The 121083-nt window shown below is 41.2% G+C and overlaps 4 protein-coding genes across 15 annotated transcripts; 2 read left to right on the plus strand and 2 right to left on the minus strand.

The window, feature by feature from the left end:
- The first annotated feature begins 24865 nt into the window (after positions 1-24865).
- On the plus strand, positions 24866-25867 carry LOC128870503 (uncharacterized). The gene is made up of 2 exons (XM_054113192.1): positions 24866-25728; positions 25788-25867. Exon 1 carries the CDS (start codon positions 24963-24965, stop codon positions 25698-25700), a length of 738 nt encoding a protein of 245 aa, XP_053969167.1. The 5' UTR covers positions 24866-24962; the 3' UTR covers positions 25701-25728; positions 25788-25867.
- A 7580-nt stretch (positions 25868-33447) lies between these two features.
- Positions 33448-34639, minus strand: LOC128870198 (jerky protein homolog-like). The gene is made up of 2 exons (XM_054112793.1): positions 34316-34639; positions 33448-34245 (listed from the first exon to the last, which is right to left on the minus strand). Exons 1-2 carry the CDS (start codon positions 34637-34639, stop codon positions 33448-33450), a joined length of 1122 nt encoding a protein of 373 aa, XP_053968768.1.
- A 6275-nt stretch (positions 34640-40914) lies between these two features.
- On the minus strand, positions 40915-42783 carry LOC128870199 (uncharacterized). The gene has a single exon (XM_054112794.1). It carries the CDS (start codon positions 42781-42783, stop codon positions 40915-40917), a length of 1869 nt encoding a protein of 622 aa, XP_053968769.1.
- Positions 42784-56005: 13222 nt separating this feature from the next.
- Positions 56006-95039, plus strand: LOC128870501 (uncharacterized). Of its 12 annotated transcripts, none has more exons than XM_054113181.1 (5): positions 56006-56123; positions 56184-56434; positions 91550-91577; positions 93711-94350; positions 94405-95039. In XM_054113181.1, exons 2-5 carry the CDS (start codon positions 56353-56355, stop codon positions 94744-94746), a joined length of 1092 nt encoding a protein of 363 aa, XP_053969156.1. In that variant the 5' UTR covers positions 56006-56123; positions 56184-56352; the 3' UTR covers positions 94747-95039. The 12 variants fall into 12 exon arrangements, with proteins under 12 accessions (XP_053969156.1, XP_053969155.1, XP_053969158.1 ...); XM_054113180.1 differs by having other exon boundaries at positions 93687-94350; positions 94405-95038; XM_054113183.1 differs by lacking the exon at positions 56184-56434 and having other exon boundaries at positions 56008-56123; positions 91550-91721; positions 94405-95019.
- Positions 95040-121083: the final 26044 nt, after the last annotated feature.

Below are 121083 nucleotides of genomic sequence, written 5' to 3' on the forward strand. Positions count from 1 at the left end.
CTGGAACTAGTGATTCGCAGTGGACAAAGCTACAGACTTGTCAAAATACCGCCATTCGGACAGCGACCGGGTGCCGCCTGATGTCACCCATCCAACACCTTCATAACGAGGCACAAATGCTCCCAGTTATGAAGCACAACAAATTGCTCAGCAAGCAGTTCCTGCTTGGATGTTACCGTAGGTCTCATCCCTGCAGACACCTGCTTGAGCCCGAGCCGCCTCCCAGGCACGTCAGGAGACACCTCCTAGACTACGCTGACGAACTCCAGGACAAAACTGACCGTAGCCTACTGGACCGGACAGTATTTAGACAGTCAATAAACGACATTCACCGGGAGACCGTTACCACCTTCTTGAACTCCCGTCCTGTGAATGCCGTAATCGGAGTCCAACCACCACCAGACGAAGAGCTCCAGCTTCCCCGTGAGACCCGTGTAACACTGGCACAACTACGTTCTAGATACTGTAGCAGGTTAAACTCCTACATATCCAGAATCGACCCCGACATACCAAACACATGTCCGGCATGTGAAGGTACCCCGCACGACACTAACCACCTCTTCACATGCCCCTTAAACCGACTCATCTAACCCCCCTCTCCCTCTGGACCCAACCTAAACAGCATGTTTCCTGGGCCTACCCTTAGATGAGCTAGACGAAGACGAACGATGATATGCCTACACTGACAGGGCTACCTATGCTGTTAACAACAACAACAACAACAACAACAACAAATGTCACAACAATGACAAACCATAAATCATTATTATAAATGCATTAATCCAAGCTTCATCCGTCCAATCTTCCCAGCAACAACCACAAGACGAAGCACGATAATATATACCCGTTTTCGGCTTAGACATACACGCCTGACCAACAGCAACCTCTTTCGAAACAACAATCCACAAAACCACGTTTGTCAATTCTGCAACGAAGAGATACGTTCCATCAAACACATCGTTACAAATTGTGAAGCATTACATTCAATAAGACTATCAACATCAAGTCACACAATAGAAGAACTCCTGCCTGAAGTAATCGCAGAAAACATTAAAAGATTTATACTTTGTTTGTAAAATTAATTTGTACTTTGAAATATAAATGATATACGAATATAAATATACTTATATAAATACTTATGATATGTAAAGCTGATGGCATAGCCGCTAATGCTTTACAAAAAATCATTGTGATTGTAATTTATTACTTTTCCAATTTTAAATAAAAAAATATACAAAAGTTGATCTGTATATTTCCATTGCCTAATACCAAGATATTTATATTGATGGACGATTTCAATAGGAACACTACCGTAAAACCAATGGCAGCCAGCAGGAATTCTTGTACGTTCTCTGACTTTAGATTTAATCAGGTTTACGTTTAGACCCCACAGCGGACAATAATCGCAACATACCGTTGGGTAAACCTTTAACAATTAATTTATTCCTCTTTGATTCATTGACCAGAGGGTTAAGTTCTCTTCTATTCATTTCATCTCGTTCTCGCTTCATCTGAGTTAATTCTTTTTTTAATTTTTTCCTTCCACACACAGTTATTGCGAACTTTGAACAACATGATCTTTGGTCGCTAAACCTTCGAATTTTTCGTTAAAATTACGTTCTTTATCTCTCAATGCAGAAATTGTTATCATACAATGAGATATCCGGCCACTTTACATTTTGCCGCATTAGACACTGGGGTACGCTGCACAATTTTTTTTCTTTTTTACCGTCTGGTAGCACCCTCTACACAGATGTACGATTAAGCTGCTTGCGAATAAATGGCGCGCGTTTAGCAGGACAGCTGGCGCTTTTCGCCCAGATGTTTAATATCTGTTTTAGGTGAACTTTACTATCAAAATAAACACCAACACAGCTAGAACACCAGTACTCACGGCTAACACCAGCCCAACAACCAGCAACAGCAGCAAACGAGAACACCATGGCAGACCTGTTCAGGCCTTAAGACTCACAGAGAGTGGTCCACACGGTATGTGGCCTCGTGTTGCTCCCGCCAGCAAGCATCCGATGCCGCCACGGCTACTACTCCCCCTGATAGGTCGGAACCACCAACCGCCACCACAACCCACACCTCCACGGTAAGGAGCCTATCGGAGCAACACAACTCCCCCATCCCCTTCCCAGCTGCTCCAACCCCAGTGCGGGGACAAACCAGCACCTCTTGGTCCCCCGCACAGTCTGTTCCGTGTGTCAGACCGTAATACCTCGGAACCTGACAACTGTCCAATGCAGTTCTTGCAATGGCTGGTTCCATTTTCGGAGATGTTCCGGCCTGCGCACCACCCGTGAGTGGACAACTGCTTACGTTGCCCCCTGCTGCAGAGCTCTGCACCCACTACCGCCCCCGGAGGCGCGGCCGCCCACCACCATCAGGCCGCAACAATCACAGTGGATTGCGCAGCAGGTCCAACGTAGACAACCCCACGCGTCCCTCACCCCCCGAATTACACTGACCTCACCGAGAAGCTATAAGCTTCTCCAATTCAACTGTAACGGACTTACGAGTAAGGTCGACGAGATAGTTGACTTTATGAGCCGGCACAGTATTAAAATAGCTGCGGTCCAAGAAACAAAGTTGCACGCTAGTTCATCTCTGATCACCAGGGATGGCTATAACGTGCACAGACATGATCACGAGCGAGACAATGGTGGTGGCCTAGCGTTTATAGTCCACCACACAGTGCAGTATCGTCTCATCGATGAAGGAATCGACCGCAGGGACAGCACCTTAGAATGTCAAGGTATAGCTGTCCGGTCAGGCGATTCCGAGCTCGAAATATTTAACGTATATATACCCCCTGTCACCTGCTGCCCGGCCGGATATCTCCCTGATATAGGTGCGCTCATCAGAGGTGAAAACCGATTGGTTGTAGGTGACTTTAATGCGCATCACGATCTTTGGCATTCAAGCCTGCCAAATGATCGTAGGGGACAGCAATTGGCAGAGCAGATAGACGACTCGACATTCAGCACTGTGAACGACGACGCCCCCACCAGGGCAGTGGGCAATTGTAGCAGCTCGCCTGACCTAACAATAGCTAGCGCGGGTCTGATAAATAGCATAACGTGGCGACCTATGCTATCGCTTGCATCAGACCACTTGCCCATCATCGTCTCGATTGAGAGACCTTACGACTTCGTTTCCGCGAATCACCGGTCCTATTTTAACTTTAAAAAAGCTAATTGGGCCGGCTTCACGGAATTCACCGAGGACACCTTCGCCGCTCTTCCCATCCCCACTGATGTGCGCGTAGCCGAACGCGCATTCCGCAAGGTGCTCACAGCTGCTGCGGCTCGCTTCATTCCAGCTGGAAGTTATAAGGACATCCGTCCTCATTTCCCAGCCGAAGCAGCCAGTTTAGCAAATGAGCGTGACCACCTACGCCAGGCCGATCCCGGGGATCCCCGCATAAGGGATTTCAATTTGGAGATCCGGCAACTGGTAAATCAACATAAGCGGACTAAATGGGTTGAGCACTTGAAGACCTGTAACCTCCCTCCGGGGTGAGTAAGCTCTGGCCCACCGTTAGGTCCCTGTCAAACCCGACGAAGCACAACGACAAGGTGGCTATCACCTTCAACGGTTGTACTTCGTCGGACCCAAAGAGATGCGCGAGCTATTTTAGCCGGCAGTTCATACTGCATCCTCCGGGCGACAGAACCAAACGTCGTGTTACCAGAAGGCTGCACAAACTGACGAACGACAGTGCGCCACTTACTTTCTCCGGTGATGAGGTTCAGGGGGCCATCAACAAGTCGAAATCATCGAAAGCCATTGGCCCTGACGGATTAAACGCGCTGATGCTGAAGCATCTCGGACCCCTGGGAGTAGGATTCCTCACAAGGGTCTTCAATTTGTCCATGGCCACTCTCATCATCCCTGACAAGTGGAAAGCAGGAGAGTGGTCCCACTACTGAAACCTGGGAAACCCGCCAACCAAGGGGAGTCTTATCGGCCGATAACTCTCCTTTTCCCAGTAGTGAATACACTTGAAGCCCTCCTACTCCCACTCACTTCACGAAACACCTGGCCCCAGCCCCACATCAGCACGGATTCCGACGAGTGCACAGCACTCACCGCCATAAACGCCCAGATAAATCGCGGGCTTAACCAAAACCGCCCCTGCGAGAGGACTGTCCTAGTAGCGTTGGACCTGAAGAAGACTTTCGATACAGTCAGCCATTCCACGCTACTAGATGACATTTATCAGTCGACACTCCCGCCAGGGCTGAAGAGGTGGTCCGCGAACTATCTGAGCGGTCGGCACTCGTCAGTGATTTTTCGAGATCAAATATTAAAGCAGAGGAAGATTAAGCAAGGTTTACCGCAGGGTGCTGTCCTTTCACCTTTGCTTTTTAACTTCTACATCTCGAAGCTCCCCCAACCACCAGCGGGAGTTTCCCTGATCTCATACGCTGACGACTGCACGATAATGGCGTCGGGCAATGACATCGATGGCCTGTGTTCCAATTAGTTAAAAAAAGTCAAACCGTTTGTGTTTTATTCAAAAAAGTTCAAAAGTTGAAGCGCTCTTACTGAAAAACCCTATATATATACACATGCCCCACAAAGTCTGCGGTCACCCGAATAGCCTTCTTAAATTTATTAAAAACAAAATAGAATATTATGATTAAATTGAAATCTTTACAATTTGTTTATTCACTACATTCCCAGCTGTTAAGGGCAAAAAAAACAACAAGATCATGGCGTCGGGCAATGACATCGATGGCCTGTGTTCCAAAGTGAACAACTACCTCACCGACCTTTCTCGCTTTTTCACTGCGAGGAATCTCCAACTTTCCCCCACCAAGTCCACGGCGACCCTCTTTACCACCTGGACAAAGGAGGTCAAGCTGTCCCTTAAGGTAAAAGTCGATGATACACCAATTCCGACGGTAAATAACCAGAAAATTTTGGGTGTAACCTTTGACAGCTTGCTCTCCTTCTCAGCACATACAACCGCAATTGCCACAAAAGTCCAAAATCGCAACAAGGTCCTCAAATCGCTGGCCGGCAGCACTTGGGGCAAAGACAAAGAACTGTTGCTTTCGACATTTAAGGCAGTAGTCTGCTTTACAGGCTTCAAAAAATCGATTTTTTTGTTTTGTTTTAAATCTCTTCCAAAACTATCCAAGAATATGTCTTTAAAATTCCAGAGGCCAATTCGACATATTTTCGAAGCTAGAGCAGTTTTGGTGGCCGAGCGTCGAGCAGGTGCGAATGCTCAGGCAGACTTTAAAGCGCGTTTTCTCGAGTTTTCATTTTCACAAGTGTTAGAAAACGGTGCCGGCGATAGCAAAAAGAATATATGTCCGATCGAAAAAAACCAAAGCGATCTAGCTTCAGTATTAAATTATCTTCTATTTGAACTAAAAAAGTTGGACAAAAGTATTATTTAAACTACTTGTTTTGCAACTTAAAGTCAATTTTTTTTCTTAAAAAAGTGAATTTTTTTTTCAAACTTCGAAAAAATTTGGAATTTTATAACTTCTTCGGTATTTTTTTAGTTCATAAAGAAAAGAAACTTATAAAAATTAAAAAAAAATTTGGTTCGACTGTTTCATATGCATCGCACGACCTCCATCACCGGCACCGATTTACAAGTGCAGACTCCAGGCGCTCCAGAAAAATACTTACAATTTTAAAAAATTTCAATATTTTTTAAAAATAAATATTGTTTTTTAAACCTTAAATATAGTACACTATCGTCTTAAAATTCCGTTTACCGCAATCATTTCCTTCCCTTTCAAAAAAAATTGCTAAAAAAACGCTTTTTTTCGGCTTCTAAAGCAGACTACTGCCTTAAGGCAATTGGCCGGCCGGTTCTAAACTATGCTGCGCCTGTCTGGTCGCCTGGAACTAGTGATTCGCAGTGGACAAAGCTACAGACTTGTCAAAATACCGCCATTCGGACAGCGACCGGGTGCCTCCTGATGTCACCCATTCAACACCTTCATAACGAGGCACAAATGCTCCCAGTTGTGGAGCACAACAAATTGCTCAGCAAGCGGTTCCTGCTCGGATGTTACCGTAGGTCTCATCCCTGCAGACACCTGCTTGAGCCCGAGCCGCCTCCCAGGCACGTCAGGAGACACCTCCTAGACTACGCTGACGAACTCCAGGACAAAACTGACCGTAGCCTACTGGACCGGACAGTATTTAGACAGTCAATAAACGACATTCACCGGGAGACCGTTACCACCTTCTTGAACTCCCGTCCTGTGAATGCCGTAATCGGAGTCCAACCACCACCAGACGAAGAGCTCCAGCTTCCCCGTGAGACCCGTGTAACACTGGCACAACTACGTTCTAGATACTGTAGCAGGTTAAACTCCTACATATCCAGAATCGACCCCGACATACCAAACACATGTCCGGCATGTGAAGGTACCCCGCACGACACTAACCACCTCTTCACATGCCCCCTTAAACCGACTCATCTAACCCCCCTCTCCCTCTGGACCCAACCTGTCGAAACAGCATGTTTCCTGGGCCTACCCCTAGATGAGCTAGACGAAGACGAACGATGATATGCCTACACTGACAGGGCTACCTATGCTGTTAACAACAACAACAACGGGTTGGGTCCAGAGGGAGAGAGGTGTTAGATGAGTGGGTTTTATGGGGCATGTGAAAAGGTGGTTTCGAGCGGGGTGCCTTCGCATGCCGGACATATGTTTGGTATGTCGGGGTCGATTCTGGATAGGTAGGAGTTTAACCTGCTACAGTATCCAGAACGTAATTGTGCCAAGGTTACTGTCGAATGCAGCTTTGAAGTCGACGCAAAGATGTTGGGTGTCTCCTTTCAAGAGTCTTTTTCAAAGTTTGGGGTATTGTAAATATTTGGTCGATCGTAGATTTTCTAGGTCTAGAGTCACACTGATAAGGTCCAATCAGTTGGTTGACGGTGGGCTTCAACCCTTCAAACAATACGCTCGCTAGAACCTTATAGGCGATATTTAAAAAGACTAATCCCGCGATAATTGGCACAAATGCAGGTTCACCCTTCTTATGGATTGGGGAGAGCACACTTAAATTCCAATCGGCAGGCATGCTTTCATCAGACCATATTTTGCATAGAAACTGATGCATGCACCTTACCAGCTCCTCGTCGCCATGTTTAAATAGCTCACCCGGCAGTTCGTTGGCGCCCGCGGCTTTGCTGTTATTTTGACGCGCTATGTTGTTGTTGTTGTTTTTAACAGCATAGTTTGCCCTGTCAGTGTAAGTATATCATCGGTCGTCTTCGTCTAGCTCATCTAGGGGTAGGCCCAGGAAACATGCTGTTTCGACAAGTTGGGTCCAGAGGGAGAGGGGGGTTAGATGAGTCTGATTGAGGGGGCATGTGAAGAGGTGGTTAGTGTCGTGCGGGGTACCTTCACATGCCGGACATGTGTTTGGTATGTCGGGGTCGATTCTGGATAAGTAGGAGTTTAACCTGCTACAATATCCAGAACGTAATTGTGCCAATGTTACACGAGTCTCACGGGGAAGCTGGAGCTCTTCATCTGCAATAGGTGGTGGTTGGACTCCGATTACGGCATTCACAGGCCGGGAGTTCATGAAGGTGGTAACGGTCTCCCGGTGAATGTCGTTTATTGACTGTCTAAATACTGTCCGGTCCAGTAGGTTTCGGTCAGTTTTGTCCTGGAGTTCGTCAGCGTAGTTGAGGAGGTGTCTCCTGACGTGCCTGGGAGGCGGCTCAGGCTCAAGCAGGTGTCTGCAGGGGTGAAACCTGCGGTAACACCCCAGCAGGAACTGCTTGCTGAGCAATTTGTTGTGCTCCGCAACTGGGAGCATTTGTGCCTCGTTGTGTAGGTGTTGTATGGGTGACATCAGGAGGCACCCGGTCGCTGTCCGAATGGCGGTATTTTGACATGTCTGAAGCTTTGTCCACTGCGAATCACTAGTACCAGACGACCAGACAGCCGCAGCATAGTTTAGAACCGGCCGGCCAATTGCCTTAAATGTCGAAAGCAACAGTTCTTTGTCTTTGCCCCAAGTGCTGCCGGCCAGCGATTTGAGGACCTTGTTGCAATTTTGGACTTTAGTGGCAATTGCGGTTGTATGTGCAGAGAAGGAGAGCAAGCTGTCAAAGGTTACACGCAAAATTTTGGGGTTATTCACAGTCGGAATTGGTGTGTCGTCGACTTTTACCTTAAGGGAGAGCTTGACCTCCTTTGTCCAGGTGGTGAATAGGGTCGCCGTGGACTTGGTGGGGGAAAGTTGGAGATTCCTCGCAGTGAAAAAGCGAGAAAGGTCGGTGAGGTAGTTGTTCACTTTGGAACACAGGCCATCGATGTCATTGCCCGACGCCATTATCGTGCAATCGTCAGCGTATGAGATCAGGGAAACTCCCGCTGGTGGTTGGGGGAGCTTCGAGATGTAGAAGTTAAAAAGCAAGGGTGAAAGGACACCACCCTTCGGTACGCCTTGCTTAATCTTCCTCTGCTTTGACATTTGATCTCGAAAAATCACTGACGAGTGCCGACCGCTCAGGTAGTTCGCGGACCACCTGCTGTTGTTGTTGTTGTTGTTGTTAACAGCATAGGTAGCCCTGTCAGTGTAGGCATATCATCGTTCGTCTTCGTCTGGCTCATCTAGGGGTAGGCCCAGGAAACATGCTGTTTCGACAGGTTGGGTCCAAAGGGAGAGGGGGGTTAGATGAGTCGGTTTGCGGGGGCATGTAAAGAGGTGGTTAGTGTCGTGCGGGGTACCTTCACATGCCGGACATGTGTTTGGTATGTCGGGGTCGATTCTGGATATGTAGGAGTTTAACCTGCTACAGTATCCAGAACGTAGTTGTGCCAGTGTTACACGGGTCTCACGGGGAAGCTGGAGCTCTTCATCTGCGATAGGTGGTGGTTGGACTCCGATTACGGCATTCACAGGACGGGAGTTCAAGAAGGTGGTAACGGTCTCCCGGTGAATGTCGTTTATAGACTGTCTATCTGTCTGTTTATATACTGTCGCAGACCACCTCTTCAGCCCTGGCGGGAGTGTCGACTGATAAATATCATCTAGTAGCGTGGAATGACTGACTGTATCGAAAGCCTTCTTTAGGTCCAACGCTACTAGGACAGTCCTCTCGCAGGGGCGGTTTTGGTTAAGCCCGCGATTTATCTGGGCGTTTATGGCGGTGAGTGCCGTGGTGGTGCTGTGCACTCGTCGGAATCCGTGCTGATGTGGGGCTGGGGCCAGGTGTGTCGTGTAGAGTGGGAGTAGGAGGGCTTCGAGTGTCTTCACTACTGGGGAAAGGAGAGTTATCGGCCGATAAGACTCCGCTTGGTTGGCGGGTTTCCCAGGTTTCAGTAGTGGGACCACTCTCCCTGCTTTCCACTTGTCAGGGATGATGAGAGTGGCCAGAGACAAATTGAAGACCCTTGTGAGGTATCCTACTCCCAGGGGTCCCAGATGCTTCAGCATCAGCGCGTTTAGTCCGTCAGGGCCAATGGCTTTCGATGATTTCGACTTGTTGATGGCCCCCTGAACCTCATCACCGGAGAAAGTAAGTGGCGCACTGTCGTTCGTCAGTTTGTGCAGCCTTCTGGTAACACAACGTTTGGTTCTGTCGCCCGGAGGATGCAGTGTAAACAGCCGGCTAAAATAGCTCGCGCATCTCTTCGGGTCCGACGAAGTACAACCGTTGAAGGTGATAGCCACCTTGTCGTTGTGCTTCGTCGGGTTTGACAGGGACCTAACGGTGGACCAGAGCTTACTCACTCCGGAGGTGAGGTTACAAGTCTTCAAGTGATCAACCCATTTAGTCCGCTTGTGTTGATTTACCAGTTGCCGGATCTCCAAATTGAGATCCCTTATGCGGGGATCCCCGGGATCGGCCTGGCGTAGGTGGTCACGCTCGTTTGCTAAACTGGCTGCTTCTGCTGGGAAATGAGGACGGATGTCCTTATAGCATCCAGCTGGGATGAAGCGAGCCGCAGCAGCTGTGAGCACGTTGCGGAATGCGCGTTCGCCTACGCGCACATCAGTGGGGATGGGAAGAGCGGCGAAGGTGTCCTCGGTGAATTCCGTGAAGCCGGCCCAATTAGCTTTTTTAAAGTTAAAATAGGACCCGTGATTCGCGGAAACGAAGTCGTAAGGTCTCTCAATCGAGACGATAATGGGCAAGTGGTCTGATGCAAGCGATAGCATAGGTCGCCACGTTATGCTATTTATCAGACTCGCGCTAGCTATTGTTAGGTCAGGCGAGCTCCTGCAATTGCCCACTACCCTGGTGGGGGCGTCGACGTTCACTGTGCTGAATGTCGAGTCGTCTATCTGCTCTGCCAGTTGCTGTCCCCTACGATCATTTGGCAGGCTCGAATGCCAAAGATCGTGATGCGCATTAAAGTCACCTACAACCAATCGGGTTTCACCTCTGATGAGCGCACCTATATCAGGGTGATATCCTGCCGGGCAGCAGGTGACAGGGGGTATATATACATTAAAGATTTCGAGCTCGGAATCGCCTGACCGGACAGCTATGCCTTGACATTCTAAGGTGCTGTCCCTGCGGTCGATTCCTTCATCGATGAGACGATACTGCACTGTGTGGTGGACTATGAACGCTAGGCCACCACCATTGTCTCACTCGCGATCGTGTCTGTGCACGTTATAGCCATCCCTGGTGATCAGAGATGACCTAGCGTGCAACTTTGTTTCCTGGACCGCAGCTATTTTGATACTGTGCCGGCTCATAAAGTCGACTATCTCGTCGACCTTACTCGTAAGTCCGTTGCAGTTAAACTGGAGAAGCTTGAAGCTTCTCGGTGAGGTCAGTGTAATCCGGGGGGTGAGGGACGCGTGGGGTTGTCTACGTTGGACCTGCTGCGCAATCCACTGTGGTTGTTGCGGCCTGATGGTGGTGGGCGGCCGCGCCTCCGGGGGCAGTAGTGGGTGCAGAGCTCTGCAGCAGGGGGCAACGTAGGCAGTTGTCCACTCACGGGTGGTGCGCAGGCCGGAACATCTCCGAAAATGGCACCAGCCACTGCAGGAATTGCATTGGACTGATACCAGATTCCGAGGTATTACGGTCTGACACACGGAACAGACTGTACGGGGGACCAGGAGCTGCTGGTTTGTCCCCGCACTGGGGTAGGAGCAGGAAGGGATGGGAGGGGTTGAAGGGGAGTTGTGTTGCTCCGATAGGCTCCTCACCGTGGAGGTGTGGCTTGTGGTGGCGGTTGGTAGTGCCGGCCTATCAGGGGCTGTGGTAGCCGTGGAGGCATCAGACGCCTGTTGGCGGGAGCAACACGAGGCCACATACCGTGTGGACCACTCCCTGTGCGACTTAAAGCCTGAGCAGGTCTTAAGGTGGCTCCACCCGTTGCACTTATTGCACCTAACCGAGGTGGAGTTCGGGTGGAGCCGTTGATGGCAGACGCAGCAATAGAATACTTCTGGCCCAGGGTTGGATTCGACTCCAGCCCTGAGGAGAAGCATTTGGAGCAGGTTTGCTGCGAGAGTATGCTCCTGTGACGTAAGGGGTGGGGTGATATACGATACACTAGACAGGGCTAGTGTACTGGGGCGGCAGCCCTTGGTCGGGAAAAACCCGAGTCATTTCGGTAACGTAGAACCGGCTGCCATAGGAATGATGACGCGCTATCGCTATTCTCATCTTGTCATGGTCGGGTAGCGGAACGACAATTCCGTCGTCAACGATTGGGGTATCGAGATCTTCATGCGCAGCTGTCATTATTTAATAGGTTCGACAAGTCTTCCCTCCATAATTTAAGAATGCCCTGGAATTTCCTGAATGGTCCTATGGTTTTCTTGCCTTGCCCCGTCCATCGAATCTCTTGGATGGCGGCGCAATTCTTCTTTTTTAAACTAAACCATATATATGTATGAAATATTAATTAATAACTTTTTTTGTTTGAATAGAAATCTAAATACACCCACAAAATACAAATCCATAAACTAAAAATGGATACAATCAAACATACTTTACTAAAAATCAAGCATTAATATATATATGTATGTATATCTTTGGCGGCCGTCGTAGCCGCGTGACTCCCATTCGCAATTCACAGAGAGAACGTTGGTTCGAATCTCGGTGAAACACCAAAATTAAGAAACACATTTTTCTAATAGCGGTCGCCCCCTCGGCTGCCATTAAAATGCTCCTCATAAAAATATCTGCCGTTCGGAGTCGGCTTAAAACTGTAGGTCCCTCCATTTGTGGAACAAAATCAAGACGCACACCACAAATAGGAGGAGGAGCTAGGCCAAACACCCAAAAAGGGTGTACGCGCCAATTAAAAAAAAAATATATATACATATAAATATATATATATATATTCATAAATATACCTGTATATATAGGGTTATTCAATAGGTGCGCTTCAACTTTTTTCCGATAGGGAGGGCGAACGACGCAATATTTTTTTATTTTTCGCTTGTCATTTGTAAACTTCATTAGTATACATTTCATCATGGAACGCTACACACTTGAGCAACGATTGCAAATCGTGCAAATTTTTTATGAAAATAATCGTTCTGTTGCTGCTACTTTAAGAGCATTACGGCCATTTTACGGTCCATTTAACAAGCCGTCCCGTTTTGGGGTTATGTGAAGTCATTGGTCTACAGTAACAAGCCGGCGACGTTTTGTGAGCTCAGAGCCAATATTGAACGCGAAATTGCTGGAATTTCGGCCGATTTATGCAAAAGAGTGGTCGAAAATTGGGTTCAACGATTGGACTTCGTAAAACGTGCACGCGGTGGTCATGCAAAAGAAATCGAATTTCATACTTAAATGTATATGTTCAAACTCGATAATAAAAAAAAAATTTGTTAAAAAAGTCAAACCGTTTGTGTTTTATTCAAAAAAGTTCAAAAGTTGAAGCGCTCTTACTGAAAAACCCTATATATATACACATGCCCCACAAAGTCTGCGGTCACCCGAATAGCCTTCTTAAATTTATTAAAAACAAAATAGAATATTATGATTAAATTGAAATCTTTACAATTTGTTTATTCACTACATTCCCTGTTCTTAAGGGCAAAAAAAAAAAACAAGATTCCTAACTTCACTTTTTAGATAACGGGAAAATAATTTCAGCAGCATGTAAATGTGGCACCAAAAAGTCTGCGTTCAGCCTGTTTATTTTAATGATACCGTTAATTATAAGATATTTTTCCTTGTTTATATTAATTTTTGATTGCGCATTACTTCGACAGAATGTTAACAAAGCTTAGTTAAACATTTTATTTATAACTGGAGATAATTAAAGAGCAAAGAAGGAAAGGGAAAAGAAATATGGGTTTCTGAGAGGAAAATAATTATAAAAAATGTGGAAAGACGGAAAAAGTTTCCGATATATTGGAAAATATATTGGGAGAACGTATTCCTCTATTCAGCGAGTTGTAACAAATTTTCGGCGAACTGGAATTTTTATATCTAAGCCCAGGTCAGGGCGTCCGAAAAAATGATCGACCCGGGAAGAGCGTTCTATAATCAACTTGGCAAATGTTAACCCCCGGATTACATCCTCAAAATTAGTTGAAAACATAAATCAAACATTTAAAAAAAGTATTTGCGCTGAAACTGCCAGAAAAGTTCTACGTCAAGCTGGATACCATGGTAGAGTCACCCGAAGAAAGCCTTTCATTTCTCTTGTGAACAGACGTAAACGCATTCAGTTTGCTAATGAGTACATAAATAAGCCTCCCGAGTTCTGGAAAAAAGTAATATTTTCAGACGAAAGTAAATTTTGTATATTCGGAATAAAAGACCGTTGTTGTTGTTGTGTTAGCAGAATAAACATTCCCCATACTTACATACGGGGAATGTTGCTGGAGTGACAGTCCTTGACCGGATATAGATCCGGGTCGTTTCGGTAACGTAGAAACACCTGTCGTGGAAACGGAGTAAAAGGAATTTGACCGCGAAAACCTGAAACTGCTCTCGAAAAGCAAAATCTTGTTGGCACGTTTAAGCACGGAGGTGGCGGGGTTATGGTATGGGGCTGCATGGTGGCAAATGGGGTGGGTCAGTTAGAATTCATTAATTCGACGATGGATAAATGGGGATACTTGAACATACTAAAACGGAATTCAAAGCAAAGTGCAGAAAATCTCGGCTTATCAAGAACATTTTGGTTTCAACAAGATAACGACTCGAAGCACACAGCCGAGATCGTTAAGCTTTGGCTCTTGAACAACGCCCCAAAACAGCTTAAAACACCACCACAGTCTCCAGATCTTAACCCCATCAAGCATCTGTGGGATCTATAAAAGAATTCGTCAGCAAGTGATTACTAGTAAAGAGGTTTTGCGGAGTGTCATGCAGGCAGAATAAAGGAAGATAACAGCAGAGGAAACAGAGAAACTAGTAAGTTCAATGCTAAATAGGCTGAGTGAAGTCTTGAAGCAACGTGGATATCCAACTAAATATTAGATTTAATTTTTGCATGTAGCATATAATGTTTTTGTATTTGACTTTAAGACTGAACGCAGACTTTATGGTCGCTTTATTTACTTGTTACAGCCATTATTCACTGTTATCTAAAAACTTATGTGAGGAATCTTGAAATTTATTTTTTTTTTAAAACTTAAACATATAAATATACAAATTTATAAAAATTATAAAATCAGGTTGTGTGTTTCATTCTCTAAAGAGTTATTGTAGGGTGAACGCAGACTTTGTGGGGCATGTGTATATGTGCCTAGACGTATATAATATAGAAATAAACTGGAAAATTTTTTATATTTATTCATTTATTAATTTCTAAAATTGTTTATTTATAAGATGTCTATCAGCACTTCTGCTTGTTGAAATAACCAAAGTAGGAGAATTCTTGGTCAATTTTACAAATTTTAAAATCAAATAACTTAAAAACTATAATAACTATATTATATATACACCGCGCCAGGTGAGGTTTTTACTTTTAGAAAGTAGAATACCCATGAGGAAATGGAAATATATTATATTATATATGGAAATTTTCCCGTTTTTGCGGTTACATTTCTTGCAACCAAACCGCGTGCTTACCTTTCACAAAGTCTCCAATTCTTGTTGCTTGAACTTACAGATGTTTTCAGTGGCTTGCGATTTCATCCACTCATTACCTTTACTAGATGCAGCGCCGACAACACAATAATAATTCCAAATATACATATCCTAGTTGAACACTTATTTATAAACGAAAGAGTCACTCGCACTAACACTTAGCCCACTTAGATCAAACATTGTAGATAACAACACAAGCCGATGTAAATAGCTGAAATGAAAGCGTAATATGCTTCTTTAAGTATAATTAAAGCGATTTTTAAATTTTCTATTTCCTTGTTATCAATTCGATTCTCAACACAGCATTGCTTTTGTGGGTTTTTACGTAAAGATCTCGTTTATCGAATTTTCTTGACAATATTATTTTTGTACTGTATTAGGTGGCTTGTGGCAAACATAGATCTATGCAATGCAAACAGATATTAATTGCTTTTTTAATCGATTATAAAAACTTAAATTTTGTAAGACGAATATGTACTATTAATTCTAATTTCTTCCAATTAATTCTAAATTCTTTCGTATACCTTTAGTTTATAGCAGTTTCTCACTTTTCAATACACAAAAAATACTGTTCAACTTAGTGCCCATTTACACAGGGAAACATTTGGAAGGCAAACATTTTGATCGGAGGTGTCGATTTATGCTGAAAACAGTGAACGACGTACGCAGTCCCTTATCGCAGCCCCTAGCGAGCATAAAAACTCATCCCTTATGCTGAAAACAGTGAACGACGTACGCAGTCCCTTTCCGTAGCCCCTAGAGAGCACAAAAACTCATCTGCGTTCTTTTAGTTACATATTTACACAATACATCGGTTTGTGTGTGTATGTGTTGGTTATATCTACACAATGTTGCTATTGACATTTTTGCTTACACACTTTTTCACACATCCGCGTTATCAGTTAAAATTTTTCATTGTTTAATAAACCAAAGCCAAAAACCAACAAATACAAATAGTTCATTTAGCTATAATTAACATTATTCGACAGTGTTTTTAAGTTATTTTAATAAATATTGTAATTTTTCTAAGTTTATTTTGTAAATGATTTCGAAATGTACTGCTTGGCAACACTGTGTGGTGAGAGAGCAATCAGCTGACAGGTTCTACGGGAATTTTTAAAAGTCCTGAGATAACATGTACGATACTACGATGCGAAAGAAAGGAATTTTTCATTTACATGGGGTTCTCATTTGTTTGATCGTATCAGCTAACAGGGGACTGCGTTTACGTCGTTCACTAGCATAAGCATTACACACGGATACATCTGGAAGGGAGACACTGGAAATTCTCTTCTCACGTTTAATTGGCGGTCACACGGGCAAAATTGTTTTCGGCAACATTTTGACATTTACTATTTTAGCATCTTCTGGTTCGAATATATTCTACAACCCGCTAACATGTAAAGCGGAAAACGTTCGTCAACAGTTTATTAAATATATCAAGAAAGATTGCAAACTGGTTAAATAATGAATAATTTGTTTTAATAAATCTATATATTATAAAAGAAAGTCATGTTAGTTACACTATTTATAATTTGAGAACGGCTGAACCGATTTGGCTGAAAATTGGTGGAGAGGTAGCTTAGAACCAGGAGACGGACATAGGATACTTTTATCCCATTCGAACGCGTTTCCGTGAAGTCACTATAAAATGTGGTATAACAAAAAAGCATCTGATATGGAATAACAAAACGCAAATAACAGCTTAACATAATTTTGTCTATGGTTAAATTGAAAATTTGATAATATTATATTATTACACTTGGAATGCTTTATCGAAGAATTTTTAACGGCGGAAGCAGGGTGATACGGTTACTGGTTATCCGGATGTACGTTCTACTCATGCAGTTCATCCAAATAATGATTGATGCTTCTATTTGCGGTTGTTGCTGATAAATGTGCGTGGGCCAACGTCATTTGAGTCACTAGGGACTGTTAATGGTACAATATTCGCAACATATCGTGCTGCATGTGAAGAACTCAATTTACTAGAAAACGATACCCATTGGGATACGACAATCGTTGAAGCCATTATCTCTGCATCGCCAAGTCAGATACGCACATTATTTGCTATCATCATGTTGACATGCTTTCCATCGAACCCATCTAACCTATGGCATAAATACAAGGATAATATGTCAGAAGATATTTTACATCAAATTCGTCAGTTCCAGAAATCCGGATCTTGAGATGAATGAGGAGATACATAATCGGCCTTTACTCTTGATCGAAGACATGTGTTACCTTATGTGCGGTAGTTTGTTATTCAGGTTAGGAATGCCTGCGCCAACTCGTGAAATGAATGACGCATTTAATCGAGGGTTGGAACGGGAACGTGAATATGGTTACCAGGAATTAGATTTAGTAGTTCAAACGAATGTACCACTGTTGAATCGCCAAAAGTTTATGATAAATTAATCAAGGCAATTGATGATGAAAATGGTGGGTAATATTTCCTTGATGCCCCTGGTGGAACTGGTAAGACATTCTTCATGCCAGCAATTTTAGCCACTGTTCGTGCGAGATCCAACATTGCGCTTGCAGTTGCTTCTTCTGAAATAGCAGCCACATTATTAGAAGGATGCCGTACGGCTCATTCAGCATTAAAATTGCCGTTGAATCTTCAAAAAATTGAAGAACCAATATGTAATATTTCAAAAAACTCAGCAATAGCCAAAGTTTTATCAGCATCGAAAATCAGTATATGGGACGAATGCACAATGGCGCATAAACGTGCATTAGAAGCATTGAAAGATGTACGCAATGACTCGAGATGTTTTGGAGGCGCAATGATTTTATTGTCTAGCGACTTCCGCCAAACACTGCCAGTAATTCCAAGATCAAATCATCGAATCTATGGCGCTATGTGAGGAAACATCAGCAGGCAACAAACATGAGAGTTGCATTACTTAATGATACATTTACTGAAGATTTCTCTGAGCAATTACTGACTATCGGTAATGGTCGAGTACCTGTCGATGAATCGAGCGGATTGATTTCATTTCCTCAGAATTTCTGTAACTTTGTCTCATCGAAAGACGAATTTATCAATAAAGTATTCCAAAACATCTTTAATAACTACAAAAATAATGAATGGTTGAGTGAGCGAGCAATTTTAGCGGCTAAGTGCCCATTTACACGAGGAGACATCTGGAAGGGAAACATTTTGTTCCGGGGTGAAGGACGGCCGCGGAAGAGAGAAGGGAATTTGTCTCCTGTACTGGCGACACGCTTTGCTCTTCTTATTCGTATTTCCAATCTTAAAGCAATTTTTGACAGTTGCTTCATTTGTTTTCTTCTTTTGTGGGAGAAGGTTCTGAGTTATGTGTTGGTTTTCAAGCAAACGGAAGATAACAAAGATGACAAACTTCCGAACGCTGCTTGGGAAATGCACGCTTATTTTTGCTAGTAAAGTAGGTATAATTTAAAATATATTATGGGGCATGTTTATGTTGAGTTCTAATTTTCCCCCCATTTCTAGATACTCAAGTTAATTTTAAGTTAATTATTTATGTATGAACTATTTTTAATTTAATTTTTTTTATTCAAGTCCCAGAATTTATAAATATATTTAAATAAAAAAACAACAAATTATTTATTATTTAACCAGATTGCATTTTTTATTCATATATTTAAGAAATTGTCGACGAATGTTTTCCGCTTTACATGTAAGCGCGTGCGAAAATACATCCGAACCAGACGATGCTAAAGCATTAAATGTCAAAATGTTGCCGAAAACAATTTTGCCCGTGTGGCCGCGAATGAGACATGAAAAGAGAATTTCCAGTGTCTCCCTTCCAGATGTCTCCTCGTGTAAATCGGGTCTAAGAATAAAGATCTAGATGACCGAAACTACATATCATTGGAACAATGCATTCATTCAAATCCATTGACTGTGTAACAAATGAAGATGAAGTCACCAACTATCCAACTGAATTTTTAAACTCCTTGTATGTGCCTGGCTTACCACCGCACAATTTACGCCTAAAAGTTGGCTCCGTAGTAATCATGCTTCGAAACATAAGCCTACCAAAACTTTGCAACGGTACCCGTTTGGTGGTAAATAAATTGATGAACAATGTGATTTACGCGACGATACTCAATGGAAAATTCGAAGGTGAAGATCCCGAGGATCTCATTCCAAGGATTCTGATGATCCCAAGGTGGATTTAACAAGGTGACAGCATTCACCCAGCTGAATTTTTCGCCGTAGGTATGGCTTACGTCAAAATGATATGCTTTGTTTGTATGTATTGGTATGTTTACATTCGTATGTTTACATTTGCTTGCTGATTTTGACATGATGCTTGCACCAAACGCAACAACAAATACATGTAGGGTTTTACTTATATGTGTTTGCTGTCACCTGTAATAAATTCGCCTTGGATGATCCCAACCGATTTTCCGTTTGAGTTTAAAATACTTCAATTTCCGATCCGACCTGCATTCGCCATGACCATTAACAAATCACAAGACCAATCCTTGAAAGTTTGTGGTCTGAATCTAAAAAATCAATGTCTCTCACATGGAAAACCATCTTCGTTGTTTGTTCTTGCACCTGATAATAAAACAAAAAATGTCGTGTATCACAAGGTGCTTAACTAAAGAGTGCAATCTATTAAAGCTTCATTGAAATACCTGATTAAAAAAAAAATTAACTTAATAAAATCAAAAATCTGTTTTTTTATTGCCTCGAGGGCGGAACAAAGTCCGCCGGGTCAGCTGCTTGAATAAAAAAAATTAAATATATAAAAATACTTCATGTATAAGTAATTAACTTTAAATTAACTTGGGTATCTAGAAATGCGGAGAATAATTAGAATTAAACATAAACATGCCCCATAACTATATTATACCTATTTTACTGGCAAAAATAATAATGCATTTCCCAAACAGCGTTCGGATGTTTGTCATTGTTGTTATCTTCCGTTTGATTGAAAACCAACACTTATGTCAAACTGCAACTGTCAAAAATTGCTTTAAGATTGGAAATACGAATAGGATGAGCAAAGCGTGTCACCAGTACAAGAGACAAATTCCCTTCTCTCTTCCGCAGCCGTCCTTTTCCAACGAACAAAATGCAGAGAACGTTAATGTATAGAGAAGTCTCAATGACAGGAACGTATGGAATTTTGAGGGGTACTCGTCTCGCGAAGACAATTTCACCACAGACACATTTTTCAACAAAAATTAACAGTAAGGGGCTGAATTATGTAAATTTAGCAGCAGTCGATAAGAATTTCTTGGTGATTAGAAGCAAAGAATGTTAGGTGGCTTTTTAAGTATGACCTATGTATTATATTCGATTTTTTTCAAATCATCCAAAATTATATACATTTGTATGTTATGTCTCTCTGTCTGGTGTCTGTAAAATTTTGTTGATTGAATCCCTTCAACTGAATACAAATCCTCTATAGAAAACGCTTCATTACCAGGCGCACAGGAAGATGGCATATGCAAATGTAAATTTGTGAATTTGTGAATTTATATACATATGCGCATATGTATATGCTGTGTATATGTATGCTCACTAGCGACAGTCAAAATAAAACGGTAAACTTCTCAAGAAATCCAGCGCGCACTCATAGGCGCAGCGCACATTCATAGGCACGGCATTGTATGTACAGTAAGCTTGAAATGTTTACAGGCACCTTCAAATGCTCTGATTTCAGAGTAAGTTTCTAACTTTGCAGATATATGCATATGTTTTGTGCACTTTTTATCAATTGAAAAACTACATATGTAAAGTAATCTACTAATTAACTATTTGCCTACTATCAGTTAACATAAAATAATTGTTTCGAAATTTTATCTTAGTATTAAAATGTCCGAATCAGACCTTTTTTTTAAGCTACTTGAGCTGCGGCTGTCGAGCATTTAGAAAGACATATTTACATATGTACATATATTGATGCATACATATGTACGATGCCGCGGCCACTCGACTTGACAAAAATTCAAGATTTATCAAATATTGGCAAATACTTCTACGCGAAATATTCCAATATTGACAATTTTCGAATGGTCGAGAAAATTGGCATATGGAGGCTCGTTTTATGAATGAAAGTACTTTGCTCGTAGAAATATGAGCTCAAATTTATGAATGAATTTTTCGATGATGAGTTTTTGTTGTACAGTACAATAGTTGAAACTGTTCGGCGCCGCCGCGACAATTCAGCGCTATGGCAACTAGAATGATGGCCGCTATGCCTGCGTCTATGACTGCATTTTGTTCTTGTAGTCGCTAGGCATAGAATTTTAGCTTTGAACGACATACTTATTTTGAGGAATAAAGTGAGTGCCCTGTGTGTGCGGTTGTATGTACATGCATATGTGTATATTAATAAGCATTGTTTTGCTTGAATTCAATTCACATATTTATATTTGCATATGCCATCTTCCTGTGTGCCTGGTAATGAAGCGTTTTGTATACAGAATTTTTTGATTTGATCAATTGAACGTACATAGATATAGTAGCTGGGGCATCAAGTGTGCATATACGCACATGCACATACGTCGATGCATATGCAGAAGAAGTTGTTTTAGCATTTGCAGGAATTCGATCATTCGAATATTTACTCCCTAATTATTGCATGAAATATATATGATAAGGCGATGCTCGTGAGGTAGGTCATGTTGCTTCAGTGCATACATATGTGTGCAACACTATATTTATTAAAGATGCAATAGAACTTAGTTGTCCCATACATATGTATGTAGGAGAGTAGGCAGAAAGGAGTTCGCCTTAAGTTGTCGGTGAGTTAAGTCGTATTTTCGTGTGCGCGCTTTTGCTAATATAAAGTCGTTCTTTTCAGTTGCCCAAACAGACGTGCCGTACTAAACTTCATCTTTTTAATCACCATCTTTTTAATTATATTTCAACTACTGTATAAAGAACTAAATATATATCTTACATTTGGGGGCTCAACCGTCGCGAATAAAAGTTGATAAAAATTTGGTTAATAAGTTGAAAAAACCAATTCGGAAAATCTAATACCGTGCAGTTTTAATTTTTATTAAAGTCGACCTAATTGTGTTTTAAAGTTGAACAAACACTTTAAGAAAAGGTTAAGTTGAAGTTGCTTAAAATCATAAAAGTTGCTAAAAGTAGAATACATATATATTTTGATATAAAATATAAACGGTAAAATTTATGTCTATGCAAAACGGCGAATCCAATTTGCAAGTGACAAAACCAACAAGCCGAGAGCAGCGCGCAATAGCAAGGGTAAAAAGGTCAGCAACAGAAGAGATCGATTTACTGGAAGAAAATATAAAAGAGAAGTTTGAAGTCGACGACGAAGTTTTTCTCGACGCTACCAACGACGAAACATCAGAAAATAAAATAAAAGCAGAAATGACTGAAATTGGCGACCTAATAAAACTTCTAACGTTCAAGTTTCAGAAGGAAGAGGAGCAGCAAAAAACAAAGCAAGCAGCAATTTCAACAGAAAACGTTGATAGTGTAATCGGAGATTTCGATGGTCAATTACCGGTGCGTGTGGAGAGCTGGTTCGAGAATTTTGAGAAATGTGCAGCAGTTCTGAAATGGAGCGATAATCAAAAATATGTTTTCGCTCGCAAAAAGATGACAAAGACGGCTAAACTGTTCGTGGATTCAATTTGTGTTTTTGATTATGATACTCTTAGAAAAGAAGTTGAACGAGAATTTCGCCGCGACTTTGTAAGTGCCGACATACACAAACAATTGCAGGAGAGACGCAAAAAGAGTACAGAAAGCATGCATGAGTATATGTTGCACATGCGACGGTTAGGAACGTTCGGCAAAGTAGATTACCCTTCGATCATTAGGTACATTATTGATGGAATAAATGAAAAAGCAGAGAACAAAACTTTTTTACATGCTGCCAAGAACTTTGACGACTTGAAAGCAATGCTTGAAGCTTATGAAAAACAAATAGAAACGAAAAGAGAAGCAAAAGCAAATAATGGTAGAAATTCTAGTGCAACGGAAAGTAATAAAAACAAAAAGAGCAAACGAGAACATTGTTATAATTGCGGGTCTACTGACCATAAAAGAAGCGAATGCAAAGAGCAAACTAAATGTTTTGGGTGCAATAAAACGGGACACATATCCAAAAATTGCCCATCAAGTACGCAAAAAAATAATGACGTAAACTTGGTCCATACAGTTGAGCAGCAGCAAAACATGCAAAAGACTGTACAGATTAACAACATAAAAGTTCGTTGCCTAATCGACAGCGGTGCAGAAATTTCTATAATTGAGCAAACGGTTGCAAAAGAATTAAATTGTTCTCTAAAGAAATGTAGTGACAGTCTTTCGGGTTATGGCAATAAAAAGGTGATTGCTATCGGCAGGTGTGAAGCGAATATTACTGTTGATAATCTTGTTTGTGCGCATAGCTTCTTGGTCGTACCAGACAATTTGTCTAAGTATGAGGTCATCTTAGGTTTTGATTTTATCGGAAAATGCGAATACATTTATGATAGAAGTGGTTATAGATTTACAAAATTTCTTTCGGAAAATGAAAATTGGATTCACAATATTTCGATTGAAAATAAAGAGTTAGAAGTGCCAAAAATATACAAAAATCAAATAGAAAATATTGTTAAAGAGTATTCACCTAAAACCGAAGTGACAAGCCCAATGAGTATGAAAATTGTGTTGTCAGAAGATAAAGTTATTCGACATTTACCGAAGAGACTACCATTGCCAGAACAGAACGTTGTAAGCGAGCAAGTTGAGGACTGGCTGCAAAAGAAAATAATACGTCCGTCGAGTTCCGAATATTGTAGTCGAGTTGTGATAGTCGATAAAACAGATGGTAAAAAACGTTTGTGTGTAGACTTCCGAGACTTAAATAAAATAGTGCAAAAAGATCGTTTCCCAGTTCCACTCATGGAAGAGGTCATTGAAGCGTTAGAAGACGCAAGCATATTTACAACTTTGGACCTTGAAAATGCATTTTTTCATGTACCAATAGAAGAGAGTTCGAAGAAGTACACCGCTTTTGTTACCCGCGATGGTATTTATGAATTCAACAGAGCACCGTTTGGGTTCTGTAATTCACCGGCTATGTTTTTACGTTTCGTCAACCACATCTTTCGTAATTTGATTAGAGAAAATGTTATGCAGATGTACATGGACAAGAAAGTAAGTTACATAGCTTCTAATATACCTTGAAATAAAAGCTGCATATTATGCTGTACAGAAATTCCGTCACTATCTTCTGGGACGAGAGTTTAAATTAGTCACAGATTGCCAAGCGTTTAAGAGCACTACTACTAAAAAAGAGTTACCACCCGCCGTAACACGTTGGATACTATATCTTGAAGATTATAAATATGTTATAGAGCACCGTAAAGGAACTTCGATGAAGCACGTGGATGCTTTGAGTAGAGCACCAGCGAGTGTTTTAATGATTGACGAAATAAGTGCTAGACTACGCCTAGCCCAAACAAGCGATGAACATTTTAAAGCCGTGAAGCAAATTTTACAAACGCAAGATTATGAAGATTACGTTGTTAAAAATGGTATTTTGTTCAAAAGTCAAAATGGTTTACTACTGCTTTCTGTACCACGTTTAATGGAGCAACAAATTATTAGAGAAGAGCACGAAAAAGGGCACTTTGCGGTTGATAAAACAGTTAATGCGGTTCAACAAAGGTATTTTATACCACATTTACGCCAAAAAGTTGAAAAATATATTAAAAATTGTATCAAATGCATTTTATTCAACAAGAAGCTTGGGAAACAAGAAGGGGAATGCATATCATTGATAAGGGAGATGCGCCACTGCTGACAATCCACATCGATCACCTTGGATCTTTAGATGCAACAGCAAAATTGTACAAGCATATTTTAATCGTTGTTGATGGTTTTAGCAAATTTACTTGGTTGTACCCTACAAAAACAACATCTGCAGAGGAGGTAATCAGAAAAATGTCGGAATGGGCTAACATATTTGGAGCACCGCATCGCATTATCAGTGATAAGGGGTCAGCATTTACATCGACGGCGTTTAAGGACTGGTGTCAGACAGAAAAAGTAGAACACGTCCTGACAACAACGGGTGTGCCGAGAGGCAATTGCCAAGTCGAACGATTGAACCGAGTTGTTATAAATGTTATTTCGAAGTTGTCAGCAGATCGTACAGAAGCCTGGTATAAATACGTTGGCAAAGTGCAAAGAGTCATCAATAGTACCATCAATAAATCAACGAAATACACACCATTTGAAATAATGTTTGGTGTGAAAATGAAAACGCCGATAGATGTCAACATAAATAATATGGTGGAAAGTGAAACAGCCGATATTTTAATATCTAATCGTGACAGTATGAGAGAAAATGTAAGAAGACAAATCGTATACGCTCAGAAAGAATACAAAGAAAACTTTGACAGACGTCGTAAATGCAAACAAATCTACAAATTGGGAGATTTAGTGGCTATCAAACGGTCACAATTTGTCGCAGGGAAAAAGTTGGCCAACGAGTACTTGGGCCCTTATGAGGTGATCAGGGTCAAACGAAACGATAGGTACGATGTAAAGAAGGCAGCAGACTTTGAAGGCCCCAATGCAACATCAACGAGTTGTGACTATATGAAGCCGTGGAAACGGGATGAATCCGATCTATCCGAGACGGATGATATTGTCGAATGGCCGAATGTAGGAGAGTAGGCAGAAAGGAGTTCGCCTTAAGTTGTCGGTGAGTTAAGTCGTATTTTCGTGTGCGCGCTTTTGCTAATATAAAGTCGTTCTTTTCAGTTGCCCAAACAGACGTGCCGTACTATACTTCATCTTTTTAATCACCATCTTTTTAATTATATTTCAACTACTGTATAAAGAACTAAATATATATCTTACATGTATATGAATTATTCCCTGTAATATACATATGTAAATTAAAAAAAATTTCGTTTGGCAAAGGAACAAAAAATGCATATTCAAATGTACATAAATATGATAAGGCAATGCGTCGTGAGATAGGTCATTGTTGCTGCAGTGCTTGTGCACATACATTTGTACCACTATAAGAATTGAAGATGCAATTGAACTTTTGCACAAATATAACTAACATAATATATGTGATATATATACATATATTGATATACATATATATTCATAAATATACCAATATGCTCTTTGAATTCTTGTCTAAAATTAATTTCGACACGAAAAATTAGTAAAAATTTTCATCAAATTTACTAAAACGCACACAACAAAATGTGAGGTCGTTTTATAATGTATTTTGTTTAAATTTTTCTTTTAAAATTAAAGCAACAAACATTAAAGTTACTTTGATTTTAAATCTTTATTTGGTTATATTTGTTTGAAAATATAAATTGAATAAATTTTCGTTTATCAAGGGAACATAGAAATGCACAAGCAAATGCCTTGCAAAATGCCGTCGGCATTCGTCAATTTGATTTCATACAGAAACCAAAAACTGAGCAGAGCCAATGTACTTGTACATAATTCACTGTAATCAGCTCTGTTAAGAACTTCCCCGCTGTCGAGTTAAGCGAGGTGAAATAGTATTCGCGGTTTCACTTCATTTTTGACAATTCACACTATTCGTAGCTCGTGAGAATTCTCTATATTTAACGTTATCTGCGTGTCGTGAGTATGGGAGACAAATTCCCTTCTCTCCTCCGCGGCCATCCATCACAATCAAACAAAATGTTTCCCTTTCAAATGTTTCCGTGTGTAAATGGGCACAATGCTTCATTCGCGGTCACACGGGCAAAATTGTTTTCGGCAACATTTTGACGCTTACTGCTTTAGCATTTTCTGGTTCGGATATATTCTCCAACTCGCTAACATGTAAAGCGGAGAACGTTCGTCAACAGTTTCTTAAATATTTCAATGAAGAATGCAAACTAGTTAAATAATAAATAATTTGTTGTTGTTTCTTTATTTACATATATATATACACTTTTTTATTTGAATAAAAAAAAATTTAATTAAAAATACTTCATATGTAAATAATTAACTTATAATTAACTTGAGTATCGAGAAATGCGGGGAAAAATTAGAATTCGATATAAACATGTCCCATAATCGTGCATTTCCCAAGCAGCGTTCGGATGTTTGTCATTGTTGTTATCTTCCGTTTCATTGAAAACCAACACATAACTTAGAACTTTCTCCCACAAAAGAAGAAAACTGTCAAAAATTGCTTTAAGATTGGAAATACGAATAGGAAGAGCAAAGCGTGTCGCCAGTACAGGAGACAAATTCCCTTCTCTCTTCCGGGCCCGTCCTTCTCCTACGAACAAACTGCTTCCCTTTCAAATGTTTCCCTGTGTAAATGAGCACAATAATAAATAATTTGTTGTTTCTTTTATTTACATATACAAATATATGTTATAAATTTTTATACTTGAATAAAAAAAAATTAAATTAAAAATACTTCATATAACAGGTGGCGCTAAAGTAATCCTCCTATCAGAAAATGCTATACATTTTGCGATTGGCTCCTAATGTCAGTTCTGTTTTGACATTTGTGTAGTAAACACATGCGAAATACACGTTAATAAAAAATGTTACGCTACACTGCTCCAGAACGCGGAATATTGCTGACTATTTATTTGACCAATAATCGGTCGGTGACTTTGGCACAACGTGAATTTCGTCGCAGATTTCCTCGCCGTCTAACGCCTACTGGTGAAACACTGCGACGTTTAGCCGCTCGCCTCGAAGAGACTGGCACAACACGAGATGCTGCCAGGCGTAGTTGACCCCGGAGTAGCCGTTCTGCAGAGAATATTGCTGCTGTAGCCGAGGATGTCATGGAAGCGCCGTCAACATCGACCAGACGACGTGCCACGCAAATGGGTATCAGTCGACGGTCTTTACAATTTTGGTACAAGATGTTTCCGTACAAAGTCCAGACGGTGCATCAGCTGTTAGCTGCTGACCGCCAATCGCGTCTAACATACGCTCAAGCCATCCTTAATCACCACCAAGAGGAAGATGATTTTTCATCACAAATAATTATGAGTGATGAGGCCCATTTCCATCTTAGGGGGTACGTAAATAAGCAAAATGTACGCTTCTGGAGCACTGAAAATCCGCGTGTAGCCCACGAAGAGCCATTACACCCGCTCAAAGTCACTGTATGGTGTGCTGTTTTCGCTGGAGGAGTCATCGGTGAATGGTGAGCGCTACAGCGCAATGATCAACGAGTTCCTTTTGCCGCAACTTGATGAATTGGGATTGGAAAACATGTGGTTCCAACAGGACGGTGCAACGGCACACACTGCACGTGCCACAACCGATATGCTGAAGGATGCATTTCCCGGGCGCCTAATCTCTCATTTTGGCGATTTGCACTGGCCAGCAAGATCGCCTGATTTGACCGCTCCAGACTTCTTTTTGTGGAGCTTTTTGAAGTCGCGGGATTATGTCAACAAGCCTCAGACTCGTGCAGCTCTTAAAGAAAATATCCGTCAAGAATGTGAGGACCTATCGCCGGAAGTTTTGGCCAAAGTGATGGAAAATGCCATAAAAATGGCTCAAATGACAATCAACTGTGGCGGCGGCCATTTACATGACATCATATTCTCGACTTGATGTAAAAAAATTAAAAGACCAAATAAAAATAATCCACAAGAAGAGTCGAAGTTTTTCATTTTTTTTTTTAATTACAGCCAAAAAACATCGCAAGGTTACTTTTGCGCCACCTTGTATAAATAATCAACGTGAGTATTTAGAAATGGGAGAAATATGCGAATTGAACATATTGGTGATTAGAAGCAAAGAATGTTACGTAGCTTTTTAATATGACCTATATATTAGAATTTTTTCCAAATCATCCAAAATTATATACATACGTACATTATTTCTGTCTGTCTGGTGCTCTGTAAAAACTTTGTTGAATTCCCTTCAACTAAATCAAAATCCCCTATAGAAAACACTTCATTACCAGGCACACAGGAAGATGGCATATAAGTCAACCGACGTCAAGTGGGCCCCGAATTTTCCATCAAATTCCCGATTTTAAAATCAAATGCATTTTTGGATAGAGAATTTGTCACATAATAATTGCTGTGAAAAGTTTCTTTTTATTGCGCTTTTTGTTTATGTTATTAACAATTGAATTTTTTTGCATGATATTCTTGTAAAATCAATATCTCAGAAACTACAATTGATAATTTGATGAAACTTATTTCGGTTACCGAAACATGTTTACTCTACTGATTTAACGTTCAAAGACTGTGTATTTGTTCAAACAATAATTTTTATGAAAAATCGCAATTATTTTTGCGTTCTTCACGTTCGAAATGGACAATATCACAGTCAGATTAAGCGCACAATGCTCACCTTTAATAATCTGTAAAAAAAACTTTGTTCATCCAATCCGTTCTGAAGATATCGAATTTTTTGTCAGTCGAGGCACTATGCACGAAAACGAACTTGCATGAACATGGCTTTGCAGGGTCGTACAGTCGCTGCAACTTCTAGTGTCAGTGTGCTGTAATTTCTAGTATGTTGTCTATGCTTTGAGGTTAGAAAAAAATTATTATGTATTGTTATGAAAATGGTTCGACCTGATTAGTGTTGCAATCCGTTAGGGAAGAAAGGTCATAATTGCGTACGTCATAATTTATTCCAAATAACCGGTAAATACGTTTGCAAATCATGTAGTATGAAGATATGTATGTATGTAGAGAAGGAAGTGTTACTGAAAGTGCAGCGTATATACGTCCAAGTCCACAGTGGGTATAATCTTGATATTTATATACATATATTGTTATTATTTAGGCAAATAAAGTCAATTAGTTCTCAAAATTTGTGACAGAAAATTTTGATTAATTTTTTCTAGAGCTGACCAAGGAGCAGAAAACGATGAGTCTGAAGTTTCTTCTGATGCAGAAGAATGTTCGGATAGTGAAGCTAATTTTGAAAACCAGCAAATTCAGAATGACCTAAAATTAGAAAAGGTGAACAATATTTTACAGTAACTTGGTGAACCACCAATAAAAAAACGACGTTTTTCAAAATTAAGTGATATGAAAGTCAAAGAGATAATAGCAGAAATCATCAACGAAAAAAAAAAATACAGCGAGAGTAAATATTCAACAAGGAAAAAATTTAATTCAGCATTTGTGGAGAATATAAAGTCTGCTTTACGTGAGAAAAAAATACAAATGATAAAATTCAAATTTTAACAACGATACCAGATGAGGTAACATCGAAACAAATGCGTGAAAGATTTAGTATTTCGAAAAGGATGGCATCAAAATCCCAACATTTGAAAACGGAAAGGGGGTTTGGATCTGTGCCTGATAAGAAGTGCGGAAAACGTATTCCGAACTCAACTATTGCAAAAGTTGGGGCCAAAGGTGCGTTTAAATCGATAGATTTTGTTTTTTTGTTCGCAAAAAGATCATGATGCACATGAAAAAAAATTTCCAAACGCTTCAATGAGGCAATAGCTATAAAAAAACGCGGCAATTTCATCACTTCGAACCTGCAAGTAACAAAAAGATTCGAAGTAAAATCTTCTCCGAGGACACATCTTGTTTCGAGACTATTACTACTATTATTTCTAGTAATGAAACACCTCATTTTTGAATCCTTTATCCTTTTGTATGTCTTTTTAAGTGCTATACGTTTTATCGTATGATCCCATGGGACAATGCAACGCCGACTGCGAAGCGCGTCGCGTTGCACCAGACTATACTGCGCATCAAAACTTTACACAGTTCGACAAAAAATTCGATATCTTCAGAATGGATTGGATGAACAAAGTTTTTTTTACAGATTATTAAAGGTGAGCATTGTGCGCTTAATCTGACTGTAATATTGTCCATTTCGAACGTGAAGAACGCAAAAATAATTGCGATTTTTCATAAAAATTATTGTTTGAACAAATACACAGTCTTTGAACGTTAAATCGGTAGAGTAAACATGTTTCGGTAACCGAAATAAATTTCATCAAATTATCAATTGTAGTTTCTGAGATATTGATTTTACAAGAATATCATGCAAAAAAATTCAATTGTTAATAACATAAACAAAAAGCGAAATAAAAAAAAAACTATTCACAGCAATTATTATGTGACAAATTCGCTATCCAAAAATCCATTTTAAAATCAGGAATTTGATGGAAAATTCGGGGCCCACTTGACGTGGTTTGACTCATATGCAAATTTAAATTTGTGAATTTCTACATATGCGGCGGCCACGTGCACTTGCCACAGAAAATATGGCAAAAAATGTCCACGCATTGGTACTGTTGTAATGAACAGCGCTGTTTTTGTTGATCAACCAAATGAAAATCCTCTATAGAATCACTTCAATACCAGGCGCACAGGAAGATGGCATATGCAAATTTAAATTTGGGAATTTATATACATATGTGCATATATATATGCTGTGTGTATGTACATATGTGCACTTACCACAGGAAAAAATGTTACGGTAAAACTTCTCAAGAAATCCAGCGCGCATTCACAGGCACAGCGCAGATTCATAGGCACAGCATTGTATGTATAGTAACCTTCAAATATATACAGTAACCTTCAAATACTCTGATTTCAAAGTAAGTTTCTTACCTTGCAGATATACATATGCATATGTTTAGTGCACTTTTTATCAATTGAAGAACTACATACGAAAAGTACATATAATACTAATTAACTATTTACCTACTATCAGAGAACATAAAATAATTGTTTCGAAATTTTTCCCTAGTATTGAAATGTCCGACACAGAACTTTTTTATAAGCTACTTATGTATATTTTTGCAACTTACTGTATGCTCATGCGCGCACTTGACGCACAGCAGCTACGGTTGTCGAGCATTTAGAAAGACATATTTACATACATATATTGATGCATACATATGTACGGAGCCGCGGGCACACGACTTGACAAAAATTCAAGATTTACTAAATATTGGCAAATAATTCTACGCGAAATACTCCAATATTGACTATTTTCGAGTTGTCGAAAAAATTGGCATTATGAATGAAAGTACTTGCTCTTAGAACTATGAGCTCGAATTTATGAATGAATTTTTTGATGATGAGTTTTTGTTGTACAGTACAATAGTTGAAACTGTTCGGCGCCGCCGCGACTATTCAGCGCTATGGCAACTAGAATAATGGCCGCTACGCCTGCGCCTATGGCTGCATTTTGTTCTTGTAGTCGCTAGGCATAGGATTTTAGCTTTGAACGACATACGCATTTTGAGGAATTAAGTGAGTGTCCTGTGTGTGCGGTTGTATGTACATGCATATGTGTATATTAATAAGCATTGTTTTGCTTGAATTCAATTCACATATTTATATTTGCATATGCCATCTTCCTGTGTGCCTGGTAATGAAGCGTTTTCTATAAAGAATTTTTTGATTTGATCAATTAATTGAACGTACATAGAGGGCATCAAGTGTGCATATACGCACATGCAGAAGAAATTGTTTTAGTATTTGCAGGAATTCGATCATTTGAATATTTACTCCCTAATTATTGCATGAAATATGATAAGGCGATGCTCGTGAGGTAGGTCATGGTTGCGTCAGTGCATACATATGCGTGCAAAACTATATTTAATAAAGATCCGTTTGAACTTAGTTGTCCCATATATGCAAATACGTTTCTTTGAAGTTTTCTTTTATTTATTTTAAATCTCAAAGTTTTATACTATCTATAAAATGCATATATATATGAATTATTCCCTGTAATACACATATGTAAATTGACAAAAATTTCGTTTGGCAAAGGAACAAAAAATGAATATTCAAATGTACATAAATATGATAAGGCAATGCGTCGTGAGATAGGTCATTGTTGCTGCAGTGCGTGTGCACCAGAGAACTGCAAGCGGTTGTATTTTTCTGACTTGCGATCCACTCACAAAAAAAGCGGTGTTTGCGCTGAGCAGAACCGCAACAGAGCAGTAAATGTTCTATGTGTATCGTTTGTACATCCGAGTCTTTCTTTGTTCAGTCTTTGCTTCGTTTATAACTACCGCTTGTGCGATCACTTCGGCTATGCGGTGCTGCATATGACCGCTACCGAATGACAAAAATACTGAAAACACCGCCTGCACAAATAGATCATAACACACAAGCAAAAGAGTACCGCTAAAAAATATCTATGCCATCGCGCGTTCACTCAATACATAAATGATTAGCTTTCGAAGGAGTCCACTTTCTTATTTATGTTTTTTTATCGTTTTCGTCGGCAGTGCATTAACAAAGGGCACGAATCACTCTACTTGCAGATACAGTTGACGCTCAGAAATCTTAACCTGTTTGTCATTTGGCTGTTTAAGTTTTCCGAATTTTTAAGATTTCTGGACGTTTTTTAAAATCGGCTGAAAATAAGCTGAAAATCTTATTTGAAGCAATCATTGACAACTGCAGCGTATTGCATTAACTTTCTTTAATGTTTTAGTCTAAAAAATAACATTTCATGTGTTTGAACGAGTGAAGTAATCAGTAAGAATACATTGTTTTTGTGGTTTCGATAATTGTTTTTTAACGATGTCTGAACGCAGTTCGAACAAGTTTGCCATATGCTTATTTGTGCATTCTACATTTTGCTCGTTCCATTTGATTAGAGTGTTGACCGCACTTATTGCATCTAAATAAGGAATGGGTTGATTCGAGCAAACAGCTTCACCATCCGCAATATCTTCATCACATTCCATTTCTTCAATATCGATATCATTCAAATCACCTTCATCGATCATATCAGCATTCCATTCCTCAATTTCATCGGTTGATAAGCTGGTACCGACACCCAATTTCAAAAGTAATTGTCTAGTGTCTTCAATTTCACGCTCATAATCAAGATTTGAAAGCAGCTCTGACAATGGCACATCATTTTCTTTATCAAATTGGTCATCGTCCCAATTTAAAATTTGGTTCCATGCCTTCTCCAATACGGTTTGGGGTAAATCATTCCATGCTGACTTCAACATTAAGATTGCATCACGAATTGAATGCCTTTTTAGCATATCATGAACCGAAGCATCTTCTTGAGCGACAATATTCGACAACAGCATATTTCGATATTTCAGTTTTGCTATTTTTATTGGATTTTGGCCCATTGGCTGGATGACGGCTGTCACATTCGGTGGAAGGGACATTGCCACAATATTTCCGTCGTCAGAGCAAAATGAATCAATCGGTGAATGTGCGCTACAATTATCCAATAAGAGAATTGCTTTCGGTGGAATGTTGTTTTCGGCACTAAAACGTCGCACCTATAAACATTAGCAATGAATTCGAATTAAAAAAAGAATTATTTTTTCAGCAATAAAATTCACTTCTCACTTCTTTGACGAATTCGTTGTGGAACCAATTGCTGAATATTTTTTTTGTCATCCAAGCATTGGCCGAATGATCATAGTTTAGCGGGTTTTGGAAATTATTAAAACAGCGTGGTTTTGCCGCCTTTCCAATCACAAGCGGTTTGATTTTATTTGATCCATCGGCGTTTGAACATAACATAAATGTAATGCGCTGTTTCTGAATTTTTCGTCCTGGGGCGGTTTTTTCGCAAGCGGCAACGTATGTTTTGTCTGGTAAAAGTCGGTAAAAGAGTCCCGATTCGTCTGCATTGTATAACTGTTGATTAGTGACATTCATTTCATTCATTTTTGCGCGCAAACTATTTATAAATGGTGTAATTGAAGTGGTGTCACTAGATAATATTTCCCCACACACTTTCAAAAAACGCATTCCAAATCGACGTTTGAATTTGGTTAACCAGCCGTCACTCGCATTGAATTCACTTTCTTTTTTGTCGGGATAAATATGCGCGAAAAAAAACTTTGCTTTGGCCTTCAATATAGGCCCATTTATCGGACAATTTCTCTCTCTTTGGTTCATAAACCACTCAAACAATTTTGTTTCCATTTCAGAATATTCGGCTTTGTGTAACGTTTTTTTTTTAGCCCGTTCAAGTGAATTTGATACCGCTGCCATAATTTGTGTTTTATTTTTCTTCATTTGAGAAATTGCTGAAACAGAAATACCGAAATCGAACGCTACACGACTTGCCGTCACACCAGCATCTAAACGATTGAAAATTTTAACTTTTTCTTCAAGCGACAATCTTTTTTGTTTCGAAGCAGACATTTTAAATCGATTCAAATCAATAAATAAAAATGTAATTAATGTATTCCCATAATATTGCTGACCTAATGCGTTCGCAATGGAATCCCTTTCAACACTGCAATATTGGCGCTAATGTATACAAAGATGCGATACAAGCAAAACAATGACAAATAAATCAATGTTTACTTCGATTGAGCAAGTTCACGCATTAGCAACATAATTTATTGTTCGCTCAGCCGATTTGTATGGAACGCTCGGAAAACTTAAAAAAATATTAAGATTTCAGAACAGTACATTATGCGCCAGAGCCGTTTAAGTTTTCTGGACTTTTAAGATTTCTGAAATTTAAGATTTCTGACCGTCAACTGTATGTATATTAATGTGTGCATGTGATTATATGTTTATTTTTAAAAGATTTAATAGGACTATGAATAAGTTCGTGCGGTTTTTTTTCGAAATTTGAAACTTTATTGACGTAAAATGGTTACAAATTTAATATTCAAAATATTGTCCATCGCTTACTACTACTTTTTCCCATCTTTCTGGCAATTCACGGATTCCCTTTGTGAAAAATTCGGTCGGTTTTGCCGCAATCCACGAATCGATCCATTTTTTGACTTCATCGTAATTACGGAAGTGCTGGTCAGCCAGGCCATGTTGCATCGATCGGAAGAGATAGTAATCGGATGGCGCAAGGTCTGGACTATACGGCGGGTGGGGTAGGACATCCCATTTGAGCGTTTCTAAGTATGTTTTGACCACTTGTGCAACATGTGGCCGAGCATTGTCATGTTGCAAAATAACTTTGTCGTGTCTATCGGCGTATTGCGGCCGTTTTTCTCGCAGTGCTCGGCTCAAACGCATCAATTGTCGTCGGTAGACATCCCCCGTAATCGTTTCATTCGGTTTCAGTAGCTCATAATACACAACACCCAGCTGGTCCCACCAGATACACAGCATAACCTTCAGGCCATGAATATTCTGCGCCGACGTCGATGTTGAAGCATGGCCAGGGTATCCATACGTTGCCCGACGTTTTGGATTGTCGTAATGGACCCACTTTTCATCGCCAGTCACAATTCGATGCAAAAAACCCTTTCTTTTGTGCCGTTGAAGCAGTTGTTCGCATGCCATAAAACGGCGTTCAACGTCTCTTGGCTTCAATTCATACGGCACCCAATGGCCTACCTTTCGGATCATTCCCATGGCTTTTAAACGTTTGGAAATGGTTGATTGATCAACTCCCAAAGTTTTTGCAACCTCTTCTTGCGTTTGAGCCGGATCTTGATCGAGCAATTCCTCCAATTCGGTATCCATGAACTTTGGCGGCGCACCCTCGCGTTCTTCGTCTTCCAAGCCAAAATCACCACTTTTAAAGCGTGCAAACCACTTCTGGCACGTTCGCTCAGATAGAGCATGCTCACCATAAACTTCCACCAAGATACGATGACTTTCGGCTGCTTTTTTCTTCATATTAAAATAATGAAGAAGAATTCCCCGCAAAAACACATTATTTGGCACGAAATTCGACATTTTCAAGTGTGGTAAAAATATTGTTGTTTACGCTTCAAATAAAAAACTTATACTGACGTTTGTGCCTTACGACAGTAGCTCTCCAATGAATGTTTGGAAATGTGGATCGATGGAATAATAATCAAGTTACGCCATCTGTTGTAAAACCGAAACGAACTTATTCATAGTCCTATTATAATGGCGGAGAATTCAAATTTTATTGCTGAGAAAATTTCGTTATATCTTTATATATAAGTATCTTTAGAAGTAAGTTAAAAGAAAAATTATTATTTGTTTTTGTACGATAAGTAATTTGTAAAAGAATGAATTTGGTTTTCAATTTTTATTTTAAAGTTCATTTTATTTTCTGTCATAATTAATAGTAATCTATATATATAAATGTGAAAATCTGTCCCTATATTCGCTTAAAACTCGCGAACGGGCTCACCTATCCAAACCAAATTTTTAGGCTTTGTTTGGACTATTCAGTAGATGGTTTGTGTTTTAAAATTTTAAGAATCGGATACCAGGGTCTCGAGAAATAGGCCAAAACGTGAACCCGGGTAACCCTAGGATGTGTTTGTACAATATGGGTAGCAAATGGAAGCTGTTGATGATTTTATAGTATAGAGTATTTTTGATGCCGTTCCGTAACTAGGGTCTCGAGATATCGCCCAAAATGTGGACCCCGATAACTTAAGGATGTGTTCGTACAATATGGGTAGCAAATGGGAGCTGTTGATGATTTCTATAGTATAGAGTATTTTTCATACCGTTCCGTGACTAGGGTCTCGAGATATAATCCAAAACGTGGAACCGGGTAACCCTAGGATGTGTTTGTACAATATGGGTACCCAATGGAAGCTGCTGATGATTCTATAGTATAGAGTATTTTTGATGCCGCTCCGTGGCTAGGGTCTCAAGATATCGCCCAAAATGTGGACCCCGATAACTTAAGGATGTGTTCGTACAATATGGGTAGCAAATGGGAGCTGTTGATGATTTCTATAGTATAGAGTATTTTTCATACCGTTCCGTGACTAGGGTCTCGAGATATAATCCAAAACGTGGAACCGGGTAACCCTAGGATGTGTTTGTACAATATGGGTAGCAAATGGAAGCTGCTGATGATTCTATAGTATAGAGTATTTTTGATGCCGCTCCGTGGCTAGGGTCTCGAGATATCGCCCAAAATGTGGACCCCGATAACTTAAGGATGCGTTCGTACAATATGGGTAGCAAATGGAAGCTGTTGATGGTTTCTATAGTATAGAGTATTTTTCATACCGTTCCGTGACTAGGATCTCGAGATATAATCCAAAACGTGGACCCGGGTAACCCTAGGATGTGTTTGTACAATATGGGTAGCAAATGGAAGCTGCTGATGATTCTATAGTATAGAGTATTTTTGATGCCGCTCCGTGGCTAGGGTCTCGAGATATCGCCCAAAATGTGGACCCCGATAACTTAAGGATGCGTTCGTACAATATGGGTAGCAAATGGAAGCTGTTGATGGTTTCTATAGTATAGAGTATTTTTTATACCGTTCCGTGACTAGGATCTCGAGATATAATCCAAAACGTGGACCCGGGTAACCCTAGGATGTGTTTGTACAATATGGGTAGCAAATGGAAGCTGTTGATGATTCTATAGTATAGAGTATTTTTAATGCCGCTCCGTGACTAGGGTCTCGAGATATCGCCCAAAATGTGGACCCCGATAACTTAAGGATGTGTTCGTACAATATGGGTAGCAAATGGGAGCTGTTGATGATTTCTATAGTATAGAGTATTTTTCATACCGTTCCGTGACTAGGGTCTCGAGATATAATCCAAAACGTGGAACCGGGTAACCCTAGGATGTGTTTGTACAATATGGGTAGCAAATGGAAGCTGCTGATGATTCTATAGTATAGAGTATTTTTGATGCCGCTCCGTAACTAGGGTCTCGAGATATCGCCCAAAATGTGGACCCCGATAACTTAAGGATGTGTTCGTACAATATGGGTAGCAAATGGGAGCTGTTGATGATTTCTATAGTATAGAGTATTTTTCATACCGTTCCGTGACTAGGGTCTCGAGATATAATCCAAAACGTGGACCCGGGTAACCCTAGGATGTGTTTGTACAATATGGGTAGCAAATGGAAGCTGCTGATGATTCTATAGTATAGAGTATTTTTAATGCCCCTCCGTAACTAGGGTCTCGAGATATAGACCAAAACGTGGACCTGGATAACCCTAGGATGTGTTTGAACCGGTACCTTACCTGTATATAGGTGACCACCACAATCAAATTTTAAAAAAGTACAGAAAAGGCTATTGTGACATCTTTAGAAAGTATGTTGAATGAAAAAAATCAACTAATTCAACTGTTTAAACATTTTACGAGTTCTATAAAGAAAACTTAATATGAAAAATTTCTTGCGATATAAAACAAACATTTTATGTATGGTGGTGCGAAGCCCACTGGGTGATGCTAGTATACAATAATATAATAAAATAATATCACTGCTTCAATAAAGAAAAAACTTTTAATTTAAAAAATACTGCTACATATGTATAAAAATCCTTTTTTTCCGTGCGCTATGAATTATACTGCAGCCAATCTCACTATTTGCAAGGGATGACGACGCGGTGTTTGCGGTGTTTTCCTCATTTGACAGATTTCACACGTTACACCGCTTAGCCGAAGTTGAATATACGATTGCTTTCAAATCCAACAACCGAGTATACGAGATATTCATACACTCAACAATCGCGGTAATAGCGGTATTGATCAGCACACACACCGCTCTTTTGCTTTCCGCTCAAATGCGTGCAGTTTTTCTGAAAATGTACTGTGAAGATCGAACAAAAAGAGAGCATGTTTTGCATTTGACAGTCATGGAAATGAATGCTTAAGCTCAAATCACTTGGCGTTTGATTATGAGTAGTGGTCTTGAAATTTTATTTGTGGAATTTTTGCATTTCAGTTATAGAAAAACAGAGTATTGAAGCGGTGTGCAAGCAGTAGCATTACACCGCTGCAGTTCTCTGGTATGCACATACATTTGTAACTCTATAAGAATTGAAAATGCAATTGAACTTTTGCACAAATCTAACTAACATAATATATGTGATATATATAGATATATTGATATACATATACTACTGCGGGCAAAAAGTAAGGTGAATTTATTTGTCAAACTTCGCGGGATTAAAATTTCGCTCTAGTTAATTTTTTCATGAGTTGGCAGTACTGTTAATAATATCTGGGCCAACTTTCATGTGAATGTCATTATCAGTAATATATTTACGCTTGTGTTTACCAAACGACCAAGAGTGCATTTTTCAATTTTTACAATGTCTGATTTAATTGAGCAGAGAAGTGCCATTAAATTTTGTTGGCGGAATGAAATTTCGGCTGCGGAAACGTTTAGCATGCAGAAGGCATGTCGCAGAAAAATGTTTATAAGTGGTACAAAGACTTCAAAGAGGGTCGAGAACGTGTTGATGACTTGGAGCGCTCCGGACGACCATCGACGTCAACAGATGACCAACACGTCAATAAAGTGAAGGAGTTAGTGCTCAAAAATCGTCGGTTGACTGTTAAAGACCTTACTGATCGGAATATCAGAAGGATCTGTGAAAACCATTTTGAAAGACCATTTGGGCCTACGAAAAGTCAAATCTCGTTTGGTACCGAAAACTCTCAATTTCTTGGAAAAAAGTCGTCGCGTTGATGTGTGTGAAACAATCAGGACAAGCTCAAATGCATCATTACGGGAGATGAGACAGGGATTTATGCTTACGACCCTGAAACAACCGACGAATCAAGACCGAAAGAGCACGTCAAAGTCGTTCAAAAATAAAGGTCATTGTGAAAAATTGAGGGAATAAAATGTTCGCTTGCGAATTTAACTTGCCGGGCGTTTATGTCGCAGTGTGTCCACTCCCTCCGCTGGCTAACGACTGATTTTTTAAGTTGAACCAGTCATTAACGCAGCGGCAAATTCGGCAAAGGACACACGGTATTTCATATACAAATTAGCGCTAATTCTATATATGCGCGTTTGTACATATGTACGCGAACAAGAAACAACGAAATAGGAACTCTGCATTGACCGTTACCTATTGTGCGGACATACTAGTTGTGTACAAACACGCATACACAGAATTAGCGGGAATCAAATACATAAAGTATATAGTACAACAAATAATTTTACAAGTATTCAAGGGTTCCCAACATTTTACAAGTAATCAGGGGTTCCCAATATTTTTACAACTAATCAGGGGTTCCCAACATTCCCGCCTCCGTGAATCAACCCGATTCACCATCATCAACGTCCAGAACTGCCAATTTGGAGACGGCACGACGCTTTAATCCAGTCGAAGTGCGTACGTCAGCTCGTCTGACCTCACCATCCGCTCCTGCATACAAGCGTTCCACCTTGCCTCGACACCAGTCCCGACGAGATATATTGGGGTCGCATATGAAGACGAGGTCATCTATCTGCAGAGGTTTTGTTCTTTGGCACCACTTAACCCGGCGTGTCAATGTCGGAAGGTATTCCGCTATCCATCGTTTCCAAAAATGGTCCCTTAGTTGTCGAGCAAGACACCACTGTTGTCGAAGAAAGCATTTGGTTTCCAGAACTTCGCTGGCAATCGGAGTTCGCGGTGTGTTGGCTTCACCGAGAAGGAAGTCATTTGGAGTCAGCGGCTGCTCCTGGTTGACATAGATGGGCAAGTGCGTCAAAGGCCGAGAATTCACAATATTTTCCGCCTCGATTAGGAAGCAGTTGAGCGTGTGCTCCCGTGGCGACGTTTCCTTCAAAGTGCATCGTAGTACTCTCTTGACGCACTGCACCAATCGTTCCCAAGCGCCCCCCTCTGCCGGGTTGAAAGGCGAGTTAAGGATCCACTCTACGCCCCTTTGCGACAGCTCACCCTGCAGGCGATTGCAATCGAAGACTTCACTGAAGCGCTTTGCTTCCATGTCAGCACCGACGAAGTTCTTCCCTTTATCGGACCTCACACGTACGGGAACGCCGCGACGATTTATAAAGCTGCGCAATACGCTTATACATGAGTCAGTGCTGAGGTCATGAGCCAACTCCAGATGCACAGCCCTGACTGTCAGGCACGTAAATAACGCCACCCATCTTTTTTCGTTAGCGCGGCGAACAGTTACTGTTATCGGTCCAAAGTAATCAAGGCCCGTATAGCTGAATGGCCTGACATAAGGAGTGAGTCTATCAATCGGAAGAGGGCCCATCAATGGCGATACGGCATGGATTTTTCTTAAGCGACAAATGGCGCATTTGGCGACTATACTGCGCAGCAAACTCCTGAGGCGTGGTACCCAATAAAGGCGACGTATCTCACAAATAGTGGCTTCTAGATTTTGATGATGCATTTTGACGTGGTAGTGCATGGCGACCAGATTTGAGAAACAATGCTTTGGCGGTAGTATGAGAGGGCGTCTCGCGCTTATTGGGAGCCAGCTGGCAGCTTCTATGCGTCCTCGTGCACGAAGAACACCATCTTCGTCTATATACGGCGAAAGTTGAATGAGCGAACTGGTACGTGGCAGGTTGCGACCGCTTTCCATGTGCTGAAACTCTTCGGCGTATTCACCGCGTTGAACGAACCGGCACAAACAAAGCTTAGCAGTCTCAACTTCTTTGGCAGTCAGCCCATAGCCTCGGTCTGGCGGTTTACGGCGGCGGCAAACGCCAAAGAATCGCAGGACCCATGCTGTCGTTCTCACCAGTTTACTGAATGTAGAGAATCGGTTATAGTCTAGAAACGTACAGCTTACGATTGCAGGGGCGAATTTAGGACGTAGTTCCCTGTCAGCTTCCTCATGATGATTGCATGTAGAGCTCTCTGTCGGCCAATACTGCTCTTCTTGTAACAAAAATGGTGGGCCGCAGGACCAACGGGCGGATGAGCTAAAGTCGACAAAGTTATTAGCTCGAGTAGCCTCATCAGCGGCATTGTGCTCGGTAGGTAGCCATCTCCAATTTGCAGTAGTAGTTGTGGCTAATAGCTCGGCGATCCGATGCTGCACAAATGGCTTATAGCGCCGATGTTCACTGCGAAGCCACTGGCTCACTGTTTTGGAGTCACTCCAAATGACGCAGTCATCGATGTGCAAGGAGTGCTCCTCTCGTAGGCAGTTCATCAAACGCGTACCCAATACAGCTGCCTGAAGCTCCAATCGAGGGACCGTCAATGACTTTATCGGCGCGCATTAAGCTTTTGCAGAAATGCGACTTCAACCTCACCCGCGGCATTAGTTGACCTCCATTAGGCTACCGCGGCAAAGGCATCCTCGCGGGCGTCAACGAAAACATGGAGCTGCAAAACTTTAGGTTTCCCATTTCGATAATAGTATCGAGGGACGGTATATTCGGCGACCATTGGCAGTTGCTTACGCCATCCTTCCCATGCATTGTTTACGTTGTTTGGTAGTGGCTCGTCCCACCGGATGTCATTCTTCCACACTTCCCGCATGAGGATCTTGGCTCTCACTACAAAGTTGCTAAGAAAGCCCAGCGGGTCGAAGATCGACATGACCACACTGAGAAGTTCTCGCTTTGTCAGACGGCGCCCTCCGTCCAAAACGTTGGAATCTACGTTGTTGAATTTCAGTTTAAACCCAAAAGTGTCGGTTGATGCCTGCCAAAACAAACCGAGGACTCTGTCCACCAGTACTCCTTCTTTATTTGCTATTTGACGGATATTCCCGTCACCATTAAGTGCTTCTGTCACTCTTAACGAGTTTGACGCGAAATTGCAAAGATCGAAACCGGCCATCTTATGTATTGCTCGAACTTGTTTCGTTATGTCAGCTGCTTCTTCCTCTGTGTCAAAGCTATCGACATAGTCATCGACATAATGGTAGTCCAGTATCGATTTCACGGCTCGGGTAGCACCCTTGACTTTGTTGCAATACTCCAACGCATTGATCGTCTTCACATAATTGGCGGCGCAAGGCGAACATGCTGCTCCAAAGGTCATTACGCGCATCTCATACACCTCGGGCTGTCTGGTAGTATCACCTTGGCGCCAAAGAAATCGTTGCGCACATCTGTCGTCACGTTGAACCAGCACCTGGTGAAACATCTCTTTAATGTCCCCACACACGCCCGTTGCTCCTTCCCGAAAGTGGAATAGTATAGCAGGCAAAGACTGATACTCTTGCGGACCCTTCATAAGCTGTGAATTAAGGGACACACCGTCCACCTCAGCAGCTGCGTCGAACACCATGCGTAACTTGCCTGGCTTATTTGGATTCTTCACGGCAAAATGAGGCCGGTACCATGTTCTATTGCAAGTTAAAGCGGCTTCTTCTGGCGACAGCTTTCGTGCGTAGTCCTTCATGACGTAAGAACTTATGATGCGGTTATATTCAGCGGCAAAGTCTGTATCGCGCCTCATTTTTGCTTCAACACCCGCTAATCTTTTCAAAGCCATAGAATAGCTGTCAGGTAGCTGTATGTCGGAACGTTTCCAGAGCAGACCTGTCTGGTACCTTCCTTCAACACGGCATGTAGTAGACTTCAATATTTCCCGAGCACGGACGTCAGCTTCACTCTCCATGATAGGCGCAGCTCGAACCCCAAAGCTTTCCGTCTCGAAGTATTCAGCAACCATATTATGTAGAGATTGATCAGTGTGGCAGTTAACGAATAAGCATGATGGCAATGATGGATCGGAGTTCATTGTTGGCCCAAACACAACCCATCCTAGCTCAGTATTCGCAGCGAATGGCCCACACTTGTTTAGCTGCATTGTAGTTGACGGCAAACCGAGGTGGCAGTGGTCGAGTCCGATTAGCAGCTTTGGCTTGACTTGTGCGTATGGTTCAACTGCCAGCTTATTCAATTGGCTTTCATGGCAACGCAAATCGGCTTTATTCAGACTCTGAGAAGGCAGCTGCAAGTTTGAAACACCATAAACCCTTCGTAACTTATGTCTCTTTTGCATACCGGCACCACTCACGAGTAGATCTACCACCATGGCCGGCTCCTGAGCGGCCCGTCCTCCGAACCACTGTAGGTTCAAGCGTTCAGTCCGGCCACGTAAGCCGAGCTCTTCAATTAGTGTGCTATCAATCATTGTTATTGACGAACCTTCATCTAAAAGTGCGTACGTCTCAACGCGCTTTTGGTTCCCATACAGCACAACCGGCAGAATCCGAAATAATAACTTGCTATTGTTATCTGTACTGCAACTAAGGACCGCTGCACCCACATCACCTTGCTGTTCAATACGAGACGCTGGCTGCGTCCTCGTACCAATACCTGTACGCAGATCGGCAATGGAAGTACGTCGTTGGCGATCTCGAGGCCGCGGTGACTGGTTTGATGACCCATCGATAGTTTTCCCAATATCGTGCAACAATTTATGATGCCACCGTTTGCACCCGTCAGTTGAACATAGTTTGCGCCGTTGGCAATTGCGCGACCCATGTCCAACGTTGAGACAAGAAAAGCAAAGGTGACGTCGTTTCACTTCCTCCCACCTTTCCGGCACTGTAAGTTGTCTAAACTGTGTACAATCGGCCGGCTTATGTTGGCCCTGGCAAATAGGGCAGGCTGAATGACGTTGAGATTCGGCACCGTGCAACACAACCCGACGCTTCGAATCTTTCGCTGCTTCTCCATCCTAAACCGTGCAGATGACATTGGCAAGTTGAGTGAGCCAATTGCTAAAATGCTGAACAGTTGCGTAAGGCTGTAAAGATGACTCAAAGACTGCCCACTCGATACGCTTGCTCATGGGTAACTTTCCGACGAGCTCACCGAGGAGTGTTGGATTCACTAAATACTGCTCTCCGCCACATGCAGAACGTAAAAATGCACAGACGTTGCTAATCTTCGTCGCAAATGGTATCAACTTTACCACTGAGCTTTCCGATATCGGGGCAATTTCTCGAACATGGGCTAGCTGGCTTCGAATTAATTGCTCTGGGCGACCGAATCGGAACTTAAGTTGCTCTATGATATTGGCCCCGTTGTTCGAATGGATTAATAGCGATTTAACAGCTTCTCGGGCTTCACACTTTAAGCACTTCTGCAGGCGTAAGTTGTTTTCAAAGCAACTGTACCCATAGACAGCGGTTGACTCGGTGTAGGCAGTAAAAAATATCGGCCAGTCCTCCGGTTTCCCGCTAAACTCCGGCAAATCTTGCAATTTCCTTGGCTGGGTTGAAAACTGTAAGGGTACGGAGCCCACATTAGCGGAAATTGGCACCGTTGACGGAAGACTGTTAACAAATGTGTCGCACGGAGGCAAAGTCGAGCTGCTGTACGTCCCATTTGTTGAGGATGTGTAAATAAGCGGTGAGGAACGAGTGGCGGTGTACATCTGATAACGTGTAGCGTTCTGAGGTGGCGGCGGCGGCTGCACCGTATGCACACAGGTAGCAGCACATGTTATTAACGGCGATTGCGGCTGAAGCAACTGGATCTGTGTCATTGGCAGGCTTAATGACGGCAAGGCAGATTCGTTGGCGGAACTGTCGCTGGGTTCACTGGCTATGCTTTGCGCATCAGCGCGCTGGGCTTCGTTCGTTAACTCGTGTTCCCTTATTTTTTCTTGGGCAACTTTCAGGCTGCGTTCGAGCGCGGCGATGCGTTTTTGCATAGCCTGAAACATCACTTCTTGGCGGGCGGCAGATGAAGCACGAGTGGTGACTCCCTCGGCAACGGGAGCACTTGGCAAATCCACTACACCGACGGCAGTGCCAGCATCCGACACCCTTTGCTGGTCGGCTACTGATGCAGGTGTAGTGGCCTTTGAAACTGGTGTCGCCATGGTTAAATTAGGTCCTGGCTGGAACAAGTGGCGAACAATGGATTTTCGAACGGCTGCGAAATAAAGTTTGTGAAAAATTGAGGGAATAAAATGTTCGCTTGCGAATTTAACTTGCCGGGCGTTTATTTCGCAGTGTGTCCACTCCCTCCGCTGGCTAACGACTGATTTTTTAAGTTGAACCAGTCATTAACGCAGCGGCAAGGCGAATTTATTACAGGTGACAGCAAACACATATAAGTAAAACCCTACATGTATTTGTTGTTGCGTTTGGTGCAAGCATCATGTCAAAATCAGCAAGCAAATGTAAACATACGAATGTAGACATACCAATACATACAAACAAAGCATATCATTTTGACATAAGCCATACCTACGGCGAAAAATTCAGCTGGGTGAATGCTGTCACCTTATTAAATCCACCTTGCGCAGCGGCAAATTCGGCAAAGGACACACGGTATTTCATATACAAATTAGCGCTAATTCTATATATGCGCATTTGTACATATATACGCGAACAAGAAACAACGAAATAGGAACTCTGCATTGACCGTTACCTATTGTGCGGACATACTAGTTGTGTACAAACACGCATGCACAGAATTAGCGGGAATCAAATACATAAAGTATATAGTACAACAAATAATTTTACAAGTATTCAAGGGTTCCCAACATTTTACAAGTAATCAGGGGTTCCCAATATTTTTACAACTCATCAGGGGTTCCCAACAGTCATGATGATAGTTTTTTTCGATTTTCGTGGTGAGGTGCACTATGAATTCCTTCCACCTGGCCAAACTGTTAATAAGGAATACTATTTGAGCGTTATACTTCGTTTACGTGAAGCAATTCGTCTAAAAAGACCAGAATTATGGGCCAGCAACTCTTGGTTTTTGCATCACGATAATGCACCGTCTCACACTGCACTCGTTCTTCGTGACCATTTCGCCAAAAATTCCACGCGTATCGTTCCTGATACCACCGTATTCGCCTGATTTGGCTCCGTGTGACTTCTGACTATTCCCAAAACTCAAGAGACCACTCCGGGGAACGCGTTTCTAGTCGATTGAGGAGATAAAAGCTGAATCGAAGAAGGTGCTGATGGCTATACCGGAAATGGACTATTTGGCATGTTTCGGGGATTGGAAAAATCGTTGGCATAAGTGTATTTCATCGAGAGGGAATTATTTTGAAGGGGATGAAATTGATCTACAAGAATAAATAAAAAATTTTAATTTTACAACCAAATTCCCCTTGGGCCACAGTAGCATATTCATCAATATACCAATATGCTCTTTGAATTCTTGTCTAAAATTAATTTCGACTCGAAAAATTAGTAAAAATTTTCATCAAATTTACTAAAACGCACACAACAGAATGTGAGGTCGGTTTATAATGTATTTTGTTTAAATCCTTCTTTTTAGATTAAATCAACAAACAAAAAGGGATGATTGTTGGCGCATAATTTTATAATTGTATTTGTTTGAAACTGTAAAGTGAATAAAATTACGTTTCTCAAGGGAACATAGAAATGCACAAGCAAATTATTCATTTATTTATTCATCAATTAAAGTATAACTTAAATAGATTACTAATATTAAAGCTTAAATATAATTTATGGTAAACAATACTGTGAGATACATTAGTCACAATTCAAAAAGTGTATCTCCAGATTAAGTCTTGATTTGAAAGTCTCTCGTGAGTTAGAGAATATATCCAAATGTTTGCATAATTGGTTAGACTGTCTTATACAACGTGTGAGCGGTTCATTTCGACTAAAATTGGTCTTGTGATAAGGTAAATGGAACATATTGCTGAGTCTTAGGTTACGAGTGGGACAATTAAAGAGTATTAGCTCCAGCAAGAAGTGACATTTGATATGATTCGTAACTATGTCTCTTATAAACATTACCGATGAAGTTTTTCTCCGCATTTCTAAAGTTGGCAGTGCTAACAAAAGACATCTACTTTTATATGCAGGCAAACTGCAAGGCCAACGAAGTGAATAAATAGCAAATCGAGTGAAACGTTTTTGAACCTTCTCAATTCTTAAAGATGAACCCATATAGAATGGATCCCAAATGATGCTGCAATATTCGAGGTTTGATCTCACAAGAGAAAAATACAAATTTTTCAGCGTAGAGATATCCTGGAACTCCCTCGAATTCCTTATTACAAATCCAAGCATAGATCTAGACTTGGCAATCATAAAGTCTATATGTTTGGAAAATTACATTTTTGATGTAAATATGACCCCCAAGTCTTTCTTTTCGTAAATTTTTGTGAGGGTGGTAGTGCCCAACTTGTAATCGAAATCAATCGTAACTTTTCGTCTACTGAATGACATGTGCTGGCATTTACCAGCATTAAGAGGTAAGGAGTTATTATCACACCAAGCTTCCAATCTGGCTAAGTCTTCCTGAAGTCTTATGCAGTCAGTTACTTTCTCTACCCGACTGTAAATTTTCAGGTCATCTGCATACATCAGACAACGTGATGTCTCGAAAACGTCTGGAATGTCATTAACAAACATTAAGAACAATAGTGGCCCAAGATGGCTACCTTGAGGTACGCCTGAGGTAACTTTGATGGCATCAGATTTTATGTTATTTATACGAACGAATTGAGTTCTATCTGTTAGATAAGATGCAAGCCACTTGAGTAAGCTAGGATGAAGACCAAATGAACCCAGCTTTTTAAGTAGGATACTATGGCTGACTCGATCAAACGCTTTCGAAAAATCAGTGAATATGACATCGTATTGTTGGCCTGTTTCAAATTGGTTTAAGACATAATTTGTAAATGCCGTCAGCATTCGTCAGTTTGATTTCATACAGAAACCAAAAACTGAGCAGAACCAATGTACTTGTGCATAATTCACTGTAATCAGCTCTGTTGAGAAGTTCCCCGCTGTCGAGTTGAGCGAGGTGAAAAAATCTTCGCGGTTTCACTTCATTTTTGATATTTCACACTATTCGTTGCTCGTGAGAATTCTCTATACATTAACGTTCTCTGCCCGGCGTCTTTCGTATAAAAACGCAAGAAACTTCCATTGGGGGCATTACATTAATTGGTTCTTTTACAATTTAACACACGGCACTTCGTTTTTTTGTTCTCAGGAATTGGCAATACTAAGAAGCAAGGCGAATTTATTATAGGTGACAGCAACCAGATATAAGTAAAACCCTACATGTATTTGTTCTTGCCTTTGGTCCAAGCATCAAGTCAAAATACAATACAATACGAATGTAAACATACCACTACTTACAAACAAAGCATATCATTTTGACGTAAGCCATATCTTCGGCGAAAAATTCAGCTGGGTGAATGCTATCACCTATAATAATTCCACCTTGCTAAGAAGTATTGAAAGGAATTTCTAGGCGCACTTTCAAACAAAAAGCGTATTCAAATTCTAACCAAATGTGATTTTATCGTGGTTTCATAAGCATTTTTAACGTTTTACGTTACCGGATTTATATCCGGCCATGGACTGCACTTCAGCAGTATTCTCCGTATATGTATGGAGAATGCTTATGCTGCTACAACAAAAACAAAAACAACGTGTGAAGTTTCAGTTTTGTGGCTGCTCTGAAGAAATTGTGATATTTTGTTCAAAATAGTGAAAATTGCGATAAAATAATATTTTCATAAAAAGTAAAAATAATATATATAATAATATAAAAATAATAATAATAATGAAATAATAATATAGAAATAATAAAAATGTTCTTTTTTTCAGAAGATTATACATTCAATAAAAGCGGCAATTTGTCATCAATGAAAATATAACGTGAGCTTTAAATAAGGTATTGTAAATTACTAACATAAACTTAGGTTGTTAAATACTAACTAACAAAAATTTTCTTTTTTTCAGATCATACACGAAATAAATTTGTCTACAATCAAAATTTAAGTTGCAAAGGTTGACTGACTTACTGCAAACATTGAAGAAGGTTATGGTTGAAGGAATACCTTTATCCGCTAAAACTCTTTTAGTTTTTTCAGTTTTTTTTTCAAATCCAAAAATTTTGAATTTTTGAAAGATGTAGATAAGGTTTATATAGACGTTGGAATTGATGGTCTGAAAGTATTTAAAAGTTCGAATCGGGCATTATGGCCAATTTTAGGTTCTGTTGTAGGTTTTCCTTATAAATTTGAAAACTATTTTACACAATAGATGTAACCAAAAAAAATATATTAATAGAAAAACTTTAAATCTTTAAATCTGTAAATATGTTAAGTCTTTAAATCTGTAAATATATAAAATCTTTAAATCTGTTAATATGTAAATGAAAATTCCGAGTTTGTAAACAAGAAATGAAAAAAATTTATATTATTAGAATAAATTAAAAAATGTAAATATATAATATAAAATTTTAAAAAATTTAGTTTGTAAACAATAAAAGAATATCTACATATATATATAAATGTGAAAATCTGTCCCTATGTTCGCTTATAACTCGAGAATGGCTGAACGGATTTATCTTATCTTGGTCTTGAATTATTCGTGGAGGTCTAGGGAAGGTTTAAAAGTTGAGAAAAATTCGAATAATTGCCGGGAAAATGGTCAAAACGGGGACCCGGGTAACCTTCGGATGTGTATATACAATATGGGTATCAAATGAAAGCTGTTGGTAAATGCTTTAGTTCAGAGTATTTTTCATGCCGCTCCGTGACTAGGGTCTCGAGATAGAGACCAAAACGTGGACCCTAGAATGTGTTTGTACAATATGAATATCAAATTGAAGCTGTTGGTGAATGCTTTAGTACAGAGTATTTTTCATGCCGCTCCGAGACTGGGGTCTCGAGATATAGGTCAAAACGTGGGCCCGGGTAACCTTCGGATGTGTATATACAATATGGGTATCAAATAGAAGCTGTTGGTGAATGCTTTAGTTCAGAGTATTTTTCATGCGGCTCCGTGACTAGGGTCCCGAGATAGAGACCAACACGTGGACCCTAGAATGTGTTTGTACAATATGGATATCAATTGGAAGCTGTTGGTGAATGCTTTAGTACAGAGTATTTCTCATGCCGCTCCGTGACTGGCGTCTCGAGATATAGGTCAAAACGTGGACCCGGGTAACCTTCGGATGTGTATATACAATATGGGTATCAAATCGAAGCTGTTGGTGAATGCTTTAGTTCAGAGTATTTTTCATGCCGCTCCGTGACTAGGGTCCCGAGATAGAGACCAACACGTGGACCCTAGAATGTGTTTGTACAATATGGATATCAATTGAAAGCTGTTGGTGAATACTTTAGTACAGAGTATTTCTCATGCCGCTCCGTGACTGGGGTCTCGAGATATAGGTCAAAACGTGGGCCCGGGTAACCTTTGGTTGTGGATGTGCAATATTGGCATCAAATGAAAGCTGTCGATAAGTGCTTTAATGTGGGGTAATTTTCATACCTATTGATGACTAGGGTCTCGAAATATATGCCAAAACGTGGACCCGCCGTGTCTTTAAACCGAATTAAACCAAACTTACACACATTGTTAAGTAGGTATTGAAGATGGTTTCCGTATAGTTTGAATACCTATTGGTAGATAGGGTCTCGAGATATAGGTCAAAACGTGGACCCGGGTAACCTTCGGACGTATATGTACAATATGGGTAGCAAATGGAAGCTGCTGATGATTTCTATAGTATAGAGTATTTTTCATACCGTTCCGTGACTAGGGCCTCGAGATAGAGACCAACACGTGGACCCTAGAATGTGTTTGTACAATATGGATATCAATTCGAAGCTGTTGATGAATGCTTTAGTACAGAGTATTTTTCATGCCGCTCCGTGACTAGGGCCTCGAGATAGAGACCAACACGTGGACCCTAGAATGTGTTTGTACAATATGGGTATCAAATGAAAGCTGTTGGTGAATGCTTTAGTTCAGAGTATTTTTCATGCCGCTCCGTGACTAGGGTCTCGAGATAGAGACCAAAACGTGGAGCCTAGAATGTGTTTGTACAATATGGATATCAAATGGAAGCTGTTAGTGAATGCTTTAGTTCACAGTATTTTTCATGCCGCTCCGTGACTAGGGCCTCGAGATAGAGACCAAAACGTGGAGCCTAGAATGTGTTTGTACAATATGGATATCAAATTGAAGCTGTTGGTGAATGCTTTAGTTCAGAGTATTTTCCATGCCGCTCCGTGACTAGGGCCTCGAGATAGAGACCAACACGTGGACTCTAGAATGTGTTTGTACAATATGGATATCAATTGGAAGCTGTTGGTGAATGCTTTAGTTCAGAGTATTTTTCATGCCGCTCCGTGACTAGGGCCTCGAGATAGAGACCAACACTTGGACCCTAGAATGTGTTTGTACATAATGGATATCAATTGGAAGCTGTTGGTGAATGCTTTAGTTCAGAGTATTTTTCATGCCGCTCCGTGACTAGGGCCTCGAGATAGAGACCAACACGTGGACCCTAGAATGTGTTTGTACAATATGGATATCAATTCGAAGCTGTTGGTGAATGCTTTAGTACAGAGTATTTTTCATGCCGCTCCGTGACTAGGGTCTCGAGAGATAGGTCAAAACGTGGACCCGGGTAACCTTCGGATGTGTATGTACAATATGGGTATCAAATGGAAGCTGTTGGTGAAAGCTTTAGTACAGAGTAGTTTTCATGCCGCTCCGTGTCTAGGGCCTCGAGATAGAGACCAACACGTGGACCCGGGTAACCTTCGGATGCGTATGTACAATATAGGTATCAAATGGAAGCTGTTGGTGAAAGCTTTAGTACAGAGTAGTTTTCATGCCGCTCCGTGACTAGGGCCTCGAGATAGAGACCAACACGTGGACCTTAGAATGTGTTTGTACAATATGGATATCAATTGGAAGCTGTTGGTGAATGCTTTAGTGCAGTGTATTTTTCATGCCGCTCCGTGACTAGGGTCTCGAGATATAGGTCAAAACGTGGACCCGGGTAACCTTCGGATGTGTATGTACAATATGGGTATCAAATGGAAGCTGTTAGTGAATGCTTTAGTTCAGAGTATTTTTCATGCCGCTCCGTGACTAGGGTCTCGAGATAGAGACCAAAACATGGAGCCTAGAATGTGTTTGTACAATATGGATATCAAATTGAAGCTGTTGGTGAATGCTTTAGTTCAGAGTATTTTTCATGCCGCTCCGTGACAGGGGTCTCGAGATATAGGTCAAAACGTGGACTCAGGTAACCTTCGGATGTGTATGTTCAATATGGGTATCAAATGGAAGCTGTTGGTGAATGCTTTAGTTCAGAGTATTTTTCATGCCGCTCCGTGACTAGGGTCTCGAGATAGAGACCAAAACTTGGTATTGAATAAATAAATAAATAGTATGAGAATAAAGAAATAAATAATATGAAAACCATATCTTTTCTGTTCTAAACCATATCTATTCTATTTTAGTGTGCCCAGCGAAGCGGGCCGGGTTTGCTAGTAATAACATAAATGTAACTTCGTTTTCGTCGCGTAATTTCGAATGAGGAGTTTAGGCCATTTGTGCTGATGAGATTGTGATGACAACAATGAGGAGTTTGGGCCATTTGTGCTGATGAGTTTAGTATGCCTTTAGAGCAGGGCAGATATATTTTTCAGTTACAAGAAATTGCTATTGGTAAAAGAGAGATAGAATATCACACCGACAAGGGGAAACTATCAGAACTTTCCCACGGCTAGAACGAAAATGTGTAGTTGGATGAGGATAGTGATGATGATAATATGAGTGCTTATATGATAGTCAGCTGTCTTGTAGGGACATCGCTTTGTGTGCGTATGTGTTTGGTTGCATCTACACAATGTTACCATTGATATTTATGCTTACATATCATTCTGCTACCAAAGTCAAAAACCACCAAACGCAAATAGTTCATTTATCTATAATTAACATTATTCATCATTGTTTTTAAGCTATTTGAACCAAAATTAAAATTTTTGCAAGTTTATTTTGTAAATGATTTCGAAATGTACTGTTTGGCAACACTGTGTGGTGAGAGAGCAATCCTGAGCGGAATTTTCAAAAATCCTGCTATAAAATCTACGATACGGGAGGGAAGTAATTTTTCACTTACATGTGGTTCGCATTAGTTTGATCGTAACAGCTGTGAGGGCACCGCGTATACGTCGGTGACTGTTTGCAGCGTTATGCCTTTCCCAGGCTTGTTAATTTAGAATCTCACAAACCATTCCTGAACTTTCACAAACATCTAATTTATCCCTTTTTGTTTGTCTTTTATTAGGAAGAAAGTTGACGTCAGATTTGTCAAAATCGTGAAGGCAAAAGTAACTTGTAACTAATAGTACTCAATTCACCTAGGTGCCGCCTTGAATGAACTCACCCCGGCTTTGGCTAGATTCGAAGTCAGAAGGTTACTTCGTTATAGCAATTTATATGTTCTTTCTCCAATGAAGATAGAATACAAGGGTGCGCACTCCGAACTCGCTGTGTTTTCAGGCTACATGAACAAACAAGCAAATGGAAACGACTTGTTTTGGAAAGCGAAATAGTAGGCGAAAGCAATAGAAACTAACAAACACAATCATTTATACACATACGCACATACTTCCTGCCAATCCTTCATCCGCATAGAAAAGCAAAAAATTTATCTTAGACTGACGTCGGTATTGTCAAAATCGCGAAAAATAAAGTAACTTTTTCTTAAAGGCGCCGGCTAAGTTACTCAATCCGCCTTGTTGCCTTATTAGTGCCCATTTACACAGGGAAACATTTGGAAGGGGGAAACATTTTGTTCGGAGGTGCCAATTTACACACGGAGACATCTGGAAGGGCACTGGAAATTCTCCTGTGATGTTTCATTCACGGTCACGCGGGTAAAATTGTTTTCGGCAATATTTTACGATTACTTCTTTAGCATCTTGTGGTTCGGATATATTCCACAACCCGCGAATATGCAAGTGGAGAATGTTTGTCAGCAGTTTCTTTCCCTTTCATATGCCTACTAGATCTCTATGCAACACTTACCCATTTCATCTTAAATCTGTTAACACGAATTAAGCGTGTAATGATCCCATTGCCCGCGCTCTAAGAGAATTCAATGAGATCTTGGATTCTATTCCGCTTGGCTTATCGATTTTAAAAAATGAATTTTATAAACTCTTTTAAAAGATAATAAATAATTATATGTTGCAATTTATGCTCATATTAGATCTAAGTTAATGAACAGTAATTATGTTTTAGACTAGAAATAAACGAAAAAATATTTCTATGAAGAATGCAGCTCGTGCTCCTATTTGTGGTGTGCGTCTTGATGTAAGTAAAAAAACACATTATTTATTATTTAACCAATCCAGTCTGTATTTATTGGAATGTTTAAGAAACTGTTGACGAACGTTCTTTGCTTTTCATGTTAGCGAGTTATAGAATATATTCGAATCAGAAGATGCTAAGGTAGTTAACGTCAAAATGTTGCCAAAAACAATTTTGCCCGAGTGACCGCGAATGAAATAGTGAAATCGAATTTCCAGTGTCTCCCTTCTTCAGATGTCTCCGTGTGTAAATCGGCACTTACTTTGTTTACAATATTATTGTAATATATTACAAAATATATGTAAATTTTGTTGTTTCTCTAGCGAAGTCACATTCTAGAAATTCGCCTTTACCAATCACAATTTCAGTTTTGTAGTGTAACTGTATGAGGGACGTACCAGTTTGTTAATTTAGAGTGCGATTCAATGCAGAAAAAAATTGTGAGCAACGTGATAAATTAACAAATAGTTATTTTTAATCTAATTTTTCCTGTCAAATAGGCGAATATTTCTGTTATCTCTATCGCTCTCATTTGCTGAAAATTATATATGTTGGATGCAAAGGTTTTTGGACATACATACGTATGCCTATAAGATGATTTAGTTCTTTGATGTGTGCGTTTGGCTGCGATTATGTTGTCTTTCAGGTCATGTACGAAATATAAAAGTAATGGTGAAATATGAAGGATTGCGTATTACATTGGCAGTAGCAATCACATGGATAGGATTTGGTTACCATCGCAAATATTTTTGTAGGCTGTTGTGCAATAAAGTAACTGATATTTATACTATTGTTATATGATTCTTTAGCTAAAGGCGATGAAGTGAGTGATGGTATGCCCATGACAAATACCAAATAAGGATTTAAATAATGTAATTACGGTGCTATAATGAGGAAAAATAAATGATTTGTTTACTTGAGAACTGTTCCTTAGGTATACGCACAGAATTTTGTTTATGTACTGAGAAAATCGGCTGCCACAGGAACGAAGTCTTCAGAATTAGAGATTTAAAGAACTTATTTAGTAAAAGCATTGCCATCTTGCGAATAGATAACATACAATAACCAACTAGATAGAAGATGCAAAATTGCGGGAAATATTTAGTATGTTGTTGTTGTTGTAGCAGGGGGAAATCCCCATTTGTTCTCCCGCCCCTTTTAAAAAAAAGGGGTATAAGGGGGGGTAGAGGGGTGTATCCCCATCTTAAAACTGAAAACAGAACCTACCGGAGGCTTATAGTTTTTAAGTTATTTGAGTTTAAAAATTGTAAAATTGACCAAGAATCCTCCTATTTTGGTTACTACAACCAGCCGAAGTGCTGCCAGACATCGTATAAATAAACAATTTTAGAAGATAATAAATGACTAGAAATACAAAATTTTACAAATTATTTCTATATTATATACGTCTATTCATATATATATATATATATATATATATATATAGGTATATTTATGGATATATGTATATATTTATATATATTACATATATATATTAATGCTTGATTTTCAGTAAAGTATGTTTGATTGTATGCATTTTGAATATAATATATGATATATATATTTTTAATTCCAAATTTTCACTATATTATGAATATATGATATATATATATACATATATATATTTAAAAAAAAAGAAAAAAAAAGCGCCGCAGGCGAAAATTTGGAATAAAAAATCGCGCGATTTTTAATTCCAAATTTTCCCTATGTTATGAATATATGATATATATATATATACATATATATATTTAAAAAAAAAAAGAAAAAAAAGCGCCGCAGGCGAAAATTTGGAATAAAAAATCGCGCGATTTTTAATTCCAAATTTTCCCCTATATTATGAATATATGATATATATATATACATATATATATTTAAAAAAAAAGAAAAAAAAGCGCCGCAGGCGAAAATTTGGAATAAAAAATCGCGCGATTTTTAATTCCAAATTTTCACTATATTATACATATATATATTTAAAAAAAAAGAAAAAAAAACGCCGCAGGCGAAAATTTGGAATAAAAAATCGCGCGATTTTTAATTCCAAATTGTCCCTATATTATGAATATATTATATATATTCTTTTTTATATATTAAATATCTATATATAAAAAAGAATAATTAAAACATTTTGCGTAAAACTTTTTTCTTCGTAGGCGGCCTTCGGCCGCACTGCAAAAAAAATCACCCTTAATAGTCAAACACCGTCTCCGCTGCACATCGGAGTTTTACGTGAAGCGGAACTGTATTTCGAAAATCATATCGATATTGTATTTATTGTTTTTATGAACTCAATATATACACTTTAGAGGTTGTAAACCCCCATTCCTTCATTATTCTAACAGAAAAGAGTGTGTGGAAATTATGTTCCTATGTTGCTTCGTTTTCAATGGCATTCTATTATTTTTTTTATTTTTTGCTTCTGGCAGCACTCCATTCAGCCATGCTTTTCAGTTATTGTAAATTTAGCTGGCATATTTGGAGTTAGCAACTTAAAAATGCAATATAAATGGTTAATTTGTGGTATAAATAAATAAAAAGAGTTAAAAACGTATGTGTATGTTAATATAGTTTCAATATTTATTAAAATAAATGTGATAAATGCACTTATTCTATCAAAATTTGGTGAAGATAAAAGACAAACTTTATCAACAAATAACTTAAAAACTATTATTAACAGAATAGTGTTGGTGCTAGTTTTAGTAAAATAAGCACGAAGTGAACATCTCCTGTGAATTTCATTGAAAAATTCGTAATATTTCTCTCAAAAGAAGTGATGGGAGAACACATGGGGTCGGAGCCGAAAAATAGTTAAAAGAGGCTGATAGAGGGGTGTTCCCTTATCTTAAAACTGAAAAGCGCACCCGCCGGAGGCTTATAGTTTTTAAGTAATTTAATGTTAAAGTTCTGTAATTTAGCGAAAAGTTGGTGTTGCCATACACCTGAAATAAAAACGAAGTTCGTATGCAGAGATGTTCAGTGGAAGGTTGATTGTAAAATTGCAGTATTTTTTTGCTGTAATTTAAAATTGAGAAATATTGTAAATTTGTAGAATTTTTGCATAGAACTTTTTTCGTGTGAGCGGCCTTCGGCCGCGCCTCACAAAAATAACCCTCATCAGTCCAACTCCGGCTACGCAATCCACAGTATTTTTGCGGGGAACTCCTTTTCGCGTGGGCGGCCATCGGCCGCGCTTCTAAAAAACAACCCTCATCATTCCAACTCCGGCTACGTCATCCAAAGTATTTTTGCGTGGAACTCCTTTCCGTGTTAAAACCATAAAACCCAGGATTGGAACGTCATATGCGGGTGTGTGAAAAGGAGGCACAATAACCCGCATCCCCATCATTAACACTAAACTGAAGTACTTCATTTTTGTTCATATTATTGTATTCATTTGCAGGCATCCGGTAACACCATATTGTTGTCATATCAATCTTCTTATTCGCGTTTAAAATTGTAGATACAAATAAGTAAAAACACGCGTGTGAGTGTATATTTAGTGAAGTGTTAAAAAAATATATAGTGTAATGTGCCAAATTAAAGGGCATTTTGAAGGCAAATAATTACAAAGTTATTATTTCCCGAATAATTTGGAGTTATAAAGTTATAAACCTCAGTAACATCTCCACCAAGTTTCATTAATAAAGACATTATAGTTTGCCAAAAATTGCCCAATAGACATTATTGCGTATCCCAGCCAAAATTGCTTTTAAGAAACCACAACCAGGCAACGCTGTATGTACAGTGATGAACAAAAGTATGGGCACAGCAAGATACTTTCACTTTAACATTACTTTTTGCCACTTATGAAGTGATTTTTAAAAAAATAAATAAATAATTGGCGCGTAAACTTCTGTTAGGTGTTTGGCCGAGCTCCTCCTCTTATTTGTGGTGTGCGTCTTGATGTTGTTCCACAAATGGAGGGACCTACAGTTTCAAGCCGACTCCGAACGGCAGATATTTTTATGAGGAGCTTTTTCATGGCAGAAATACACTCGGAGGTTTGCCATTGCCTGCCGAGGGGCGGCCGCTATTAGAAAATTTTTTTTTATTAATTTTGCTTTCACCGAGATTCGAACCAACGACCTCTGTGAATTCCGAATGGTAATCACGCACCAACCCATTCGGCTACGGCGGCCGCCGTATTTAATTGATTTTGATTTGATTTGATTTTTAATCGCAAAAAAAACGGGCTAGACAGAAGAACATATTACCAATCATATTTCTTTCAATTCATTTTATTATCTGTTATATTTAATTAACACTAATTATAATATTAAAAAAAGTACTTATTATAACGGAACAAAATTATTGGCACACTTCATTAAAATATAAAAAAAAACAATAACAAAATAGTAAAATATAAACAAATTAATATTTTGTAGCCAAGCCCTTTGGCATCGATGAAACCAGTTTTTGGGTGGTTTCTGGCCCAATATTCTGCCATTCCTCCACCAGTGCCACCTTCAACTCTGCTTTTGTTGAAATAGGACGCTTCTTAAGGCGCCTATCTAGCTCTTCCCACAAATGTTCGATTGGGTTTAGATCAGGCGACTGAGGCGGATGCGACAATGTATGTTTGATGTGGTGCGCAAGCCACATACGCACATCATGAGCAGTATGCTTCGGGTCATTGTCGTGTTGAAATGAAAATGAACCGGGCAATTTCAGCTTTTCGGCACTTTTTTTGACGTTTCTCTTCAGGATTTCCATATAATATTTTTTATCCATAATGCCGTCAATGAATTCCAGCTCACCAACACCTGCAGCGGACATGCAGCCCCACACAATTACTCCTCCACCACCATGTTTTACAGTCGCAGCAAGGTTCTGTTTTTGCAGTTCGGTGTTAGGCTTATTTCACACAGTTTGGCGGCCATCAGATTGAAAAATATTGAATTTGCTTTCATCCGAGAAGAGTACATTGTCCCAAAAGTCACTTGGCTTGCTTAGGTACTCCTTCGCATAGGCTAAACGCTTCTTTTGGTTAACTTTAAAAATGAAAGGTTTGCGTCTAGCCACGCGAGAATTGTAGTTCTCCTCATGCAATACCCTCCGGACCGTTATTGGATGAATATCCTTTTCCATCTCTTCCTTAACTTCTGCTGCGATTTGTGTGGAGGATATTCTTGGGTTTTTTTTTGCCTTCTTGACTATTTGGCAGCGTTCGCGGTCGTTGAAAGCCTTAGGTCTGCCCGTACGTTTCACGCTTTTCAAAGATGAAGCGTTCTTGAAACGTTGAACAATGCTTTGTATGGTGTAGCGACTTCTGTCCATCATTTCACCAATCTCAGCGTATGATTTGCCCTGATTATGCAAATAGGTATAATATTATTTTGCGCTGAGATTCGGTGGTTTCACTTTTTTTGCTGCTCATTTTACAAAAATTTAAGCAAAGTTTGCTGTAATTGAAGGCACTATGCTGTTTGTAGTTTGAATTTTGACAAAAACTCAATTGCTTGTGTGAACATAACGGGACTTTTGAAAAAAAGTTGCTAGATCAATAAAATTTAGACGAAAAAGCCTGATAAAACTTAAGTGTGCCAATAGTTTTGTTTCGTTATAATAAGTATATTACTTTTTTTAAATAATATAATTAGTGTTAATTAAATATAAAATATAATAAAATGAGTTGAAGGAAATATGATATTCTTCTATCTAGCCCTTTTTTTTTTGCGATTAAAAATCACTTCATAAGTGGACAAAAAGTAATGTTAAAGTGAAAGTATCTTGCTGTGCCAATACTTTTGTTCATCACTGTATGTATACGTTTAAAAAAACTTAGCACTAGTAGGATATATAAGGAACTAGACTGTTCAAAAGTCTGGTTTATTTTAAAAAATATGACTTAAAATCAAGCATGTGGCTAATGAGGGCTAGAGGTGACATGCTAATTTTAAATAACAACAACTGGTTTGATACAGAAAATAAAACTTGCGCAGTGTGTAATTTTGGCGAGTTTAAAAACATAGCACATTTCCTGGCGCGTTGCCTAATATTAGGAGGAAAGTTTTTTTTTCGGAAAATTTACCTTAAATGATTCACAACTGATTGAGATTCTCAATGGGAAACATGATCATCGGGAGACACTTTTGCGGTTTATTAAATATGCTTCTAAATACAGAGATTACTTCATAAAATAGTTAAACTGGTTTTAAAAACCAAAAATTGGATAATTGTTTTGCACAAAAAAGAAATCGACAGTCGGCTCATGCCATTGTCATTAAATTATTGAAAATATATATTTTTCTTAATACCAGAATAAGTTATTATCAAAATGTTGTATATTTTACTCTGATCTGCAATAAATACTATACTATTACTAATACGTGTAGTATTATATAACACGTAAGATGTGAAGAAAATTCCGGTAATGTAGAGCATGATATGATAGGAATAAAACTTGACTGTTGTATCCAAGATTTTATTTTTGTAACAGAATGAAATATGTATCGAAAGCTGAAGTGATAGTCTTTCCAGGTATGTTCCCACGAGAGTCGGTTCTACGTAACCTGAACGACTCAGACCTATATCCGGCCACGAAATGTTACACCAGCAGCATTCCTCAAACATTTACGGAAAACGTTTGTGCTGGTACAAGAACAACATCAGCCGCGTGGCTTGGAGCCAGTTAGCATAAGGGGTTGCTTGCTCGATATCTCTCACTCACACCGCCAATATTTTTCTCTATTTTTCCGCCATAGCGGTGGTCGCTTAACCTGGGTGTGCTTTTGTGTGATTGCGAAGTTATGTCACTGTGAAAAGGAAGCATCAATTGCGTATAAGACTAAAATGACAACGGTTTTGATATAAAAATTAGCACCCTACAGATCTTTGCCATGTTAGTTCTAATTATATGTGTCTCAATACCTCGAAAACTACTTTCAGTAATTAGAATAGATATAAAAAATAGAAAGAGATTGACTATAGGACAACAAACCTGAAATCATTTTACTCCATTTGTTTTCTCCGTCCGAAAGTTATTAACTAAAACCACTTTTATGTTGTTGTTGTAGAAGCATAAACATTCCCCATATTTACATACGGGGAATGCTGCTGGACGAAAAAACCAGTTTTATATTGTTGCTCGTTGCAATCACCAAATACACTAAAATTAATACACTTAGGGGTGAGACTTTCCAACAAACACTCGGTAAATATTATCATTAACTTAAATAGTATATTGTTAATAAGAATGTATACATTGTTCCGTTTACGAACGAAAAGTTAACTGGCTGATGCTTGGTATTGCCACTCTATTGAAATGTACTGATAAGTGTATTTTTTTATAAGGTGTGAGAGCGTAAATTACTTAATATCACATAATTTACATATTTACTAACATGTTGAATGTAAAATTTTGTATGTCAAAGTATTTTGTATAAAAAAGGGCATAAATAAAAACAGCATAGATATACAGGCAAATGAATATATTTATTAAAACGAAATTGTAAAAGAAGCGCCACTGGCTTTCCATTTCTACTACGAGCAGCTTGCTTATAATGTCTACAGGGTTCGGCACTCGAAGTGTAACCAATTGAATGCCCATAAATTTAGTTAGTAAAATTACTTTTATTCAATAATAATGTGTGGAAATAACACAAAATTAAGAATCAATTTACTTTTGCTCGGCATGACCACCTTTTGCCTTGACTATGGCCTTGAGACGGTTTTGAGAACCGAATCGCAAGCTGCCCGAATGTGACTTGCGGGTACTTTGGCCCACTCGCGGACCATGGCTTTTTTCAGCGCCTCGAGACTGGTTAAACTTTTAGTTCGGACTTTACTCTCCAAAATTGCCCAAAGAGTATAATCCATCGGATTCCCGTCTGATGAATTTGAGAGCCATTGAGTGGACATTATGAAGTTCGGAACGTTGTTTTTTAGACATTCGTGGTACACTCGAGCTTTGTGAGACGGTGCCGAGTCCTATTGTAACGTACATGGTCTGCCACCGAAATGTTTGTCTGCCCACGGTTTCAAAGCAAGCTTCAGAATACTCTACCTATTATACTTCGCATTTACCTTGACGCCAGGCTCGATGAAAATGATTTGACAGCGCCTATCTGCGGTTACAGCGGCCTAACCCATTACCTGTGGCGGGTGGTGCCTCCTGGTGGCCAATCGATGACTCAAATTCCCGTATGAACGCTCCGTCAATGATCAGGTCGATCCCGGGGACTCCCACATAAAAATTAAAATTCGGAAATTCGGTAACAGGTCACCCAACACAGGTTGAACCCCTGAAGACCTGTAACTTCATCACTGGTGTGAGTAAGCTTTTGTCCACCGTAAGGTCTCGGTCGAACTCGACGAAGCACAGTTGCCGAGTCTTGAAATTGAGATCTCTTATTCGAGGATTTTCGGGATCGGTCTGGCGTAGGTGGTCACGCTGCTTCAGCTATGAAATTGGAATGTATGTCCGGGATCTTTACAGCTGGGATGAGGAGAGCCGTAGCAGCAATGATCACCTTGTGGAATGCGCGTTCGCCTACGCGTACATCGGTGGGAATAAGCCAAATAGCTTTGTTAAACTTAACATAGTTTTGGTGATTCGTGGAAACAAAGTCGGCAGGTCTATCAATCGAGACGGTAATGGGCAAGACGTCTGATGCCAGAGATAGCACAGGTTATGCTATTGATCAGACCAGCTCTAGCAATTGCGAGATCACCTACTACCAATCGGTTTTCACCTCTGATGAGCGCACCAATATCAGAGTGATATCCTGGCGGACAGCAGGTGGCACTAAGTATATACATATATATTATTAATTTCGAGCTCGGCATCGCCTGACCGGTCACTTATACCGTGATATTCTAAGGTACTGCCTCTGCGGACGATGCGTTCTCCGATCAGACGATACTGCTCTGCGTGGTGGACTATGAACGCTAGCTTACCGTCATTGTCTTGCTCGAGATCGTGTCTGTGCACCTTATCGTTATCCCTGATTATCACGGAAGAACTAGCGTGCAGATTGGTTGCTTGGACCAAAGGTATTAGATTTCCACGTCGGCTCATGTAGTCGATAATCTCATCTGTCTTGCTCGGAAGTCCGTTACAGTTGAATTGAAGAAGCTTGAAGCTCCTTGGGAGCATAGTGGTAACTCAGGGTGTGAGGGATGCGTGGGTTTATCTGCGTTGGATCTGCCGTGCGATCCGCATTTATTGTTGCGGCCTGATGGTCTTAGGCAGCCGCGCCACAGGGGGCGGTTGATGGTGCAGGGCTCTACAGCAGGGTCAACGTAGTCACGGGTGGAACCCAGGCCAGAGCATCTCCGAAAGTGGTACTAGTAATACTAAGTGAACAAAGCTCCCGACTGCAGAATACTGCAAACAACACATTCACGAGATGTCAATTAATGTTGCCCCTGCAACAAATTTACAATGAGGCTTCCATGTTCCCGGTTAAGGAGCACAGCAAAATGCTCAGCGAGCAATTTCTACACTGACTATATCCAAGTAAAAACACACTACAACTACTGGACCGGACAGTATACAGACGGACGTCAAACGACATTCATCAGGACACTGTTATCACATTTTTAAACTCTCGACCCCGAATATCGATTTTGGAAACCAACTACCATTTATTGCAGGGAGTAGTTTTGAGGGCCAAGTAGCTTTGGGTCAGTTACGTTCTGGATATTGTAGTAGGTTAAACCCCTACTTATCCAGCATAGACCACGATATACTAAATATATGGGATAGTTGGAAACTGAAACTAAGCGACTCGCTCGAGCTCTTATTAATTTTTAATTAAAATAATTTTGACAAAATAAATTCTCGTGACTGCAAGAACAGAAGAACGTGTTTGCCGGCAATTAAAAACTCGCTAAATAGAAGACGCAGATCGGCTCCGTTCGCATAAAAAGCCTTTGCTGGTCAATTGTTTTTGCTCCTTTTTCCTGCTTGGTTTTGTTTGTTAACAGTAATATGTAGTAGAATCGATTCTGGATAAGAAGGAGTGATAGTGTTACACGTGTCTCACGAGGAAGCTGGTGCTCCCGGTGAATGTCGTTTATTGACTGTCTAAACACTGTCAGGTCCAGTAGATTACGGTCAGTTTTGTCCTGGATTTCGTCGGCGTAGTTTAAGAGATGTCTTCTGGCGTGCCTGGGAGGCGGCTCAGGCTCAAGCAGGTGTCTGCAGGGGTGAAACATGCGGTAACATCCCAGCAGGAACTGCTTGCTGAGCAGCTTGTTATGCTCCATTACTTGAAGTATTTGTGAGTCGTTGTGAAGGTGTTGAACAGGGGACATCAGGAGGCAACCGGTCGCTGTCCGAATGGCAGTATTTTTGCATGTCTGTAGTTTTATCCACTGCGTGTTACTAGTTCCAGGCGACCAGACAGGCGCAGCATCGTTCAGAACCGGCCTACCAATTGCCTTGAATGTCGTTAGCAACAGTACTTTGTCTTTGCCCCAAGTGCTGCCGGCAAGCGATTTGAGGACCTTTTTCCGGTTTTGGACTTAAGCAGCAATTGCGGTTGTGTGCACTGAAAAGGAGAGCAAACTGTCGAAAGTTACACCCCAAATTTTGGGGTTGTTTACCGTCGGAATTGGTGTGTCGTCGACTTTTACCTTAAGGGACAGCTTGACCTCCTTTGTCCAGGTGGTAAAGAGGGTTGCCGTAGACTTAGATGGGGGAAAGTTGGAGATTCCTCACAGTGAAAAAGCGAGAAAGGTCGGTGAGGTAGTTGTTCACTTTGGAACACAGGTCATCGATGTCATTGCCCGACGCCATTATCGTACAGTCATCCGCGTATGAGACCAGGAAGACTCCCGCTGGTGGTTGGGGGAGCTTCGAGATGTAGAAGTTGAACAGCAAGGGAGAAAGGACACCACCCTGCGGTACACCTTGCTTAATCTTCCTCTGCTTTGATGTTTGATCTAGAAAAATCACTGACGATTGACGACCGCTCAGGTAGTTTGCGGCCCACCTCTTCAGCCCTGGCGGGAGTGTTGACTGATAAATATCATCTAGTAGCGTGGAATGGCTGACTGTGTCGAAAGCCTTCTTCAGGTCCAACGCTACTAGGACAGTCTTCTCGCAGGGGCGGTTTTGTTTAAGCCCTCCGTTTATCTGGGCGTTTATGGCGGTGAATGCAGTGGTGGTGATATGCACTCGTCGGAAGCCGTGCTGATTTGGGGCTGGGGCCGGGGCCAGGAGTAGGAGGGCTTCAAGCGTCTTCACTACTGGGGAAAGGAGAGTTATCGGTCGATAAGATTCCCCTTGGTTGGCGGGTTTTCCAGGTTTCAGTAGAGGGACCACTCTCCCTGCTTTCCACTTGTCAGGGATGATGAGAGTAGCCAAGGACAGATTGAAGACCCTTCTGAGAAATCCAACTCCCAAGGGACCCACGTGCTTCAGCATTAGCTAGTTCAGTCCTTCGGCGCCAATGGCTTTTGATGATTTTGATTTATTGATGGCCCCCTGAACCTCATCGCAGGAGAAAGCAAGTGGCGCACTGTCGTTTGTCAGTTTGTGCAGCCTTCTGGTAGCACGACGCTTGGATCAGTCGGCCAGAGGATGCAGTATAAAAAGCCGGCTAAAAAAGCTCGGGCATCTCTTCGGGTCCGACGAAGTGCAACCGTTGGAGGTGATGGCCACCTTGTCGTTGTGCTTTGTCGGGTTCGACAGGGACTCCAGATGTGAGGTTACAGGTCTTCAAGTGTTCAACCCATTTAGTTCGCTTATGTTGATCTACCAGTTGCCGGATCTCCAAATTGAGATCTCTTATGCGGGGATTCCCGTGATCGACCTGGCGTAGGTGATCACGCTCGTTGGCCAAACTGGCTGCTTCGGCTGGGAAATGAGGACGGATGTCCTTGAAACTTCCAGCTGGATGAAGCGTGCCGCAGCAGCTGTGAGCACCTTGCGGAATGCGCGTTCGCCTGCGCGTACATCGATGGGGATGGGAAGAGCGGCGAAGGTGTGTTCGGTGAATTTCGTGAAGCCGGCCCAATTAGTTTTGTTAAAGTAGGGCCGGTGGTTCGCGGAAACAAAGTCGGCAGGTCTCTCAATCGAGACGATAATGGGCGAGTGGTCTGATGCAAGTGATAGCATAGGTCACCACTTTATGCTATTTATCAGATCAGTGCTAGCTATTGTTGGGTAAGGCGAGCTGCTCCAATTGCCAACTACCGTGGTGGGGGCTTCGTCGTTCACAGAGCTGAATGTCGAATCGTCTATTTGCTCTGCCAATTGCTGTCCCCTACCATCGTTTGGCAGGCTTGAATGCCAAAGATTGTGATGCGCATTAAAGTCACCCACAACCAATCGGTTTTCACCTCTGATGAGTGCGCCTATATCAGGGTGATATCCGGCCGGGCAGCAGGTGACAGGGGGTATATAAACATTATAAACATAAAATTTCAAGCTCGGAATCGCCTGTCCGGACAGCTAAGTCTTGACGTTCTAAGGTGCTGTCCCTGCGGTCGATCCCTTCATCAATGAGACGATGCTGCACTGTGTGGTGCACTATTAACGCTAGGCAACCACTATTGTCTCGCTCGCAATCATGTCTGCGCACGTTATAGCCATCCCTGGTGATCAGAAAGGATCTAGCGTGCAGCTTGGTTTCCGGGACCGCAGCTATTTTGATACTGAGTCGGCTCATAAAGTCAAATATCTCGTCGACCTTACTCGTGAGTCCCTTGCAGTTGAATTGTAGAAGCTTGAAGCTTCTAAGTAAGGTCGTTGTAACTCGGAGGATGAGGGACGCGTGGGGTTGTTTACGTTGGACCTGCTGTGCAATCCGCTGTAGTTGTTGCGGCCTGATGATGGTGGGTAGCCGCGTCATGGAGGGCGGTTGTGGGTGCATAGCTCTGCAGCAGGGGGCAGCGTAGTCAGTTGTCCACTCACGAGTGGTGCGCAGGCCGTAACATCTCCGAAAATGGAACCAGCCATTGCGCGAATTGCATTTGACTGATGCCAGATTCCGAGGTATTACGGTCTGACACACGGAACAGACTGTGAGGGGGACCAAGAGCTGCTGGTTTGTCCTCGCACTGGAGTTGGAGCAGCTGGGATGGGGATGGGGGAGTTGTTTTGCTCCGATAGGCTCCTTACCGTGGAGGTGTGGGTTGTGGTGGCCGTTGGTGGTGCCGGCCTATCAGGGGGAGTAGTAGCCGTGGAGGCATCGGATGCTTGCTGGCGGAAGCAACACGAGGCCACATACCGTGTGAACCACTCTCTGTGAGTCTTAAGGCCTGAACAGGTCTGCCATGGTGTTCTCTTTTGCTGCTGTTGCTGGTTGTTGGGCTGGTGTTAGCCGTGAGTACTGGTGTTCTAGCTGTGTTGGTGTTTATTTTGATAGTAAAGTTCACCTAAAACAGATATAAAACATCTGGGCGAAAAGCGCCAGCTGTCCTGCTAAACGCGCGCCATTTATTCGCAAGCAGCTTAATCGTACATCTGTGTAGAGGGTGCTACCAGACGGTAAAAAAGAAAAAAAATTGTGCAGCGTACCCCAGTGTCTAATGCGGCAAAATGTAAAGTGGCCAGATATCTCATTGTATGATAACAATTTCTGCATTGAGAGATAAAGAACGTAATTTTAACGAAAAATTCGAAGGTTTAGCGACCAAAGATCATGTTGTTCAAAGTTCGCAATAACTGTGTGTGGAAGGAAAAAATTAAAAAAAGAATTAACTCAGATGAAGCGAGAACGAGATAAAATGAATAGAAGAGAACTTAACCCTCTGGTCAATGAATCAAAGAGGAATAAATTAATTGTTAAAGGTTTACCCAACGATATGGTGCGATTATTGTACGCTGTGGGGTCTAAACGTAAACCTGATTAAATCTAAAGTCAGAGAACGTACAAGAATTCCTGCTGGCTGCCATTGGTTTTACGGTAGTGTTCCTATTGAAATCGTCCATCAATATAAATATCTTGGTATTAGGCAATGGAAATATACAGATCAACTTTTGTATATTTTTTTATTTAAAATTGGAAAAGTAATAAATTACAATCACCATGATTTTTTTGTAAAGCATTAGCGGCTATGCCATCAGCTTTACATATCATAAGTATTTATATAAGTATATTTATATTCGTATATCATTTATATTTCAAAGTACAAATTAATTTTACAAACAAAGTATAAATCTTTTAATGTTTTCTGCGATTACTTCAGGCAGGAGTTCTTCTATTGTGTGACTTGATGTTGATAGTCTTATTGAATGTAATGCTTCACAATTTGTAACGATGTGTTTGATGGAACGTATCTCTTCGTTGCAGAATTGACAAACGTGGTTTTGTGGATTGTTGTTTCGAAAGAGGTTGCTGTTGGTCAGGCGTGTATGTCCAAGCCGAAAACGGGTATATATAATCGTGTTTCGTCTTGTGGTTGTTGCTGGGAAGATTGGACGGATGAAGCTTGGATTAATGCATTTATAATAATGATTTATGGTTTGTCATTGTTGTGACATTTGTTGTTGTTGTTGTTGTTGTTAACAGCATAGGTAGCCCTGTCAGTGTAGGCATATCATCGTTCGTCTTCGTCTAGCTCATCTAAGGGTAGGCCCAGGAAACATGCTGTTTGGGTTGGTTCCAGAGGGAGAGGGGGGTTAGATGAGTCGGTTTGAGGGGGCATGTGAAGAGGTGGTTAGTGTCGTGCGGGGTACCTTCACATGCCGGACATGTGTTTGGTATGTCGGGGTCGATTCTGGATATGTAGGAGTTTAACCTGCTACAGTATCCAGAACGTAGTTGTGCCAGTGTTACACGGGTCTCGCGGGGAAGCTGGAGCTCTTCGTCTGGTGGTGGTTGGATTCCGATTACGGCATTCACAGGACGGGAGTTCAAGAAGGTGGTAACGGTCTCCCGGTGAATGTCGTTTATTGACTGTCTAAATACTGTCCGGTCCAGTAGGTTTCGGTCAGTTTTGTCCTGGAGTTCGTCAGCGTAGTCTAGGAGGTGTCTCCTGACGTGCCTGGGAGGCGGCTCGGGCTCAAGCAGGTGTCTGCAGGGATGAGACCTGCGGTAACATCCAAGCAGGAACTGCTTGCTGAGCAATTTGTTGTGCTCCATAACTGGGAGCATTTGTGTCTCGTTATGAAGGTGTTGGATGGGTGACATCAGGCGGCACCCGGTCGCTGTCCGAATGGCGGTATTTTGACAGGTCTGTAGCTTTGTCCACTGCGAATCACTAGTTCCAGGCGACCAGACAGGCGCAGCATAGTTAAGAACCGGCCGGCCAATTGCCTTAAATGTCGAAAGCAACAGTTCTTTGTCTTTGCCCCAAGTGCTGCCGGCCAGCGATTTGAGGACCTTGTTGCGATTTTGGACTTTTGTGGCAATTGCGGTTGCATGCGCAGAGAAGGAGAGCAAGCTGTCAAAGGTTACGCCCAAAATGTTGGGGTTATTTACCGTCGGAATTGGTGTATCATCGACTTTTACCTTAAGAGACAGCTTGACCTCCTTTGTCCAGGTGGTAAAGAGGGTCGCCGTGGACTTGGTGGGGGAAAGTTGGAGATTCCTCGCAGTGAAAAAGCGAGAAAGGTCGGTGAGGTAGTTGTTCACTTTGGAACACAGGTCATCGATGTCATTGCCCGACGCCATTATCGTGCAGTCGTCAGCGTATGAGATCAGGGAAACTCCCGCTGGTGGTTGGGGGACCTTCGAGATGTAGAAATTGAAAAGCAAGGGAGAAAGGACACCACCCTGCGGTACGCCTTGCTTAATCTTTCTCTGTTTTGAAGTTTGATCTCGAAAAATCACTGACGAATGCCGACCGCTCAGATAGTTCGCGGACCACCTCTTCAGTCCTGGCGGGAGTGTCGACTGATAAATGTCATCTAGTAGCGTGGAATGGCTGACTGTGTCGAAAGCCTGTTTCAAGTCCAACGCTACTAGGACAGTCCTCTCGCAGGGGCGGTTTTGGTTAAGCCCGCGATTTATCTGGGCGTTTATGGCGGTGAGTGCTGTGGTGGTGCCGTGCGTCGTCGTTCACTGTGCTGAATGTCGAGTCGTCTATCTGCTCTGCCAGTTGCTGGCCGCTACGATCATTTGGCAGGCTTGAATGCCAAAGATCGTGATGCACATTAAAGTCACCTACAACCAATCGGTTTTCACCTCTGATGAGCGCACCTATATCAGGGTGATATCCTGCCGGGCAGCAGGTGACAGGGGGTATGTATATGTTAAATATTTCGAGCTCGGAATCGCCTGACCGGACAGCTAAGCCTTGACATTCTAAGGTGTACCATGAACGCTAGGCCACCGCCGTTGTCTCGCTCGCGGTCCTTTCGGTGCACATTGTAGCCGTCCCTGGTAATCAGGGGGGAGCTAGCGTGCAGTTTTGTCTGCTGGACCGCAGATATCTTGATTCCAAACCGACTCATGAAGTCGACTATTTCGTCAATCTTGCTCGCGAGTCCGTTGCAGTTTAGTTGCAGAAGCTTGAAGCTTCGCGGGAGTGTCGTCGTAATTCGGGGGTTGAGGGATGCGTGATGTTGTCTGCGTTGGTCCTGCTGTTTGTTCCGGAAAATGGGTTGTGGCCTGATGTTGACTGGTGGCCGTGCCACTGGGGGCGGTTGCGGGTGCAGAGCTCTGCAGCAGGGGGCAGCGTAGTCGCGTGTCCACCCACGGGTGGTGCGCAGGCCGGAACATCTCCGAAAATGGAACCAGCCAGTGCAGGAATTGCATTGGACAGTTGTCAAGTTCCGAGGAACTACGGTCTGACACACGGAGCAGACTGTGCGGGGGACCAAGAGCTGCTGGTTTGTCCCCGTACTGGGGTAGGAGCAGGAGGGTTGTGGGTTAGAGAGGGAGTTGTGTTGCTCGTGGGGGCTCCTTACCGTTGAGGTGTTGTTAGTGGCGGCAGTGTGATGTGGCGGCACTGAGGGCAGTGTAGCCGTAGAGGCGGGGGCCGCCTGTGACCGGCTGCAACACGTGTCCACATACCTTGCGGACCACTCCCTGTGTGTCTTAAGGCCTGAGCAGGTCTTAAGATGGCACCATCCGTTGCACTGGTTACACCTAACCGAGGTGGAGTTCGGGTGAAGCCGTTTGTGGCAAATGCAGCAGTAGAACGCATCTGGTCCGGGGTTGGGTTCGACGCCAAGCCGGAAGACAAGTATTTGGAGCAAACTAGCTGCAATGAGTTGCTCCTGTGACAAAAGATTGGGGGTAAAAAACGGTACACTAGACAGGGCTAGTATACTGGGGCGGCAGCTCTTGGTCGGGAAAAACCCGAGTCATTCCGGTAACGTAGAACCGGCTGCCAGATGGATTTTCGATGACGCACTCACTGCCCGTTATACCACGTTTAACACCCGCTGATGAGCTTAATGCATGTCTTAAATCATCAGTTCTATGGCGTCATTTACAGAAATTGACTTTGACTAACATGTGTGTACAACCACAACGGGATGCATAGGCTGGAAATTTTGCTAAACAATTATTGGATATTGGAAATGGATGAATGGAAATGGATGAATCTACACAAAAGTTTTCCCAAACATTGCACAAAACTACAAAAACCATCAGTCGCTCAGTACGCGTGCTATATTACTGTGGATAATCAAGATGAAGTTGTCAACTATCCAACTAAATTCTTGAATTCGCTTGATTTGCCAGGTGTGCCGCCGCATGTTCTTACATTGAAAATTGGCGTACCCATCATTCTTCTTCGAAACATAAATCCACATCGACTTGGCAAACGGATGCATACTCTCAGTCACGAAAATAATGAGCAATGTTATCGAGGCAACAATTTTGATTGGAAAATTCAAAGGTGAAGACGTACTGTTGCCACGTATCCCAATGATCCCGACGAATATGCCATTCGAATTCAAACGTTTACAGTTCCCGGCGCGACTAACTTTGGCAAAGACTATTTACAAAGCACAAGGACAGTCGTTACAAGTGTGTGGATTAAATTTGGAGAATATATGCTTCTCACGTGGACAGCTCTATGTGGCTTGCTTACGTGTCGGAAAACCTTCTGATTTGTTCATCTACGCACCAGATGGAAAAACAGGAAATATTGTGTATCCCACAGCACTTCAATAAACATTGAATTGAAACTAAACTTTGTTATGTCACAATTTTTTCGAAATAAAAAAAATCCACAAAATGCTTTAGAATTAATTGAATATTTGTGTACTGATTTTTCTTTAAAGTTATTTTCCCTAATTTTATTTTAGTTGTTGGCGTAGAAACGCGCGTCAGGTACAGCTAGTTTTTATTAAAAGTGTGAAAAAAATTAACAATAGCATTCCAATAGCCGGGTATAAAGACGATATACATTCCCATGGCAGCCGGTTCTACGTTACCGGAATGACTCGGGTTTTCCCGACCAAGGGCTGCCGCCCCAGTAAACTAGCCCTGTCTAGTGAACAGCATATCACCCCACACCTTACGTCACAGAAGCAACCTTCCTCCAAATGCTTCTCCTCAGGGCTGGAATTGAATCCAACCCTGGGCCAGAAGTATTCTATTGCTGCATTTGCCATAAACGGCTTCACTCGAACTCCACCGCGGTTAGGTGTAACAAGTGCAACGGGTGGAGCCACCTTAAGACCTGTTCAGGCTTTAAGACTCATTGGGAGTGGTTCACACGGTATGTGGCCTCGTGTTGCTTCCGCAAGCAGGCGTCCGATGTCTCCACGGCTACTACTCCCCTTGATAGGCCAGCACCACCAACCGCCACCACAACCCACACCTCCACGGTAAGGAGTCTATCGGAGCAAAACAACTCCCCCATCCCCATCCCAGCTGCTCCAACTCCAGTGCGGGGACAAACTAGCAGCTCTTGGTCCCCCTCACAGTCTGTTCCGTGTGTCAGACCGTAATACCTCGGAATCTGGCATCAGTCAAATGCAATTCGCGCAATGGCTGGTTCCATTTTCGGAGATGTTCCGGCCTGCGCACCACCCGTGAGTGGACAACTGACTACGTTGCCCCCTGCTGCAGAGCTCTGCACCCGCAACCGCCCTCCATGACGCGATCGCCCACAATCATCAGGCCGCAACAACTACAGCGGATTGCACAGCAGGTCCAACGTAAGCAGCCCCACGCGTCCCTCATCCTCCGAGTTACAACGACCTTACTTAGAAGCTTCAAGCTTCTACAATTCAACTGCAACGGACTCACGAGTAAGGTCGACGAGATATTTGACTTTATGAGCCGACTCAGTATCAAAATAGCTGCGGTCCCGGAAACCAAGCTGCACGCTAGATCCTTTCTGATCACCAGGGATGGCTACAACGTGCGCAGACATGATTGCGAGCGAGACAATAGTGGTTGCCTAGCGTTAATAGTGCACCACACAGTGCAGTATCGTCTCATTGATGAAAGGATCAACCGCAGGGACAGCACCTTAGAATGTCATGGCATAGCTGTCCGGACAGGCGATTCCGAGCTCGAAATTTTATGTTTATAATGTTTATATACCCCCTGTCACCTGCCGCCCGGCCGGATATCACCCTGAGATAGGTGCGCTCATCAGAGGTCAAACCCGACTGGTTGTAGGTGACTTCAATGCGCATCACAATCTTTGGCATTCAAGTCTGCCAAACGATGGTAGGGGACAGCAATTGGCAGAGCAAATAGACGATTCGGCATTCAGCACTGTGAGTGATGAAGCCCCCACCATGGCAATTGCAGCAGCTCGCCTTACCCAACAATAGCTAGCACTGATCTGATACATAGCATAAAGTGGCGACCTATGCTATCACTTGCGTCAGACCACTTGCCCATTATCGTCTCGATTGAGAGACCTGCCGATTTTGTTTGCGCGAACCAGCGGTGCTACTTTAACAAAACTAATTGGGCCGGCTTCACGAAATTCACCGAAGACACCTTCGCCGCTCTCCCCATCCCCACCGATGTCCGCGCAAGCGAACGCGCATTCCGCAAGGTGCTCACAGCTGCTGCGGCACGCTTCATCCCAGCTGGAAGTTTCAAGGACATCCATCCTCATTTCCCAGCCGAAGCAGCCAGTTTGGCAAACGAGCGTGCCCAACTACGCCAGGTCGATCCCGGGGATCCCCGCATAAGGGATCTCAATTTGGAGATCCGGCAACTGGTAGATCAACATAAGCGGACTAAATGGGTTGAACACTTGAAGACCTGTAACCTCACCTCTGGGGTCCCTGTCGAACCCGTCGAAGCACAACGACAAGGTGGCCATCACCTTCAACGGTTGCACTTCGTCGGACCCGAAGAGATGCGTGAGTTTTTTAGCCGGCTTTTTGTACTGCATCCTCTGGCCGACAGATCCAAGCGTCGTGCTACCAGAAGGCTGCACAAACTGACAAACGACAGTGCGCCACTTGCTTTCTCCTGCGATGAGGTTCAGGGGGCCATCAATAAATCAAAATCATCAAAAGCCATTGGCGCCGAAGGACTGAACTAGCTAATGCTGAAGCACGTGGGTCCCTTGGGAGTAGGATTTCTCAGAAGGGTCTTCAATCTGTCCTTGGCCACTCTCATCATCCCTGACAAGTGGAAAGCAGGGAGAGTGGTCCCACTACTGAAACCTGGAAAACCCGCCAACCAAGGGGAATCTTATCGTCCGATAACTCTCCTTTCCCCAGTAGTGAAGACGCTTGAAGCCCTCCTACTCCTGGCCCCGGCCCCAGCCACAAATCAGCACGGATTCCGACGAGTGCATATCACCATCACTGCACTCACCGCCATAAACGCCCAGATAAACGGAGGGCTTAACCAAAACCGCCCCTGCGAGAGGACTGTCCTAGTAGCGTTGGACTTGAAACAGGCTTTCGACACAGTCAGCCATTCCACGCTACTAGATGATATTTATCAGTCAACACTCCCGCCAGGGCTGAAGAGGTGGTCCGCAAACTACCTGAGCGGTCGTCACTCGTCAGTGATTTTTCTAGATCATACATCAAAGCAGAGGAAGATAAAGCAAGGTGTACCGCAGGGTGGTGTCCTTTCTCCCTTGCTGTTCAACTTCTATTGTATATCTCGAAGCTCGCCCAACCACCAGCTGGAGTCTTCCTGGTCTCATACGCTGATGACTGTGCGATAATGGCGTCGGGCAATGACATCGATGACCTGTGTTCCAAAGTGAACAACTACCTCACCGACCTTTCTCGCTTTTTCACTGCGAGGAATCTCCAACTTTCCCCCACTAAGTCCACTGTGACCCTCTTTACCACCTGGACAAAGGAGGTCAAGCTGTCCCTTAAGGTAAAAGTCGACGACACACCAATTCCGACTGTGAATAACCCCAAAATTTGGGGTGTAACTTTCGACAGTTTGCTCTCCTTTTCAGTGCACACAACCGCAATTGCCAGTAAAGTCCAAAACCGCAACAAGGTCCTCAGATCGCTTGCCGGCAGCACTTTGGGCAAAGACAAAGTACTGTTGCTAACGACATTTAAGGCAATTGGTAGGCCGGTTCTGAACGATGCTGCGCCTGTCTGGTCGCCTGGAACTAGTAACACGCAGTGGATAAAACTACAGACATGCAAAAATACTGCCATTCGGAAAGCGACCGGTTGCCTCCTGATGTCCCCTGTTCAACACCTTCACAACGAGGCACAAATGCTTCAAGTAATGGAGCATAACAAGCAGCTCAGCAAGCAGTTCCTGCTGGGATGTTACCGCATGTTTCACCCCTGCAGACACCTGCTTGAGCCTGAGCCGCCTCCCAGGCACGCCAGGAGACATCGCTTAAACTACGCCGACGAAATCCAGGACAAAACTGACCGAAATCTACTGGACCTGACAGTGTTTAGACAGTCAATAAACGACATTCACCGGGAGACCGTCACCACCTTCTTAAGCTCCCGTCCCGTGAATGCCGTAATCGGAGTCCAACCACCACCTACAGCAGATGAAGAGCTCCCTCGTGAGACACATGTAACACTGGCACAATTACGTTCTGGATATTATAGCAGGTTGAACTTCTACTTATCGAGAATCGACCCCGACATACCAAACATATGTCCGGCAGGTGAAGGCACCCGCACGACAGTAACCACCTTTTCACATGCCACCTAAATGCGACTGATCTAACACCCACTCCCTCTGGACCCAACCCGTCGAAACAGCATGTTTCCTTGGCCGACCTTTAGATGAGCTAGACGAAGACGACCGGTGATATGCCCGACACTGGCGGGGCTACTATGACTGTAACAAACAAACAAACGATAATACAGCAGAGTGATGTTTGTTCAGTTAAAATTCACATCTTTAAACATATACGATATAGAAGGGGTGATTAAAATTATGAGCAACAAAAGAGACTTCAATTTGATATCTACGAAAATGATATTGTGTGCATTTCACCTAATTGGACCAATCTTCTTAACACTAGATTTACCAGCTATTTAAATATACCTATTTCTACCAAAACCAGTCAAAATGACTGGTGTATAAGAAAAACTGCTTATTGTGACTTGCAGTCTTTATAAACTCCTAAAAAATACAAAAAAAGTTGAACATTATTCGTTGTAATAGATAATGATTTTATAGGCATTGTCAAATTTCTACCTAGGTAGTTTTTCATGTGTGTACACTCTCCGCATATATATTTTTGCATGTCTTCTTTATAAATATATGTAGTCTGATTATTATTGCAATATTCTATTTGGCACCACTTGCGTACAGAAACCGTGACACTTGTAGTTGGAATACCATATTCGTGAAGTTTTTGCCGTGTGGTCTGAAATTCTGCAGCAAGTTCTTTTACTAATCTAAATACGTGCCCCGGCAGTCGGTTCTACTTTACCCAGATTTACTATATATCCGGTCAAGGACTGTCACTTCAGCAGCACTCCTCGTACATGCTGCTACAACACAACAACTAATCTAAACAGAAAGTCTATGAGAATGTGAGATATTATCTTCTGCTGTGTTTTTGTACAATATATTCAGCTGTTTATTCCGGCCATATTATAAAACGATACAGTTTCAGGTAATTTCTTAGCAGTTTTACCTATTTTGATGTGTTTATGCTTTGTACTTAGTATAAGAACTCTTCTTAGGTTTGCTTTTATAAACGGTTAGTGTACATCTATTGGATTGGTACAACAAGGTTGAGAAACGGGGAAGTTTACGAAAATACGCTTTTGTTTGCACGTATTGTTCCAAGCAACGAAGTATTTTTAGATCTTAATTTTAACGCCAAAAGAATACTTTGGTATACGGTTCAAGAAGTTCATTACGACAAACTCGCTTGGGAGGTTGGTGCATTTCTAGATTCGTCTTTTTCTAAATACGGTTACCCAAATTTCGTCTCTACTTCAGACGCCAGCCAAAAATTTATGCCAAATTTATGTGGTTTGTTTGTCATATACGAAGTAAATCTGTATGTGGCCTTCGTTGGAAACAGTTGCTCATACAAGGCAATATGATATCCCGGTTCGAAGCAGTTTTAACTGTTTTCAATAACTTTGTTCCAAACTGCTGAAACCAGATCATCCGTCTGTTTGCAAACATTGACTTCTCTGATTTCTTTTGTCGAAACGAATGTATCGCAGAAACTGAACAAATTGTTCTACAAATATTGAAACCTCAAAGTATTTCCTTCGTACGCCTCACGTGCGAACTATATTGCAATAAATACCTTCAATTTTGCTTGCGTAATTGTCCAGTTTTTCCCCAAAACTCGAGAGGCTTCTAACTCAGTACAAATACTTATATGTTCCAAAATATGGTTGTAATAGGAACACAATAGCAACGGCTCAATGCCGATAACGAAACGAACGAAGCCACTTGTCGATATATTCCTCATGATTGCTCCGAAGTCACACGTTTTTTCATAGAAACTTGCACCAGTCATTTTGACTGTAACCAGAGGAATTTCGTCCAATTAACATGCCAATTACTGAAAGCAAAATTTTGGAGAAGGTAGGAATTAGAAGCGCATATGAAGAATAACCGATTACTATCTGAAAATCAATCTGGATTTAGATAAGTGAGTTAGCGCTAAATTTGGTGATCACAAAGTGGAAGTCATAAGTCGCTGAACGCAAATGTTCTGAACGTCGCTTAACGCTGTTTTCTTAGACTTTAGGAGAGTATTCGAAAAGCAAAATTTTTGAGAAGGTAGGAATTAGAAGCGCATATGGAGAATAACCGATTACTATCTGAAAATCAATCTGGATTTAGATAAGTGAGTTAGCGCTAAATTTGGTGATCACAAAGTGGAAGTCAGAAGTCGCTGAACGCAAATGTTCTGAATGTCGCTGAACGCTGTTTTCTTAGACTTTAGGAGAGTATTCGAAACAATTCACAGAAGCATTCTTATAAAAAAATGACAAAATAGGGAACACAAGAAGTTGAACGAAAATAATTCGAAAGCTACTTAAGCAACAGACAACAGTGCACAAGGATATCGCATTGGATGTTTGACCAGAAATCCATAGCGTTGGGAGTAGCTCAAGAAGCGGTGCTGGGAACACTTCAATTCCTCGATGATATGAAAAAGTGTTACGTGGTGTCAAAATTTACCAGTTTGTTTATGACATTCTACTGTATACAACTGATATCTACTGTATAGAACTGATTCTACGCACGCATGCGTTGAAAGAATGATCACTAATTTAAAACACATAGACAAGTATTGAAAAATTAATAAGTTAAAACTTAATGTTAGCAAAACTAAAGATACCATAATAAATCGAAATTCAAATGAAGCAATAGAAAAAGTTAATGAAATTAAGTACCTTAGGATAGCAATTGCTAGAAATGTGAGTTTGGAAGCCATTTGAACTATTTGTGTAGCAAAATTGCCAAGAAGAATGAGAAAACGATTGCCAATTCATGGCACCTTAAGATTATATAATGTGACGGTCAAGTCCAATTTTGAGTATTGTTTTACAATTCCAAAATAAAGGTATACGTTGCATTCTATTGTGCAATATATTCATCCCAATAACATGCATAATCGATACTTTAAAATGACGTAATATCAACCAAAGAACTGTAATGGATGTTTTATTATTCATATTTAAAATGTTACCCAAATATTTATTAAGCAACTAGTATACGTGAGAGAAATACAACCGTATAATTTAAGGTATAACGAGGATTTTAGAATTAATATGTGAGGAATTAGTAGGTCACAGAACACTATTATATACAGGACTAAAATTATTTAATGAACTGCCAAACACTATTAAAAGCGAAAGAAATAAAGAGTTTTTCAATAACAAGTGTTACATGTGAATGGATTGCGCTATAGAGAGATGATTACCGATTTTTTATGGCTAGAATTGGATAGCATTGATCTGGACTACGTTTATTTTCAATAAGACGGCGCTACGTGCCACACAAGCAACGAAACCATTAATTTTTTTTGTGAAAAGTTTCCGGACCGTGTTTTCTCTTGAAGAGGTGATCACAATTGGCCACCGAGATCTTGTGATTTAACACCTTGTGACTTATTTTCTCTGGGGCCACGTAAAAGAGAAGGTCTACGCCAACAGCTCAGGGCCGATTCAAGACTTCAAAGATGGAATTCGTGAGCCTATCGAGGACATAGGGTAGCCACTTTGCAATTCGGTTTGGAAAAATTCATGAAAAGGATATTGTCCTGTAAGCGTGGTCATGGTGATCGTTTGCCTGATGTTATTTTCCACTATTAAGGCAAACCTTCCTCTTTATAATGAAATAAACATCCGATCATTTATATTCAAAAATAGCATCTTTCTTTGAATATCAAAATAACACCTTTTATTAAAAAACTCTATATTATTATATATGTATAGAAGATTATTGATCGATTATATTATAGGAAATATTGTATAAAATAATCGTAGTATTAAGCAAGCCATAGAAAAAGTTACAACATTTTTTTAAAATTAATAATATACAATTTTGAATTGAAAATAGCAAGAAAGCTAAATAAATAAATATATACAATAAATAAAAAAATGTTAAACTATTACATAAAACATTTGGATCAAACACTTTCTGAGGCAAAACTTGCAATAAATGCCGAAATACAATCCGAGGATTAATATTTCCAAAAAAATAAAAGTTGTCTGCCCTGCGTCCAGGTCGATAATGTTTTACGATGCTCAGATATGGGGTGTTGATGGATATGAGCCAAAAGAGAAACTTCTGTGATTCTTTCTAAAAAAGTTAATTTTAATTAATAACACGCCAAACTACATGCCCCACCTAGAAACAGGATTGTTACCGCAGTTTTTCAATACTCTCTGTACACATATGATTTTAAATGTACGGTACCTTGTCTACCGACAAACAGACTCCCTCGCAGCTTGGGTAAGGAAACAGTAAGGCTGGGATCTCGTATTCGATTATGAAGTGGACTAAAATATCCAATGTTGTAGTTATGGATCCTCTCATACTTTTTTGCCCCCCTTTGATTGAATTGCCCCTATTAATAGATAAATTTACGAAAGACATTAACACATGATCTTTATTCGCATTTGGCGCATTTGAGCTCTCTGCGTATGCTATAAGCTTGATTTAACAGCTAGAGGCGGCTTACTGAAGCTTAATTCGTTGAAGAAGAAGTTCAATTTTATTGGTAATAATTAAAATAAATTTCTTAAGAGGAAATAATTATTTCGTTCATTATAAATTTATTTGTAATTGTTAAACGTATAGAGAATGAATTCACTTAGTTCAAAGTTGAAGTGCTTTGCAGACATACAATATCAAATGTTAAATGTGTATGATTCTATTTGTTCTAGTCTAATTTTATATGAATTTTCGTTATTGTTAAATATTATATATTTAATGTATTGAATAAATAAATATATTACTACTACTCTTCTTGATTGGCGTGATAACCGCTTACGTGATTTTGGCCGAGTTTAACAATGCGCGCCAGTCGTTTATTTTTCATGCTAACATATCTTTCCTCTGTTACCATCAGCTGCTACCGCATCGAAACTTTTCAGAGCCGTGAAGTTTGTATCCATTCGGACGACATGACCCAGCCAACGTATCCGCTGGTTTTTTTATGCGCTGCACTATGTTTATGTCGTCGTAAAGCTCATAGAGCTCATTGTTTCATCGCCTGCAATTAAATAGTTTTATCATAAACTTACATATACCGCTTTCACTTATGAGTATTATTTGATCTTTTCTCAGTGAGTTGGAAAAACTAATTTGGCCCAAAATATTCTATGTAATTAAATTGTGAATGTTTTAATGTCTCGATTTACGACGATTTTTTACGTGGATTATTGAGGCAGTGTCACAGATTACCATGTCATATATCACGAAATAGAGTCATCTTTAGGCATTATTGGCACCAGCATACATTCCATGTTGAATGAATATTCTTTCGTCTCATTGGATACCGCATAATTTGACAATTGTACCACTAGGAAAACATAAAACAGTCAATTATGAGTGATAGCCATTTCTTTGCCAGAAGTTTTAGAGAATTAAAGAAAACCAATCATCCTTCACTAAAGCAATTCAAGCTGTTGTTGTTGTTGTTATATCAGCATAAACATTCCCCATACATAAATATGGTATTGCTGAACTGACAGTCATTGGCCGAATAGAAATCCGGATCGTTCCGGTTATGTAGAACCGCGGTTGTGGAACGAGCCATTCGAGCTCTCGCGTATCGGCTCACACAAGAGAGTTTTTGAGCACCTGAAATATAGGATGAATGGGTCATCCGCCTCACAAAAATGATTTGGTACTTAATGATTTCTTTTTGTTCCGGAACATGAAAAATAAATTTTGAAGTCAACGATTTTCAACGCCTGAAGGAGCTGTTTAAGCCTTTAAATAGTTCATTCTATTTCTAGCTTTAAATATTGTAAGTATGTATGTATGCTCTTTATTTTAAAAAGATAATTATATATACACATAAATACATAAATATTCACTTCTGAGTGCCAAAAGTGCTTTGAAATTTAAGCGCATGCAGAAGTATATTGACTTCTAAAAAAAAACCCCCTGTGCGTCTTAAGCCTGATCAGGTACCACCTGTCGTACGGATTACATCTAACCGATGTCTTGTTCGTGTGGAGCCGTTTTTGGCTTAAGCAGCAGTAGTAAATTTTGGGTCAAAGGAATATCTGTGACCACAGATGAGGGGTAAAGTTCGGTGCACTAGACAGGTCGGCAGCGCTTGTTCGGGAAAAACCTTAGTCATTCCAGTAACGTATAACCGGCTGCTATGTGAATATATGTGGCTCAGGACCATTAACGTTTCAAAAATGGTACGTCCAATCTTGTCCTTCAGTCCAGAATTAACATTCCGTGTCATTAAGATGCATCTTTCCTAAGAAAGAAATATTATATAACAGTGTTGAATTGCAAAATCGTGCTGGTATAGATATACATATATTTATATCTACATATATCTTCTATATCTATATCTATATATATCTATATCTATATATATCTATATCTATATATATCTATATCTATATATATCTACACTACCGGTCAAAAGTTTGGGTTCACTTGAAAAATTGTAAACAATTTTTAAATAATCATGATTTTCTTCGTCAAATATTTTTTAATATTGTTATTTTACAGAAAGTAATTGTGTTTAATACAAAATATGTTAACTTTTAAAGAAACCCGCAAGTATTTGTTCATATTTTCGATTCCTCGAAATATCCGCCTTTTGCTCGTATTACAGCATAGCATATTCTGGGCATCCTATCAATTAATTTACGCAAAGATTCCGCTGTTATTTGATTCCAGCAATTTTGCAGAAATGTCCAAAGTTGTTTTGTATTAGTAGGTTGCAATTTTCGTACTTCTCTGTCCAACTCGCTCCACAGCAACTCGATCGGGTTACAATCCGGCGACTGAGGAGGCCATTCCATATATTTGAGTTGTTTTTGATTTTTTTTGGCTGCAATGTAATCCTGGCAAAATTATGAAGTGTGCTTAGGATCGTTATCCTGCTGGAAAACGAATCCGCTGCCCACAAGTCTTTTCCCACACGGAAAAGCGTACCGTTGAAGTATGTTGCGGTAGACTTTTTTTGTCCATGATACCCTCAATTTGCACAATGTCTCCAACTTTGTCTCCAGCAAAGCATCCCCAGACTAACACTAACCCTCCACCATGCTTAAATGTGGGAATAACCCATTGGTTCATCATTCGTTCGCCGACAAAACGACGAACACATTGGCGGCGTCGTTTGTGGAAAATTTCAAATTTGGACTCGTCCGTGAACAAGACTTTAGACCATTGTTCAGTTGTCCACTCTTTATGTTTTTTAGCCCTATTAAGTCTCTTTACTTTATTTTGCTTTAGAAGTAAAGGTTTTTTGGCGGCGACGCACCCTTTTAGGCCGTAGTTTCTTAGTCGTCGCTATACCGTCGAAACAGATACTGGAGCCTCGCGCGAGGAATTGAGTTGTTCGCGAATTTCAGGGGCTGTTAGAAAACGATTTTTTTTTGCTTACAACACATATGAAGTTATCCTCTCCTTTTGACGTAGTTTTAGGCCTCCCAGAACGATGACGACTCTGATTGCACCCAGAATCGCTCTTTCTTTGTAACGTTCTCATGACAGCAGTTTGAGAGACATTACATTTCGAAGCAAATTTTCGCGCTGAATAGCCTTCTCCACGTAGTGCTACAACGACTGCTCGTGTTTCTACACTAAACTCTGCTTTCCGACCCATTTTAAATAATAAAACAGGAAATATGTAGTTTTATTTAAAATTTAATATATTAATTAGAAGATAATTTTTGTATAACGTCGACTTTTATGTAAGTTTTTGTACAACAATTATTTTTTGGAATACAAAAAATTGTTTTACTTACCTTTTTGATAACAAAGATTACACCAACAATTAGAAATATAACTCTTGAAGCGAGTTTTGCAGCAATAAGATGTTACGCGTAATAGGCGCTAGACGCACTGACAGAATGCAACAAGTCATAACACGTTTAAGCTTGATCTACGCGTCTCCCACAGTCACTTTGTAAACAATAACAATCTCCTAAACTCAAACAAGTAGCAGAACGCACGTTTAAAAAACAAAACCACTAATAAGCCGACTTGATTGTGTAAAATTCCAAAATAATGTAAGTGAACCCAAACTTTTGACCGGTAGTGTATATATATACATATATATAAATTTATCCTCTTGAAACTGCTCGTCGTAAGGGAGTCTCGAGCGGTACGGGTTAAAAATGGGTGGGTGCTAAAACGTCAGATTGTGGTAGTTTCTTTTTGATTCTGAAATATCATTAAACATGACTGGCGTTTCAGTGCTTCGGGTTAATTCGCAGAAATTACGAAGTGAGTCCTCAACCTGTGAGACGATTCATAAATGTTACATATTTCACGACCGGCCGATATAAATAAATCAGCACGATCTTGCAATTCAACGCCGTTATATTTCTTTCTTAGGAAAGATGCATCTTAATCACACGGAATGTTAGTTCTGGACTGAAGGACAAAATTGGACGTTCCATTTTTGAAACGTTAGTCGTCCTGAGCCAAATATTCACACAGCAGCCGGTTCTACTTTACTGGAATGACTCAGGGTTTTCCCGTTATATTTCTTTCTTAGGAAATATGCATCTTAATGACCATATATATATGTATATAACACTCCTGTATAGCCACAAATCTTAATCTCCTTTTTCAATGAGTCCGTTTTAGAAAATTTACGAACACAACCCACGCTGCGACTATTGGCCTCTGGTGACGCTCCAGCATGCTGTCCAGCAGGTTTATATGTGTGCGTGTCGGGTGCTTGACGCTAATATCTAAAAATTTTGATTTTCATCAAGCAAAAGCCGACAACAAGTATGTGTGACACGAAGCAAGTACGAGTGTCACCCGACACGCACACATATAAGCCTGGTGGACAAGCATGCTGGATCGTCACCAGAGGCCATATGAAAAATGTGCTATGACTGAATCCACGAGAACTTGAAAGTGCTGCCATATTCAAATGCCAAATATTGATGTTTCGGTACCAGCTGTTACGAAGTAAATAAACAAATTTTATGTTAAACAATTATTTTTTCAGCGTTATTTCGCAATCAGTTTCCTTTCCTTACGAATAAACCACTTCAATAACAATATTTTTGAATGAAGTGCGGCAGCCAAATTGTGGTCGCTAATATTCGCACCAAAATACAGAATTGTTAAAAATTTTTGTTTATTTTTTGCGTCCAATAACGAAAAGACGTTAAAATATTAATGAAAATGGCGTTATTATCTTTCAAAATACTCTACTTCTCGTATAATTGCTCGCAGGTAAGGGGATACCCCAATCCTGTTCCCTTGCGTCTAGGATTTTCGCTCAGTTTTCGAGCCATCGGGTACCAGTTATTGCCTGTTATGCTATTGGGCTGTCAACTAAGTAATTGCGGATTTGTTTTAGAAAATCAAAGAAAATTTTTTCATGGAACTAAATAACTTTATTCTGTAATGTATTGCCCATTTTAATCAATGACCTTTTGCCATATTTCAGATAACATCATAATCGCACTTTCATAAAACTTCTGGTTTTATTAGCAAAAAACTGAATCAGTAAAGATCGAAACAAAAAGTAATCATATGGTGCAAGGTCAGGACTATATGGTGGATGCGGCACAACATCCCAACCAATCTCCAATAATTTTTGCCGAGTGGCTAAAGATGTGTGTGGCCTTGTATTGTCATGATGAAATACGTCAATTCGGGCCGCTTGTCTTCAACTATATATATATATAATTGGCGCGTACACTTCTGTTAGGTGTTTGGCCGAGCTCCTCCTCCTATTTGTGGTGTGCGTCTTGATGTTGTTCCACAAATGGAGGGACCTACAGTTTCAAGCCGACTCCGAACGACAGATATTTTTATGAGGAGCTTTTTCATGGCAGAAATACACTCGGAGGTTTGCCATTATTAATTTTGCTTTCACCGAGATTCGAACCCACGACGTCTCTGTGAATTCCGAATGGTAATCACGCACCAACCCATTCGGCTACGGCGGCCGCCTCAACTGCATTGTTTAATTTCGTTAGTTGTTCAATGTAGACGTCAGAATTGATCGTTTGGTTGGGTGGTAAGAGTTCAAAGTAGACAATTCTTTTGTAATCCCACCAAACTGATAACAAAACCTTCTTTTGAAGAATATCAGCTCTTGATGTTGTTTCAGTTGGATCACCTGGCCTGCTCCACGATTATTCCGCTTGATGTTGTTGTAAACAACCCTTTTTTCATCGCCAGTTATCAGTCGCTTTAAAAATGTATCATTTTCAATACGTTTCTTTAGCAAATCGCAGCTGTCAATGCGTTGCATTAAATGCGTGTCATTCAGTTTGTGAGGATCCCATGTATCGAGTATTTCAACATAGCCAAGTTGTTTTGAGTGATTTCCAATGTATGTTCAATGCATGTATATCTCACGTGTTGTACTGTAACGATCCGAATCGATTATTGCTTTGATTAGGGCGTCATCAACTTCAACTGGACGACCAGAGCGTTTTCGTTTTCACGACAGTCGGTTCTACGTTACCGAAACGACCCGGATTTATATCCGGCCAAGGACTGTCACTCCAGCAGCATTCACCGTATGTAAGTATGGGGAATGTTTATGCTGCTACAACAACAACAACAGCGTTTTTCATCTTTGAGTGAAAAATCACCAGAACGAAATTTCAAAACCAATTTTGACACTGCCATTCTTTTAAGGCTTCGTCACCACAAACAGCACTTAACTTTTTATGAGCTTGCGGTTTGGGTTTAAAAAAAAAAAAAATAATAAATAATTGGCGCGTACACTTCTGTTATGTGTTTGGCCGAGCTGATGTTGTCCTACAAATGGAGGGACCTACAGTTTCAAGCCGACTCCGAACGGCAGATATTTTTATGACTAGCTTTTTCATGGCAAAAATACACTCGGAGGCTTGCCATTGCCTGCCGAGGGGCGACCGCTAGTAGAAAAAGTTTTTTATTAATTTTGCTTTCCCCGAGATTCGAACCAACAACCTCTCTGTGAATTCCGAATGGTAATCACGCTCCAACCCATTCGGCTACGGCGGCCGCCCTACCGTTTGGGTTTTCCTTTGCGGAAATAAAAAGCAAAATATGACGAAAATGTTCTTTTAGATTTTCCATTTTTCAACGAACGCCAAACGAAAACTACGCAACCGATCAAAAAATTTGGTTTACTATTGACAGCTGAATTGCCAACTATCAAATAACAAAATGTGTTTTACATGTAGTGCAAACCTAAATATTCAACTAAATCTATCTATGAGTTAAATCCGGAATTATTTGTTGCCAACCCAATATTTTTATGGCAGTATTCATAGCGTCAACGGTGGACCTTCCTTTCCTGAATCCGAACTGGTTTTCATATAATCCGGAATTGACGGAATTAATCTCGTTCTCGAGGTGGTTGTAGATTATTCGTGCCAATAATTTACCTGAAGAGTGGGGTATGCAGATTGGTCTAAAGCTGGACGGTTCCGTGGGTGGCTTGCCGGGTTTTGAGCAATAGAACCAGACATTGTCGCTTGCATATTGATGGGAACGTTCCCTCCGCTAAGCATATATTAAATATGTGTAGGAAAGTCTATGTTGCCTGGACAAAGGCCAGTTTAAGTACCTGATTAGGCACCACCTGTTCACCTCTTTGCATGCTGTCCCCCAAGGATTGTTTTCAGCTACATTACAAAGCTCATGGAAGCTTTGACGCTTCTTTTCTTTAATTGCTTTTTTGAGGTGATGTCGCACAGCTTTTTAGGTGTTTCTGACTTCTAAGAAGTTAGGTTTGCCTCTTGCTTGTTGGAAGCTCCTTCTGGCCTTAATGCATTCTTTTCTCAACGAATGGACTTATACTCTCTTTCCACCATTAAACAGTAACGTGTTGGATTGTTGTCGCCTTGCAAGACGCACAGGGAGTGGGCCACACGGTATGTACCTCGGAATTTGACATGAGCCAAATGTAATTCGTGCAATGGTGCCATTTACGGAGGTGGTCTGGCCTACTCTCCACCCGAGGTGGGACACGTGACTACGTTGCTCCCTGCCTTAGAGCTCTGCATCTGAAACCGCCCACTGTAGCGCGGCTGCTCGCCACCACCGGGCTGCAACAACAACAGAAGGTCCAACAGAGACAACCTCACGTATCCCTCATACCGAGAAGCTTTTGGCTCCTACAATTGAACTGCAACGGACTCACGAGCAAAATCGATGAAATAATCGATTGTATGAGCCGATATGGAATCCCAATAGCTATGGTGCAGGAAGCAAAATTTCTCGCGTGCTCCTCCCTGCTAACCAGAGAGGGCTGCAACGTGTATAGACAACATCGCGAGCGAAACAGTGGTGGTGGCCTACTGGTTATAGTTCACTACACAGTGCAGTATCGTCCTATCGATGAAGGCAAATACCGAAGAGACAGCACTTTAGAATGTCAAGTTATAGCTGTCAGGTCAGGTGATTCCGAACTCGAAATATTTAACATATATATACCTCCTGTCACCTGTTGCACGCTTGGATACCGCCCTGAAATAGCGTGAGGTGATGACCGTTTGGTTGTAGGTGACTTCAATGCGCACCACGATCTCTGGCATTCAAGCTGCCAAACGACCATTGAGGATAGCTTTTGGCAGAGCAGATAGACGACTCGACATTCAGCACAGTGAACGGCGACGCTCCCACCAGGGTAGTAGGCAATTCCAGCAGCAATTGCTAACGCTGGTCTGTTAAATAATATGTTATCGCTTGCTTCAGACCACTTGCCCGTTATCGTCTCGATTGAGAGACCTGCCTACTTCGTTTCCACTAATCACCGGTCATACGTTTAAGCAAATTGGACTGGCCTCGCAGAATTTACAGAAAGCATCTTCCCGCTTTCTCCATCTCCTGCGTAAGCGAACGCGCATTTCACAAGGTACTCACAGCTGCTGCGGCAACGCTCCATTCCTGCGATAAGGATCCGGGACCTAAGTAGTTGCACTTCTTCGAACCCGAAGAGATGCCCGAGCCATTTTAGCCAACAATTTATATTGCACGGCTGCACAAACTGCCGAACATCACTTACTTTCTTCAGTGAGGAGGTTCAGGTGACCATTAACAAATCTAAATCTTTCAAAGCCATTGGCCCTGACGGACTTAACATGCTGATGCTGATATCCTGGGTCCATTGAGGGTAGGATTCCTCGTAAAGGTAGATGATATTCTACAGTCGGCCCTCCAGCTCTGGCTGGCTGAAAAGGTGGTCCGCGAATTATCTGTGTTGTCGGCATTCGTCAGTTATTCTCCGAGATTAAAGTTCAAAACAGGAGGATAAAGTAAGGTATTCTTTGCGGTGGTGTCCTTTTACCCTTTCTTCTCGGCTTCTAAATATCGAAGCTCCCCAAATCACCAGAGAGAGAGTCACTGTTGTGTTCCAAAGTAATCGTTCATCTTGCTATTCCACTACGAGGAATCTCCAACTTTCCTCCACTAAATTATGGCAACTCTTTTTACCACCGGACGAACGAGGTCAAACCACAGGTAAATTTTCAGCGCCAACTTCGATAGTTTGCTCTCGTATTCTGTGCACAGAACTGCGAATGCTATTAAAGTCCAAAACCTCAACAAGGTCCTCAAATCGCTTGCCGACAGTACTTAAAGCAAAGGCAAAGAATTGTTGCTGGCGACATTTAAAGCAATCGACCGACTGATTCTGAACTATGCTGCGCTTTCTGGTGGCCTGGAACTAGTGATTCGCAGTGGAATAAGTTTCAGGCATGCCAAAATACTGCAATCAGAACATCCACGGGATTATGTATTTATTATATATAGCTCTATATCGACACTTTCATTATAATAAAAGGAACACAAAAAACTCTGCAGCAAATCTAAACGTTTTTTCAAATTAATCATATTTGATTTTAGTTTAAACACTAAATATTATGTATATAGATTATAAGCATTTAAGTTTTATATTGGCTAATTGTTTTTCTTCTTTTTTTTTGCAGATTTACAACAGTTCTCATGCAATTATATGTAACTTCAAATTTACTCAAATGCATAAACCTGCCGTATTAAGTACCGCTAACCTAACCAAAGTACCGCTAGGACATTTCGGCCCAAAAAAGTTGCTTTTCGAATTCGAATATGAAGTTAAACAATGTGCTTGGGATACAGCCAGTTAGTTTTTGTGATACTTTTGTGTGCACTTCAAACATTTACAAAAACAAGCTACCCGAATCATTTGTATATGACCAATCGGCAAATAATTTTCTAAAATTTGTTCAACCTCAACCAGTGTCAGAGCGATTACATAACAACATTTTATAGGAATTTTTGAGAGGGTGCACGGAACGACATATGTGAATATTTGAACAAATTGCACTTTCATTATTACCTATACGTAAAGGGGGGAAAATTCATTAAAAATAGTGGCTGTTATTAAAAAACAATATATATATATAGATACATCACATACTTTCTTTACCATTTATTCTTAAGTCAAGTCAGCAATTCGAACGCAATAAAGTAACCTTTTTGGCAAAATAAAGTAAGTTAACATATTAGCAAATAATTGTATTCCCGTAACTTCGGCCAACGTATTCTAGCCACGGGTAGTTTTGGTTGAAACACCTGCGTTCATTTCGTAATGAATTCAGTGCAAAAACTAAGTGAGCAATCAAGGCAATTTAGAGACAGACTCCGACGATCGAGTGCATGTGTACTCGCAGCAGCAAACGTAAAAGTTGTTGCGACAGTAGCAGGCACATCATCAGAATCCTTATCCACGGCAGCAGACAAAGCAGTAATTCGTTGTATTTTGCCAGCTGGAAAAGGCAGAGTATCCATTGTTAGAACGGCAATAATTCAGTGGCGAGTCGTAATACGAATTGACTTAGCGGTGATTTGCGCTATCTTACTTACACTTTGGATACAAAAGCACTATATTGCCCAATTTTATTTCGCAAAAGGTAGCGGAGGAGCAGGACCAGTAGTAAATTGTGCGAGAGAAGCTGCAACTTATGTTGTGGCGGCGACGCTTCAACTAACAGCAATAACGTCGCCGCCAAAATCTTTGACAATTCTTGATTTAACGGTTTCAGCCGGAACAAGAGCAGGTGAGCAACTAAATGTGGCTACTCCTAGTTTAGCGTTTCCACTGAGTAAGTGCTGTTGGGTCGCTAGGCTCAGCAATTTTGGATGATTACTGCAAATCTACGACACTGTTTATGTTGATGCAAAAGTAAATAAAGATAAATCCTGGCGCAAGCAAATACTTAACAGAGTAAAAAAAACACTGAAAATACAGGAAACAAGACATCAGTTTCACTTTGACTTTATCACCTCGTTAAAGCGCACAAACGGGGTAAAAGATGAGCCAATATCGGATCGATTGTATATATTCCCGAATGACTACAATACTTGACTTGTAGAGGGGCGTCGGTACTAGCAAGAGTTCCATGCTAATGAAAGGAGAATCACCTAAAAACTGGGAAACCTCTCTACATTTATCAATCAAGATAAAATATTAAATAAATGCCTTCTATTCATGACATTCATTTCTTTTTTTCGCATTCTTGCAAGTTGTACGTTTTGTAAGAACTAAAAAAACAATGACGGGCTGTACAACATATTGTTTTACCGTGATCTGGGTTGTTGGCGGCTACAAAATATTCGTATCTGGTAGTAACCGCTATAAAAATAGTGCCGTAAATTTCGTAATAAAGCATCTTACCTGCAGTAATACATTGGTGACAGAGATACTTCGAAGCTGACAATGTCTTATTCAGCACAAGACGTGCTCGTTTCAGTATAACTGTGAAATCCACGGTATAGCAAGCAAATGAGAAAAGTACGTTCAATTTAAATTATACTTAAAACAAAATATATATATATATAATTAAATAATTAAGCAAAAAAAAAAGGAATGAAAAACAATTTGCTTGCAAAATATAAACGAAAACAAGAAATATGTGAATTCTTTGTAATCAAAAACTATAAGTGGTAGTCAATATCGACGTATTTACTTAAATAAGTTATGCTTGGTAACTAAATAATTTAATAGGAACTACTGATTGATAATACGAAAAAATGAAATTATTATAAAACATAAATATTTAACAAAAGATATGCTCTCTTCGCCAGCATTTTAATGTATTATCATTTAAGTTTGGTAAATATGGACGAGACTGCAGAATCTACAGCAGCACCTTTAAGTAACGTTAATAGCAGCAGCATCAACCATAGTAATTACTCGCTAAATCGTACAGGAATTATGTCTGCATCTAAAAGAAATATTTGCCTCGAAAATGATCGTTGCAGGGATCACGGAGCAACAAACCGTGGCAATATAATGACTAAGTATAGGGAAGGTCGAAACGTCTCGCCAATAACACAAGATCCAGCAGTAACTCATAATAACAGCCCCAATAATACAACCGATACGAAAGCTCCAAAATACCTCTATCATGCTGATACTTATATTGAAAATATGGCAGGTGATATTGTTTCAGATCGATTTAAAAATGTAGAGCCAATATCATCGAAAAATATGTTTGGCAATAATAAAAGGAATATCGCAAAGTTGCAGTGGTGGCATTCTTCTACGTCTTCCGTGCAATTGAAAGCGTTAACGCCGCGACTTACACCAATGTTTGTTTCAGTGAACAATGAGCGGGTTTCTCAGACGCCGCACGACACTGGAAATATCATTGCTAAACAAATCACAAATGATCCTCTTTCAATACCATTAAATACCTCAAAAATGCATTTTATTGATGGCGTAGTACAACAAAAACAAAATAACATGGTAACTAATTACGATGCAAAGAGCTATTTTCAGTTACAGGTAAATCAATTGCAGGATACCAAGCAGAATTGTAACGTACGACAACAAAGTATCAATAATATTAGTGGTTCACCGCCAGTGATCGCAGTGTCGACAAAACATCTAAATGTGCCTCATCATTATCACCAACACCACAGCACTTCAAAATCCAACGTATCGAGTCTATTGCCATCTTTGAATGATTCACACTGCCATAGTTATGACAACCATCATGTAACCGAAGATGAAGACCAAATATCACAAGACTCGCAATTGCTATTTAAAGGTGAGTATATATTTAGAATATTAAAACTTTTGTCTATCAATTTCTTGAAAAAAAAAAAAAAAAAAAAGTTTAGAATGAGGAATGATAGTTAGAATTTATCATTGGTCACGTGACTGGTCTTTAAGCATAGATTATGTGATATGAAACCCTTATTTTTGTGAGAACGCTGTGAAAATATGAATTTTTTATGTTTTGCAATAGTGTCACTTCGGCAAAAAATGCTTGTGTGGACATTTATTGAAGATTTTCTTCAGATTTTTCTGATAAAATCAGACGCCTAAAACGTGTGCAATATTATTTATTTAGAATCATTTCAGTGTTGTTGCTCAAGAGTCATAGAATAGAAGATTGCGCCTTCAATAATGAGTTAGAGTTTGACAGACACCTGCTTGGATGATTCAAAAAACGAAACGAAAAAACACAAAGCTACTTTGCTTTTGCTAGTTTCAGTCGACTGGGCTACCAGTTAAACACCTTCTGATTTCTTTTAGTTTTACATATTCACGTTATATTTAGGCACTAATATTTTTCCTAATAAACATAATAATGTTGTTTATTTTACAATTTAGCATAAACGCAAATTTCTTTATCATTTGTATCATTCTTGCATTTGTGTTTGATTTGAACATTTCTTTTTTACGTCCTATTCATACTTTTCATTTCTGACGTCAGAGTTAGTCTTAGAGCGCAATTTTCTATTCCATCATTCTTGGTCGGTTTCTGTCTGATACAAATGAAATATGTTTTTGGGGTGAGAACTGGCGAATTTTGTACGTAACTGGTGGTTTTTCGTTTTCGCGTTCCAGCTGGTCATCTTCCAATGACTCGGTATTTACATATTATATAATACATACTAGCAAACCCGGCCCGCTTCGCTGGGCACACTAAAATGGAATAGATATGGTTTAGAACAGAAAAGATATGGTTTTCATATTATTTATTTCTTTATTCTCATACTATTTATTTATTTATTCAATACCACGTTTTGGTCTCTATCTCGAGACCCTAGTCACGGAGCGGCATGAAAAATACTCTGAACTAAAGCATTCACCAACAGCTTCCATTTGATACCCATATTGAACATACACATCCGAAGGTTACCTGAGTCCACGTTTTGACCTATATCTCGAGGCCCTAGTCACGGAGCGGCATGAAAAATACTCTGAACTAAAGCATTCACCAACAGCTTCAATTTGATATCCATATTGTACAAACACATTCTAGGCTCCATGTTTTGGTCTCTATCTCGAGACCCTAGTCACGGAGCGGCATGAAAAATACTCTGAACTAAAGCATTCACTAACAGCTTCCATTTGATACCCATATTGTACATACACATCCGAAGGTTACCCGGGTCCACGTTTTGACCTATATCTCGAGACCCTAGTCACGGAGCGGCATGAAAAATACACTGCACTAAAGCATTCACCAACAGCTTCCAATTGATATCCATATTGTACAAACACATTCTAAGGTCCACGTGTTGGTCTCTATCTCGAGGCCCTAGTCACGGAGCGGCATGAAAACTACTCTGTACTAAAGCTTTCACCAACAGCTTCCATTTGATACCCATATTGTACATACACATCCGAAGGTTACCCGGGTCCACGTGTTTGTCTCTATCTCGAGGCCCTAGACACGGAGCGGCATGAAAACTACTCTGTACTAAAGCTTTCACCAACAGCTTCCATTTGATACCCATATTGTACATACACATCCGAAGGTTACCCGGGTCCACGTTTTGACCTATCTCTCGAGACCCTAGTCACGTAGCGGCATGAAAAATACTCTGTACTAAAGCATTCACCAACAGCTTCGAATTGATATCCATATTGTACAAACACATTCTAGGGTCCACGTGTTGGTCTCTATCTCGAGGCCCTAGTCACGGAGCGGCATGGAAAATACTCTGAACTAAAGCATTCACCAACAGCTTCAATTTGATATCCATATTGTACAAACACATTCTAGGCTCCACGTTTTGGTCTCTATCTCGAGGCCCTAGTCACGGAGCGGCATGAAAAATACTGTGAACTAAAGCATTCACTAACAGCTTCCATTTGATATCCATATTGTACAAACACATTCTAGGCTCCACGTTTTGGTCTCTATCTCGAGGCCCTAGTCATGGAACGGTATGAAAAATACTCTATACTATAGAAATCATCAACAGTTTCCATTTGCTACCCATATTGTACATATACGTCCGAAGGTTACCCGGGTCCACGTTTTGACCTATATCTCGAGACCCCATCTACCAATAGGTATTCAAACTATACGGAAACCATCTTCAATACCTACTTAACAATGTGTGTAAGGTTGGTTTAATTCGGTGCAAAAACACGGCGGGTCCACGTTTTGGCATATATTTCGAGACCCTAGTCATCAATAGGTATGAAAATTACCCCGTATTAAAGCACTTATCAACAGCTTTCATTTGATGCCCATATTGCACATCCACAACCAAAGGTTACCCGGGCCCACGTTTTGACCTATATCTCGAGACCCCAGTCACGGAGCGGCATGAGAAATACTCTGTACTAAAGCATTCACCAACAGCTTTCAATTGATATCCATATTGTACAAACACATTCTAGGGTCCACGTGTTGGTCTCTATCTCGGGACCCTAGTCACGGAGCGGCATGAAAAATACTCTGAACTAAAGCATTCACCAACAGCTTCCATTTGATACCCATATTGTATATACACATCCGAAGGTTACCCGGGTCCACGTTTTGCCCTAGTCACGGAGCGGCATGAAAAATACTCTGAACTAAAGCATTCACCAACAGCTTCCATTTGATACCCATATTGTATATACACATCCGAAGGTTACCCGGGTCCACGTTTTGACCTATATCTCGAGACCCCAGTCACGGAGCGGCATGAGAAATACTCTGTACTAAAGCATTCACCAACAGCTTCCAATTGATATCCATATTGTACAAACACATTCTAGGGTCCACGTGTTGGTCTCTATCTCGGGACCCTAGTCACGGACCCGCATGAAAAATACTCTGAACTAAAGCATTCACCAACAGCTTCCATTTGATACCCATATTGTATATACACATCCGAAGGTTACCCGGGTCCACGTTTTGACCTATATCTCGAGACCCCAGTCTCGGAGCGGCATGAAAAATACTCTGTACTAAAGCATTCACCAACAGCTTAAATTTGATATTCATATTGTACAAACACATTCTAGGGTCCACGTTTTGGTCTCTATCTCGAAACCCTAGTCACGGAGCGGCATGAAAAATACTCTGAACTAAAGCATTCACCAACAGCTTTCATTTGATACCCATATTGTATATACACATCCGAAGGTTACCCGGGTCCACGTTTTGACCATTTTCCCGGCAATTATTCGAATTTTTCTCACCTTTTAAACCTTCCCTAGACCTCCACGAATAATTCAAGACCAAGATAAGATAAATCCGTTCAGCCATTCTCGAGTTATAAGCGAACATAGGGACAGATTTTCACATTTATATATATAGATAGATTATGTTATATTTATATATATATATATACATATATTTTTTGATATATGTATACAGTGAAATTCCTTATAACCGGACACTCACCGTCGCAGTGTTTTTGTCCGGCTATGGGAGATGTCCGCTTATAAGGGATGAAGTCACAAAATATATACCACACAAAGAAATTTTTGGAAGTAAAGAATATTTGCATTCCTTAGTATTAACCGCCCACGCATTTTTCCGATTTAAGAGCGAGGGTTTTGTCAGGTAAGACACGAAAAAAAAGCCCACTTTCGTCTGCGTTGTAAATGTCTTGAGGCTTGTAACCGGTCAACAGAGATGGCAGTTTTGTCCTAAACTGTTCGACACCATCCTGGTTTACATCTGCAGCTTCACCAGATACGCATTTGAAAGCAACATTATTCCTTATTCGCCATTTGTACACCCAGTTTGCCTGCATTTTCCATTGCCTTTGCTTTCAAAATGGGACCAGAAATCGGAATGTGTTGACTTCTAGCCTTAGCGAAACAATTAAAACACATCTTGTCTATTTCAGAGCCGCCTTCTTTAAGAAAGCTTCGCTTTTGATGAACATTAACTTCAGACTCCCATTTAGAACGAATATTTTTATTGATTTCAGCAGCTTGTGTTTTGCCAATATTGAACCTTTCAAAGCAAAAGAAACGTGTACCTACCATTAAATTTTTGGGCTCATTATACTTTACCTTTTTGCAATTCCACGTACTGATAATTTATCTTTTTCGACAACATTAATAATTTCCATTTTTTCTTTAATAGAAAGTACCTTCTTTTTCGGCGCCATATTATTACGAACTTTGAACGCAACCATTCGCATGCAACTGACTTAACAAACTGAATTAAAAACTACTCTTAATTTAAAACACAGGGTTTGAATGTGTGCATACATTTTAAAAGGGGAATCACCTATTTCATTTTTATAATGAACAACAAAGCTTGCTTGTGATATTTTTGAATTTTGTCCGTTTATGAGAAATTTTTTTATGAAAATGGTTTGAAATACTTTGTCCGCGTCCGGTTATTAGAGTGTCCGTTTATTAGGTTGATATTTGTATGAAAAAATGAATGAAAAACCAGTGTGCCCAAAATTTGTCCGGTTATTGGAGCTGTCCGGTTATAAGGACTGTCCGTAATGGGGAATTTCACTGTATATACATAAACATCAACAATAATGTTTATATAATGGGTTATTTGCTTATATATAAAGGGTGGTTAAGTTTTAAGGGCCGGTGTTGATTTTGAATAAAATACAATTTTTTAGGAAATTATTGGCATTTATCTTTATGATGATAATATTGGTACAGTTCAATTACGCTGAGGCATAATTGAGGTTCTATGCCGTTGATATGCCCAATTATCTCATCCTTTAGCTCTTGAATTGTTGCTGGCTTGTCGACGTACACCTTTTCTTTCAAATAACCCCAAAGAAAGAAGTCCAACCGTGTCAAGTCACATGATCTTGGCGGCTAATTGACATCGCCGCGACGTGAGATTATTCGACCATCAAATTTTTCACGCAAAAGAGCCATTGTTTCGTTAGCTGTGTGAAACCACATATCGTCCACATCCATATCTTCCGATTCGGGCCATAAAAAGTTCGTTATCATCTCACGATAGCGAACACTATTCACAGTAACTGCGTGACCGGCCTCATTTTGGAAAAAATACGGCCTAATGATGCCGCCGGCCCATAAACCGCACCAAACAGTCACTCTTTGTGGGTGCAGTGGTTTTTCGGCAATCACTCTTGGATTATCATTCGCCCAAATGCGGCAATTCTGCTTATTGACTAATCCACTGAGGTGAAAATGTGCCTCATCACTGAAGATGATTTACTTCGAAAATTGGTCATTCACTGTGGCCTTTTCCTGCCACCATTTTGAATGACTTTAACGCGTTGCTCGATTGTATATCTTTCCATGGTTCAAATTGAGTTAGTCTGAAATTGAAAAATGTCAAATGAAATGCAGAAAAAAACTTGATGTTGTTGTTGTTGTTAACAGCATAGGTAGCCCTGTCAGTGTAGGCATATCATCGTTCGTCTTCGTCTAGCTCATCTAGGGGTAGGCCCAGGAAACATGCTGTTTCGACAGGTTGGGTCCAGAGGGAGAGGGGGGTTAGATGAGTCGGTTTAAGGGGGCATGTGAAGAGGTGGTTAGTGTCGTGCGGGGTACCTTCACATGCCGGACATGTGTTTGGTATGTCGGGGTCGATTCTGGATATGTAGGAGTTTAACCTGCTACAGTATCCAGAACGCAGTTGTGCCAGTGTTACACGGGTCTCACGGGGAAGCTGGAGCTCTTCATCTGCAATAGGTGGTGGTTGGACTCCGATTACGGCATTCACAGCACGGGAGTTCAAGAAGGTGGTAACGGACTCCCGGTGAATGTCATTTATAGACTGTCTAAATACTGTCCGGTCCAGTAGGTTACGGTCAGTCTTGTCCTGGATTTCGCCAGCGTAGTCTAGGAGGTGTCTCCTGACGTGCCTGGGAGGCGGCTCGGGCTCAAGCAGGTGTCTGCAGGGATGAGACCTACGGTAACATCGGAGCAGGAACTGCTTGCTGAGCAATTTGTTGTGCTACACAGCTGGGAGCATTTGTGCCTCGTTATGAAGGTGTTGAATGGGTGACATCAGGAGGCTCCCGGTCGCTGTCCGAATGACGGTATTTTGACAAGTCTGTGGCTTTGTCCGCTGCGAATCACTAGTTCCAGGCGACCAGACAGGCGCAGCATAGTTAAGAACCGGCCGGCCAATTGCCTTAAATGTCGAAAGCAACAGTTCTTTGTCTTTGCCCCAAGTGCTGCCGGCCAGCGATTTGAGGAACTTGTTGCGATTTTGGACTTTTGTGGCAATTGCGGTTGTATGCGCAGAGAAGGAGAGCAAGCTGTCAAAGGTTACACCCAAAATGTTGGGGTTATTTACCGTCGGAATTGGTGTATCATCGACTTTTACCTTAAGGGACAGCTTGACCTGACCTCCTTTGTCCAGGTAGTGAAAAGGGTCGCCGTGGACTTGGTGGAGGAAAGTTGGAGATTCCTCGCAGTGAAAAAGCGAGAAAGGTCGGTGAGGTAGTTGTTCACCTTGGAACACAGGCCATCGATGTCATTGCCCGACGCCATGATCATGCAGTCGTCAGCGTATGAGATCAGGGAAACTCCCGCTGGTGGTTGGGGGAGCTTCGAGATGTAGAAATTGAACAGCAAGGGAGAAAGGACACCACCCTGCGGTACGCCTTGCTTAATCTTTCTCTGCTTTCGAGTTTGATCTCGAAATATCACTGACGAGTGCCGACCGCTCAGATAGTTCGCGGACCACCTCTTCAGCCCTGGCGGGAGTGTCGACTGATAAATGTCATCTAGTAGCGTGGAATGACTGACTGTATCAAAAGCGTTTATGGCGGTGAGTGCAGTGGTGGTGCCGTGCACTCGTCGGAAACCGTGCTGATGTGGGGCTGGGGCCAGGTGTTTCGTGTAGAGTGGGAGTAGGAGGGCTTCAAGTGTCTTCACTACTGGGGAAAGGAGAGTTATCGGCCGATAAGACTCCCCTTGGTTGGCGGGTTTCCCAGGTTTCAGTAGTGGGACCACTCTCCCTGCTTTCCACTTGTCAGGGATGATGAGAGTGGCCATGGACAGATTGAAAACCCTTGTGAGGAATCCTACTCCCAGGGGTCCCAGATGCTTCAGCATCAGCGCGTTTAAGCCGTCAGGGCCAATGGATTTCGATGATTTCGACTTGTTGATGGCCCCCTGAACCTCATCACCGGAGAAAGTAAGTGGCGCACTGTCGTTCGTCAGTTTGTGCAGCCTTCTGGTAGCTCGACGTTTGGTTCTGTCGCCCGGAGGATGCAGTATGAAAAGCCGGCTAAAAAAGCTCGCGCATCTCTTCGGGTCCGACGAAGTGCAACCGTTGAAGGTGATAGCCACCTTGTCGTTGTGCTTCGTCGGGTCTGACCGGGACCTAACCGTGGACCAGAGCTTACTCACCCCAGAGGTGAGGTTGCAGGTCTTCAGGTGCTCAACCCATTTAGTCCGCTTATGCTGATTTACCAGTTGCCGGATCTCCAAATTGAGATCCCTTATGCGGGGATCCCCGGGATCGGCCTGGCGTAGGTGGTCACGCTCGTTTGCTAAACTGGCTGCTTCGGCTGGGAAATGAGGACGAATGTCCTTATAACTTCCAGCTGGAATGAAGCGAGCCGCAGCAGCTGTGAGCACCTTGCGGAATGCGCGTTCGCCTACGCGCACATCAGTAGGGATGGAAAGAGCGGCGAAGGTGTCCTCGGTGAATTCCGTAAAGCCGGCCCAATTAGCTTTTTTAAAGTTAAAATAGGACCGGTGATTCGCGGAAACGAAGTCGGCAGGTCTCTCACTCGAGACGATAATGGGCAAGTGGTCTGATGCAAGCGATAGCATAGGTCGCCACGTTATGCTATTTATGAGACCCGCGCTAGCTATTGTTAGGTCGGGCGAGCTGCTGCAATTGCCCACTACCCTGGTGGGGGCGTCGTCGTTCACTGTGCTGAATGTCGAGTCGTCTATCTGCTCTGCCAATTGCTGTCCCCTACGATCATTTGGCAGGCTTGAATGCCAAAGATCGTGATGCGCACTAAAGTCACCTACAACCAATCGGTTTTCACCTCTGATGAGCGCACCTATATCAGGGTGATATCCTGCCGGGCAGCAGGTGTCAGGGGGTATATATATGTTAAATATTTCGAGCTCGGAATCGCCTGACCGGACAGCTATGCCTTGACATTCTAAAGTGCTGTCCCTGCGGTCGATTCCTTCATCGATAAGACGATACTGCACAGTGTGGTGGACTATAAACGCTAGGCCACCACCATTGTCTCGCTCGCGATCGTGTCTGTGCACGTTATAGCCATCCCTGGTGATCAGAGATGAACTAGCGTGCAACTTTGTTTCTTGGACCGCAGCTATTTTAATACTGTGCCGGCTCATAAAGTCAACTATCTCGTCGACCTTACTCGTAAGTCCGTTACAGTTGAATTGGAGAAGCTTGAAGCTTCTCGGTGAGGTCAGTGTAATTAGGGGGGTGAGGGACGCGTGGTGTTTTCTACGTTGGACCTGCTGCGCAATCCACTGTGGTTGTTGCGGCCTGATGGTGGTGGGCGGCCGCGCCTCCGGGGGCGGTAGTGGGTGCAGAGCTCTGCAGCAGGGGGCAACGTGGGCAGTTGTCCACTCACGGGTGGTGCGCAGGCCGGAACATCTCCGAAAATGGCACCAGCCATTGCAGGAATTGCATTGGACTGATACCAGATTCCGAGGTATTACGGTCTGACACACTGAACAGACTGTACGGGGGACCAGGAGCTGCTGGTTTGTCCCCGCACTGGGGTTGGAGCAGGAACGAAGGGGAGGGGTTGAAGGGGAGTTCTGATGCAAGCGATAGCATAGGTCGCCACGTTATGCTATTTATCAGACCCGCGCTAGCTATTGTTAGGTCGGGCGAGCTGCTGCAATTGCCCACTACCCTGGTGGGGGCGTCGTCTTTCACTGTGCTGAATGTCGAGTCGTCTATCTGCTCTGCCAATTGCTGTCCCCTACGATCATTTGGCAGGCTTGAATGCCAAAGATCGTGATGCGCATTAAAGTCACCTACAACCAATCGGTTTTCACCTCTGATGAGCGCACCTATATCAGGGTGATATCCTGCCGGGCAGCAGGTGTCAGGGGGTATATATATGTTAAATATTTCGAGCTCGGAATCGCCTGACCGGACAGCTATGCCTTGACATTCTAAAGTGCTGTCCCTGCGGTCGATTCCTTCATCGATAAGACGATACTGCACAGTGTGGTGGACTATAAACGCTAGGCCACCACCATTGTCTCGCTCGCGATCGTGTCTGTGCACGTTATAGCCATCCCTGGTGATCAGAGATGAACTAGCGTGCAACTTTGTTTCTTGGACCGCAGCTATTTTAATACTGTGCCGGCTCATAAAGTCAACTATCTCGTCGACCTTACTCGTAAGTCCGTTACAGTTGAATTGGAGAAGCTTGAAGCTTCTCGGTGAGGTCAGTGTAATTAGGGGGGTGAGGGACGCGTGGTGTTTTCTACGTTGGACCTGCTGCGCAATCCACTGTGGTTGTTGCGGCCTGATGGTGGTGGGCGGCCGCGCCTCCGGGGGCGGTAGTGGGTGCAGAGCTCTGCAGCAGGGGGCAACGTGGGCAGTTGTCCACTCACGGGTGGTGCGCAGGCCGGAACATCTCCGAAAATGGCACCAGCCATTGCAGGAATTGCATTGGACTGATACCAGATTCCGAGGTATTACGGTCTGACACACTGAACAGACTGTACGGGGGACCAGGAGCTGCTGGTTTGTCCCCGCACTGGGGTTGGAGCAGGAAGGAAGGGGAGGGGTTGAAGGGGAGTTGTGTTGCTCCGATAGGCTCCTCACCGTGGAGGTGTGGGTAGTGGTGGCGGTTGGTAGTGCCGGCCTATCAGGGGGTGTGTTAGCCGTGGAGGCATCAGACGCCTGCTGGCGGGAGCAACACGAGGCCACATACCGTGTGGAGCACTCCCTATGTGACGTAAGACCCGAGCAGGTCTTAAGGTGGCTCCACCCGTTGCACTTGTTGCACCTAACCGAGGTGGAGTTCGGGTGAAGCCGTTTGTGGCAGACGCAGCAATAGAATACTTCTGGCCCAAGGTTGGATTCGATTCCAGCTCTGAGGAGAAGTATTTGGAGCAGGATTGCTGCGAGAGTTTGCTCCTGTGACGTAAGGGGTGGGATGATATGGGTTTCACTAGACAGGGCTAGTATACTGGGGCGGCAGCCCTTGGTCGGGAAAAACCCGAGTCATTCCGGTACGTAGAACCGGCTGCCATGGGAATGAAAAACTTGATGTTTAGGTGTGGTTCACATTCAACATCGGCCCTTGAAATTTAACCACCAACATCAACAATGATGTTTATATAATATAATGGGTTATTTGCGTGCGTACATCGTTTATTGCGTGTTTTGCCGAACTCCGTCCTCAATTTGTAGTGCGCGTCTTGATGTTGTTCATCTAATCAAGAGGCCTTCATTATTGCGTCGCCTCTGAAGCTCACCTTGTTTTATGAAAAGCTTTTCGATGGCAGAAATACACTCGGTGTGCCATTGGTGTTTTAAACCCGCAGTGGGTTTCGAACACGGGGCTTAGCATGTGCGTGACGAATGGGTTATCCGGCTATAGTGAAATTTTTTGGGCAGGCATTTTTAAATAGACAAGTATTATATCGCCAATGACTTGCAACCAAAATTTTAATTACAGCGGAAAACGTAAAAACACTTCCACTTTGAATTAAGAGCATTTTTGTTTTCGAATTTCTTAAACATTTCTGAGCTTTTGTAGCCCTTGTAAATCAAAATAAAGGAAATAATTACTATGTTGTTCAATAAATCTGGGGGTTCGATAAGAAATGAGATTTTATGGTTTGAAATACACATTATGTATTATTCGGTATAGGCTCCCTGGACATCAGTACACTTCTTCCAAAAGGACTACGATTTACGAATTCCATTCCTGAAGTGAAAAACTGGAAGGGCTGCAAAATACACTTCCAGAGCTGTTATGGCCACATCATTTGATGCAAAACGCTTTCCACGCATGCATTTTTTTTAGGTCTGGAAACAGATGAAAGTCAATTGAGGCCAAATCTGGTGAATACGGTTAATACTCCAACAATACGAACTTTAATTGATGGATTTTAGTCATTGTCAAAATGCTTTTGTGACTCGGTGTATTATCCTGAAAAAAAAAAAACACAACAAACAAACAAATTTCCTTTCGCCACTCTTTAGTCTCTTGATTTGATTTACGATCTTGGTTAAAGACACAATTCTCATCCATAGTGATGAATCGACGCACAAAATTCACTTTATCCTTTCCTTGCCGAGAAAGCTGAATTCGAATGTGGTTTTGTTCTATTGTTAGCGAATACGGTACCCATTGTGTACACGAGATCCTGAAACACAATACTTCAGTCAAAATATTGCTAATACAGCCCTAGGCATCGGCTTCTACTAAATCTTTAATATGATTTTAAATCTTTCCAATATTATATCCTGTATTTTTTCTACGATTTATGGTGGTGTTCTTGTTTTTGGACGTCCTCGACGTGGATCGTTTCAAGGCTTGTACGACCACGTTTAAATTCAGCAACCCATCTTTCTGCTGTATTAATTGATGGCAAAAAGTCCATATGCAGTTTAAACATTCGTTCATAAAATTCCTTTGCTATTAAACCTTCCAAAAATAAAAATTCAATCACCGCACGATACTTGATTTTTTCCATTGTAGAAAACACTGTGGCAGGTCGATACTAAATGAAACTTTACATACATTCATATGAAGTGTACCAATACAACAACAAAACATGTTTGGCAGGTAGCAACGCCCTCTCTTCATAAATGGAGGGATCTACAGAATTTTGTAGCAAACTAATGGCAGATGGTTTGTATCAGAAGCTTCCGCGGCAGAAATACACTAAGAGATTTTCATTGTTTATGGGGCTCAGGCGCAATTAGAAACGACTCTTTATCATTGAGTATTGTCCACGGTGATTATCGAATCTGGAAACAATCAATTAGTAGTCACGCACAACTGACTGTGTCATGGCCTACGCCTATAAAAACATCCGTTATTTTAGTACCACCCTAGTGTCTGATAATTATGCTTCCGAATCTACTTATTTATAATAACGATATATAATATCTTAACAGTAACTAAAGCTATCGAAATGCATAATCTACACAGCTGTGTAAATTACCACTTTTCGGTCAAGATCTTTTCGTATCTATATGCAACAAAAATATTTAAAATTTTTTAAGAATGTTACTGCGCGAGGTACACAAAAAACCGCTCTATACAAATGCAAGTATTCGAAATACAGTATAATTAAAAATGGTGTCGTATACACCTTCTTTTAGATTATCTTATCTTGTCTGTTACGTGTTTAAACTCTGTTCAATAATATTTAAGTGCTCATGGCGAATTATTTCGTGAAATTGAAAATAGTAATGTAATGGCATGAAAATTCGTCGGTAATATCGATTTGTATTAGCATTCAAAAACGGTATACTTCTATATAAAATAGTAACACATATACATTTATTTATACATAAATATGTATGTCGCGTGACATTTTGAAATTTCATACAGTGCGGTGTAAAATAGTACGAAATAATCGTAGCAAGTCAAAGTTGACGACTCATTGTAATTTCTTTGTTGTATTTACGTACTTGAGGACATACTCGTAAAGTAATAACTATCGCATTTTTTTATTAACGTAGTTTAAGTCTTGGAGGCCATTCAATTCTGGTTATCGAATACAATTACCAAATGCAACTATATATTTCGAAAGTCATTTGCATTTGCTCTTCAACAGTATTCGATAACCAGAAATTAATGGCCTCCAAGATTGTGTCAAAAATTGCTAATCGATGCCTTCCAGCATCGTAACCACAACAAAGGTCGAGGAGAGTTGACTCTCTGTTTAGCCCAATTTATTTTGTTTGTTTATGTGATCGCTGACTGGAATTTTCGTCGCTTATGAAAAATTTTAAAAGTTTAATCATAAATCGAAATTGAGTGACACAGTATTTTTTCGAAAGTTGGTCTATATATCATAAACTGTGTTTAACCTTCAAATAATTAATGTGGCACTTTGAAGTCAAGTTTCTTCGAAATGATATTTGAATGTGTGTGTGATTATTAAAAGCAAGTTGCAAAATTTTCCTAATTATTTTCGTATTTGAACTCGAATTTGAAATTGCGTTTATTTTTTGTAATAATTCTCAACAACAAACAAACTTTTTATTTTTATTTATTAATTTTTTTAATTTCATTTTGTAAATACGTCGCTTTCGGTGTATAGTACTATGTAACACCCATGGCATAAGTATATTAAATACACGCGCTTCTCGTCGCTACAGAGCGACGTGTAGTGTGTCTTGGATCTCTTCATTCAGCTAAATTATTAGAAATTATTGGAGAAGAAGATGAACAGTAAAAGAAACAACGATTTGTCTTTCGAAAACACGGCAGTTTTGATATGCAATGTATAATGAACTCTTTTCATATAAACTGTATTTATATAAATACATATTTACAGCCATTAATTTTAAATTAAACTTTCTTTTAACCCTAGTCCACAAAATTATTGACCTATTCGGAAGAACGGAAATGTTGCCCAGTCACACGTTATGCATAATTGCCATTGCACAGAAACCAAGTGTGGTATATACGGCAGATTTGGTTTGACTGGCTGGCCATTGCAGTGTTGTTAGACAGGTTTTAACTGACCATTAGCATATTTTAACCGTTGTCGTGCTGCAACTTGAGAACCATTGCCGGACTTTTATCTGCATTGTAGCCGATTTTTCTCAATGCTAGAATATTTTAGATGCGTTATTTAGCGAGATTCTTGGGTATTTTCTCCAGCATGTTTGGTATGCCTATTGATGTTGATGCGTTGGATTACAGAACTGCACGAGTTGTAACGGAACGTAACTTCTCATGGTCTCCTCGCTCTAATTCGTACGGCATCGAATTTTTTGGTTTTTGAATATGCAAGTTTTTTGCTTCCAAAAAGGATTTCAATTCAATATTGCTAATAATTAAAGCTTTTAAATTTTTCATCAGATTCTTGTCTTTTATATCGAAATTAGCGGTTTTGTAAAATTGAAACCAATCATTAACTGTATCTGCAGGTGACACTTGTTTGTTTCAAATATTAGTAGATATTTTTATGGAATGTCATGCTGCCGCGCAAAGAAAGATACTGCCTATAAGGCCACGCTGCGATCGAGCGCAACGCGAGCCATGTGGAGTGCTTAAATTATGGAGGAAGAACTTCTCGAACTTGTTAAATAGTGATAGCTACGCATGTCACAGAGAATGTGAAGATTCCGATACCCCAATCGTTCACGACGGAATTGTTCCGCTACCGGACAATGACGAGGTGAGAATAGCAATAACGCGGCTAAAGAACGACAAAGCCGCAAGAGCCGACGGCCTGCGTCCTCGCGCGTTCCCCCGACAGTCGGTTCTTTAACGGAACGACCATTCCAACAGCATTCCTCGTACATGTATGGGGAATGTTTTTGTTGCTGCAACAACAACAACGGACCGCCGGCTGATCTGTTCTAGCATGGCGGCGAGGAGCTGATGAGGTGCATGCAGCAGCTTCTATCATCTGATGAAAGCATATCTGCCGATTGAAATTTAAGTGTGCTCTGTCCAATCCATAAGAAGCGTGATCTAGCTATCTGTGCCAATTACCGTTGGACTAGTCTTCTAAATATCGAATATAAGGTTCTAAATTAGATAAGATTCTATATGAAGTTTTACCTTCGACTGTAAGGTCTTTTGTGCCCTGTACACATCGCAGGCTCTCTGGATCTCCGTACATGGCGGATACAGCACATTGTCCGTAGACCTGCCCAGTATGCATGTTGGTTTTGTTGGAGCGTTGTTATACGCAGAGTGTTTGATCTGATCTCATTAACAATACTCTTCTCCATTGCTTTTAGTACAAAGGAGGAGACTGATTGGTCTGAAGCACTTAGTTAGTGACTACTCCTTTTTTACTACTTTTGGAATGACAACCTCTTGTAACTTTCTCCACACTGTTAATACGCATGCCAGCGCAAAACTGGCTCGCATTATCCCAACTAGAAGTGGAGGGATTAACTCCCTGCCTTGCTATAGTACTACCGGACGAAAGGAGCTAACAGCCCATCTTATGCGTTGCTCGGTAAACAATTCTTTAGCCAGTTTCCAGTGCGATTGGGTCAGCCTCGAAAACACCGTATAGAACTCCGGGATCAGAGTGACGGCTTCCCGAAAATGTGTAGCCAGCAAGAAGCATGCTCTTTCCATCTCATTGCATGTATATATGTCGTCTGTCTTTTTGATACCTAATTTAATATCCACTCTCTCTTTAGCCATAGCTTTGTGAAGCCTATCCGCAAGGGGGGTTGAGTTGATTTTCTCGCAGAACTTTCTAAAGCTACTATTGCCCTATTTGCTTTTCTGAACTCCTTACTATATGCGGTTGTAAGGGTAGCGTATTCATCCCAGCGCCTTCCGAAGCGCTGACAGTTCCTTGACCGCCATGACGTGTTGGTTTCGTCTTTTGGTTTGGTCTCAGGACAGCTACACTCAAAGACTCCAATAACTGAGTCGTTGAGACTGTTTACCTTTTCTTCTAGCGTCATATAGGTTATAATACCTGACCGGTTACTCATGCTGGGTAAATTTATACCTAGCAAATTCCTAAACTTGTCCAAGTCAGTGTTCTGGGGTTCCACCAGCAGCTGTACGTAGATCTGTAATGCAAAAAGATGATTGTTTCTATTTAACACGACGCATTGTCTAGTAGTACTCTCTGGCGTAGTTGTTTTTGTTTTTTTTGAGGACCCTTACCTGGCCCCTGTAGGCCCCCGGTTCTTGAGCCAGTATTATGCTCAGAACTCTCGAGGCAGGCCAACGTGCTGATAAAATCCTAGCTAGAGTATTGTGTGAAAAGTTGAAGCCTATCATAACCCAATTGATTGGACTTTATCAGTGTGTGGCTTTGGACTTGGGAAATCTAAAATCGATCAGATATTCACAATACTCTACATTCGGCAGCACGAAAAGGAGTTACCTATATGCCGCGATGGTATCCCCGCAAAACTAATACGGCTATACAAGATGACGTTGGTCAATAGCAGTAGCGCCGTCAGAAGTGGGAAGAACCTCTCCAACCCGTTTGATACCAAACGAGGTTTCAGGCAGGGTGACTCTTGTCGTGTGACTCTTTTAACCTGATGCTGGGAAAGATCGTTCAGGCACAACTTTTATAAGAGCATACAATTTTTGGCGTATGCCTATGATATTGGCATCATCTTCCTTAATAATCATTAAGTTCTATTTTTTCCCCATTAGATAAATGAGCCGAGGGAATGAGTCTGGTGGTGAACGAGGTCAAAACGAAGTACCTCCTGTCATGAAACAAACAGTCGACACACTCGCGTATCGCTCCCACATTACTGTTGACAGTTATGATTTTGAGGTTATAACAGACTTTGTTTATTTAGGAACCTGCATTATTACCGATAACGATATCAGTCTTGAAATCCAGCGTAGAATCTCTTGCTCTCTCTCTGAGCATTTTGCTCACACGACTTACAATTAAAAATATTACATCCATAGCTTATTGTAAGTTAATGTTATTTTTTGATAATGTATTCAAACTTTGATAATTTAACATGGCATAAGTTAAGAAAATTAAGACATATTTTTCACTTAAAACAAAAAAAAAGTTGTAAGAAGTCAATAGCGATAATAATTAAATAAGATTTCTGTATTGAATGAGATCCTTGTTGAATTTACTATCGATGCAAGTTGGACGTACTATATCACCTTGATCCAAGAGTTCCCGGAATATATTCAGAAAATTCAAAACACAAGTTCATTCCTCAAACGTGATATTATAATCTATCTACTGTCCATCAACTGCAACGTATTTATACCGACATTTGATCCAGTTCTCTCATTTCTGGAACTCTATTTTCGGTATAATAGAGTCGTCTTCGATTTTTGCATTACTTACTTTCGACTGCTGAAACGCGGTCCCCGTAGTAGGTTTTTGACTCGATCAAACAGAGAAAAAACGGAAAGAATCCTATCCGGTTAATTTGATGGCTATTGGATGGAATTCGTTTTGTTCTTGGTAAAAATTCAGTTATAATGATGGCGCTGTGCGCTTCATGTAAACATCTCATAATAGTCTCTATTAACTGTCTGACCTTCTGGTAAAAATTCGTGCAGTGCAATTCCGTGAGCATCGCTTCCTTTTTTGACTGAAAACAAATTTTTTTTGCGATCTTGGTTCATTCGGAGCTCTCAGCTCAGTTGCCTGATGTCTGAGTTGTCCTCCCATAAACCTAATGTTGTGTCAACGCGTTGGGCGATATCAACGCGGCCCCCCTTGTTTGTATGAATTTCAGGTCTTTGGTCCAATTTTGCAGCAACACGGCGCAAACCCATATCATAACTACTTGTCCTGAACGCATCTACAAGCAATGTTAAAATCCTCTGTCAGCTCTCTGGTGGTTAACTTGTGGCTACTGATCAACTTTTCTTTCATCAGTTTTCGTTCTCAACGGCCTGCCACTACGTTTGCCATCCTTCATGCTACTCGTAAACGGCTGTTTTCTTTTGAGTATCATCTAAACTCGAGGTAATTTCAAGGGATGACATCCCTAGTTTACCAAGAGCTAGGGCCTGGTTACCAGAGGAGCCATCAGACCCTCAACAAATCCTTGAAATGCTTCGGGTATGCAATCCAGAGCTTCCTACATCGTCTTGGAAGGTCACAAAGCTGGACGATCCCAAGGGCGAGTACCGAAGCGCTATTTTCGTAGTCTGCCAGGACTCGGTGGACGCACTGGCGCGATCTGACGGTGTAGTAAGCTATGGGTTTTCGTCCATAACTCTGAGGGTCTACAATAAGGACAAGGCGCCTAACTTAAAGGACCCGGTTGGAGCTGAGATAGGCCCCACGGCGGAATCTGGCTCCGGTCCTAACACTGCTACAGTGCTACGGAAGACATCTGCTGACGGCAGTATCTCTTCCTTGTTGGATAGAGTACTTGATACTACTCTCACTGATGTGGAAGAGCTACTGGCGTCAGATTCAGATGAGCCCAACAAAACGGTGGTGGAGAGGAAGCCCAGTAACCATGATGTTACGGGTTCTTCAGATTAACCTTCACCACTCAAAGGTTGCGTCCGCCAACCTCATAATCCACCTGGCCAAAGGTGGACATCATATTGTCCTGATTCAAGAACCATGGGTATCACATGGACTTGTGTGCGGACTAAGGACTCAAAAGTATAAACTGATGTATGCTCGCAACAAAGGTAATCCTAGAGCGTGCGTACTAATAAGAAAAAGGATAAATGCTTTCATGCTCTCTATTTACAGCGACACCGATCAATTGACCATTAGCCTGGAGTCGGGAAATGAACGGATGTGGCTATCTTCCTCGCACATGTCCACGAGGAGCTACCGAGATCAGTATTCAAAGATCTGGTAGCGCAGGCGCAGAAGCTTGGCGCAAAGCTAATTATTGGTGCGGATGTAAATGCGCAGCACTGATACTACTTTGATTATCTGATAGGTACTAAACTACAGATTTGCAATAAAGGTAATAAACCTACTTTTGTCATTAGTAATAGACAGGAAGTGTTAGACGCTACTTTTGCTTTTGACTCCGTTATTAACAGAATTAGGAACTGGAAAGTTTTGGAAGAACATTCCTTTTCTGATCATAGATATATCTCGTTTGAGGTTAGCAAAAATCTACCGAAACCTAAGCCTGGTAGAAATATCAGGAAAACAGACTGGGAAAGGTATATAGATTGTATCGGGGCTACCCTAGGAACATGTCCATCAACGGTACCACAAAGCATAGAAGGACTAGAAAATTTGGTTGACAAGATCACCTACAACATGAATGCTGCCTTGGCGGTAGCCTGTCCCATAAGAAGACTGAGGGGTAAACCCAAGCCTAAGTGGTGGACGGTTGAGCTAAGCAAGCTTCAAAAAACAAGCAGAAGCGCTTTTAATGAGGCAAAGAAAACACGTCTCGATGAAGATTGGAGAGGCTATAAAGATGCTTTGAGAATCTAAAAGAAGGAAATCAGAAATGCCCAAAGGCAATCTTGGAAATCCTTCTGTGAAGAGGTTGAGGGGGCAACTGAGGCCTCCAGACTTCGTAAGATTTTAGCGGGAAGCCCTCAAAATTGGGAACTGCTACAGAAAAGTTATGGTACTTTCACTACAACCAGTAAAGAGTCTCTAGAACTTTTACTCGACACTCATTTTCCAGGCTGCTCAGACATTACTGGGCATGACATGGAAGATACAGCACACTGTCGTGAAGTCAGAATAGATGCTATATCTGAGGATCGGCTCTTATGGGCGATTGAAAGTTTCAAACTTTTAAATCACCGGGCCCAGATGGCATTTACCCGGTGGAACTGCAAAAGGCCGCCGGATATCTAGCACACGGGCTACTAGCAATCTTCAAAGGTTGCTTTCTCTACGGTCATATACCTCTTAAGTGGAGACAAGTCAAAATTGTTTTCATTCCAAAAGCTGGTAGAAACTCACACACTCATCCAAAAGACTTAAGACCGATATCTCTCTCCTCCTTCCTATTGAAAACTTTGGAGAGGTTGATAGAATTTCACTTAAGCCTAACTATAGATAGAAATCTTATCTCTACGTCACAACATGCCTACACGAAAGGGAAATCGGTAGAGACAGCTCTACATAACCTTATTTACACGGCAGAGAGTTCACTGAACAAACAGGAATTCACTTTAGCCGCTTTCCTTGATATTGAAGGGGCCTTTAACAATGTTGAAGGGGGGGCAATTACTGCAGCACTCACTGATCTTAGGGTAGAACCGGGCTTGGTAGGCTTCATTGGCAAAATGCTAAATAGCAGAATCATTGAAGCGGAACTAGGAGAATCGGTGCTCAGGAGATTGGTAAGTAGAGGTACACCGCAAGGTGGAGTCCTCTCACCGTTTTTATGGAACGCAGTTGTAAATAAACTTCTGTTAATACTGGAATCGGTGGGCTGTAAGGTGATAGCTTACGCCGACGATTTTGTCATTGCTGTCTCTGGTAAATTTGTATCTACATTAAGAGACCTAATACAAAATGCTCTAGATATACTTTCTAGGTGGGCAGGAAAGTGTGGTCTAGGAGTCAACCCAGACAAAACACAACTCATATTGTTCACTAGGAAACACAGAATCCCTCAGCTAAGTCCAATTACGCTCAAAGGGAAAGCTCTTGTGATTTCGGAAGAAACCAAGTACTTGGGACTAAACATAGATAGGAAACTGACTTGGAAGTCAAACACCTTAGAAAGGGTCAGGAAAGCGAACCTAGCTTATTATGCCTGTAAGAGAGCTTTAGGGAAGACCTGGGGAATTAAACCTAAGGTTGCTCATTGGCTCTAGACTGCTGTCGTCAGACCCATTCTTCTATATGGAAATGTTGTCTGGTGGTGTGCTATGCAGAAAAAAACCTATTCTAATTTATTGAATAAGGTGCAGAGATCAGCGGAACTAGCAATATGTGGCGCCATGAAAACCACGCCATCCATGGCTTTGGACATCATGCTACATCTGCCACACCTAGATCTCTTCTGCAAATACTCAGCGGCCTGCGCCGCTTTAAGGCTCAAAGCGAGCTCACAATGGAGAACTGTCACACATGGACATTCAACCATTTTGGACTCCTACACGGATATACCCAGTGACTGTGATTATCACCCTCCCATTCTTTGCTTCGAAAGGAATTTCCTAATGAAAATCCCTTCTAAACTGGAATGGCTTGAGGAGGATCCAACACCCAACACACCCGTTAAGATCTACACGGACGGATCCAAAATGGACACCGGTGTAGGATCAGGGTTATTTTGCGAAGAGCTTTCTATTAGTGAATCCTTTAAATTACCGGATCACTTTAGCGTTTTTCAAGCGGAAATAAACGCTATTCATGAAGCCTTAAAATGGTTAAAGATAAACAGAATATCATCAACGGATATCTGCATTCTATCAGACAGCCAAGCTGCCCTACGAGCCCTGGATGCATTCCAAACAACATCAAGGAGTGTCTTACGTTGTCGCCAATCTCTAAATGAGATGGCCAAACAATATCGTATAATATTATGCTGGGTCCCAGGCCACAGAGATATACCAGGGAACTGTAGGGCAGACCAACTTGCAAGAGAAGGTACCTGTATGTCAGACATAAGTAATTTTATGGAGATACCTCTCGCAACTTGTAAGCTTCTCATTAAGGACGCACTAATCAATTCTGCAAATCAGAGATGGATTAGCGCTAACACCTGCGAAATTGCTAGGCAAACATGGCCAAGGCTAAATTTACGTCTGTCCAAGAGTATTATAAAACTGAGCAGACTTCAACTCAAGACTTTAGTAGGGGCCCTCACAGGACATTGTCTCATAGGAAATCATGCAAGGAGATTAAGCGTATACACGCATGATTTCTGTCGTAGCTGCAGAAATGAGGAGGAGTTGGAAACAATTCAGCACCTTTTTTGCACATGCCCGGCTCTAGCTAGAAGCAGAAACCGATTTTTAAAATCCTACTTAACGAATATAGATAATCTATACACCTTAGGTATCAACAACCTTTTACGCTTTGTCAAAAGCTCAGGATGGTTCAATATGGAAAGGGAAATGTAGCCCAGCCCCCGCGGCTCACAACGGACCCATTCCGTGGTCTAAGTGGCATCGTTGTCTCTATGTGCGATGCGGCTGCCAAACCTACCTACCTATTACCGAAACAATTTCCCAACATTTCTAAGGTTTCCACACCATTGAATCCATTTTTGATTGAAAATTTAAAACAAACTCGTTGCTGGAAATCCAAATCCATTTTTAAAACTGTAAAAATTCGAATACACATGCAAACGATTATTTACGCAAGATAGCGTAACTTTGACAAATGTCATGCAATGGCGAAAAAATTTTGGTAGAAATGTTAATCACCCATGTGACAACCAGCCACACAAAAAAACAGAACACAAATCAGTTGACATAGAACGTCACTTGGGGGTTGTTCCGGGAAATTGTTGATCGAGGTGGTATATTACTTGCATGCTCAGTGTAAAGTAATTAATTGCACAAACACACACGTTTTTTGATGTACCTATTTTTGCGTCACGTATAAAATGCGCAAGATCCGGTATGTTCAGAAGATTCTGGTTGTTGGGCTGGCTTCACGTGAAATCTTATCAATGGCTTTGGAGAAATCCGTATAACTTGAGTCTACTTGCAAAGCACGACGAAAAGCTGTATAACAATGTTAGGTGAAAACAGATATGTATATTAGTTACTACAGATCTTTCCACGATAAAATCATGTTGATTAGAACGGGTCAGATGTTTGATATTACAGTAACGTTTATTATTAACGATAGTTTATAGTTTAGTTAAGCGACAGCAGGCAATATAGAAATCGACCTATAGTATATTACTCATGCTGTCACTTACTAATATTGGGGTAATCGAAGTAAACTTTTAATGGTCAATAAAAATACCGGGTGATAAGGACTGATTGAATAATAGTTTTAGGAGCAGCACAAATGAAGCTCAATTCTTAAATACATTAAACCGATTTCAAAGGTCTGGCCGAGATTAGACCGTTAAACGGCTCTCAGCGAATTTGAAAGAATCATCTGATGAGCTAAGGTAACTGGTGTCATGACAACTGTTTGCTTACGAAAAAACATTTGATGTTGATATACAAAAAAAAAAAATTAAGGCAGTCTTCTTACGTTGCTTCACTGCAGTCTGAACAACGACTTATTTTGAAAGAAATTAAATGAATAGAAATCGGACGCATCTTTCACTGAAGTAGCTATGAAATCCATTAAAACCCGTTTTGATATATTTGATGCCTTTCGGCACCGCAGCATATTAAGAAACTGCGGTGGCTTATAATTTTTCCACTTGGCGGTGTAGGCTATTATTTACTTGTACCAAGCCTGAACCAAGCTGGATATCTATGAAATAAGGCCACAATGAGTTACAGATATTTTATGGAGTTAATGATGTCGTCCGCCGTAGCTCGGGCACGAAACACCAAATGATAGAAAAAGTTTTTCCAGATGGCGGTCGCCCCTCGGAAGGGGATGGCAAACCTCTGAATGTGTTTCTGAGAATGAAAGAGCTCCTCGAAAAAAAACCATTTGCCGATCGGTGTCGGCTTGAAACTGTCCCCCTTGTGGAACAACATCAAGATGCATGCTATCATATGTACATATTGCTACAAAATACTACGTTCTGCTTATGTACATGTGCGTAACAACTCCCGTGAGGCAACTTCTGTCTTGTTATCTAGTGTCAAAGCGAATTCATGTTTCTATTTTGGTATTTGTTGCCAGTCGATTAGCGAACTTTCATGATTTGTTACACTGTCCTTCGCTTAAATCTGGTTGTCCCGAAAGGGCACTAATTCTTCGATCAAAATGGAGCCAATCTCTCCAGGTCAACTACCTTGACTTCCCCGTCCAGATTTGTATTGCTGTATACGATATAAAAAAGTACCAAGTTACCTTCGTAAAAGTCCTTCGGGGTTCACAGCGGGGTCAAATCGATCCTTCATATCGGGTATGTTGCCTTACATGATCATAATACAGCCATGCCACTCTGTAGTGCATCCCAATGACTACCTTCGTCCATTGCACTAAATTACCCAGAAGCTTTAAATCGTTAAATATGGTCCTTGCCGGTGATTAGCCGACAGATTCATACACAGCTGAGCGATAAGCCAACAGGAACATTTGAAAATGTTTGTCTCAATTTCGTTGGCACTATCCAACTACGTTTCGCAAGTGTATTGACTCTTTCGACCATTCCATCTGATTGCGGATGCAAGGGGTACGTGTTTACTTATTGGTCAAACAGAAATAAAGCTCTTTAAATACTGCGGACTCGATATTTCCTCCTTGGTCTGAATGCAAGTCAATAGATACCTTGAACCTAGTCACCCAGTTATGCACAGAGACCCTTAGGTTCTTGGTTTGGTAGTGCGTACACTTCTGGTCACTTTCTGAAGTAGTATATAACAACGAGTACATAATAGTTGCTGCAGTTACTAGTTGGCACCCGAATTTGGAAGAATCGCTATGTGTTTGATGTCACATTTGTGCGATTTATTCGTGTGCTAGGTAGGTAGGTATAGTGGTTGTCGGTTGACACACCTAGGCCTGCTGAAGGCCGATTGTAGTACCACCAGGGCTGTCCCCTCTCCTCACTCTGCATTGTCCTCATTGAACCAACCTGTGGCTTTAATATATCTAACAAGACTTGTTATTTTTATATTGGCTACTTCTGCCAAGTTATTCAGGGAACTTTTTCCTAAAATATAGAACCTTCTTCTATCCAGAGCCATGCACCCACATAGAAAGTGTTCTATAGCCTCTTCTTCTTCAATGTCGTTACAGCTTCTGCAATAGTCGTTATAGGGTGCTCCCAATCTACTGGCGTGCCTGCCAATCAGACAATGCCCTGTTAGGACCCCGAGAAGATTTCTCATGTTTTTCTTGTTTAGCTTCAACAGTCGGTTTGTGCGGCCCATGTTCCATTCCGGCCACGCCCTTCTGCTAGTTGCACAGGTCAGGGACTGAGACCGAAGCCTGTTGGCAGCACTGATAGTGTGTTTGTCTATAAGCATCTTACAATTTGCTAAAGGTATAGGTATGTTGTTGTTGTTGTAACAGCATAAACATTCCCCATACTTACACACGGGAAATGCTGCTGGAGTGACAGTCCTTGGCCGGATATAAGTCCGGGTCGTTTCGGTAACGTAGAACCGACTGTCGTGGAAACGTAGGTATGTTCGCTTTGTCTGGTTGGATCGGTAATGTGGTACTCAATCTCGCTAGTTCATCTACTGTGATAGTTCTGTCAAAACGTCGATACATTCTTTTACTGTCTACGAGTTAATATTAGGCGATTTTAAAGCTTTCAGGGCCACTGGCTATCTGAATACATGTTTATATCTCTTGTTGTGAGGACACTTTTATTTAGGGGTGGCAGGCCTTTCCTGATAGCCAAAATTTCAGCTAGAAATATACTGCACTGATTTGGTAACCGGAATGAGATGTTGGTGGTAAAAGATATGTTTAAATCTTCTGAGTTACAAAAGTCTGTCGTTTGATGTAGGAAGGGGTATTCGTCTAGTATTCTTGAGTGACCACTTCTATTAGTGGCTAAGTAAGTAGATTCTCTTAACCTAAGTGCCGATTTCGCCGCCAGCTGTTTGCTGTAGGCCTCATTCGGTAAAAAGTGCAGCATAACATTCATCGTTGCCGTGGGCGTAGTCTATAGTGCCCCGCTTATGCAGATACTAGCACCCCTTTGAATACTTTCTAGGCGTTTTACTGTTGTTCTTTTCTTAAGTGTTGCCCACCAGACTAAGACACCGTATGTCATGATAGGCCGTACCATTGCTGTATATAGCCAGTGTACTATTTTTGGGGTTAGGCGCAATTTTGCCGCCACAATTCTTTTGCATGTATAGAGTGCTGCGGCTGCTTTTTTTACTCTATCATTAATCGTTTGTTTCCACGAGAGCTTCCTATCTAATACTAGTCCAAGGTAGCTCGCCTCTTCCCCAATTGACAGTGTGATTCCCTCAAGGGTAGGGGGTTTAGAACAGGTATCCTGTGTTTTCTGGTGAACATTATTTGTTCTGTTTTGTTGGGACTTACCCCACGACCACTCGATACAGCCCCGCCGGCTTATCTCGTTCAAGCATTTTGCATTATGTTGCAGAGAGTATCGGGGAATTTTCCTCTTATTAATATTGCAACATCGTCTGTGTAGGCCACTACGTGTATCCTCTTTTCCTCTAGATTCTTCAACAATAGATTCATTGCCAGAATCCACAGCAGAGGAGAAAGTACACCGCCTTGAGGGGGGGTGCCCCTCCTGACGGATCTGCGTATCGTCGAGGGGCCCAACGTCGGAATTGCGTCACAAGGCCCTCGGCGACACCCAAATCAGTCATCGCGCTTGTTATGTTGTTGAAAGTGCCTTCTATGTCTAGGAAGCTTACCAGAGAATACTCTTTATTATCTATTGATTTCTCTATCTCTGAAACTAATGAATTTAATGCTGTCTCTGTGGATCTACCTTTAGAGTATGCATGTTGTGATCTCTAGAGTAGCGACGGTGTCAAGTTTTCTCCTATAAAGGTGTCTATTAATCGCTCTAACGTCTTTAATAGAAATGAGGAAAGGCTATATGTCTGAAGTCATTAGGTTTCGTATGCGAGCTCCTACCAGCCT

Source organism: Anastrepha ludens, chromosome X (assembly GCF_028408465.1).
Source record: "Anastrepha ludens isolate Willacy chromosome X, idAnaLude1.1, whole genome shotgun sequence".
NCBI classification, from domain to species: Eukaryota; Metazoa; Arthropoda; class Insecta; order Diptera; family Tephritidae; genus Anastrepha; species Anastrepha ludens.

What these genes read in the sequence shown, in the direction of transcription:
- LOC128870503 (XM_054113192.1), top strand. Translation starts at nt 24,963, where the DNA reads ATGTCGGAATGGGCTAACATATTTGGAGCACCGCATCGCATTATCAGT.
- LOC128870198 (XM_054112793.1), bottom strand. Translation starts at nt 34,639, where the DNA reads ATGAATGAAATGAATGTCACTAATCAACAGTTATACAATGCAGACGAA. An exon ending in ACAACGAATTCGTCAAAGAA is followed by an intron (nt 34,246 to 34,315) that starts GTGAGAAGTGAA and finishes TAATGTTTATAG; the next exon opens with GTGCGACGTTTTAGTGCCGA.
- LOC128870199 (XM_054112794.1), bottom strand. Translation starts at nt 42,783, where the DNA reads ATGAACTGCCTACGAGAGGAGCACTCCTTGCACATCGATGACTGCGTC.
- LOC128870501 (XM_054113180.1), top strand. Translation starts at nt 56,353, where the DNA reads ATGGTGAAATATGAAGGATTGCGTATTACATTGGCAGTAGCAATCACA. An exon ending in TTACCATCGCAAATATTTTT is followed by an intron (nt 56,435 to 91,549) that starts GTAGGCTGTTGT and finishes TTTTTTTTGCAG; the next exon opens with ATTTACAACAGTTCTCATGC. An exon ending in AACAAAAACAAAATAACATG is followed by an intron (nt 94,351 to 94,404) that starts GTAACTAATTAC and finishes AATCAATTGCAG; the next exon opens with GATACCAAGCAGAATTGTAA.